The sequence below is a fragment of the Polypterus senegalus genome, chromosome 11 (assembly GCF_016835505.1).
Source record: "Polypterus senegalus isolate Bchr_013 chromosome 11, ASM1683550v1, whole genome shotgun sequence".
NCBI classification, from domain to species: Eukaryota; Metazoa; Chordata; class Cladistia; order Polypteriformes; family Polypteridae; genus Polypterus; species Polypterus senegalus.
Genome location: NC_053164.1, coordinates 143,924,585 through 144,068,763, shown reverse-complemented (window position 1 = coordinate 144,068,763; position 144,179 = coordinate 143,924,585). Strand labels below are relative to the sequence as shown.

The window sequence follows — 144,179 nt, the reverse complement described above, 5'->3', positions numbered from 1 at the left end:
AAAACAAAAAAAAAAAAAACTCCAAAGGCTGGAGAAAAAAATAAATTTTTTTTTTAAAAGGAAGGTGATACAGGCATTCTCAGACTAAAACCCCGGGAAGAATGTCAGAATGTCATGCTCAATCAGAGAGGCCCTTCCAGGGTTTTCACTCACTACCTCCAGGACAGACAGGATAACTGTTTCCAACTCCCATTGCTGTCTGGAACTTAAATCCGCACCAAAGTTAAGGCTACTCACGCGAGCAAAGAGTGGGCGGGGCTGACCGGAGGAGGGATTGGGATCCCTATCCTTCCACGGTTTCAGCAGATTTACATGATAAAACCGCTCAGATGGTCTACGATTGGGTTGTTTCACCAAATAGTCGACCAACCCTTTTCTCTCCTTAATTTCATAAGGGCCTTGTCAATGGGCGAGTAACTTAGAGTGGGAAGTAGGTACTAGGACCATGACCTGATCTCCCAAGCAGAACTCCTGGAGAGATGTACCTTGCTCATAATAACGGACCTGTGCTACATGAGCCTCTTCCATGTGACTTTTAAGGAGGTGCCGAATTTTACCAAATCTATTGCGTAATTGCGCGATATACTCCAAAATGTTTTTAGAGGGAAGAGCCTCTTCTTCCCATCCTTCTTTTAAAATGTCTAATATGCCCCGGGGTTGTCCTCCATACAATAATTTAAAAGGGGAGAACCCCGTATAGGCTTGTGGGACTTCCAGATAGGCAAAAAAGACGAGGGGGATGGAGCTGATCCCAGTTCCTTCCATCCTCACTGACCACGTTACGAAGCATTTGCTTGAGAGTCTGATTAAATCTCTCTACCAGACCGTCAGTTTGAGGATGATACACTGCAGTCTTTAGATGTTTTATTTTAAGAAACTTGGCAGTCTCCTTGAACGTCTCCAAGGTAAATGGCATCCCTTAGTCCATCAGGACTTCCTGAGGGATGCCAAAACACACAAATACCCCTACCAATTGCCATGCGATGGCTTTAGAAGTAGCTGTGCGCAATGTAACAGCTTCGGGGTATTTGGTAGTATAATCCTCGAGGTCCTGCCGCTGGAAGGTCTGCAGGATTAGCAGCAGCAGCAGCATCACTGGATGTGGTGAATTTGGGTGGACTGCCACGGTTAATTTCCGTACCGATCCCCTGCAACTGATGATACAGATGGCAGACCTTTACCAGTGAATGTCTCCTTGGACAAAGGTTATACTAGTCTTAAATGTTAAACACTGTCATGGTAGCACAAATCGGCAGGCAACAATGGTAATGTTGCTGCCGGAGTTGAATAAAGCCCAGGTTTTGAACACGTTTATGATCGCCACGCCTGTGTGTGGGACTGCCAAGGGGTTCGTCAGAGCGCACCGACCCCTTCCCCCCTCCACCTGCATTCCTCCTCGCTTCTAAGTGGATTACTCGCCCGCATCTCCGTGGACGCCGGCGTGAGCTCCGGGTTGTAGGTGAGGGGGCTAGTTTTAGAAACATTCCCCAGCTGAGCTCAACTAAGGAACCGTTCTGCTCCCCTAGGTTGCCAGGCCTTTCCTCTGCGCCTCAGTGAGGTTCATTAGATCTTTCATATTGATAAAGTCTTTACCCCAGATTGTCTGGGCGAAGCTGCAGGGTACTGCCTCTAGGAGCAGGTAACAAGTCACCCGCTTCACTATTTGGTAGGGCGTGTTTTCCCCTGGCCACAACCAGTGTCCTAATGCAGCCCATAAAGACCAGGTCTTGTGGGTTGCCCGCTCTGGGTCAAGTCTCAACTGTCTTACTTTCTTCACCTGTCAGTCTGGGGCACCTCTAGGTGGAACTCAGAATTCTGCCTTCACAGGAAGACAGGCACTTTCCCCCAGGAGAGTATAATAAGCCCCCTTTGTCTTCCCCCTCCGGGGCAGCCTAAGTCTGTGAGCCTCTCCCTCACACCCCCTGGCCTGCCTGAGTTGTCCAATCAAGTGTGCCGGGAACGGAGCCTGCACCGGGTCCTCCCGAATCGCTGGAACCCTCCCCACTTGAAAACTCGGCCCCAGTACGTTCCCACTTGGATTTGTTGGAGGTCCTGTCCCCTTCTCCTCTAGGATCCAACCATCCTGATGACTACACCAGTGTTACAGACTCCACTCTGAGTCATAGTAAGGTTTGAGGCAGCCACCTGTATATTTGGTATCCTGGCTGAAAAGTTGCGAAAATGTAAACAGCACTGATGTGCACAAAACCAAGTCCAAAACAGAATTGAGGGAATAGCGAAAAGGTGGGGGCTTTGAAAGGGGAAGACAGGAAGTGAGGTCAAAGGGGTCTGGCTCATAAGGGTCTTCAACCATAGGCTTGAGCCCTGACGTGACATCACAGGTCCCGGAGCCGGCAAGGTCTTCTTCCATAGGCTCGGACCCAGAAGTGATGTCAAGAGGGCCAGGTGGGATCTCCCGTGAATGGTCTGCAGGAAAGGGAGAAAAAGAGTCAGTGCACTCTGCTACATCCCGGTCTGATTTCGGAATTGCCCTTACTCAAGCCCATTAGCTGCCTCCCATGCGCACGTGTGTGACAATAGATAGATAGATAGATAGATAGATAGATAGATAGATAGATAGATAGATAGATAGATATTTGTTCTCAGGGGGAAGTTTGGCTTTTTACAGATGCTTTTTACATAACTAAATACATAAATAGATAAATAAATATGAAGCTTTTTCTGTTAGGTTTCACTTTTTTAAGATATGACCAAGGGAATACTTTTTCACACAATGAGCCAAAGAACTCTGGGACAAATTACTGAATTATGTGCTCTATCGGAAGCAGGAAATTTTACAACTTTCAAAAATTATATGGATAGGATATTGGGACAACTTAGCCTGTAGCTATTCAAATGAGTCGGAATAGTCTCTTCTCATTTATCAAACTTGTCATGTTCTTATGTTTCCCAGGCATCACTTGAAGTGAGTTATGTAGTGATAAAGGAGTAGGAGAAAGGTTCAAAAATGTACTTTGGGCACCCTAATAATATAATTACTGATAATTTAATTCAGCTACCATTTATCAAATGGACTCATATTACAGAGGGTTTTTCAAGAAACATTGGAAACAAGGAGAGACAGGTAAACAAATAACTGGGTAAAATTAGTAAATTCAAAATCAGAACCATAACACCTGCATAGGAAAGTTCAAATGGAAGTCTCTTGTTAACTACCCACTGCAGACCACCGCCTATCTTACCATCCTACAGTATCCTTCTAAGGAAGTCAATTAAAACTCTTTAGATTCCACCACCTCTGCAATGATGAGGCTGAGTTCTGTAATGAAGCATTCAAAATGATTAGTTTTTTCATAAATTGAAAAATCTCTTTCTCATGTTGTGGAATGAGAGCCCTAAACCAAGTCGGGACCAGACCTCATAAAATCCACTTTAAGAAGAACCCCAGTAATACAATCGGCATCCCTTAAGGCCTCTTTCCAACCTAATGCTCTATGTCTCCCACAGGTCATTAAATAAAATTTCTTCCATTTGTGCCAATCACCAATCTTAACACAAACTTCATAGAGGAGAGTAACGTTCCTCACCAGGCATTTTGTGTTGTAGCTAGATCCGCTGTGTTACTTGCAAATATATCACCAACAATACCTTTGTATGTGGTTCCTCTGGTAAATTCAATATTAATCATTTCAGGAAGTACATTTGTGGCGTTAAGATCAAACACCCTACAAAGCCTAAAGTAGAACACTGCACTGATCTCTTTGTTTGTGTTCTTTCACAGGGCTTTAAAGAAAATTCTCAGAGAATAATAGCCAGATGCTGTGTTCACATGCTATCAGAGTTTTCAGAGTGCCAACTTGTGACATGTCACCTCCCCACTTCATTGTGTTCATGTGTGTTTCCAGTCAGATTTTTGGAAGATTACTGTTTATATGTTACTTGGGCAGTAAAAAAAGCAATTAAAGATAAATGTATTTTTTAAATGAAAATAAAAAGCAAATTAAACATATTAAAGGTGTTACTAGGTGTCATACCAAATGCATTTCAACTAAAAAAATGCTATTTCTAGCTAGCCTGGTTATATTTTTTCATTTTCTACAATTAATTGGGGTGAAAGGTTAGCTTTATGTCCCAGCTCAGAGAATTCAGGTTGCATTGTTTTCTCCTAATTATTTGACTCAGAGTTCTGACTTCATAGGGCGTTCACATGAAATTTCTGACTCAGATAGCACGTGAATGCAGCATGAGATTACACGTTTCTTCAGGTCTTGATGACCAACTAACATTTTAGTCTCTCCCTTCATCTTCTCTAAAGGCAGCTTTCCACACCTACTCCCACTTTTCACTCCTTTTATCTGCCCAGGCCTTGTTCATTCCTTCCACTGTTATATTTATTTCCTGTGCTTTCCTGTTCATTTACACACTTGATGATGGCTATTGTCTTTTACCTTTTTCATTATCAGATAATCCTTAAAAATATTATATATTGGTATATTACTATAAAGGCTGCTAGTCTTCTCAATTAAATAACAGCTGACGTGTTGAATGGACTTCAACAGCTAATAAGCTGAATAGACTTCATTTTGTCTTGTTATAATAAACTCATCTCTAAAAACAGTGTTCAAATTAAATGATTGTTTATGTTTTATAATGCAAGTAGCTTAGCTTGCATGCATTACAACTATTCTCTTGACAACTGGAATTAAAAGTACAATTTTAGGCTGAATATTTTGTTTTGCTCATCAATGTTATTGGTGAGTTAAAGATAAACAGCTAGGGAGCATAGTTGCTTGAAAGGGGCCAGAAAATAGTTCAGCACCAAAATGTGTCTACCTGACATATTCTTATGAAAACAAATAAGAGACATGATGACGCATGTTTCAGAATTATTTTGGGATCCCTGAGCAGTGAATTTAAGCAGATCTGGGTTTGTGCTGTGCTAGTGTTGTTTTGCTCGGCTCCCATTTTGAATTTTACATTTTAAAACTATTATTGTTATGGATGTACTGTATAGAATCACACACATATTTGACTCTGACAATGGTTTGTGTGTTGAAAAGGAATGAGTTTTAATTTGGGCCTAAAACTGTGCTTATTGTCTACTTCCACTCTATAAGGTATAAAGAGGCATTACTCAGCATTGATGTTTGGATCTTATAGCGGACAATAAAGAACACGTGAGCTCTCTTGAGTTACTTGCGCCTTACACATACTGTCTAGAGGCATGCTATTAGATCTCTTAGTTTTTAATTTTTAATTTCGACTTTATTGTTCATTTAATTTATCATGATTATTTTTCTTTCTCTTCTTAAGTTTTACAGGGTTACAAGTGCTTTACAAGATGAAAAAAGAAAAATATAAAAGTAGGATTAGGCAATACTCTAACGAAGATTAAAGTAAGGTCCGATGGGCAGAAGGACTGAAAAAAAAAAACTCCAGAGTGATGGAGGAAAAATCCCAAAATCTGCAATGGGTTCTGAGGCCACAAGGCCGCTCAGCCCCCACTAGGCATTGGGCCACTGGGAGACACAAACATATAACCTGCTACAACCATAGTTACTGTGGTAAAAGAGAAGAATATTGCATGAATAGTAGGTAGACAACAATGCCTTCTGATTGTTAACACACATAAGAAGGAGAATTTATTTTTAATTGTAATTCAAATGTATGGGGCAACTTCACACAGCAAATGCTTGGGATGTGTGCAACATACACAGCAAAATATAAGTCTAATGATAACTTCATTTACATAACAACAACATTTATTTATATAGCACATTTTCATACAAACAGTAGCTCAAAGTGCTTTACATAATAAAGAACAGAAAAATAAAAGACACAATAAGAAAACAAAATAAATCAACATTAATTAACATCGAATAAGAGTAAGGTCCAATGGTCAGGGGGGACAGAAAAAACAAAAAACTCCAGACGGCTGGAGAAAAAATAAAATCTGCAGGGATTCCAGACCATGAGACTGTCCAGTCCCCTCTGGGCATTCTACCTAACATAAATGAAACAGTCCTCTTTGGATTTAGGGTTCTCACGGAAGGGCTTGATGATGATGGTCATGTAGACTTCTGCCTTTTAATCCATCCATCATTGTTGGAGCATCATGAAGCTTTGAGCAGGTGGAGGTGGCGCAGGCCACCACCACAAAGAAACCGGAAAAAGAAACAGAAAAAGAAAGTAGGGGTCAGTACGGATTTTAGAGCCACCATGAGTAGTTATTATGAGGAAATTGAACATACAGAGTATCAGGATTAAGTTAAATTGAAGCTATAAAAAGGCCATGTTAAAGTAATGTGTTTTCAGCAGTGTTTTAAACTGCTCTACTGTATTAGCCTGGCAAATTCTTATTGGCAGGCTATTCCAGATTTTAGGTGCATAACAGCAGAAGGCCGCCTCACCACTTCTTTTAAGTTTTGTTCTTGGAATTCTAAGGAGATACTCATTTGAGGATCTGAGGTTACGATTTGGAATATAAGGTGTCAGACATTCTGATATATAAGATGGGGCGAGATTATTTAAGGCTTTATAAACCATAAGCAGAATTTTAAAGTAAATCCTGAATGACACAGGTAACCAGTGTAGTGACATCAAAACTGGAGTAATGTGTTCAGATTTTCTTTTCCTAGTTAGGATTCTAGCAGCTGCATTCTGCACTAGTTGCAAACAATTTATGTCTTTCTTGGGTAGTCCTGAGATGAGTGCGTTACAGTAATCTAGTCGACTAAAAACAAATGCGTGAACTAATTTCTCAGCATCTTTCAGTGATATAAGAGGTCTAACTTTAGCTATGTTTCTTAAGTGAAAAAATGCTGTCCTAGTGATCTGATTAATATGCGATTTAAAATTCAGATTACAGTCAACAATTACCCCTAAACTTTTTACCTCCGTCTTGACTTTTAATCCTAATGTATCCAGTTTATTTCTAATAGCCTCATTGTATCCATTATTGCTAATCACTAAGATTTCAGTTTTCTCTTTATTTAACTTGAGAAAGTTACTATTCATCCATTCTGAGATACCAGTCAGACATTGTGTTAGTGAATCAATAGAATCAGGGTCATCAGGTGCTATTGATAAGTACAGCTGTGTGTCATCAGCATAGCTGTGGTAGCTCACGTTGTGCCCCAAGATAATCTGACCTAACGGAAGCATGTAGATTGAGAAGAGCAGATACCCAGCCATGTCATTCAGTATTTAAATAAAATTTCTGTGGTTTTAAAATTTCTATGATGAAAATATTGGGATAATTACAATCCTAAGGATATGTCAGACACAAACACAACACTGGGTATACATTCCTCCACAGTGCTTGTAAGCGTGCATGTCCTCAGCCTCATCTTCAGAAATCAAAAAACAGGAAAGGAAAGTAGATCATTATTGAAGTAATACATGTTGTCACTCACACGCACATGGGGAGCCGCGAAAAGACAAGACGAGCCAGGGGATCAAGGTGAGGTACTAACCTTTCTTTCTTTTGTTCCCGCAGAAAGACAGATACAATGCCGCCATAAATTCCCGTATGCCTGAAAGCACACACTGCCACTTCCGCATTCCATCCCTTCCTCTGGTCCCACTGTGATGACGTCATACCTCCCATACAACACTACGGTTCCCTCCCAGCATTCCATTCTTCAATTTCCAGCCCCTCATTATTTAAGTTCCCCCTATCAACTGAGAGGGGTGTGGTGTAATGACTGCATGTCAAAGCATTGACCATATTTTGGAAATACTTTATTCTTTTTGTGTACAGTATACGGGGCCAAAAACCCCAAACCTTTATCTGTTTCTGTCTCCTTATTACAGTGGCGTAGTTGGCAGGATTTATTTGTCCGAAGAATGTCAGAAGCACAGGACCTAAATACTGTTCTATACAACTTGGCGACCCAGCTTCAGGCCCTACAGGTGGAGCTAACCGCCACGAAGCAGGAGTTTGCGGAAACCAAGAACTGGCTCGCAGCCGCCGAAGCAGCCAGACTGGAGCCTGCACGGCCTCATCCTCCTCCGTTTGTACCTCTCAGTGACGCCGATGACATCGAGGCCTATTTATCTACCTTTGAGAGAACTGCCTCTCAAAATCAATGGCTGCATACGGAGTGGGCGTCTATACTACCACTGTACCTGAAGGGTATCGTGCAGAAGGCCTATCACAACCTCCACGTCAAGGAAGCCGCTCTGTAAGACCTCCTAAAGGCTGAGATCCTAAGCCACTACGGTGTCACGTCGGACCAGAGGGTAAGTGAGTGGAGGCACTGGAGGTATGACCCCGATCTCCCGGCCCGGGCCTACGGTTTTGAATTCTGGGGCAAAATGGAATGCTGGATGAGGCTAGATATCAACCAGGATCGGCAGATAGTCGAGTAAGTAGCCTGCGAAGGCTTTATTAATGCCATGCCAGATTTTCTCGCCCAGCTGGTCCAGTGACATCCGTTCAAGGATATGAAGAGCCTGTCAGATGTACTGGAGCGTGAATTGGCAGTGAACTGAGTCGGGGGGCCGGAGAGGTCTTCTCACAGTGGCCGACAGGGATGTGTCGCTACCCCAGAGCCCTTCCACCACACACAGGAGGCTCCCGGTAAGCTGAAGGAGAGAGTCTGGGCTTTGCCCCGCTGTTTCAAGTGCAGCGAAGTCGGGCACACCCTACCTGCCTGTCCACAAAATGTGGAGATGATGGACTGCACCTGGGTCGAAAGAGAGAGGTACTGTACTTTGTCTAATCCCCTGGCTGTCCCAAACATGGGAGTGGTTTTGGTTAATGGGCACTCAGTGGTGGCATTACCATTGTTGCTCGCGGATTTATTCTACTGCGACAGTGGCTACCCCAGCACATGAATGTGACTTGTGTACATGGGAAGACCCAGTCATACAGGTCCACTAACTGTTACATAACCTGGAAAGGTGAACCGAGACGCCTCTCGGTTGCCGTGCTACCCGACCCACCCTTTCCAGTTATCCTAGGACAGGACTGGTCTGAGAACAAATGCAGTGGAAGAACCACCACTGCTGCCGCCAAGTTGGGTTTAATTATGGGCAGGCAAGGCACCATCACTGCGGCTCCAACACCGTCTAGTTTGGCAACTAGTGATGATGCAGGGGATTGGGGGGATGAGTTTGTGTTGACGGACATTGACCCAGAAGTGCAACCTGGGCCGGTTGTTGTAACCCTCCGACTCCAGCAGATCCTTTCAGCCATGTGGACTATCAATTTAAGTCCACACCGGCGTCATTTAAAAGAGAGCAATGGAACAATGACTCTCTAAAGTTTGCCCGGAATGCTATTGTTTCAGTAGATGGCAATCCGCCAGTCGTTCCCATGCCACCAGGACCCTACTTCGTCCTAGACAATGATCTGTTATATCGAGTCGCGGATCACGAAAAGTGGTGGAAGGTCTCACACCCACCTCCTTGGCACCCACCTTGGGGCCGAAAAAACGTTGGAGAGGATAAAGCTCTGATTTTATTGGCCCGGAATTAACAAGGAGGTCTGACGTTTCTGTCAGTCGTGTCCGGACTGTCAGTTACGTCAGATACCCAGGAGGGACCGTGCTCCTCGCGTTCCGATTCCCCTTATTGATATCCCTTTTGATAGGATCGGAGTCGATCTCGTAGGACCCCTGGTGCCTTCGACACGTGGTCATAAATATATCTAAGTCATGGTGGATTACGCGACTCAATTCCCAGAGGCGGTTTCCTTGTGCTCCGTTACTACAAAGAATGTTGCACGGGAATTGGTAGCCCTTTTCTCCCGAGTGGGTATACCCAAAGGAGTCCTCACGGACCAGGGTACCCCTTTACTTCAAATACGTTCCAGGAGGTTGCCAAGTTACTCCATATTAAGCAGCTGAAAACGTCTGTTTATCATCCCCAGACGGATGGGTTCGTGGAACATTTTAACCAAACCCTTAAACAGATGCTCCGCAAGGTAGTCGATGCAGATGGTAGGAACTGGGACCAACTTTTACCCTTGTTCTTTTTGCCTATCGGGAGGTACCTCAGGCCTCCACAGGGTTTTCCCCTTTCGAACTTTTATACCGCCACCAGTCCCGGGGCATTTTAGATATTGTCAAAGAAGGATGAGAAGGGGAGGCGCTTCCCTCCACCAATATTTATGAATACATCGCACAACTGCACGAAAGGTTAGAGAAAATTCTAAAAGAACACATGTCGAGAGCTCAAGCTGTGCAGGCACATAATTACAATCGTAACACCACACTCCGGGAGTTTCAGCCGGGGGATCATGTGATGGTTCTCGTGCCTACCTCCCACTCCAAATTGCTAGCCCATTGGCAGGGCCCATACGAGATAAAAGAGAGAAAGGGACTCGTCGACTATTTGGTGAAACAACCTAATCGTCGACCGAGCGAGAGAGTGTATTCACGTCAACTTACTGAAACCTTGGGGGGACCGGGAGTACCGCCCTTGCATAGCGAATACCCTCTCCCTTTTCTCACAATAAAATAATCCTTAATCTCGGACCCAGTTTGACGCCCCACCAAAGGCAAGAGCTGGAAACTACGATCCGGTCCATCTTGGAGGTAACCAGGGCACACCTCGTGGATTGAGCACGACATTGTGACTGACCCAGGGGTGGTGGTAAGGGAACAGCCGTATCGCCTCCCGGAGGCAAAACGGGCCAAGATGGAGTTGGAAATACAAAGTATGCTTGATATGGATATTATCGAGGAGAGCCACAGCCCCTGGTCCAGACCCATCGTCCTTGTCTCTAAGCCCGACGGCTCGTGGAGATTCTGTAATGACTTTAGACATCTTAATCAGGTCTCCAAATTTGATACCTACCCTATGCCCCGAGTGGATGAGCTCATTGAACACTTGGGTACGGCTCATTACTTGACTACTCTTGATATGACTAAAGGGTACTGGCAAGTTCCCTTAACGGCATCCGCTAAAGAGAAAACAGCCTTCAGCACCCCTAGCGGGCATTGGCAATATAAGGTCCTCCCATTTGGACTGCACGGAGCCCCGGCGACCTTCCAGCATCTGGTAGATAGAGCGCTAAAGGTCCACCAGTCCTATTGTGCCGCCTACCTGGATGACGTAGTCAACTCTTCCGGCACCTGGGAGGAACATATCTTCCAAGTTTATGCTGTCCTCTTAACACTAGCGAAGGCCGGCACAGGTGCAAGCCATCTTGGGGTTAGCGAGTTACTACCGCCAGTTTGTACCCCGTTTCTCCGAGAGAGCCACACTCTTGACAAATTTGACGAAGAAACAGGCCTCTGTGTATGTGGTATGGGATCAGATAACGGAAAAGGCATTAAGTGACCTAAAGACGGCTCTGACCACGGCACCAATACTGAGAACCCCTGATTTTTCTCACCCATTTATACTCCAGACCGATGCTTCGGACACAGGTCTAGGCACCGTGCTGAGCCAGAGTATCGATGGTGTCAAGCATCCCATGAGTTACCTGAGCCGGAAACTGTTGGACTGGGAGACCAGATATGCTGCGGTGGAACGAGAAACCTTGGCCATCAAGTGGGCGGTAACACACTTGAGGTACTACCTGTTGGGTCAGGAGTTCACTCTGGTGACTGACCATGCTGCTCTCCAATGGATGGCTGTACACAAGGAATCGAATCCCTGAGTTACCAGGTGGTTCTTGGACCTACAGCCGTATGAGTTTACTGTCACTTATCGTCGGGGTAACTTGCAAGCCAAGCAGATGCTCTCTCCCAGGTTCACGACCTCTCGGTTTGGGCCACCCGACCCGATGGGTCTGGGCTGAGGGTGGGGTCCTGTCACGCACGCACGCATAGGGAGCCACGAAAAGACCTGACAAGCAGCGTATCACATCGGGCCTGGGGATCAAGGCGAGGTACTAATCTTTCTTTCTTTTGTTCCCGCAGAAAGACATACAACGCCGCCATAAATTCCTGGTCACCTGAAAGCACACGCTGCCACTTCCGCATTCCATCCCTTCCTCTGGTCCCACCGTGATGACATCATACCTCCTATACAACACTTTGTTTCCCTCCCAGCATTCCATTCTTCAATTTCCGGTCCCTCATTATTTAAGTTCCCCCCATCAACTGAGAGGGGTGTGGTGTAATGACTGCTTGTCAAAGCATTGACCGTAATTTGGAAATACTTTATTCTTTTTGTGTACAGTATACAGGGCCAGAAACCCCAAACCTTTATCTGTTTCTGTCTCCTTATTACAATGTTTAATGCAACAACTACAATATATATAGTTTAACAGTTAGTGTTTATCTCATCACTAGGTGGCAGTGTATTATTGTTGTTTGCTGGAAGAATGTGGAATGTTCCTCTTTAATTCTAGTTAATATTTATCCCACTTTTTGTAATAAAGAACACACATGGTAAGATGCAGCCATATTCAGTTAAAAATCATTGAGACTGTTTCTCTTTATTTTCTGTACTATTTTAAGAATTCCTAACAATAATAACAAAGGACGGGTTCCTGTGTAGTGCATTGTCCATAGTGTGCTCAATGGTGCATTTTGGTGCATCATTATGCAGCAAATAGGCAACATGTCACAATTCAAATGAATGCACTGCATTGATGTGAACAACAGCAATAAAATATAATTGATTTTGCTGGTGTGCTGTAACAAAAAAAGTACAGATAAACGCAAAAAAAAAAAAATGAACAAGACTTTAGAGAGTAATATTCCTTGTTTTCTTTCCAAAACACCTTTAAAACTTCCAAAAACGATTATTACTGAATTTCACAATTGCATAAGCAAATGTGAATGCTATAATATGTTTACTGTATGTATTTTAATAATTACTACTACTACTTGTAGGTAAACTAGTTTCTTTATAATATGTCTACTTTTTTCAGAGTTAGACGTCTTGTTTTTATTTTGAACCCAACTTAAAAAAATCATTATCTTATATTTTTAATAAAGGATTACCAAACTATCTGCAATTATTTATTAATGTATTATTCATTTTATTGTATAGTAAATATTTAATAATTAATTTTTAAAATCACTCTGGGAATCACTGCCTTATAGTGGTGGAGAGGTTTGAGTGCTCCTGTGACCCTGGGAGCTATGCTACCAATAGAAGAAGCTCAAGGTAGGGCCTCTCAAGACAAATTCATCCCAGGTGAGTGGTCAGACAACGAGTGATTCAAAGCCCCTAATAAAGCAGACCTATACATTTCAAAAGATTTCCACATCTGGTATGGGGTTATTGAGCCTTCTCCTGGTCCTGGTCTGTCACAGCCTGAAAACATAATGTGGGATTGCCCTTCTTTGAGCAAGCTACCTGAAGTAGAAATAGGGGCCAAGTGCAATGTGACCTGTGTGGCTGTTGAAAGCAGAGGCCTTGGTGTACTGGAACCCAGACACATAAACTGACTCTTGGGACTCTTGGGTGGAATGTCACCTCTCTTTGGGGGAAGGAGCTGGAGTTGGTGGGTGAGGTGAAGCTCTCAATTTACCAGTCAATCTATGTCCCTACCCTTGCCTATGGACATGGATTTTGGATAGTGACAGGAGGAATGAGGTCATGGGTGCAATGAGCTTTCTCCAAAGAGCAGCTGGGTTCTCCTTTTAGAGATAAAGTGAGAAGCACCGACATCCAGGAGAGGCTTGGAGTAGAGCCATTGACTGTTCTGCATTGAGAGATGCCAAATGAGGTGGTTTGGGGATCTGATAAGGATGCTTCCCTGTGAAGGTCTTATGGGCACGATCAGTTGGACAGAGACCCTAGGGAAAACCCAGGGTTGACCAAAAGGATTATATCTCCCAGATGGCCAGGAAACGCCTTGGGATTCCACAGTTTGAGTTGACAGGTGTGGCTGGGGAAAAGGACATTTGGGTCTCACTGCTAAGACTGTTGCCCCTATGACCCAGCCTCGGATATGTGGAAAATGAATGAATGAATGAATTTCTAAAACAATCATTATACCTACAACATGAAAGCTGCCAGTTTTGGAAACGGAGGTTAATGTCCAATTGCTGAATAATACTCAGTAGAGTTCAGCTATGTTTTAGCCCTGGCCATAGTACAATATATGCAGCTTTGCTTATGACTCTGGCTAACAACATTATGTTAAAAATCATCAAGCTGCTGCTGCCAGTTTCCTTATGCTATCATATCACTGATTCAGAGTTTGGTAAAACAGGCCATATGGTGGAAAATTAAATCCAGACTTAAATGAAACAGTGCATTTCCAAATGCCACCCAGTCAATTGTCTGGTCATTTTACAGATAATAATTGAATTATATTCCTAAAATATGTTTATAGAGCATAAGAGGAAAGGCAAAAAGTTATCATATTCATATATTAGCTGTTCCTAATTTATGAGAATTTCCAGACATACACTAGATAATAAAGTCATCTTTGGAGAGTTTTCTGAAATTTGCTCTTTATGCCATCCAGCCTCATTGTTTTTTAACAATAATAATGATAATAATTCTTTACATTTTAAATAGAGCTTTTCTTGCTACTCAAGCACTTTACACAGTGATTGGGAAGCCACTTCAACCACCACTAATCTGCAGGATCCACCTGGATGATGCAACTGCAGTCATTTTGTACCAAAATGCTCATCACGCATTAGTTGTTAGGTGGTAATATACATTACATTGCTATTATTTATTTAAAAAAACTGAAAAGCAATTTATTTGTCTTGAAATGTATAGACATTTTAAGGTTATACAATAAATAAAATCATTATGGAATATGTTATCCAGTTTAGGGTGGAAGGGGCTAGAGCAAATCATGATATCGCTGAGCAGAATCCAGCCCAGAATGGGCTTAGAAAAAATTTAAAGAAATATTCTTTTTGCAACACAATCATTTATTATTGCATATATTTTTTTTAACTTATTAATTTTATTTAACAGTTTTACCAAAAAAGAACCATTTCTGATTCCTCCCTCTTTTAGACCTTCATATTTCTAGTATGTCTTTATTCTATTATACAGCTTAGTTTATTTTTTGTCCTTCACCGTATAATATACAACATACATCCAGCTAGCTATATCCTAACTACAGGGTCTGCTGGAGCCAATCCCAGCCAACACAGGGTGCAAGGCAGGAAACAAACCCTGGGCAGGGCACACACTAGGGAGAATTTAGAATCGCCAATGCACCTAACCTGCATGTATTTGGACTGTGGGTGGAAACCTACACAGACACGGGGAGAACATGCAAACTACACACAAGGAGGACTCGGGAAGCGAACCCGGGTCTCCTAACTGCAAGGCAGCAGCGCTACCACTGCACCACCTTGCCGCTCACAACAACATGCATACATTTATTTATGCAAATATGGCTGTATTATCTGTCTTTTGAGTCTGTATCATTGTTTCTTATGTATCTGCTGCTGTATGCATCTGAATTTCCCCATAAGATTAATAAAGTTTATCTTATCTAATCTAATCTAATATCAGCTGTTTATACTGCTGTGTTTCCTAAGTTTTAACATTGTATTATCAGTCTGCACAGATTGTAAGTCAATCAGAGAGCACACTCTCTCATATACACTTATTTACACCATGACAAATGTCACTCAGTAAGTAATCTAACTTTTGTTTTAAAATATTTGACAAAAATGGTCCTCCTGGAAAACCCACATCTAATCAGAGAAAATGTAACTGAGAAACTGAGCTCAGAATCATACGGGCATCTATGGAACAAATCACTTTGTTACCAAGACACCTCATATATAAATGCCTCTTTTTAACAGAAATAATTTTATGATTTGTTTACCACTTTTTATTTGATTTGGAAAATTGTGTTAAGGTAATTGAATCCTAGTAGTGCTTCTATCTGTTCACTCTCTCCAATCAACCATTTACTGAACCTGCTTAATCCCATTATTCATGTTCTCATGAAGCTCTTGCCTTTTCTAGTATTATAGTGGCAAACAAGAACCAAACCAGGAATTACTGCAAGTCCTAGTAGTCCTCAATAGGGCTAATTAAAGAATAGGTACAGGATAAAGTGCCACTGTCCTCTGTTTTTGAATCTAAGTGCTGTGTTACTGCATATTTAACAACAACTCCTACGTTTTAACAGTTTTACACAACATATAACATTCAGATCATTCAAGATGGAAGACATTTTATAGGAGCTGAGAGAAGTTTGCTAGCTAGAATGAATGCACTAAGTTACATTGAATTTAAATGTTTTGTGCCAAAAGTAGACAAACAGAAATAAGACCAGATTCGTTTTCATGCAAGTGCACTTAAAATTTCAAATTATAGAAGAAAATATATTGGAAGTTTAGTTTTTAAGAAAATTATGACAGAAAATGTGTGCAAACTACAATTTTTAATCCTATTTAAGAAAAATGTAACTTCTGCAAACTTCTTTGCCATAATGATAAACATTAGTCTTTATGGAAACTATGCTAGTTTCATCCAAAGATGCAGACAGGCAAAAAGTTACAAAACTACAACATCTTCTTTTTACTATTTTTGATAACCATGTAATTAAAAATACTAATGTATATATTAAAAGTTTATTGAAATCTGGATATTGAGTAGATAATCACACAAAGATAACATTAAAACAGTCATGGCAGATTTTTGCACAATTTCATTAAAATTAGATCTTTGGGAAAAGAGCTGTTCTATGCAGATGAATGGACAGCCTCAAGGACAGTGTACAAATGACTAATGAAATGATGATTAGTGAACACTTAAATTTTAATTTTAGTAACTTTCATAGTTTATTTTATACAACGTAAATGTACATATGTGTTTTACCTAGCATTATAATTCATCAGAATTTTCACTAATTTTAATGATAAAAATTTTCAATGCAATTATTGAACCCATTTAAATTTTAATTTCTTCTTAGATAGCAGTATCTTTACAATTTCTTTTAAACTTAGCTCATCAATCATATACTCATATTTATGCATATTAATATTTGTATTGTAAATTAGAAAATCAAGCAAAATGACACCTTTTATTGGCTAACTAAAAAGATTACAATATGCAAGCTTTCGAGGCAACTCAGGCCCCTTCTTCAGGCAAGATGTAACAATGTAATGTAACGATTACATCTTCCATGAAGAAGGGGCCTGAGCTGCCTCATTAACTTGCATATTGTAATCTTTTTAGTTAGCCAATAAAAGGTGTCATTTTGCTTGACTTTTCACTACATTCATAACGGCTAACACAGTTCATTTACAATTTAGTAAAAGAGAAAATGGATTCATGTAGTTTATTTATTAGAACATAAAGTGTCACTCCAAGATACCCAGCTCCACATTAGGTGATTGTGCCACAGGTTGGCCACCCCTGAACACTACATGTATAGAATATTAGATTTATAGAGACGCTCTAAGCACTTTACATAAACATTGGAGAACCACTAAACCACTCATTTATTGTGGATTCCTTGATAACTCCTATGGTGCACCAAGTTTGCAAATTTGCAAATTTTTTTCTTTCCATGGACCCAATTGAGAACCACTGATATATATATATATATATATATATATACACATATATATATATATATATATATATATATATATATATATATATATATATATATATATATATATATTGTCACAAGAACGAGACATGGACAGATAAAGAGTTGGGGCAGCCACCCGTATAATATAGTATCCTGGCTGTAAAAGGTCGTTTTCTCAAAATAATCAGCACTGAAGTGCATTCAACGGAGTCCAGTACAAGACTGAGGAAACAAAGGAAAAGGGGCAGGTTTTAAAGGGGGAGACAGGAAGTGAGGTCATATGGATCTGGCACGTGGTCTTCCACCATTGGTTCGTAGCCGGAGGTGACATCAGAGGGACTGGAGCTGGTGTGGCCGACTTCCATTGGCTCAGTCCCGGAAGTGATGTCAGGAGAGCCAGGTGAAATCCCCCGGGGATGGTCTACAGGCAAGGGAGAAAAAGAGTCAGTGCACTCTGCCACACCCCGGCATGCCTCCGAACTGCCTTCACTCAAGCCCTTTAGCTGCCTCCCATGCGCACGTGTGTGACAATATATATATATATTACACTATATATAGTGTAAGCACTAGTTTTCTTGTTCTGTTTGCTTACAGCATTTTCAGCCAAGAATTCCTAATACATCAAAAGAGGTGTGAGGCCCAACTGCTCCTGGGGGAATTTTAAAGTCCAGACATCTTAAACAGAAAACAGCCAGTAACAGAGTGCTGCACAATGCAAGAACAACTGACAAGTAAATAGCACATTCAAGTGCTGAAGCAAAGGACTAACTGATCATTAAACATCACCAGATATTGTTATGAAATGAAATTTTGAAATACTTTTTTATTATTTGTTACATATTATAATATGAATTTGTTACTTAACCACTACAGTATTAGGTGACAGATGTTTTCATTACTGCAGCCATGTTGTTTTACCACATCATTTCCTGTTGCCAGACACATGATCAGACATCAGCACAGTACGTGATTAGTGCCCAAAGATTATTTAAGATGGTGACATACAATATCTTATTTTCAAGATTTTTGGATTAAAATACAGTAGAAACAAACTTAAAAGTTCTTATTAGGTAAAGAATGACCTATTTCATTAGGATTTTAGACCTCTGTTTTGGTTGTGTCACTCGTCACTGCATTTGATTATTAATTTTCATGCTTCAACCAATCCTTTGAATATTCTTTGTGTTTACCTTAAACATCTATTTCTTAATTACTACTACCCACCCTTTTGCTTTATGTAAGGTCTTTTGACCAGCCAATTATTCATCTGAAAAGAATAGGTGTAGTTTATTCTGGAAAGAAAGAAGTATCATGTGAAACCTCTGAAGACTGTAATTCTAATAGAATATTCCATTTTTGTCACTGATGCCTCTCTCTGTGACATGAACACTTTAGGACAAAATATCACCTCGACCATTGAGACAATGTAAAGAAGACAAAGAACCAGTACTGCATCGTACTTCTTTTTCTGAGACTAAGCCTATTGTGGAGTGAGGACAAAAGCCAAAAAATGCATCAGTGTTTGTGTTTCTGGTTTTTAGCGTTACTTTAGCTAAAATATAGTAACTTTTATTTAGTGTGTTGAATAAAATATTTATCTTTTGTTACTTCTTTTTTTATCCAGATGTACAAGAAAACTACATTTGTGAGGTCTAAAGCATTTTCTTTTTTTTTTTTTTACTTTTAGCTGCTGTCTAAAGTGACTCAGTGAGACTTCAAACTGCCTATGATGTCACACATATACATTTACAGGCACAGGCTCGGGAGGGAAAGAATGCTGGCTGCTGCATGTCAAAGGAATGCAATAATAAAGAACCTGTAAATCAAGGCAATCTACCAGGTAAGAGGTGAGTAATTCTGCAAAAGGTTTACAGGAGAGTATGAACAAATAATATTATTTGCCTATAATATTCTCTTTATGTTTTTGTTTTTTGTCATTTACAGTATTATCTTTACATTTTTTTTAATCTTTTTTATATACATGCATATATCTAATATCTCTAATTCTTATATTCTGAATGTATTGTATTATTTGATTTACTAAAGAGAGAATGTTTGGATTATTCTCTGAGATACCATCTGCCACCTACCCAGCCTTACAAAACAATGAAAGAATGGTAAGTGGTCATGTAGCACTTTGTCACAGGAACACAAATGTTCATGACTCAGTAGTCATCCCACTCCCAACAAAGAAGAAGACCGGTAATAAATAATAATTCTTTGCATTTATATAGCGCTTTTCTCACTACTCAAAGTGCTCAGCAATTGCAGGCTAAGGGCATTGCTCAAGGGACCAACAGAGCAGAGTCCCTTTTGGCATTTACGAGATTCAAACTGGCAACCTTCACAATTGCCAGTGCAGATCCCTAGCCTCAGAGCTACCACTCCGCCCGTAACTTCTAGGTGTAACTTCTAGAAGGACCTTTCATTCGCTGAGGTAAAAAAAATAATCATGCACCAATTCTACCAACTGCTAGTAGTTTGAACCATTAAAATTTACCATTGGGATCACCTCACCTCTCAAATCACATTTTCTAATTGAATCATAATATCTTTCATCTGTATTCCCTCTGCTGTCTCAGCATCTTTAATAAGCCCCCAGTGGTAATTTTCCACAATTGATATCATCAACTTCAACCCAACATATTCCTATATTTCTTTGTCTGTTTTTAAATGTTTAGGTTCCAAAGAGTGTTTTAGATATAGTCTGACTCCTTCACCTCTCCCATGTGGTCTCTATTTCCTTTTCAAACCAGTCTCCAAGCTGAAGAAGTTGACAGCATCTGCTGCTAACAACATTTCCTTTCTATAATTTCTATTGCACTATAATCTCAAAAGCTAGTCTATGTGTTCCTAATACTTCTATAAAAAAAGATATTCTAAATGAGCACAACTACAGTATGTGCTCCCATCTTTGTCTGCCTTATCATACCTATAATGTTTTTATCCATTTCCATTTATACTTGTTAGATATATAGACATTTTGATTTTGAGTTTGATTTATCCTGTGCCCTAATATCCCTATTTTATGCTTAAATAACTATGTCACATATTCTCATTTCCAGTTCATTTGTTCTCCTCCAGTTTAAATGTAGACCCTCAAACATTTATAGATGCACCATGGCCATAAAGTATTCTCAGCAATTTATAAACCTAGTGCATCATGTATAAAACCTATGCTAAAATTGAAAGGCAAAAACAGCCTAGCCTCAAAAACAAAAGCTGTACGTATGCCAAGTGCCATGACAATTTCCTTTATAAGTCTTGAATCAATCTAAAACTGTGTAATCATGCGTGCACATTTACCTACTTCCCTGTCATAGTCTCACAGTATGGCACAAAATGTCTTTTTTTAATATTCATGATTAAATCGGCATATAAGTTTGCCTATGTTCCTGAGTGACATTTATGCTACAAACCATTAAAGAACAGCAGAAAAAAAATCAGAAAATGAAACTTAAGTGAAATACTGAATGAAGTGTTGAACCACAAAAAAAAATCTTTTTGCTGGTTTCTCTGCGGGAGCCACAAAAAAACAACTACAAAAAAAAAAAAAACAACAGTGAGAACATTCTTATTGAACTTGTTAAAAAACACAAATGTTGCAATACAACTCTTTTTACATTCAATGTACAACATCCAAATGCCTTTGAATTGCCAGTGTGTTGATGTCCTGAGAACAAGGTCTGTGTCATTGGGTGACAGTGACAGTCCATGTTTATGCTCTGCATTGTGCAGCACTGCTCAAGCTATCAAAATCCAGCAAATCATTTAACAGTCCAAACACTGCCATCTGTATTTTAATGAACCAATGGTCTGTTCTGTTGTTATTTATTATTATTATAAAAATGTATTTAGCAGACATCTTTATCCATGATGACTTATAAAGCAAATTGCAATATTATATATTGTGGAGTACTGCCGGCTTCCCATGCTGGTCTGCACCCCCAGGCCGCCAGGAGGAGCTCTCCCGACAACAGGATCGTGCCCCGAGTTCCAGCAGGGCCATCTTGGATTATGTAGTGTTTTTACACAGCCCTGCTGGATACCTTGGGGACCACCAGGAGTCGCTGTAGGGGGGCTCATGGGCTCTTGTGTGCCCTATAACCCGGGAGTACGTCACAGTCATGTGACAGGAAGGAACGACGAGCTCCCGGGTTGAAGAAAAGGACTGTTTGCCCTGACCTGGAAGGAATAAGGAACTGTGGACTGTTGGAACAGGAACACCTCCGGGTCAGGGGCTATAAAAGTACGGAGCCTCAGTCCAGACACTGAGCTGTGCTGGGAGGTAGAGGAGCAAAGTGTCTGGGCGAGGAGGAGTGATTATAGTGTTGTGCTGAGTTGATTTATTATATGAGTAGTGTGGAAGGTGCTTGGTGCACTGTGAATCAAAATAAAGAGTCTTGGACTTTTACCTGGTGTCTGGAGTTGTACCTGAGGGTTCAAGGGAGCACTAGCGCCCCTACTGCCACAATATATAATATATAATAATATTGATAACATAATATACTGTACAACCTATAATACAGTACAGTATATAATAACATTAATTAAGACACTGATCATGTATGGGATTGCCTTTCATTTTATCTCCTCTCTTGTGTAGCATCCACTGTCACCTGAAAGATTATACAAATTGTCTGTAATATACTCAACTTAATTACGATCCTATCAGTTAGGCTAACTTACCAAGAAGCCAACCATCACACACAGGATTCTGTTTTCTGTTTACAAAAGAACATTCATTCTGTGCACAATCAATTGAGCCGATTACATGGGGAAAATTCGTAGTCACTGCAGATTGCCTTTTGATCTCAGCTTGCTTAACCTGACTGTAAGGAAATTGGATGTATCTGGGGAGGATCTTAGTTATTCAGTCCCATACAGATGGCATAACATGGCTCAGGGATGACCATGAGGTACCTGAACAAACAGCTAGTTCATTGCCAAGTACTCTAAAGTTGTTAAAACCCTGTAAATGAATAGAGCTTGTATGATATCGGTGTGATGGTCGGTCTCTGTAATGTAGGCTCCAATTTAGCACACAGCTCCAAGACGATGACTCTAGTATGTCTAAATCAGTTTACAAGCCAGCCGTCATCATAAGCCAAAAAATCATCACGATCACTGATAACCTGTCATTGGTGATATCCTCCAAATGAGTTAACGCTGCCTTTGCCAGTTATGTCCTCCAACACACATCACTCCTTTTATTTAAACAAAATAGATAAGATACACACTAAGGCAATTACTATTAAGCGTATATATATTAGGAGTTATTAACAGCATTAATAACAGCTGTATTGAGAGATCATGGCAGTTAACTGATATAATTAGTACAAGAATATCAGAATGCGACATTGGAATGAGCAACAAAACAGAATTTACTGGTCACTTGATTGTCCTGCCACCTGGTGTTGCTAAAATGCTAACTCCAAAAAAGTTTGCGTAGGACTGACAGATGGTCAAAACTTGCCAAAACGTTATTTCAATTCTTATATCAAGTTTGTGTTTCATAAATCCCAACTTTTGTGTAAGAAACGGCCTATGAGCGTAAGCAAGTTTTGTACATGAGGCCCCTGATCCCTTTAAATTTCACTGTTTTGAAAAAGCATTGTAGACATACCTGAGTTTATTTGCTCCATTTTGTAAATTTGTATATGTTTATTTTTATATATTTGTGTATCATTATTCTGATGACACCACTTTGTGTTTAGGTACAGTTGTCATTTTGCATCTATCTTTGCAAGGTTACAGCCAGGTCATTTATAATTACAAAGCCCTTTTCCAGTCATGTAATGTGGAGATCATAAGACATGGTATGTCATTAGTTTTGTCTATATAAGATGGCAGTGCCTGGCAGCATGAATTCAAGCACTGGATCGTTTACTAAAAGCATCCAGTGGAATATAAGGCACTTCTGTGAAGATTTGTGCTACAGGTTAAAAGTTTTAAAACACATCAGTTGTTCAAGTTTTTGTTTTTTTCAAATGCAATCAGTTGAAATGAAATGAATGACCTAAAATGGCAAAAGGGTTAGCAGTGAACTGCCAGAGGATTACATTTTAAGTTTAGGTTAGCAAAAATTGAAAAAAAGGAAATATCAGAATATTACAAATGGGCCTTCTTCATGGAACAACTAATAGGTTACTAACTACAGATGTTCTGCAGTAATTAAAGTAAATTAAGCCTTGCAAGTTGAAGCAAACAATTTGCAAAAGTGTCCCAACTTCTGTTGATTACTTAAAAGCCCTCTATCTGTCTTAAAGCAGAGTTGGAACAGACTGTGTTACTACACTCTCTGAAGTACTATTTGGACAATATTCCAGTGATAATGGCTAGAAAGCAGCATTTAACAAATGAAATGAGACAGAGCATGATTACCCATAGAAGTGCAGGCTTTTCATTTAAAGAAAATCAAAATATCAGTGAGTACGTTATCCTACACAATTCAAAGGGAACTGTACACTGGAAGAAACTCTGATAGAGATCTGGCAGAACCAAAGTGACAACCCAATCAGAAAACAAGTTTCTGAGGGTCACCAGATTTTTATCATCTCTAGTGCCTCCTGTGAATTTTTGAGTATTTCTAACATGTTAGGAATTCGTCTTCCCTTTAGTCTGAAAAAGATGCCACAGGAAGCAAGATCTGGCTAATTTGATGGTGCAAAACAACAGCCACATTGTTTTGGTGAAAAACTATTTGAATGACAATGAAATGTATGCAGTTGAGCTGTCACATTGCAAAATGCAACTTTGCATGCACCATTGCTCGAGATGCTTTTTTCCCAGTGCTTCCCTACAGATGGTTCAGCGGTTTGGTGTAATGGCACTGATTAATAGTCTGTTCATAAGGAAACTCTTTATGAACAAGTCCATAAATGCAGAATGATGTTCATATGAGACCTGATGTGCTTTTTTTGGCTTGGAGAAGAAAAAAAAAACCCACTAAAGTCACATGCATAATTTTAGAACAAAATGTCAGAAATATGCATCTCAATCAACTCAGCACAATGCCATTTGGCAGATTTATTAACAAGACTGAAGGCATACAATACCTAGTGTCATAGTTGATAACTTGTATAACCCTTGTATATCTTTAAATATATTACAAAGAACATTGAACATGTGTTTTAGTTGATGGATTGATGTTCTTTGGCAAAATCATATGCTATTTATGGGTAATGAGTACAAATGACACTGTCCTATCAGGTTGCCTTGGATGTACATTAAACTATGGATAGGTTTTGCCAAATAAATCTCCCTCTACCATTGTGTCCCACAAGCTCAGAAACTCCATGTGTCTCACTTTCCTCTCCATAACTACAGTATTTTAAGAGTAGCAAAGTGTTTCATTCCTCACCCAGCATTTTCCTAATTTGCAGATCTTTGGGGATTACATTGTCTATATTTTTTATCATCATCTTTCTAATTCACCAATAAGCATGTACAAACAGATATGTGTTTTTCTTCTGTTTATAAATAAAAAAACATCTTAAAACTGGCAGGCAAATTCAGTGACTTAATTGAGACAACAACAGCACTATTCTCACAAGTACAGACTTCGGGAAAGGCATGTCTAAACAGTTGAACATCAAAGCATATCGTACTTTGGTAATGTTTCAATTATAGCTGAATTACCCCCAAAATAAAATGTGAAGTGTAAAGCTGCTTGTGATATTTAATTTTAATATATAAGCTTTCATAATCACATTTGTCAAACTTTGTGTTTTAGTTTAGAATACACAGTTATTAGTGTCTCTGAATATGTTTGCCTTTTCTGTCCTTTGTGACAGAAGGATCCCGGCTGGGACATCCATAATGTGGAGGAACAGTGGGGGATAGCTTATGAAGGGCACTATCTCCCCCAAGCTGTTACTTGGCAGCCACCCAGCCACGATGCCTCAGATGCCTGCACGGCCATATAGAAATTGGTATTTGTCGGCTCAGCCTTATTGGGTTCTGGAGATGCTGTGAGGGGGAGCTGTTGGGCCTCTGCCACACCTGAGAGAACTCCTGGATCTTGCTAACAAGCTACCTGGAGTGCTTCCGGGTGCAGAATAAAAGGAACCAGCTGCCACTGCTCAAGGAGCCGGAGTCGGGAGGACGGAGGACAAAGCTTGTAGAGAGAAGTGGAGAAGAAGGCAGAGATGAAGACAAGAATATTTGTGTGTGCTTCATTTTACTTTGGGGACTGCGTGATTTGTTGGTATTTTGTACCATGCTGAGCAGGAAGGGAACAAAAGGAAAAGTGTTTCCCATGGAAAAATAGACTTGTGTGTTGCAGAGACTTGTGGCTTGTGTCTGTTGCGTTGGGTGTTTGGGCAGCTCTGTGCCTCCTGCTGGTCACACCTTCTTCTATGTCTCTCTTCTTCATAGATTAAATAGAGAATGTGGCATCCGGCCGGGGCTGGAGCCCGGCTGGGACGCCCAGGAGGACCGGAGGAGGGCTTGTACCTCCTCCAGACCGCGAGGGGGCGACCGCCCTAGTTACGTTGGGGGCCACGGGTAGAGGGCTTGGAAGCCCAGCCCTGTAGGGACCCGTGGCCACTGTCAGGCGGCGCCCTGGTGCCTGAACAACCCTGGAGCCCAGCACTTCCACCACACCAGGAAGTGCTGGGGGGAAGAAGACAGGGGACACCCGGAGGGCTTCCGGGTGCGCAGCCGGCACTTCCGCCACACTGGAGCGTGTCTGCGGAGGAGTGCCGGGAAGCAGCTGGAGCCCATCCGGGTTCCTATTTAAGGGGCCGCCTCCCTTCAGTCAAGAGCGGAAGTTGGGTGGAAGAGAGACGGAGCTGGAGAGAGGACTGAAGGCGGCCAGGAGAAAGGCAGTTGAACTTGGGGGATTGATGCTGGAGGCACTGGGGGTGCACGTAAATAACTTGTAAATATTGTATATAATAAATGAGCGTGTTGGGTGCAAAAAAGATGTCCGTCTGTCTGTGTCCGGGCCAGCTTCCACAAGAGAAAAACCTAATTATCATGTTATGCTATAACATTACACTAAAAACACACAACCAGAAACAAGTTAACAATGGTATGCCTAAAAAATTGTCATGACCAATGGGATTTACCATATAAGTTCTGACAAACCATTTTATTTAACTGAAAGTAAGTAAAGTTCAGGTGCAGTTTAATAGTTATCTTTCATAACATGGTACGCTATCTATGCAAAACGGTGGTTTGCGAGTGTGGTTTTTGTTTGATATACTTATATTTAGCATACATACAGTACATACATTTCAGCAATATACTTTTTAAGACAGTGGTGACAATGTGAGGAGTGTAAAAAGGGACATTACTAAGGGTTAGTGATTAGAGCAGGTGCTCTGTTCCAGTTTGACAAAAGTTTATGTGTTAAATTGGTATTAACAAACAACCATATACCAGTCAGCCACAACATTTAAAACCACCTGCCTAATATTGTACAGATCACCCTCATGCTACCAAAACAGCTCTGACCTGTCAAGGCATGGACTCCACAGTGGCACCAAGATGTTAGTAGCAGAGCCTTTAAGTCCTTTAAGTTGTGAAGTGGGGCTTCAATGGATAACACTTGGTTTTCCAGTACAACCCACAAACACCTCTCTGTCATGTTTCTCAAAACCATTCCTGAACAAATTTTGCAGTTTGGCAGGGTAAATTGTCCTGCTGAAAGAGGGCACTGCTATCAGGAAATACTGAGGCCATGAAGGGATGTACATGGTCTGAAACAATCTTTTGGTTGATGGTATGTGTCAAAGTAACTTCCAAATGAGCACCAAGACTCAAAGTTTCCACTGGCTTGCTTATTCCCATAGTGCATCCTGCTACCATTTTTTCCCTCGGTGAATAACACACATGCACCCAGCCATCCACATGATCTAAAAGAAAACGTGATTTATCAGACCAGGCCATCTTCTTCCATCACTCCACATTCCAGTTCTTACATACCCATTGTAGGCACTTTTGGTGGAGGACAGGGGTCAGCATGGGCACTCTGACTGGTCTGTGGCTACACAGACATTAACACAGTAAGCTGTGATGTACAGTGTATTCTGACACGTTTCTCTCATGGCCAAAATCAGGTTTTTTAGCAATTTGTGGTACGACAGTTCTTCTGTAGGATTGGACCAGATGGGCTAGACATCAATGCGCCCATGATCTTGTTGTCAGTTCACTAGTTGTCCTCCTTTGACCAATTTTGGTAGGTACTAATTACTGCATACTGGGAACATGCCACAAGAGCTACCATTTTGGAGATGCTCTGATCCAGTTGTGAAGATATCACAATTTGGCTGTTGTCAAAATCATTCTGATCCTTATTCTTTCCCATTTTTCCTGCTTTCAACACATTACCTTCAATAACTGACTGTTCACTTGCTGCCTAATATATATTGCACTCCTTGACAGGTGTGATTGTAACAAGATAATATTATTCACTTCACCTGTAAGTGTTTTTAATGTTGTGGCTGATTGATGTATATTGTATTGCTCAAGAGAAAGCGTATATGTATACTTTTAGGACCAGGGAATGTCATGTGCAGATATAAGGACTGTCAGAGCCTCACTGAGCCAGGAGCCAGTCTGCACTGGTGTAAATCATCCCATCAAGTCAGTGCCTCTGATTCATCTGCAGATAGACATTCAACCATCAACAATTCCACTGAAAAATTGTAAGACAACAGTAATACTCCATGGATTCTCTTTGGCTCTATGTATGTATTCTGTGAGATTTCTGAGACCCCGACAACATCCCAGCTTCACTGTGCTCCCCCTGAGAACTCCCTAACTACGCTGTGTGCCGAAACTCTGTTAATAAAGGCAGGGTTTGGTTGTCCACTGCTGGTACAACTGCAAGTTCTCAGGCTCACAGTGTAATGTGTCTATCATCTGATGATTGATATGGGGAACATTTAAAACCGGCTGCTGACCTGGCCTTCTGTTCTTTTTCTGTCCTCTCTCCTCTAGAATGAGCTGGCTCCAGCAGCTGATCCGCAGCTGCTAAACCTACCTGATGAAGGAGGCTATCTGTTCCTAAATTGAAGAAGGAAGTTAATGCAGAATGACTGATAACATCATTGCTTGATTGCTGTGTTTATGTGTTCTGAAGAAGGCAGCTACTGTTTGAATAAATGCTGAGACTGTTCCTGTTTTCATTACAGTAAAGCTGATTTTCGTGGAAACCTGGACATATCTCCTTCTCCCTTGTGCAAGTCAGTGACCCACACATCACAATATATTGTATTATTTGCTGTAATATAAATGAGGAGTGAAACCTGTACTTTAAAGTAAGTCAAATATATCCTTTTTTTGTACCATATTTCTCTTGCCTTATTACCTCTGTCGTGATTACTGCCATGATTACTGTAAAAGGGATATGTATAGGTTCAAAGTATGAGCTGAAATTCTAAAACAACACATTCACAGGGAGCAGACACACACAATAACAAGGCTGATGAATACTAGAAGCATAACATTGCAGTACCCATACAAATAAATACACAAAATGTCATATTGATGAAAAAATAACTGGCAGTGAAATGAAACACCAAAGTAATAGTAAAAATAATACATTTATTCTGAAACTAAGTCATAATGTTATTTGTCCAGTCCTGACACATTCTGCAAATATGTGAAGATGCATATAACAAACACTATACAGATTTGTCAAGCAACTGTGATTTCATCTATTTATCTAAGTTGTCGAAAGCTTAGGAATAAAAGACTTTTAAGATACATGACTCATTTTCTCCCTTTGTGGATCTCTAGCTACAGGTATGTATGTATATATATATATTATATATATATATATATATATATATATAATATATATTGTGGACGCGGCCCGGACACAGACAGGCGGACATGTTGCTACTCATCACCACACGTATTTTATTTACAACTATATATTTACACAAATAATGGTCACTCAGATCCAGTCCAATGTGCACAAACCCCAATATTCAGTCCTGGCCACTCAAATGCCTTTCTTCGGGCCGCTTCCACTCTCCTCTCTTGCCTCGTCCTCTTCCACCCGACTCTAGCCTCGAATGAAGGGAGACGGCCCCTTTTATCCAGTTCCCAGATGAGCCCCAGGTGTTCCTGGCATTCCTCCCTTGGCCACGCCCCAGCGTGGCGGAAGTGCCGGCTGTCCTCCCTGGCAGCTCTCCGGGTGCCGTCCTAAATCTTTCCCGCAGCATTTCCTGGCGTGGCGGAAGTGCTGGGGTAACAGGTCCCCAAGGCATTGGGGCACTTCCTGGCGGTGGCCCCCAGAGCAACCAGGAAGGCGGCCCCCACGTGATCCAGGGTGGGCTTTGACCCTCCTCCGGTCCCTCACGGCGTCCCGGCCGGGTCGTTGACCCTGGCATCCCTGACAATATATATATATATATATTGTGGCGACTGGCCCAGACACAGACAGGCAGACATGTTCATGTCACCCACAACACATTTATTTACAATCATATATATACAAAAGTGCACCACAAACCCCCAAAGTCCTGGCCACAATGCCTTACTTCCTTCTTCAGGCCGCCTCCTTGCCTCCTCCAGTAGGCTCAGTTCACTCCGCTCCCGACTCTAGCCCTGAATGAAGGGAGGTGACCCCTTGTATTATTACACAGATGTGCTCCAGGTGGGTTCCGGCAATCACCCGCCGACATGCCCCTGTGTGGCAGAAGTGCCGGCTGCATCCCCGGAAGCACTCTGGGTGTCCCTGCTCTTCTTCCCCCCAGCACTTCCTGGTGTGGCGGAAGTGCTGAGGTCCAGGGCTCCCAAGGCACAGGAACGCCCCCTGGCTGTGACCACAGCCCCTACAGAGTGAAGCTTCAAAGCTCTGTGCCCGTGGCCCCCAAAGCAACCAGGATGGCAGCCCCCACGTGATCCAGGGTGCACGTAGACCCTCCTTTCGTCCCTCAAGGCGTCCCGGCCGGGTCGTTACCCCTTATATATATATATATTACATCTGATTTTATAATCAGATTTCCTCACAATTCAATTAAACTGACAAAACAGCCAAGCTATTTATTCTTTATTGTGCAGACCCTCATACAAAGTGGTTTGTTCTGCTAAGTATCAATTATCGTCCCTGCACTCAACCTTCATACCCAAAGCATCTCTTTGCATTTTACAAACCTGTCTTAAACATTATAGAATCACGGATGCACAATCCATTATAGAAACACGGATGCACAATCAGTAATAAGGTAGGACAACAACAGGTTGACATCTGATTAAATTTATACTTTCGGTAAAGGCTGTCAACGCTTTTTTACTTTATGTTGATTTGTTCCAGGCATTAACATTACATAACAGCTTTGTGCTCAGAGAGCAACAAAACTGAAATTTTGTCATGGGCAGACTGTTCACAAGCTACAACTGTACATGAAATTGTCAGGAATGTATTTATTGTAAGTGACATGTTTGTAACAAGAAAGAAAAAAGACTACAGTATTTTGTTAAACTAGCAACTTACCTTACTTTGCCTCAGTTTTTCAACATGGTTTTAATAAAATAACAGTTTAAAAAGAAAAACCTGAATACCTGTAAAGAATGAACATCTTTTGAATATGCATCTGTATTTAGCTCTATTATTCTGTTTTTGTATGTCATCATAGCTGCAATTTTAATCATTATTTATTCAAACAAACCTTTTTTAATTAAAAATTCCCATTTGCTTTATCTATTGTTATTTATTATTTGTCTACATTTGAACTTATTTTATTTGCTGTTGAGTATTAATGCTATCAAAAATTAATTGTTACATTTTTTTTATTTCCCAGATAAGCAATATACTAAATAGTAATAATCAGCAAAACCAATTACTGTAACCCATAAAAAAGGTACTCATAAAGACCCAAATACAATGGAAAATGTTGTGTGACTAATCAAAACAGTGAAATATTCGAAGGTTTGTGTAATTATGAAAGCCAGAAGTCAAAAACCAGGGAATCCAATAACAAAATGCAAAGTACAAAATCTGGGAAAGTCAGAGGATGCCTGAGTTGTGCAGAAGAAGTGAACTGGTGGCGATTTTTAATAATAAGGGGGGTGTGCAGAGCTGTAGTAACTACAGGGTGATAAAATTAATGAGCCACAACATGAGGTTATGTGAAGAGTAGCTGAAGCTAGGTTAAGAAGGGAGGTGGTGATTAGTGAGCAGCAGTATGGTTTCATGCCAAGAAAGAGTAACACAGATGCAATGTTTACTCTGAGGGTGTTGCTGGAGAAGCTTAGAGAAGGTCAGAAGGAGTTACATTGTGTCTTTGTGGACCTGGAGAAAGCATATGACAGGGTGCCTTGAGAGGAGTTGTGGTATTATATGAGGAAGTTGGGAGTGGCAGAAATGTACAAAGTCAGAGAGGAGAGATTGCGTTAGTTTGGACATATGCAGAGGACAGATGCTGGATATATCGGGCAAAGGATGTTAAAGATAGAGTTGACAGGCAAGAGGAAAAGAGGAAGGCCTAAGAGACGGTTTGTGGATGTGGTGAGAGAGGACATACAGGTGATTGGTGTGACAGAGCAAGATGCAGAGAACAGGAACATATGGAACAAGATGATCTGCTGTGACAACCCCTAAAGGGAGCATCTGAAAGAAGAAGAAGAAGAAGATATCTGGCAACGGAGCTTATTGTAATAGCACTAGACACAAGGCAGGAATCAGCGCTGGACAGAGTGCCATTCCATTGTAGGGCACAGTCACACAAACAGCCAATGTGATGCTGACAATTAGCCTAACTTGTATACTGTATTTGTGGGAAGTCTTGTACATTTAAGAAATAGTGTAGTGTGTCAGATCTCTTGACATTAATACGCATTGCCATTGATATCACTTAAATCACTGCTAACTGGCTTATGTGACCTACCAGAACGCTCCTATAAATTATTGGATAAAGAAGTTCCATTCTTATATGCCATGGACAACCTATAGGTACATCCCATAATCATTTCCAAGGTAAGGAATGGTGTCTGTAGTGTATGGGGTTGTCACCCTTACCCCATTTGTTACCCCAGGTATCCTTGCTACTAGAATGTATGATAGGAAACAATGAGAATAAGGAACTACTATTAAACTTTCTATTGTTACTCACAGACCTTCACCTAATTCTGCACCCCTGGAGTATTTGGTTTTGCGGCATTCTCTAGCACTAATATTGATATTGAAATATTTGCATCAATACGACAATCCAAGTTGCCATTCCAAGTATGCACTCTGTCAAGGACTTGTATGGTTGTTCACTGTGAAGTCACAGTCCTCACTGGATCTACCTCTCCACACATTACTTATGACAAGCAGCTCTCGAAAATTAAAAGTTTAAAATATTAATAAAGACATTTTCAAGAGGCAACAACTAGATTGATAAGGAGCAATTTAGGCAATTTGCATCCCATACTGCACAAAAACAGTTGCAAAAAATTAAGTTTAAAACTGGACTTTTATACCATCACAAAATCATGGCATAATGATTTAACCGTGCATCATACACACTTATGGTAGTTAATGCCAAAATTCACTAATCAGTTACTGGTCTCTTTTCATGAAGTCAGAGTATTGCCATTGTGGACTATGGCCGGCAGTTTATCCCTGCCAAGACCCCCAAGCCTCCAGATGGAGCCCTCCCTGCAACGTGGAGATGCCCCAAATTCCAGCAGGGCATCGTGAACTTTGGAGTTTTAATGCACAGCCCTGCTGGATAATGTCGCGACCGCCAGGGGACGCTGCAGGGAGGCACACAGACGTTTATTTCCCATACAGCCCAGAAGTATGTCCCAGTCACGGGGACAGAAGAAATGACGTACATCTGGGTTGAAGAAAAAAGGAGTTTTCATCCGACCCAGAAGTGTTGCCAGTCACATGGACAGAGAGAGAGAAACACTTTCAGGTCGAGGACTATAAAAGGACTGTGGGAGATCCCAGCAGTGGGCCAAGTTGGGAGGAAGGGTGACTGAGCTGCTGGGAGGTGTGGAGGATGGTAATTATTGTATTGTGAATTATTATTGTGATTATTTGAGAATAGTGGAGGTGGAGGTGCTTTGTGCACATTATTGTGTCAATAAAGTCAATATTTGGACTTTTACCCAGTGTCTGGCGTCTGGTCAGAGGGTTCAAGGGGACGACAGCTCCCCCTATCTGTCACACCGTATAATCTTAATTATGGGGTCAAATTTAAGAACCTTATTACAAAATAGTTAAAAGAATACAGTTAATGTATCTGATATTGGAGTTAATACAAAACTGAGATAGATTACCCATTTCTGAACAACTGTTTAGATATAAAAGGAAACTGTCAAATGGTAAAGTCAGAAACCCATCTTTTGCATCAATACATTCCAATTAATATTTTTTTTACCTTGGTCTCATGAAGGAGAGTGTATTTTATGCAAAAGATTCCCTCTAGAAATCAAAGAAGCCTTTCAAATATGTACATATTTCAAAAACTGTCAACATATGACTTTCTTCCTTCCTCATCCTTATACTATTATCTGAAAATTCACTTAGTTTCATGAGGATAAGCTCCCTCTCAATGTTAGTTAGCCTCTAGTTTTATGTACCTTCAGCTACTATACTATAACAGTTCACACAGATATTGTATTAATAGTCTAATTGTCCTTTGAAAGGCACGGTATAAACCTTGCTCTTTTAAAGTTAATTCCAAAATGTTTTGTAAAATATTATTGTGTAGTCGTAGTGATGTGTGCAATAGGCTAATAGGCAATAAAATAATAATTCTACATTTATACAGTGCTTTCCTCACTACTCAAAGCACTTTTCCAACTTCATACAGGAAGGACCCAGGACACAAAACCATGATTGTTTACTGAGTGGCAGCAGTCATTGTGCAACCTGCATGGGCAACTCTAAATATGTCAGTCTGTAATGAACTGGCAATCTGTACAGACTCTGCAAAGATTTTTTCCATGCCATCTGGCTCGGAATTGGATTAATAATGTTTTTTTAACTGTTCTTTTAAAACCCTACTTACCAATACCCACAATGTACAGAGATTTCTATTAATGTCCCACCACATATTGGTATTTCTTTCTTACAGGTATTGAATTCCTTTCTTTCATTCTCTTTTCCTTTCTCTCCTTAGTTATTTTTGTCTTTGAATGAATCCTTTCTAAAAATTATGTGTATATTAGAAGAATCTATTCTGTCAAAGAACCTTAGAAGCCAAATTTTCTGTGACATTTACAGTACTTCACTGATGCTTACTGCTCTTGCAGCTAACTCTTCTTGAGCCCTCAAGTGGAAGAATGAATGACTCAACTGCCAAATCCATTGGCCCATAAGACAAAGAATCAACTGCTATTCTCAACATGTTAACTTTTTATCTTAAAATATTTAAACAGGAAATGTAAGCCTCAAGCTGAGGCTGAGAGCTCTGTAGGTCAATATGCTCCTTACTTGCAGCTTTAGGGTACATCTGAAGTTTCTTTAGCTATTTGTATCTCATTGGATACGAGTGCTGTGGCTCAATTTTACTATTTAATCAAGAAAAGTCAACTTAAGTGCCTTTATTGTCATACCATTCATACACAGTACTGCAGCATAAAATGGAATAAAGTAACATTCCCCAGAGCTACGGTGCAACATAAACATAAAGAGCTATACTACACTATAAATAAATAAATAAATAAATAAGTGAATGGACAGTAATAATTTGAAATAGTTAGTGATATACAGTACTATATAATAAATACAGTAATCCCTCCTCGATCGCGGGGGTTGCGTTCCAGACAACCCTGCGATAGGTGAAAATCCGCGAAGTAGAAACCATATGTTTGTGTGGTTATTTTTATATATTTTAAGCCCTTATAAACTCTCCCACCCTGTTAACATTATTAGAGCCCTCTAGACATGAAATAACACCCTTTAGTCAAACGTTTAAACTGTGCTCCATGACAAGACAGAGATGACAGTTCTTTCTCACAATTAAAAGAAAGCAAACATATCTTATCTTCAAAGGAGCGCCGTCATAAAGGAGCGCGTCAGGAGCAGAGAATGTCAGAGAGAGCACTCGCTAAGAAAAGCAAACAATCAAAAAATCAATACATGCTTTTAAGTATACAGAAGCACCGCGATAAAGCGGCATTTTGTAGAGGAGCGTCCGTGTCCTCTGTGCAAACAGCCCCTCTGCTCACACCCCCTCCGTCAGGCAGAGAGAGTGAGAAAGATAGAGAGAAGCAAACAAGCACCGCGCGGGAAGCATATCTTATAGCATTGAGGAGTTTTATTTAATATGTAATACATGCTCTGATTGGGTAGCTTCTAAGCCATCCGCCAATAGCGTCCCTTGTATGAAATCAACTGGGCAATCAAACTGAGGAAGCATTTAACCTAAATTAAAAGACACATTGTCCGCAGAAAGCGGCGAACCAGCGAAAAATCTGTGATATATATTTAGATGTGCTTACATTTAAAATCCGCGGTAGAGTGAAGCCGCGAAAGTCGAAGCGCGATACAGCGAGGGATTACTGTACTATGGTCTGTGTGTCCAGTTCCTCAGAGCAATTTGATTGGTCAGTTTAGATTTGGTGACATAATCAAAAGAGGAAGTGCAAAACACATAAAACATAAAGGCATCAGAGAGACACTGAGAGTGTCACCTTCAAAGATGGAATCTGTAACACCAGTGAAGTGATACATACTAGACAAGAGATAAAAAATATTTTTTAATTATCAATGGATTGCTTTTCTATCAGACATTCTTCTACATGCAACATATAAGATAACCAAAGATAAAATAATTAAGTTTGCCAGAAGCCTGTCTGTTAATTGTGTCCTTCTTACATTCTAAGCTTAATACCACCAAGTGGTTAGTCACACTGTTGCACAGGCTACAATCCCAAAGTGGGTTGCATTGTATATAGGCTTACCATGTTTAACATTTTTCCTGCAATTAATGAACATCGATACATACATTAGTAAACTGAATTATAGAGAACAAATTACACTTTTGCAATTTATAAAGTCAATGCTTATCCAAATTGCATATTATCTCATCAATGAAAACTAACCCACATCACAAAATAAAAGTATTGAACAAGATCAGCAATCAAAATTAGAGAACTGTCTTGAAATACTAGGCAACACCAACTGATTAGACTACATTAATAGGCATTCTGCAAGATGGCGAGCCACTCTAAGGAGACTGAAACGCTGTGACATCAGGTTCCGATGAAGGCTGATGGGATGACCATCTCTGTCACTGGAAGAGAAGCTAGTCATTCCAAGAGCATCATTTCTCATATACTGAATTTGTACAAAGAAACAAAGTCATTCAAGTCCAGAAAAAAGAGCTGTCACCCATGTAAGATGAGTGCACGAGAAAGCAAGATGATATGGAGACTCTCAGTGAGGGATCGGTTCAAACCCACAGCTGGAATTGCTTGCCAATTCAATGATGAATAAGGCAAGAATTTATCTTCACATAGTATCTCATCATCTGAAAGAAATGGGACTGAAAGCCCACTGCACAGTGACCAAGCCTCTCTTCAGCAAGAAGAATAAAAAAGCTAAACTCAACTTTGCTGAGGAACATGGTGTGAGAAGAGTAGAATTGGTCATTTCTGTGATGAAAGCAAATTTAATTTAGTCGGTTTAGATGGGAAACATTATGTTTGCCATTGAATTGGAGAAAGAGTGAACCCAGAGTGTATGAAGAAGTCAATAAAGTTTGAAGGAGGAAGTGTCATGGTATGGAGGATATTCTGTACAGCGTGAGTTGTGCCTCTCATACAGCTATATGGCAGGGTGAATGCTAATGTGTATCAGAACCTCCTTCAGCAACATGTGGTTCCAACCCTGAGAGCATCAGCCAATCACTCTGGCATTTGTATGCATGACAATGCCCCTTCCCACACTGCAAAACGGGTGAAGCAATTCTTAGCTATTATGGACTAATACCCCATCCAGGAATGCGTCCTTTTCTGTACTGAAAGTTGCTAGAGGAGACTCTGAACTGGAAAAAATAGGTTCAGAAAATGAAAAGCTGGATGAGCATTTAGAATATTGTGATTTTGTGCATTTGTTTATTGTTTTAATCTCTCTCTTGTTTCTGCTGCTTAGTATGAAACAAGATTAGATTAAAAGAAGATTATTTTATATGTTCCAGCACTGACATTCTATCCAGTGTTGAATCCAGACTTGTGCCTGCTGCAGACAAGATAGAGTGTGGCTCCCCTGTGATCCTAAAAGCCAGTACAGTAAATGGATAAAGATTATTATCACAGGCATGGCTGATCCCTGATTAAGAGGACTTAATTACAGTAAAGGGGCTGATAAACTGATTCTCCACAACCTGGAAAGAAATAATGCTAACAGGGCAAGGGAGCCAAGATATAAACAGTTTGAAGCTGCCTTTTCAAAAAAGTGAGACAAAATGATGTTAATGAGATGGGGTTGATAAGCAGCAGTTTTAAGACTGACAGACAAAACCACTAAAATGAGGGTCCATTCATTTCCAAAATTCTGTTAATCTAATTTAGTGGGGTGGAAAATCAGAGCTTATCCCAGCGGCAACAGGAGCAAAGCACAAAGCAAACCTTGGCATTGCTGGCAGAGCACTGCAGGGTGCATTCACACACATTTCTATGGGGCATATTTAGGTTATCAACTAGCATGAGAACTGCAAAAGGAAAATATAAAGTAGCTGTAGAAAAATCCACATTCATTGTGTTTACATGTACTTCAATAACCCAGTATGAAGGCTAGGGAGCACCAGCAAGCCCCAAACCCTAAGCACAAACATACAAACACATTCCCAGTTTTAAAAAAGGGGTTTCATTACACAAAAACCTTGTATAACAATTAAACAGTGTTTTTTCTTCCTTCTCGCTTCCCCTCTCTCCACAACACTGTCACTCCTCCAGTCGAATGTTGCCCATCTCCACACACAGCCCCGACTTGCCTGGACAAGGCAGCACAGTCTCTTTTATAGAGGATCCAGGAGTACTTCTGGTGATGGAAAGTGGCAAGTTGGAAGCACATCCGGTTTATGAGAAAGCCAGGGAGGTTCCCCCACCAGGCAGCACCCTGCTAGGGACCCTTACAGGACTGTACCACTGGACTCCAATTCCCATGCAGCCATGTGGGTGTCCAAACTGCTACTCCATATGAGGAACACTGCAGAGAGAACCACCATTCTCTCTTGGCAATTCCTGTAACCTTTGGGCATCCCAATCAGGACAGGAATCATAAAGCATCCCAGCCAGGTATTGTCCCCATTTAGTCCATCCCTCCATTATGGAATCCCGGCCGGGAAAGGATTCCACTTCCATCCTGGGCAGGATGCTCAACTGTCCTCTGGGGCATCTACACCAGTTAGTCATAAAATCCTAAAATCCCATATAAACCTTTATTCAAGAAAATTGCCACAGATAAAATGCTTATTTTAAGATACACAGTGGCTGATGATGACGTTTAGCTCATTTTGTGCAGTTTAATGATGTTGAAGTGTTTTGTCAAACAAGAACTCCAGAAGATTACTTTCTCATGTAAACACTCATCTTTAGGAAACCAGGTTTCTGCCTTAACTGGGTTATCCACTTTAGTCCAGTTATGTGTGTATACGTAAACACACAAATAGATACAGGGAGAATGTGCAAAGTCCACATAGGCAGTATTCAATCAAGGATTCAAACCCAGTCTCCTGGAGCTTTGAGGCAGCTACCAGTGCACCACTGAGTCTCCATGGTAGGATTTGAACCTAACTTGGATTAGATACTCCAAACCTATATTTAATTAATTTATTTAGCAAATCCAGCTTACAATATTTTCAATACACATACAACATATGTGAGTCATTAGCAAGAAAGTACAAAGTTAACCAGCAAAAGAGAGCAATTTCTTAAATACAGCCCCAAAAGCTTACTACAGTACTGTAAGATAGTCTTAGTACTTCAGAGTGAACAAGCAATGTAATAATAGTGGTTAATTAAACTTAGAGCCAATATAAGCCATGGATATCCACAGGAGAACTGAGATAAAGTTAACCTAATCAGCCTCTAGATACTTTCTGAAGAGGTGACCAAATATCAATAAAATGGGACTGATCTGATGGCCATTGGAAGCTTGTTCTTCATCTGAAATTTTGTGGCAACGCGTTCTGTTGGTCATGAATTCCAAGAAGCTTTATTTTTCAAATAGCAGAGGGCTTTTTTCTCCTCCCTGTGTCCTAGTGATAAACATTCCACAAACAATTACAATGGGACTTAACTATGAAAATATTGGCCAAGTCTGTGTGAGACTAACATCCTTCTCTTAACTCATTTTTTCAGTTTCACTAGTGCTGGGCTCTGCAGCTTCATGATGTGCACCATTAGACAGGAATAGTTAATAATTACTTGAAGTTTAGCACTGAACTTAACAAACAGCAGGAATGCATTAAACCTATTAACAAAGTACTGGAGTGCTTTACCAAACATTGAATGCCACTGCTGTGCAAATAAAAAAGTGACAGTGTGCAGCTGCTTGTTTTTGTGATGGTCAGACAGAGACACCTGCTGGTGATAGTGTATCATTACCTGCCTTTTGTTCCCTGTTAGAAATATTTCATAATAGTATGTGCTGTAGATGTTTATCTTCATTACTGGTCTAATGTCTAATGATGCACTTGCTTCAAAGTCAAACTGCTTGTTTCATTATTTTTAGAATAATGACAGCTCTGGATACTTGGACTTTTCTTTAGCTGTTCAATGATTGGATCTTTTTACATTACATCTGTATTACTGCATGATGAATTCTATGTGCTCTCCTCCCCCCGCACTGCTGTAGAAATGAAAAATGGCTGACTCTGGGAATCTTGCTGCTTTTCAATATTGAATGATTTTGCCAAATTCATGCAGTTGTTATTACCTATATCTAGAATAGTGTCAAAATTCTGCAAATATGTTTTTATCCCTTTTTTTCCTGCTTAGGCTGCAGAAAATGCAGTAGAATTATTTATGTAATATAAACATGTCATACAAAAACTCTTAGTGTAACATGTGGGTCACCTGAGTGTTACAAAAACATTTATATATTTAATTAAAGTGTACAATTTAAAACACATTCAAATCACAGCCCAGGAATTAAGTGCAGACTAAAATGACTGGTTATACCAACCTGGAACTGTATGCAAGAGCACAGGAGTAAGCATGTTTGGTGTCTTATCTAGGGTTAGTGTGTGCTTTACATGAGATGATTCAAGGACATCACCAACCATAAAACCAGTAAGCACATGGCTGTTCATGTGGACATATTGATGGCAAAAGAACTGAATTATTTCTTTGCTCATTTTGAGGTGGAAACAGCAGAGACAGTCACATCTAAGCCCCAGCAGATAGGCCTCAGCAGTCTCACCTCTCACACACCAACCATCTACAGCCAGACCTTCACAGTGCAAGAGCATAATGTGAGACGGGTGCTCAGAGTGGTCAATTCAAGAAAGGCTGCCAGTCTGGATGGAGTGACAGGGTGGGTACTGAAAAACTGTGCATAGCAAATCTCTGGGTTTTTCACAAAGATCTTCAATCTTTTCCTGACTAAGTCCATCATTTCTTCTTGCCTGAAGTCTACCAAATCATTTTGTGGCCAAAAAAAACTGTCATCAGCAGTCTCAATGACTACCATCAGGTGCACTCACTCCAGTTATTAAAAACTGTTTCGAACAACTGGTCCTATGACACATCAAAGCCAGTCTCCCAGTCACTGTGTATCCACACCAGCATGCTTATAAAGCAAAAAGGTCCACAGAAGATGCCATCTCCACAGCTTTGCATACTGCACTTTCCCATCTTGAGCAGCAGAGGAGCTATGTGAGGATGACTTCTTAAACTTCAGCTGGGCTTTTAACAGTTATTCTGGATAGAGAAGTCATAAACTCGCCGGCTTAGGACTTTCACAATCTGTCTGCCATTGGGTCAAAACTTTTCTGACTAATCACCCCCAGGGAGGTTAGACTAGGCCCCTACTTCTTGTCCACCCTCACACTAAAAACCAACATCCCGCAAAGCTGTGTGTTGAGCTCTCATCTATATGCTTTCTATACTTATGTGTACCCTCTCATTTCACCAACACCATCATTAAGTTCGCGGATGACATGACTGTGATTGGATTCATTTCAGGAGTAGACAAGACAGCCTGAAGGGATGAAGTCTTAAAACTGACTTCATGGTGCACTGAGAACAACTTCGCCCTGAACTCTACCAAAACAAAATAACATATAATAGACTTCTGGAGGCACAATACAAACCAAAACCCAAGATACATCAATGGAGAGTGTGCGGAAAGAGCTCCTGCCTTCAAGTTTCTGGGTATATATGTTGCAGAAGATCTTTTCTGGTCCATAAACAGCACAGTGGCAGTCAAGAAGGCACTGCAGAGACTCTACTTCCTGAGGATCCTCAGAAAAAAACAACCTGAAGGAGATGTTGGTGTCCTTTTACCACTACTCCATTGAGAGTGTGCTGTCATACAGTATTTTTACGTGGTGTGCGGGCAGCTCTTTGGCAGATTGCAGAGACCTTCAGAGGATCATAAACTCTGTCCAGAAAATTATTGGCTGTATACTGCACTCTTGGAACGAACACTTCAGCACTAGCTGCCTCAACCGAGCAACCAGCATTAAAGATCCTTCCCATCCTGGACATGACCTGCTTGAATTGCTACCCTCTGGTAGTTGGTTTAGGTCCATCCAATCACAAACAAACAGATTTAAGAACAGTTTCTACCCCAGAGCCATATGAGAACTGAACACTACTAAACACATTGACAATGACTTATATAACAACAGTCACTCTTGCACTACAAGCACATGTTTAAATTCTTTGCATGTTATATAATACAGTATTTATCTATTTCTATTATTGCACTCAATTCATAAATGCTTTATACCTAAGTCCAATATTTAGTTATTCTATTGTATTATATTATCCATCCATTCATCCATTTTCCAACCCATTGAATCTGAACACAGGGTCACGGGGGTCTGCTGGAGCCAATCCCAGCCAACACAGGGCACAAGACAGGAGCCAATCCCGGGCAGGGTGCCAACCCACCGCAGGACACACACAAACACACCCACACACCAAGCACACACTAGGGCCAATTTAGATTCACCAATCCACCTAGCCTGCATGTCTTTGGACTGTGGGAGGAAACCGGAGCGCCCATAGGAAACCCATGCAGACACGGGGAGAACATGCAAACTCCACACAGGGAGGACCCGGGAAGTGGACTGTATCATATTATAATTTAATTATATCCATTATATGTGAATGCTGCAATTTCATTGTACTGAGTGCAATGACAATAAAAGGAATCTGAATCTGACAAGTCACACCTCTCACATGTTAGTGAAAGTGGGCTTGGCACTATGTTTTTTATTTCATATGATACTCTAATTGAATAAATGTATTCATTTTGTATGAGTTATTTAAATTAAGATTGAATAAACTGGTATGTAAAAGTGCAGCACTGCAATTTACAGTTTATTTCGTGTTGTGCATTAACAGTAATTTTATCCATTTGTTTTTTAACACTACCTAATCCATCACGAAGACAAGAGCCTGCTTGTGCAGCTGCATATATAAGCCAGGAATGAACACTTTATCAGGGTGTTGATTTAGAGTTGTTAATTACCCTTTGACATGTGAAAGAAAAAACAGAGAACTGAGAGAAAAAACTTCTACAAAATTGAAGGAAATTTTAAAAATCCACACAAGCTTCTTGCAGATCTATGAGGCTTCTGGATCTGTCAGGGTGAAGCTCTAGCTAACCCCGGAGCCACTAATTTCATATATTTAAAGAGCAAAAGTGATATCCACAACCATAAATGTAACTGATTTGGAAGCAAACTTAACTGCTGGCATACACATTGCTGTCAGCAACAGACACTGCTTGTAATGCCATGGTTTTTCTACAGTATGTGTTTAGCTGATTGTGACCTCCTGCCTGGCAGTGGAGTTTGGTTTATCCTGAGCTCTACTTACCACATTAAATTTCACAGATATCTTTGTATTCGGATTTTTGCTTTTTTTTTTTTTAATTATCATTCTTCTGCTGTTTGATTTTAAAAATATATTAGTTGCTACTGTTGTCACACCTGCCTGAGTAAAAAACAGGATCCAAAAAACTGCACTGCTGTTGACATAAGTACAGTGATCTTACCAGGTGAAAATAAATGCTAGGGCTAAAATTAGGATTGAACATGACCAATAAAACACTTATTCTTCAAACTAGGTATGACACAAATCTCCAGAAGTTGAAACAACTACCATGAGCATCAGAACTGCTCCCAATTTACAAACTGCTCAGCTTGATATGTGCATCATTCATAGAGGCAGAAGATTCAAGCACCCAGAGGTACCTATATGAATATAATCTATCCATCCATCCATTTTCCAACCTGTTGAATCCAAACACAGGGGTCTGCTGGAGCCAATCCCAGCCAACACAGGGCACAAGGCAGGAACCAATCCCAGGCAGGGTGCCAACCCACCACAGGGCACACACAAACACACCCACACACCAAGCACACACTAGGGCCAATTTAGAATCGCCGATCCACCTAACCTGTATGTCTTTGGACTGTGGGAGGAAACCAGAATACCCGGAGGAAACCCACGCAGACATGGGAAGAACATGCAAACTCCACGCAGGGAGGATCCAGGAACCGAACCAGGGTCTCCCAACTGCGAGGCAGCAGCGCTACCACTGCACCACCCCAATATAATCCATTCATTCTACAAATCATCTCACGTTAAGCAAATTGCAGCCGCATTGGGTGAAAGAACCAATGCTGGATAAGTCTCCAGTCCATTTCAGGGCAAAGTCACTCAGATTAGGCAATTTAGAATTACAAATTAGCCCAGACTGTAAATCTTGGAAAATCCATCCATGCATTATCCAACCTGCTATAACTATATATCCTAACTACAGGGTCATGGGGGTCTGCTGGAGCCAATCCCAGCCAACACAGGGCGCAAGGCAGGAAACAAACCCCGGGCAGGGCACGCACATACACACACACACCCAGCACACACTAAGGAAAATTTAGAATCGCCAATGCACCTAACCTGCATGTCTTTGGACTGTGGGAGGAAACCGGAGTACCCAGAGGAAACCCACGCAGACACGGGGAGAACATGCAAACTCCACGCAGGGAGAACCTGGGAAGTGAACCCAGGTCTCCTAACTCCTAACTGCTACCCACTGAGCCACCGTGCCGTCCGCAACTAAAGAAACACTATATTATAAATAAAGATACTTTTTATTTAGTCGTCTTCCCAAAACCTATTAGCTCAATAATTCAACACAATATAGCTATTCACTTTAAAATCATTCCTAAAATAAGAATGTAACTAACAAAAATAAACCAAACTAAAACTGATACACAGCAAGAAATCAAAATCATAGTAGCTGCAAAGAGGCTTTCAGTTGTCACCAAGAAGGCATCACGAAGGGGACAATTTTGAAACAGTCCTCCCTACAAAGAAATCCATAGTGGCAGTCAAAGCACACTTAAGCATGTTGATGTGGACCTGCAGGAGCTGCTTTGGCACTGTGTGTGGTATGAATTAAAAATTCAAAAGGTTCCAGAATAAAACGGTGAGCTTTGAACCCTGGGATGAAGTTTGCAATATTACCTTAAAGTGTGATTCACCTGCTTGTTTAAGTCTTGTGTTTAATTTTGTAAGAATTACCAAAATTGTTTTCAGGTAAACCCATTGATTGTGTAATTTACTTCTTGCAACTTTGTGTAAATTCTTCTGCTCAATATGTTGTGGCCACCGGAGATGCCAACAAAATTATAAACCTGGAGTATCTCTGTGGCATTTTTCTTGCAGTAATTTTACTGGCTGTCCCTCTTTTTATGCAGCTTATGTGCTGGCCTTAATTTCTTTCCCCACTCCTTCAAACCCCTCACACATGAGCATACACCACATGTCATACTGTTTAATTTATCCACTGATGTCATTAGGGTACCGGGTTGAAGCACCTAAACTGTGGTACGGCTCTTCTGTAGCTGTCTACCTGGCATGTTATATTAGAATAAAATTTGTCTACATCTTATTAAAACTTGTAATCATTGATTCGTGGTAAACAAAATCTCAAAGCCTGTTGCAATGATTTGGCACCCTGTCCAGGGTTTGTTCCTGAAATTCCCTAAATCTTATAACCATTAAGAAAAAAACAAACACATGCTTTGAATACAAAGGGAAGGGGTGTTTGGGGCTACACAACATTTTTTCCCTAACTACGATGCTCTTAACTCTCTCAATACCACTATTAACTTCAATTAAATTTAACATTAATGACACAAACTGCACAGCTATGCACATGTCATCTCAGCTCAAACATGTTAAAAATCTCAACAAAACAAACCGTATGAGAATTTAGGCTTGCTGTCTTGTCTCTGCTAACTCCAGAAGTAGACTTGTTATGCTACATTACTTTTCAGATCTAGTTTTGAGTATGTTGTCAAGATCATTTGCAGTCATGGCCAAAAGTTTTGAGAATGACACAAGTATTGGTTTTCATAAAGTTTGCTGCTTCGGTGTTTCTAGATCATTTTATCAGATGTTTCTATGGTATACAGTACTGTAATATAATTACAAACATTTCATAGGTTTCAGAGGCTTTTATTGACAATCACATTAAGTTTATGCAAACAGTCAATATCTGCAGTGACAGCTTCTCCTAACCATCCAAGAACAGTTTGGTGACGAACAATGCCTTTTCCAGCATGATGGAGCAGCGTGCCATAAGGCAAAAGTTATAACTAAGTGGCTTGGGCAACAAAACATTGAAATTTTGGGTCCATGGCCAGGAAACTCCACAGACCTTAATCCCATTCAGATCTTGTGGCCAATCCTCACGAGGCGGATGGACAAACAAAAACCCACAAATTCTGACAAACTCTGGTTATGCAAGAATGGGCTGCCATCAGTCAGGATTTGGTCCAAAAGCTGATTGACAGCATGCCAGGGTGAATTGCATTGGTCTTGAAAAAGAAGGGCCAACACTGCAAATATAGACTCTTTAAATAAACTTAACATAATTGGCAATAAAAGCCTTGGAAACTTATGAAATTCTTGCATTTATACTTCAGTATATCATAGAAGCATCTGACAAAAAGATCCAAAAACGCTGTGAAAACAAAACTTGTTATTCTCAAAACATTTGGCCATGACTGTAATTTCAGTAGAGATAATATCAGAACTTATTTGGCCTTATAGTCTTTGGGAGGGTGATCAAAAATAGTTTTCAATAAATGCAAGCATTTGCATTTTTCCCTTATAAAAATTTTATTGAGAAATGCATAAACTGTGTGGAGAATTTGCATTTTTTTTTATCTTGCCCCAGTTATAGGTGCGTACTGTGCATATATTGCTTACTGCTTTTTAGTGTTAAATAAATACATTGTTAAAAAACATGTTTAAATTAATACAGATGTGGGGTCTGGCCTTATTTCACCTTCAGCACTTGAGTCTTAATGTCTTGTCCGTTAGGTAAAGAAAGGGTCAAAGGGGACAAAATTGCTGGGTTTTTCTTAGGGCATCTGTTGGTCTCAATCCCAATCTCAGAGTGCTGCCCAGTTAGGCTCCTGCATAAACTACCAAGATTTTGATTAGGCAGGTTTGATAGTTTAATGTGATATTATGATTTGTCCCTACGTCACTGACTTAATTTTGTATCCGTTCTAAAGACATACAATGCTTTATTCGATTCTTTTGGGTTAAAATTGATGTCTCATATCTCCAGTAGACTACCTTCATATCTCTGCACCGCTTTTAAAGATGTTCGCGTTATTGCAGCTGGAGTCCACATTATGTGCAGCGATTGACTGAGATCTAGTCTACAACTGGTTCATGATTCTGTCAAATGATGCAGGGGACCACCCTGAACTTGGATTAAATAGCGTTAAAATAACAAGCAAGAGAAGATGAAAAAAAACGGACCAGTGTGCGCGTTACTCAAGTTTATGTGAAATCTGAGCACACACCCCGCTAATTAATTTGCTACGAAAAGAATAGTATTTCGAGGTTTCCTGGGTGTTCCGTATATATTAATGATGTCAAATCATTTTTTATCCTTTCGTTGTCTTAAATAAACGGTTGTGAACATTTGTTTTGTAAAGTGAACTGTTAAGCGTAATACAGCTGAAGTATCTTAAGGATACTCCGATGCTCCGTTTCGCAGGACTAGCCAATCGGTTTGCACGACTCTGTAGCGGGCGGGATCTGCCAAGAACAGTGACGCTATTCTGTTGCGTCACTAAGATGCGCCCACTAAATTTTCAAACGTCATCGTATATGCGCCGTGATTTTGAAGTTAACACGTGTTCATTGGGAGAGCGTCTGCAACACCAGGTTTGTCTTAAACATTTGTTCTGTTTGCCTTTAAATTTCACTATACCACAAAGGAAAAAGGATAGTGTTTTTGTTTTAGTGGGAGGTTTTGTGTACGGATGTAGCTTGAACTGAGTATAGAATATGTTATTAGCTTCGACAGGGATGTGCAAATTATTCTTGAAGAAGACATATACGAGTCTCAATATTATTTATAGCAGCTCTTAATTAGACAAATGCTTAGGTTAGGGTTAGTGCCTGTTTAGTGCTCAACACTGCAGATATAGGTCGCCATTTCGTGTATATATTATAATGGTAAATTGCGCAAGTGGACTTCGGACTTTATTGGTAGATCGGTGAAAGCAAGGAGCTTCTGTTAGCTGGCGACTCTCAATTCGCTCACTGTATACTTAAGAGTTTGGTGTTTCCCCGCTGTGATCATATATCATCAGTTCTTTACTTTTTTTTTGTCACCGTGCATTTACTTAGGGATCATGACGAGATTATAATTACTAACAGCTAAAAAGTTTTTCGCTGTTTTGTATACGGATGTAGTATTGTTTATCGACAGCTTGAATTCTTATATTTTCGAAAACTATCACATAAAAAGTGGAGGTTCATTCTGTTTAACTTCTATTAAGCTTACTGCTAATTTGTGATTCGAACAAGCGAACAAAAATGTCTAGGGTTACTTGAGATTTGAAACACGCACAGGTTTGTATGGACTTTTAGCTAACGTACTCGTTTAAGGGATCGTATAGTTTTGTAAAATTTGAGGAATGATATGTGTGTGTGTGTGTATATATATATATATATTTATATATATGTATGTATGTGTGTTTCGTCTATATGGGATGATTTAGTTAAAACTGAGTTTTATGTATGTACACACACAGCACGCAATTAATGTATCCTAGGGTGAACACTACCAGAGTTTCTCACCACAACACTCCCACAGAAAACCCGTCAAAATTAAAATACAACCCAAAAAGAATTCGGTTACTGGTTGAGCCGGCACTCATTCAATAGAGGGAATTAAATTACAAATAAATTCGGGAGCAAATATTGGGAAGCGAATTAAAATCGCTTTTATTTGACGTGGTCTTATGTTTTCTTTCATTTTTGTGGTAATCGTATACATTGCATTTCGTATATGTCTCCAATTAAACAGAACCTAAGAGAGAAAACACGATGTTGATTATAAGTAGAGAAATGCACACTTCCATATGGTCAACATTTTAAACTTAGATACTCCACCTAAAATATTTTTATATGTTACTCCATGTCGTTTGTAATGATGGGGGAGGAAAAAAATAAACTTCATGTTTATGTACAGAACAAGAGAAAACGGTTTATAATGTAATTGCAAACAGTTTGAGAAACGTCCACAATGTAAAGGAAATACTTAATTTTTCATAACATAATCTGCAGTACATGTCCTTTATAATTCATATGTAAAAATGTACAGCATACAGGTCTTATGGTGTGGCATTGTGCATGATGATGTTCTGTTTGCTGTGATTTGTTGTTTACACATTGTCAGGCATATTTATTGTGAGTCAAATAATGTGGTCTTTCTCTCTTTGGCTTCCCATGAAAATCTAATGCCCCCTGCTAAGTTTGTCCAGGTACTGAACTTGTATCATCATCAAGTTATTTAGGTAATACTGTATAATTTTCCCAACCATCGGTAGATTGTGTGGAATGTGAAAAGATTGATGTGTCTGCTTTATTTTGATTTTATTAATTAACTTAATGTTAATACAGATCAGATAATAATGTTTTCAAATAGAATGAAATGTGAAATTCTGGTAAGGGTAAGTAATCATTTTTCATTTGTGCTGCTTTCTTTGATTCGGAACAAAATTATGGCTGAAAAGCTAAAGGATATCAGAATATACAGTGTTTTCAGTAATGAAAAGGATGAACTAAATGTACAGGAAAGGCACAGTCATCAGATTGCTCATTGCTAACTAATTTCTTAAAGTAATTAGTATAACCTAATAGTGAATGATGTTGCTGTGTCTCAAAGTGATTTAATTCAATTGAAATTGTGGTTGAGGTCCCAATGGTAGTCCAACACAGCCAGTTCCATTTATATTTACTGTAGGAATGGTTGCTACTGGCAGGAGAGAATTCTGTAGAATCTAAAACTTTTTTTTTTAATTATAGGCGTAAAGGCTTATAGTTACCCACATAGTCAACTAGCATTTATAGTTAAGTCCTCTTATATATTTTTTTTTTCTCCCTGTCATCTCCTTGCAGAGTCCTGAAAAATATGGCCAAGAGCTTACGCAGTAAGTGGAGAAGAAAGATGCGGGCAGAGAAGCGAAAGAAAAATGCTCCAAAAGAACTTACTCGCCTAAAGGGTGTCCTAAATATAGATGGGGATGGGGGTATTTTGATGAAAGAAATAAAGGAAATAGCCACAGTGGTTCCTTCTAAAAAGCTGCAAGAAAAAGCACAAGATGTGGAGATGGAGGGAGAAGAAGGTGAGTACTTCACATGAACTTTTTGAACATTGTTTCTGAAGAAGTCTTTAAAGAATACATTACCAGCTATACTCCTTTATGATATAACAAAATATTAAATGAATCATGCAATTATTTTATGCTTGATGAATGGAAATTTTACTAGCATTTTGGTCCAGTAAGCTCAGACTTACAGTAGTATGCATGCACACCTCACAAAGCAAACAATCTTTCTTTACTCGGCAATAGAAATATGGTTTGTTTTTGTTTAAAAAAAAAAAAAAAAGTGGAGAAACTCACTATCGTATTCAGTGGTTTTTGTCACTCAGTTTGACAAATAGAGGGAGACAATGTGTCTGATGGCCAACTGCCCACTTATTTTTATCAAGACCAAGTGTTTACAATCAACATCGACCACTTTCAGTAAGGATGTATTCCAGACCTCCTCTATGAGGAATGCAAAATAATGAAAAAGCAGTACTTGTTTGGAAAACCTTTAACATGGGTCTAGGTTGTTGTTCAGTGTAAGTGTGCCATTTTTATGATCAGCTGAGCTTAATTTGAGAAGTTTTTGGTTTGTATCTAATAAACAAAACTGTTTATGCTTTTTCTATAAACTCTGCTAGGCCAAGCAATTATGGAAGTGTTGGCCTTTGATTGCCATTGTCTTTTTATAAAAGAAACCCTTAATCTCATTTATTGAGTCAGGTCTGGAAGGTAACATTTTATAGTAAAAACTAATTGTGCTATCTGTCAAAGACTGGTTGAAATCTAAGTAATGCAGGCCTCTGTTAACATTTGCAGTGCACTATGCAATGCATATGCCTCTGTTATATACGCCTTTGGGTATGGGATTTATTAAAGCAGTGTTAATGTTTGTGAAGCATCATCTATTGGCATGACAGAAACATAGTAAGCGAACAGACACAAACACAGGCACAGACACTTATCCTGTTATTAAGGTAGGTGTAAGTTTCTTTGCAAAATATTAATGCTTTATGTCACAGCATATAGATTATAATCATTTTAAATAATTGTTAAGCCTTCTATGTAAGTTTTGATTATTTTAAGTAATTAGATATACCATCCTGGGTTCTAATGCCATGTTTGGATTTTGTTGTTTTCATGTCTACATGTACATTTCTTCAGGTACACCACGTTTCATCCCACATACCAAAAGAAATGCTGGTTGGTTTGATTACAGTAGATATTCTGAGTTAGTTATGTATGAGTTTGTAAATGTGGACCCCTGTGAAGGACACCCCATACAGCAGGGATCTCAATCTGCAGTCCTGGAGGGCCACAGTGGCTGCAGGGTTTCTTTCTAAACCTTTTCTTAATTAGTGAAAATTTTTTGCTGTTAATTAATTTCTTTTGAATTAATTGATTTGCTCTTGAAGACTTAGAACCAATAATTGTTTTTCTCCTTAGTTAGCAGCCAAATGATAATGAGATGGAAAATGAACTAAACATGACCAGCAAACTGTGACCATCATATAGTATCTGAAAATTAAAAAGGGTTTAAGTCTCGGGAATGTTAAGGTCCCCAAAACAATTCTAACAGTGCTGTTAGAAAAGAGAAAATCAGCAATTTTAAAATGTATGCTATTGCACAATGAGAGCAGCAGCGAGCCATGGAATTAAAAAACAAGTTTAATTAACAAGAAGACTCAATGCTTAATTAAGCAACGGGTTGAAGTGAAATTGGTTGGAGTTTGAAGACCTGACTTAGTTGGTCTTCTTTTGGCTCACTCACTTCACATTTAATTTCTGTTTAAGGAAAGAAATGAAGCAATTCAGAGAAAGGATGAAGAAATTCTGGGGAACATATCTTAAAAAAACAAGTAAATTGAAGTTAATTCAAAAGAAGTTAATTAGCAGCAAAAACAGGTCACTAATTAAGAAAAGGGTTAGAATGAAAACCTGTAACCACTGCGGCCCTCCAGGGGCCTCATGCATAACACCGTGCGTAGAATTCGCACTATAACACGACGTAAGCACAAAAGTCGAAACGTGCTTACGCACAGAAAAATCTAAATGCAGGAATCTATGCATACTCCAACTTCCACGTTCTTCCGCACCATAAATCCCGGTCCGCGTGAAAAGTAACGCTCGTGCATGCACCTTCTGCCCCGCCCCCAACTCCTCCCAGAATTACGCCTCTATGAATATGCAAATCAATATAAATTGCCCTTAAGCTCAGCTTTCTTTGAAAAGAAAATGGGAAAAGCACAGGGGAAAATATAAGAATTTCAGCAAATACCAAGTGGAGGCAAAGGAAAAGCATACTATTTGTTGATTTAAACAGCGGTATAATCAACAAAAGGAATCTGATTGAGTGACATAGCGTGTCGAAGAAACTTGAAAGCTCAAGTTCACAAAGTTGCACAGTGCCAAATTAAAAAATAAGTCGCATATCAAAGTCACAGTGAAAAGGCAAGTTGTAGCCCACCGTCTGAGCTTATTAGGGTACAGACAAAAAAAAAATAGGCATGAAATGTCAACTTTAATCTCGAAATTTCCACTTTAATCAGGTAGTTTATTTTGTCATTAAAGTGGAACATCATAAACTTCATCTTGAATTCATTTACTTTACTGGTTTCTCAAATCCCATCGTAACTAAAGTAGCATGTTAAATGCTTTGTTTTGTATTTTGACCTTCAATGTGCTCTATGTGTATGAATCACTATGCGCTTCCGTTCTTTCTCTTTCTCCGACAGGATACAGAATCCATTACATTCATGATATTACAGGTCTCTGAATAATTAAAATACTGAAATGTATACGTGATATCATTTTCATGATGATTGGAATGAAAGCATGTTATTAAACATTGGAACACGATGTCGCAGTGATTGTTCATGTCTCACACAAGATGCTGCTGCACAATGCACGACCTTCGATGAAATAATTTATTGCAGTAGTACTGTCTCTTTCAAACGTACTAACCTTCAATTCCCGTCCTTGCTTTTCTTTCCCCAAATACCCAATCGGCTCTGTAATAGACGTTAAACCATCTGTAAGCTTACAACAACGATTCTTGTATGTCTGTAGTACTAGGGTGTTGTACCGTGTTAGCCATTATGAATGTAGAGAAAAGCCAAGCAAAATGACACCTTTTATTGGCTAACTAAAAAGAGTACAATATGCAAGCTTTCGAGGCAACTCGGGCCCCTTGCCTGAAGAAGGGGCCTGAGTTGCCTCGAAAGCTTGCATATTGTAATCTTCTTAGTTAGCTAATAAAAGGGGTCATTTTGCTTGGCTTTTCTCTGCAACAATGATTCTTCAGAACTTTTAAGGAACATTGAAATATCTTCATAGTACGTGTTTAATTATTCTATTCATCTATCCTTCTAGTGTCGCGCCAGCCTCAGCAAATATACAGTGCAAGGCACGAACAATACATGAACTTGCTAGCACTGCGGCACCGTGTCCTCACATGTTTAATTATTAACAACACAGATTATTTAAATGAAATTAGTTTTATCTGTATAATATAATCAACATATTTTTCTGCATTTCATCTTACAAATGATACCGTCATCATATGTAAATACACGCTTTATAAACTGGTGTCGGTTGTGCAATATTATAACTGTAGTGCAAGTTTACAGTGGGGTAATTGTACTTATAAGTAGAAACAGTTCTAAAAGGAGCAATTGACTGAGTGTGTTTATAGTTCTTGGGATGAAACTGTTTCTGAACCTCGAGGTCTGTACAGGAAAGGCTTTGAAACGTTTTGCCGTGGCTGAGGCAGTGTGGGCTTGATGCTGTATCCTGATAATTCTCTTTCCGATCAGCTGCTGCTGTGATTCCACACTCAGATACAGTGATATAAATACTCTGAGTGGTGCAGTGAGAGTAATATGGAAAAAGATAATCCACTGTGGCAACCCTTAAAGGGAGCAGCTCAAAGAAGAAAAAAAAGGTGCAATGAGAGTAACAACGCTAAAGCAGTTATGGTATTTGGAATACTATGGGTATTCCCTGGACCATTATATTTTTACAAGTTAATTACAATCGGATGCATTACACTAATCAACAATATGCGGTTAGTTTCAGTGTATTTCTAAAGCCGCGTCAGGAAAATAAAGGGTAACCACACAGGAGCAGTAGCACCGCTTTGACACTGGGTGCCGCCAGTCTGCAAAACCGAGTGGAGAACTTGCGTACGACAGGGTATGAGGTACCGTGGAAAAGTGCGTGGCTTTACGCAAAGTGTAGGTTTTATACATCGCAATTTGAACATGGAAACGTTCTTACGCAACATTTCTCTGTGTACACACCGTTTATGCATGAGGCCCCTGGACTGCAGTTTGAGATCCCTGCTATACTGGAATGTCTCATTTGTTGGCTCCAGTGCTGGTTGTGCCTTCAACCCTAAACCAGATAGAGTGAGATTTGAGTAAAATACTAAGAAAAAAATTTAAATGGAATGTTAAAATAGTATTAGTTTAACAAGATTTGATTGATTGAGACCTTGGGGCAGACCCATAACATGCTGGAAAGGTTGTCTCTTGGTTGGCCTGGGAATGCCTCGGTATCCCCTCAGAGGTGGCTGTTAAAAAGGGATGTTCTTATTACTTGGATTGCTGCCTTGATGACCTGAACATGGATAAGCAACCAAAAATGGATGGCATGGATAAAACAAAAATATACATCCTAAAATAACTACTATAGACAAAGTTATGGTCATTATCAATACAGTATTGCCCCCGGAATCCGAACGCCCCAGAACTCGAACAGCTTGGAATTCGAATGAAAAATTTGAGCAAATTTTTCCACTGAATCCGAATGTTGCTTTGGAATCCAAATGCCCAGCATATGGTTCGTATTTGTGCGTGTGTTTCCCCAGCACTCAGGCCACCCATAAGCTTTGTCGTTCAGTTCGTTGTTGGAAGCCGTAGTGAAAGCATCTCTTGTTATTTTCACTGCTAATTTTATGCTTTAGTTCCTGTTTTGTATTTTTTTATATAATAACAGCTTAGTGTATTCACTAATGGTCCTAAAAAGTCTTTTTATTATTATTATTATTTGTTAATACTTTACCTTAAAATCCAGCGCATTTACTGTTAAAATCATTTTGAAAATTCGAGTTTGTGGGACCCAAGAACGGATTAATCCAGTTTCTATTATTTTAAAGGGGAAAAATTTTCTTGGAACTCAAACGGGGTTCTGGAATGGATTAAGTTTGGATTCAAACGTATCATTGTATTTCCCTAATTATCAAAGAAACATCCAGGTCATGTTGACATTAATTTCTGATACTACAAATTGAAAGTATGGGCAAGCCATTTAATTAGACACAAAGCTGATTTATGATCGGTATTGATGTCAGATTAAGAAGTTGTTTGGAATGAAAGAAAGCAACCACTGTAGCCCACAAGGACCACTATTGGACAGTCCTGATTTTGTGTCAGACTTTTGTTTAGCTTCTCCCAAACCTGTACCTTCATGTACTGAGGAATATGAAATGTTTGGAGTGTGACTGGAATTAATTAGGAGAAGCAGAAAGTGAAAAAAATGCAAACTAGGCCTCCCAGCCCAGCTGTCAGTTCTGTGATGTACTAGAATAGTTTGTCGAATAATGCCTGGCTGAGAGACATTTTTAAAGATGACATAAGAAAAAGTAAAATGACCAAGAAATAAGTAGAAAAATAGAATGATGCTTTACATAGAATTGCACACACCCTTAATATTTCCAAAGCAGCTAAGGACTAAAACAATGAGTGATGACAATAAATAGAACAAGTTCACATCCTTGTTTTACCTATAGTTTAGTGGCACTAAAAAAAGCTCAGTTACTATTAGTACTATTTTGCAGCATTTTTGCAAAAATAACACATTAACGCAAGTTAGATATAGCACGACATTGATATATTTACAACCTGAAAAGCAACCTGTAATGTTCTGACCAGTGTTACCGTGCTGTGGGTCTGGTAGGGTTGAGAATTGTCCACTGTAAAAGTGTATGCTACATCACTCCAGGTGTAATTCCCACTAATTGAAAAACTTTGTTTCCCTTTGTTCTATTCAGATGTCTTCAGTACAGATTAAAACACCAAGTGAAACTCATGCGGAGTATAATCAGTTTTCAATGAATCTAAAGTAATAGTTGGACATTGGTTCAAATGCTAATTTGTATTCGACCTAATTAGTTGAAAATTGTTTTTTTCCAAAGCTAATAACAGTAAATGTTAAATATTTGGATGAAGAAAATGGGAAGCACTTACAGGAGCTTGGTATTGTTTAATTTGTTCCTCTCTGTTACTATTTCTCTTTTATTTTGGATTGTAGAAATTGGATCTACAATGGAGACTGATGGCAAGCGAAGCAAAAAGACACAGTTAAATGAACATGGGCAATACCCTGTATGGATGCATCCCCGACAGAGGAGGAAGTTGAAGCAAAAACGAGTTAAGCAAGGCAAAACTAAGAAGACGAAAAAGAGGGCATAGCAGATATAGTACTCAATAAATACAGTATACGCTGCTTCGAAGTAACTTCTATTTTGTGCCAGAACTTTGGAATTCTTCATTTGTAGAAGACCATTCTGCTACGCTGTTGTTGTTGTTAGCAGCTTTAATGTAGTATATTTATGACAATTTTCTTTTAACTTTTTTCTTTGTATGTACAAGACATAGACCAGTCTGATTATACCTGTCAAGCTCATTATAGAGACTCTGTTAAAAGTCTAAATTGGAAATTATATTTTAATTCCAGTCATCTGACCTTGCCAAGAAAGCATTTTAAATACAATTATTATTACGATAAATTAATAAATGTTGATTACTTGTTTTTTCATATGCTTTAATGCAGAGCTATTTGGATTCTTTAAAGTTTTCACATAGGATGTTGCAATTAGTTGCTGTATTTCAACAGAAGTTTTATAGCTGGGTAAAATGGACATATTAATACAGAATGCAAACATGTTGTATCTTTTTATGCGTTATATCCAATATACTAAAAGGTGGGATTGAAGTTAAACTGAAATGTGTGATTTATGTTTACTTAATTTCTAGACTTGTAATGTCTGGCATTTTTTCTCAGTTGCAAATGCGATTTTTAATTATGCTGTTTAGCTGTTTGTTGCTCCATAATACAAATAATTTGGATCATCAATTAATTTTGTTATTTTACTCATGATAATCTGTGGACATAATGGGTTTTGGAGTCTACAGTAGCAGGCGCAAAACTTGAACCTAACCTGAATGGGAGACTACACCAGTCACATACACTAAACCAGTTTACAGTTGCTGTTCATTCCCACCTGCACATCTAAAATGTATCAGTAAACCATAATACAAAATATGAATTCACACAAACACTCGCCAAATGTGCTTACTTGACATAGACACTGCAAAGGGTAAGATTTGAATCCAACACTTCAGGACTATGAGGCAGCATTAAAGACTGCATCAAAATGTCATCTAATTAGAACTTGATAATGTGAAAGATCAATGTTTTGCAAACAAAAGATTCATTGTACGATGTTTTTACATTTCAGGAATGAAAACAAAATGAGTAATAACTCTAGAAACAATTTTTACCACTGCAGTCCTTATAGTTCTGGACTTGTGTGCCTTCAGTGGGGAGTTGGCATGTTTTCTCTGTAATATTTGCATTTCCTCCCAGTGTCCAAATGCTGTTAGATTAGCAACTGTAAATTGTCACAATGTTGTGGAGGTGTGCATAACCATGCCCTACTAGAAACTATTTTTTTGACTTTATACTGGGTACAGTTAATTCTGAAATGGATAGATGCTAAATCCTAAAGAACCTTAAATGGTAAACTTAAAACTTAATGATAGTATGTTAGACTGAAAGAATATGCTAATGCTGTATTTTGTATAAAATTATACTGCAGTCCAAATAGCAATACATTCTACTACCTTTATAATGAGATGAATTTGCTTTGATTGGGACAGTAGCCTGAATCTTTAGGGTTGAACGTGTTCCCTTTTCACGTGCAAAGAACCTGGTAAGTGAATGCATCAGATCAACAAGTGTGTCTTGAGTCATTGTGGAAATGGTCAGAAGCTTTAATGAGTGCCTAAGTTGGCAAGGAATATCCACCGTGGTCAGGTAGTGGGACCACTTCAACGCTCCAGCTACATTTTTGAGAAGTAGGGGGAAACTATTTTACAGCATTTGTCAAGTTCAATAAAATGTCTTCAGATTTTCCTGTTTCTTGCTTCCAATTTCCCTTTTTTTTTCCTCAATCTCAATTCTGTTTTCATTTACCGTTTGTGTTGTCTTGATTTTTGCTTGCATTTTTCCCATTGGGGCCATCATCCATTGTCCATGTTTCATATGTAAATATTGACTGCTGTGAAAGAGTATTTACACCCCACTTGATATTCTGCAAATTTGCAGTGAAGTTTATCACATCTTTAACCAAACCCTATTAGCCGACAAAAAATTTTCCTGATTGAACAAACACCAAAATTAAATGTTTTATTCTTCATACTGTTTATTATTTAATAAGATATACATTTCTTGAAACACTTTATAAAAACATTTTACAGAAGGTTTTAAAACAGCACAATTGTTTATGTAACTTACACTTATTTGTATATAACCTGAAATGTTGCTTTTGGCTACTAAAGTAAGGAAAAGAGTAACAAAGATAAGTTTTCAATGTCACTAAATGTGTACAAAGGATTTTTTTTTTTAAGTGCATCTTTATCCAGGTCTGAATGGGTTAATGAGCTTATTGCTTCCTGCCTTGTACTTAACTCTGCGTGAACTGCAAAAAAATGTACCTGCACAGGTGGAACAAGGTCAGTGGCTGAGAGGTGTTACCAAATGTGAGACACGCACAACACCGGCTAAAAAGTAGGTCTTTTTTGTTTTATTAAAAATATAAGTAACACTAAATGATGGGAGACTACTTAATGTTTAATTTGTTTTCCTTACCTTTGATAGGAAAAAATACTGAAAATTATGTGATTAAAATACTGTCTATAATTTTTATATTGCTTTTTCTTATATTAACTGGCACATATTATAAACTTACATGATTATAATCTTTTAATACCTGCCTGATGTATATGAAAGCGGGTGAGCCCTGAGTGAAAAAATAATTGAATTGTTTCAGTAATAAAACCTTGGAAGATGGACTGTAGTTTGATAAAAATAGAAAGTTTTCTAATGTAAGAGAATTCAGGTTAAAGTTACATCTCATTGCAGTCTTCGTCCACATGGGCAATGTCTGAGCCAAACCTCCAATGTTTGCCAGAGGAGTGGAACTTGTCATAGTATACTTTGATTTGTTATTTTATACCATCCTAAAAAGGCTGAACAAAATGCAGTATTCTGATATGCGGTGTAGCAGAGTGTGAGGATATTATAAAACTTCTAGCTTGCCTCACCCAGTTTATTGTTGATACGGTGAACCTCTGTAAAATTGCCTGTTCATTTTCTGGAAAAACAAGTGGAGCTGCCTTCAGCAGTTATTTCCCCACCTCTCCGCTGACACAATAGAAAGCAATTAAAAGTGATTTTGTTGGCTGGCTTAGATATATTTATGTACATGTTTCAGTTCAGACTGTTCATAATATAAAGGCTGTTCTAAATAAGTTTAAATGCAGCACTGCCACCTTACCAAGAAGATGTGGGTTTGAAAATCTGCCCTATCTTTCTCTCTGTGCGGTTGGCATACGGTCCCCTTCTCTTTGTCCGTTTTTCTTGCAGGGATCCAGTTTTCTTTCACATTTGAAAAATGTTCATTTTAGTTTGACTGGTGATTCTAAACTGGCTCAGTTGGGATGTGCACATGAGTGTGCCCGTAATGGAGTGGTGTCCTTTGGTGGTATGCTTCAGCCAACCCAGGTTTATAAAATTAACGGATGGATCAATGAATAGGTTTATCATTTATATAAAACTGAAGGTTAGTCAAAGCGAATGTGCAATGATAATTAGTAAAGTGCCTAGATTCCCCCAATTCTTTACATAAGGAAGAAAGATTTATCCACACAACAGTAAAGAATTTAGGTTTCTTTCTGTTTTTTAAATCCAAAAAAGTAAATTAGTAAATAAGTAGCAGTATTGCTAAAGATGTGTAGTCATAAGCTGTAAATGCCTGGATAATGAGCTATGTTTTATTACTGATTTTTACACCATTGTATATGGAATATACTCTACAAGTAGAAATACTGGTTAGATAGTTGCCCTGATGTTGTGCAACTCTATTTAAAGTTATCTCTTCTAGCAATTCTTTTAGTTACAGCTCTGTCACCGGGCTGAAGTATCACATCTACAGTACGTCTGAAGAGAAATGTTTCAGAAAATTCCCCTCAAAAGTCAATTCATTATTTTAGTTAGTAATAATATAGTGGTCAAGGAGAAGGTGACATGTATCAGGAAGAGTGAACTAATATATAGACAGTGAAATAATGAATGTTCTAAATTTGAATTGTCCTAATGTTTCTTGATGTGAAGAGGTTGAGAACCTCCCAATGGTTACAGGGACTAGTAAGGAGGTTCTTGCAGATGTGGATGTTAATAACGGATTAAAAAGGCTGAAATCAATCAAACCATTGGTGACCAAGTAACATTTATCCTTGATTTCTTATTTAGTTTAGCATCCACATCTATCGACCATTGACATGTATATTTCAGACTTCATAGCTTGCTTGGGAAATGGAAGTTAGTAAATGTCCCACTATATAAAAATGGTGATCACACTGGTCTGAGTGACTTTTGTCCAGTAAGTTTAGTATGCATCATGGGTAAATTAATATAACCAATTATTAAAGAAACGATTGAACAAAACATGTACACACAAGTACTGGTGTATTAGAGAATTGTTAGCATTAGGCTAGATGATGTGACTGTGTTTAACTTATTTTATTGAATTATATGAGGAAGAAACAAAAGGGTGTAATCATTGAGGTACATATGATATCTATCTTGATTTTAGAAGGTTGGTGATCAAATTTAACTAAGTGGTGTTCAGGGCACAATGTTTTCATAGGTGCCAAAATACAGCAGCTTAAACACTGACAGCAAAGAGAGATGGTACAGGGGCCTTTTAACTGACTTATGTGATTTTAAAAGTTGGATCTCTTAAGGCTCATTGCTTGGGCTACTGCTGTGTTTATGTACACATTAATGATCTTGAATAAGAATATAAATACCAAGCTGGTTGGTTTTTCAGATAATCCCAAAGTAGGTAAGATAGCAGATAATGTAGAATGAGGCAAATAATTGCAGACGGATCTGGAAAGAATTCAGACAAGTTTCTGGCAAAAGAAATTTAATGTAAGTAGTTGTAAGTATTACACACATGAATTAGAAATGTTAGATTTGAATCAACAATGGGGAGTTTGAATTATCAAAGTACACCTTATGAGAAAAATCCAGGAGTTAGAGTGGTTGCAATTCTTTTTACATCTTTATAATGTGCAGAGGTGCCAACAGGATATTGTGCTGTATAGTTAGGTTGTGTAGAGTACAAACAAGTTATACATTCTTAAAGGTTATTCTAGTATATTCAATACAGCTTTGGTCTCCGTGTTGCCAAAAAGTTATAACAGCACTAGAGGAAGTCCAGAGAAGAGCAACTAGGCTAACTCCAGCAATGTGAGCTATGAGGAAAGATTGAAGCAGTTGAACCTTTTGAGTATAAACAGTTGGAGATTAAGAGGTGACGTGATTGAAATGTTTAAAAAAAAATACCAAGGAAATTAATTAAGTAACATTAGCATTTTTTTCTTCACTTGGACAACTTTAGTAGACAGAGTAAGTTACCAAATAGTGTGATAACATAACTTTTGTTTAAGGACCTTCAAAATTCATGGTGATTTTTTTTTTTTGAAACAGAACAGGAGAGCTTGTTGGGCTGTTTGGCCTGTTCTTGTCAAAACTGTCCATGTTCTGAAAAGCTATTAAACACACAAACAACACTTATATTTTAACCTTTTGATCGATACACAAGTGCACATTCATCCTTACCCACAACATTGACCTTTTACTGTTACATCTCTGTCTTGAAGCCATCATTCCTAGTGAACTAATTCATGATCCATATAACATGAGTTGGCCTGAAGTGTAAGTTCATTGGTATACTTACAGCTTAAGAAAGCAGGTGACTTTATTGTGAAACAATGTGAATTTACTACTAAAAAAAAAAACTTCTGTTTTTTTTTGTGGTATAAACCATGTAGGTAACATCAAGAAAATGTCCTTGTGCTGTCTCTGTTTTCATTTACTGTGCTGCTTTTCCACCCACATAACAGACATACCTCAAGACAGCTTAATAAAAAAACCACACATTTCTAAGTTGAAAATTTACTAGAATTAAAATGACTTAAAATGTAGCCTTTTTCTGAATATCCCTGCACATTTGGTCAAAGTGAAAGGCTGATTGCTGCTGAACTTTTTTTTTTTGCCTTCCCACCTCAGGGTGATTGTCTGAGTGATGCCAGTATTCATTATTAACATCTTAAACATTAGAAATGCCGAGTGACAGCTGGAGAGGAATGAATGCTCCTCATAATACAAGGGACAACCCTAAGGTTCTACCATTAATTTAACAGTTAGGAGGTGAAGGGTATTAAGAATGTCATGAGGAAAATAAAAATGCTGAGAAGCAAATAGTAACACTCTATGTAAGTTTTTATCAACGATTAGTAAAGTGGAAATAAATCTGTGAGTATCTGAATCACTGTAAATAATTTACAGATTTTAGAGAGTTATGTACCACCCAGATTACAAAGGCTGAAAAACAAATTAATTCTCTGCTAGACAATATTGCACAAGGAATTTATTGAATGTTTGTACAAAATATAAAAGTTAATGCAAACTTGGAAGATTTCTACGGACATGAACCTAGTCAGCATTGTTCAATTATACTGTAGGTACACACATTTTGTCAACTGTGACAAAAATAAGCCAGGTGATGTGATCTGTAACTGGTATTACTGGAAATAATCACAAAAGACAAGTTAAGAAAGCAGCTGCAATGTTTTATGCGGCTAGAATTGAGGTACATTAGTCGTCTTATTCTGTATAACTGGTATGAAGAAGGAAGAAATACTTTCAAGAGCAATAGAGCACTTAATATTTTCAATTCTCACTTCCAAAAAGTTTTTGATACAATGCCCATGAAAAGACCAACTTGGAAACTGAAAGTGGTTTATAGTTTGAAGACTCTAGGTAAATGGGATCTGACCAGAAGGGTGAAAGCAAAAGATATTCTTTGGGCTTCTGTTATTGTGCCTCTTCAAAGCTGATTTGGAAAGATATGCCAAAAGAGGTTGTCTTTGTTTCCCTGAAAAGAGTGTCTTGTTCTTGACAGGCTCCATTTGTAGCTACGCCAAGTCAAGGGTTTCAAATCCCCTGGGGCCCATTTTACAATTAGTGGTAATGAGAATCATTAAATTAGCCAACAGATAGGTATAGTGACCATACAGTAAATACACAACACAGTTGTAGTGTAGTGGAAGCTCATTTGACTAGTCAGTCCATGTCCTTGTTCTCAACTATAGTTATGTCCTTCAACCAAAACAATGACGTATTAGGTATATCTGGCTGAAATGAAGTTAGGACATCATCAATCCAGGAAGTCATTGTTTTTTTTTTTTTTAACTATTCTTGTCTAACTGTCATGTTGTCTTTCTTCCTTCTTTTTTTCTAGTTTGACTATGAAGTAATTTGTTGTATTAGTTTGACTTTGTATGCATCACCTGAAGTTAAATGTGTTGTAAACCTATCTCATATCGTTTTGGCACAGAAATCATTCATTTACAGGGCATGACACCTTCAATCTCTCTCACTCTCTCTCTCTCTCTCTCTCTCTCTCTGTGTATGTGTGTGTGTGTATATATGTATATATATATATATATATCTATACTAATAAAAGGCAAAGCCCTCACTCACTCACTCACTCACTCACTCACTCACTCATCACTAATTCTCCAACTTCCCGTGTAGGTAGAAGGCTGAAATTTGGCAGGCTCATTCCTTACAGCTTACTTACAAAAGTTGGGCAGGTTTCATTTCGAAATTCTACGCCTAATGGTCATAACTGGAAGGTATTTTTCTCCATTAACTGTAATGGAGTTGAGCTGGAATGACGTGGGGGGGGCGGAGTTTCGTGTGACAACATCACGCCGCCCACGTAATCACGTGAACTGACTGTCAACGCAGTGCGTAGAAAACCAGGAAGACCTCCAAAAAGCGCTTAAGAAAACATGCATTATATAATTGAGAAGGCAGCGAAAAACAATAAGAAGCGAGCGAGTGACATATACTACCATATTCATGAGTGTTGCTGCCTCGGAAAGAAAGCAAGGTGTAAACCTAAACTTTAAATTAAGTTCATAGACAGGCTACCGCTGGCGTTTCACATGCCCACAGGTAATGCGGGATACAAGTTTAATGAGAGGACGCAGGATATAAACGAGAGTTTTGATCACTTTGTAACTAAGTTAAAATTGTAGGTGAAGGGTGTGCTTATGCAAATTCGAGAGACTGTGTTTGTGGGGATTGACAGTTAAGGCGGGTGGGGGAGTCACGTCATCATCTCCCCTCCCATTCATCTAATTTCGGTCTGAGCTGAGCTCGCGTCTAATGCGTCTTCAAGCAACCGTCAGACTGCCACCAAATACTCACAGAAAAATCCACAAGTTAATACACACGCTCTCTCTAGAGTTTCTCCACACTGAATCCTCCAGGCACTACTTACAAAAGGTCACATTGACAATCGTGTTACGTTATTTTTAAAATCTTTCCTTTTCTTAGCACAAGCACAGCTGAGAAGCTTGATGCATGTGCTCCATAACGCGTTAAAAATAATGCATTTAATCACACTTTGCATTACAAGCAAAGGGGAGCTTTTGTCAATGCATGATTTCCTGGTACACGGATTACATTGATCAGCGCATCCCGATTCATTTTACCCTCACACCACCTTAGTTTGAGAAGAAGTATGAAAAATATGAGGTTAACACAGAAAACAGATCACCAATTCAAGCTTTATGAATAATCGATTCGCCATCAATAATTGTTTTGGTAAAGCCATCCTCCTTCCATTTTATAATTTTTCCGCCAATAGCCATGAATAAATGAACGGTAAATAAAGTAAGAGCAAAGCGAGGGTGACTTATTTAGGCAGGCATATATATGACAGCAACACTCATGACAATGTCAATCATGTTACGTTATTATTAAAATGTTTCCTTTTCTTTTTCATTACTTCTTTAACACACTACTTCTCCGCTGCAGCGGGATTTTGCTATATATATAATATTTGAATGACCTCCAAAGAGCTGAGACTTTTGATATCATGAACGTGTCTGCAAAACTGTGGTCTCCTGCCCAGCAAAGTCGAGCAGCCAGCGCGCATAGCTGTGCCGGCCTTTGAGACGCTGACTGCGCTTCTGCCTTAAGTCAAAGTGAGCACTTTTAATTTTTTCATCCTCCCCTGCGCTTATAGCCCAGACAAGTGCAAACACGGGACCCCTTTTCTACACCACGGAAAAATAATATTAAGGCGATTCATCTCTCTATACTATATAAAAGAAAAAGGCAACTTTCCTTTCTTTACACCTTTTATCCCAAACCAAAGCCTTTCTCTCTTAACAGTGCAGAGGACACAAAACTAATTTTCTTTAAATGCCGGTAAGGCACATTACCAGAGGCACAAATTTGAACGTTCACATAGAAAATGTAATTTCTATACCACAGCTGTCGTGTAGCGCCTTTCAAAAGGGATCTACTACCGAGAGATGATCCATATATATTTTAGCTGCTGTTAGTTACTTACCTGTTGTGTTACACAGTCTTTAAAATGTAGTTTACCCGCAACCACTCCAGTAGGGCTCAATGTACCTGTACTTCTTAAAACGTTAATGTTTTACTGTTTAATAACTTATAGACTATATTTTATTATTTTTCCCTTGCACTCAGTGACCAAAGCTATACACACACATATATACACATACATATCTTCATATCTACATATCTATATACATATCTACATATACACATTATATATATATATATATATATATATATATATATATACATACATACATACCTATCTACATCATATATACACACACATACAAACATACACACAAGTATATATATGTGTATATATATGTATGTATGTGTATATATATATACACACATACATACATACATACACACATATATATAATTTGTGTGTGTATGTATGTATGTGTGTGTGTATATATGATGTAGATAGGTATGTGTATATATATATATATATATATATATAATGTGTATATGTATATAGATATGTAGATATGAAGATATGTATGTGTATATATGTATATATATATATATGTATGTGTGTGTGTGTGTGTGTGTGTGTGTATATTTATGACAGCAGCAATCCAAGCTGTGAGAAAACAGTAAAAAGGAGGCATGTCAGACGTCGTGGTACATTTTCTGATGCAGGTAGACGAAAAAAACTTTGTGACGCTGCCACCAAATACACAACACAATTACTTTGACAATCATGTTACATTATTTTTAAAATGTTTCCTTTTCTTTCTCTTTCCTTCTTTAACACACTACTTCTCCGCTGCCAAGCGGGTATATATATATATATATATATATATATATATATATATATATATATATATATAGATATAGATGAGAACAACACTCATATCAATGACAAAACAATTACATTAACAATCATGTTACGTTATTTTTAAAATTTTTCCTTTTCTTTTCGTACCTTCTTTAACACACTACTTCTCCGCTGAAGCTGGTATTCTGCTAGTATATATATATATATATATTGTGACGGACAGCCGGGTCCCATGCCCGGCCGGGACGCCTCTGCTGCATACGCCCCGGGGAGCCATCATGGACATTGCAGTACCTTCCCCGGGGCGCTTGGGGGCAGTCTCCCTGGCCGTGGATCCCTCCTCAATCTTCCCCGTGGCTCCATGGGACATGGAGTCCACCACAGCAGCCCGGTTGGGAGATGGGGTGGCCGCTAGGGGGTGCTGTGGAGATCCAGCCACCACACTGGACGGTTTATCAGCCCCACCCGGAGGTGCAATTAAGACCAGCTGGTCAGGCACCTGGAACACTTCCGGGTGGGGTATAAAAGGGCCTGCCTCCCAGCAATCAGGGCCAGAATCAGGAGGAAGAGGACGAGGTTGCCTGGGAGGAGTGGTGGAGCAGGAAAGTTTGGTTTGTGTGGGTTTTTGTGCTGGGACTGTGTTGGGCCGGTGGGACACAGGGACGACGTGTGCCCACGGCTGAAGATATAAAATAAAAAAACCCTTGAGTGTGAACACGTGCCTCTGCGTAGTCTGTGCCGGGTCGGGTTGGAAAATGGATGGATGGATATATATATATATATATATATATATATATATATATATATATATATAATCAAGAAAATCACTATTGGGACAGCTTAGCTATTAGCTAAACAAATGGGCTTCATTGACTGGATGGTGTCCTCTCATTTGTCAGATTTCTTATGCTCGAGTGCAGGGATGGCCAACTCCGATTCAGGAAAGCTGCAGTGGCTGCAGGTTTTTGTTCAGCCCAGTTGCTTAAATAGAAACCAGTCCTCACCAATAGCAGATCTTATTTAATTTCATGGCTTGTTAGTGTTTTAACTCTGCCATGTCAGTTCATTCTTCTATTGTAATTGTTCTTTTTCTATCACTATTGATGGCATCCAAATCATTTGAAGCCTAAAGTGGATGAGTAATTTTTAGTTTGTTAGTTTTGCTTCAGTTTCCTTCTGAGTGTTTTATTAAATCTAATAGTGCACGATGAATGCACACAGGTGAAATGAAGACAAGCTAGATGTAGTACTGCTGGTTCCTTTGTCATTTGCATCTTATTGCTAATAAGGAGCAGTTAAAACAATGAATGCAACTGTTTAAGACTAAAATTATCAATTAAGGGTTCAAACTCTTAATAAGAGAAACAACTAAAATGAAGAAGAAATGAATGATTTCTCATGATGCAACTGGGTTGGAACACAAACTAATTTCACTGAAGGCACTGTTGAATCCAGGACTGACATAGGAGATTGAATGGGTCTGAGTCTTAAATAGAAAATAATTCATTAGTAGCAAACACTAGTGACTAATTAAGAAAATGGTCAGAAAGAAAACCTGTAGCCAATGTGGCTCTCCAGGATCAGAGCTGATCACCCCATTCTAGTGTTTTAAGTTTCATTTGAATGAACTGTACAACTCATTTCTCCACGTGATCACGGCTGAAGCCAAAAAAAATAGCATGGTGCCAAAGAGTACCCCACTTACTTCAGCTTTATTACTAACAAATTATATATATATATATATATAAAAAAAATGGGTTGACTAATTTGTTTTTCTATACTGTCACCAAGTTTCAATTAAATCAGTCGAAGCATTTTTGAGATTTTGGGGGGCAGCCCTAAATATTGATGCATCAAAATGTCCTTTCTTAGCAGATACCATCCTGCCAAGTTTCTGTTATTTTTAACTAAACAGGAATTAGTGTTTTTGTTGATGAGTGGGTGAGTCATTTAGTCATCTTTGCATTACACCATAAATATATACCTAGCTTTCAGAGTTATTTCTTTACATGAAAATTTTACTAGTTTAATATTATAATTGATAATGCATTCAACATACCTACACTAGAGTACCATCCCGTGTTTATCCCTTTATTGCACTGTTATACCATGAAAAACTCCTGCTCCCATGTATTAGAAAAGAGAAGTCCAAAAAAATAAATGGTCAGGCAAAACAGCTTTTGGTTTAAAACAAAGTTACTGTTTTTTTGTTTTTTTTTTGGTAAAAAAAAGAATCGTCAACAGTAAATGTTTTAGGATGTTTAAATGTTAAATAAGGCCAGTTAATGCAATATTCCACTCAGTCAAGTATTGCATAGTTTTTGATACCCTGCAATTTCATCTTGATGCCCAGTAGATGGCAGTGCAAGCCAGGTGTTTGCAGACTAGTTACTTTTATGTAGGCTAGATGTTGAGTTCATCTTCTCAAGTGAATGGATTAAAGGTGGCCCACTTGTTTAGGTGCTTATTAAAATCTCAAAACTAAATAATTTAACATAGAACACTTTAATAAACATTGTGTAGTTTCTAAAACATGTAATTTTACCAAACTTCCTAATGGTGGTGTATGGAGGATGTATTGATCAATATTTATATATAAGCAATTAAGATAAAATAAAGAAAGTATCAGAATGAAGAATCTTTAGAAACAGATCAAATAAGTATATATATATGGCCAACAGGGGAAGATAATCTGTGTGTTCATTACAATACTTACCCTCAGCTTGTGGGAAGACCACTGTGTGTTTTTATATACGTATTGCCTAGATTTTTACTCTTTTGAATATTTCCTAATTGGAGACGTGACCAATATTAATTGTTTATCATGCTCCTAACAAAGTTTTGAATTGAAACTTTATATAGTAAGTGTTGTCGGGGATCATCTGGCATCCAAACCATGTTAAGTACTGATCCCTTGCCAGTAAGAAAGGCCAGAAGTATGCAGGGATCGGAGGAGTTGGCTTTTCCAGAGCCTATACTTCCCCAGTACACTAGAGGGCAGCATCCTTGTCTCATTGCCCATACTTTTCAACCCACAGGCATGATGGGAAATGTAGTCCTGCGCTACATTTTGTGGTACAATATGCCTACCACGAGGGGGAACTGCAGGGAGGAACCATAGCTGCCTTCTAGAGATTTCCATTGGGATATGCCCTGGCACTGGAAGTACTCCTAGGTCTGAGATAAAAATAACCACCTGCCACCTCTGGACAAGTCAGAGGTGGGAGAAAGAATGCCCACCTCCCTCCAGCAAGTGTTGCCTGAGAGAGATAGACCAAAGAGCAAGTATTTATTGTGTGCATTGGTTGTCTTAATTGTCCTCATAAGAGCTTTGTGCAGTGGGAAATGCATACTGGAAGGGTTTCCCATAATAAAAATCCTTTTATTGAACCAGAGTGGTGTTGGGGCTTGTATGTCTGGGGTTTGGGGGCTCAGTAGCGCCCCCTACTGATCACTATATAAAAAAAGTTCAGATGAGCTTTTTTTTCTGACCAAGTCAACCATCCGTCTTTTGTTTAGTCTTCCCTGGCCATAATTGCAGAAATGGCAAAGCCACCGTGTCTTGTTTTTGTTAATTTAAGATCCTTGGCTATCTTCTATGTTTCAAAATTTAAACGACCAAAAAATATAAGCAAATTTCTTCCTTTAAGTAATAGCTTAAAAATCTCTACTGATGTTTAATTGACAAGGAATATTGTACTCACAGGAAAGAACATGTATTTCTAAGGCATGGACTTTGATATTTAATGAGCTTCTGTGGGAAGCTAAAGTTAATTTAAATCTATTAAAGTGTTTTCATTAATATAACATTAAAAATTGATGAGGGTTTCACCACTGGTTCTGGTAAGTGTTTTAGACCCATTAATCAATAAGCATGAACATCCCCATAACATGATTGTAGTCTCATTTAGATTTCTGATATTTCTTGTTTTCTTATCAAGGCGTTTCTTTAAGACTCTGTCATAATTTAAACCAGTTCTGAAAAGGAATCGTGCTCCTTTTAATCCCAATAAATGATGTGCAAGGTCTGCATTTTTATGAACAATGTTCGGAGATACTGATTTACACCCACATAGATAGCAGTTGTGTTTGTTTATCAGTAAAGAACTGCTACAGCAGAAACATTCAAGGATTCATCTAGTGGAGACCTAGGACAGGTCCAAGGTACCGGAATAGTAAGAATACAGCGAGGTATGTCTGCTTGCTTTCAATTTCTAATCCAATGCATCATGAAATGAAACAGCCAAGGAATCATAAAAATAAGTTACATTTAAGTGTATTATTAAAAAAAAAAAAAAAGTATATATAATGGAAACGACCAGTAATGGAGTACATGTTGACATGACCTTGTGATAATTACCACGGGGACTTCCATCCATATAATCTGAAATGCCGGTGGCAAACTCTCGAGTATAGACAATAGGGATTCTTGGTTTGTATGCATTGCTTGCAGAAACAATTGCTTAACTGTACATTTCACAGGAGCACTCTAAACATAATATTGTGTCATGAATCACTTGAACGAGACTTTATGAACATAGAACTCCACAACTGAACTATTCCTATGACTACAACATGTCTTCTCTAAAACAATCAGATAGATAGATAGATAGATAGATACTTTATTAACACCCAAGGGGAAATTCACCTACTCCAGCAGCAGCATACTGATAAAAACAATATTAATTAAAGGCTACTTTATGTGTACCACTCTGTATAAAAGTTAACTTAATAAGTGGTGAGGCAAAGAAAGTAAAACATTTAGGGCTTTTTATTTATTTTTTTTTTATTGATTTTATGGAAATCACACAACATTCCATACAAATACATCAATTTTTACAAAAATAGGATTGAAAATAAAATCAACTTTTTATTTTGCATCTTCTGTGTAATACACTCTCACATTCAAGTCAAGTCAAGTTGGGGAGCGTGCACTGGTACAGTGCGTTGCCACACCCACCACATGACGAAACACCTTGGGATCCCAGTTGGCAACCCCCCAGGCAGACACGCAGCCCAGTCCTACCCTCCGGAAATGACCCTCTAACTGCTGCAGCCAGGTGTTAAGTGGGTGACCCCCTTGGCCTAGTCCAGCCATTCGCGTCCCCAACAATTAGGATCTTACGAGGTGCATCACCCTCAGGGAAACGCACCACATGGCTGTAAGTGCCGTAACTGACGCTCCCTTACAATGCAGGTAATGTGCCTCATTCAGGACTCCATGATCAACTGTTCACTCGACACAAACTCAAACCAATGGTACCCAAGGATTTTCCGGAGAGACACAGTACCAAAGGAGTCCAGTCTTCATCTCAGGTCACTGGATAGCATCCATGTCTCGCAACTATATAGCAAGACAAGAAGCACCAGGACTTGGACCTTCGTCCTTTTGCATAGATAACGGGAATGCTATACACTCCTTTCCAGGGACCTCATGACCCCCCATGCTCTCCCAATCTGTCAACTAGCTTCATAGGAAGAGTCACCAGAGACATGAATATCACTGTCAAGGTAAGTAAACCTCTCGACAAGGTCGACACTCTCTCCGCAGACAGACACACTACTGATGGCTGTGCCCAAGAGGTCATTAAAGGCCTGGATCTTGCTTTTTATCAAGGACACTTGCAAGCCCAGACTCAAACTCAAACTCCTCGCTCAGTCTCTTGAGTGCCCCGATTGACTCTGCGAAGATCAAAGCATCGTCAGCAAAGTCAAAATCCGTGAATCTTTCTTCACCAACAGGTGCCCCACAGCCTCTGAATCCCACGACCTTGCCCAACACCCAGTCCATAGAAGCATTGAACAGAGTAGGAGCAAGAACACACCCCTGACAAACCCCAGAATGAACTGGGAGAAACACAGAGGTTCTGCCTCCACTCTGCACAGCACTCACAGCACCAGTGTATAGGCCGGCCATGGTATCCAGCAACCTTGAGGGGATCCCGCAAACTCTCAGGTTCGACAAAGGCTGCAAAGAAACTCTGCCAATATTCACGTTTGTGCTCCAAGAGAACCCTCAGTGCCAGGATGCGGTCGATGGTAGACTTCTTAGGCATAAAACCAGACTGTTCCGGTCGCTGGTAGGTGAGCAAGTGATCACAGATCCTATTGAGGATGACCCTAGCAAGGACCTTACCCGGCACCGAGAGCAGTGTTATCCCCCTGTAGCTGCTGCAATACAGGCGATCACCCTTCCCTTTCCAGTTAGGGACAACAAGTCCCATATTCCAGTCAGTTGGGATGATGCCATTCTCCCAAATCGAAGCAACGATTGCTTGCAATACCAGAGGGCAGCCTTACCACCAGCCTGAAGAAGTTCACCCCGGATACCACAGATCCCATCAGTCTTTCCTTTCCTCAGCTGGTTCACCACCTGTGCAATCTCAGTGAGACTGGGTGGTTCACAGCACAGGTTCACAGACTCTCACATTGGTCATGATTATTGCAGGATTAATGGATTTTGACTTCATATCTATTTGCTCATCCATTTCCTTGACTCACTTATAGTAAGTAGTACAGCATAAATGCTCAAGTTCAGGTGTGAAGGATGACATTGGTTGCAGGACTTTGTTCCAACTCAATTGGTTAATTATAATTCAGTGCTTCTGATAAAAGAACATATTTAATTTTATGCCTTGTTAATATTTTTACTCTGTTCATTTAGTCCGATTTTCATATTAAAGTATATCGTCAAAATAATTTGTGGCCTGGTGCAGATTTGTAATTGTCAGTCCTTCCGTTTTTATCCAAACATTTTGTTAAAACAGATGATAAGCACACCCGGGTGTCAGTGGGACAAGTTCTATGGCGAGCTGCTGGTTCCTTTGTTCTTTGCACCCAATGTTATTTGCCAGCTGGTTAAGAAAACAAGAAGTAATTCAAAATGGTGAATGCAGCTGTTTAAGGCTAAAAAATGCAATACAAAGTTGGAATGTCTTTAACAAGTGGGTTAATGAAAAAGAAACACAGTAATCTTGGTTGAGTAGTGGTTGCTTAAGCAGCAATAATTGGCTTCATGGAAAGAAGCTGAGTTGGGTTTAAACCTGTAGCCCTTAAGGATTGGGCCTGAGCTCCAGCATTTGAGGGTTATGGTAACACGGGTTCAAAGCAACAATAAATCTTAGACAGGACACTAGCTCACATCATATGTGGTTAATTTAAAATCTCCTCATTATTCTAACTTGCTCTTGCATTTGGCACACAGGAGAAAGTGGAGCACTTGAAGATAAACTCGCATTGACACAGAGAGTGACAGACCCTGATATTGTGAGGTGGCAACATTAACTTTTGTACCATCCTTTTCACGAGCACATTTATTGACTGAATAATAACTCTAATATTTAATCAAAATACTTTTTGTAGGTCATGGCCAAATCTATATATATAATTCACTAAGGCATGACACCCATGGAAAGCACGCCGGAAGGGGCGTGGATTCACTAAGCCGCCAACAAGACAGACACCTATGGCGCACGCAGGGAGGAGCCACGGCCACCAACTCGGATGTGACGACACAGAAGGAACGGCGTCATTTATATTCGTCTGTCGTAGGGGCCTCATGTACCTCCGAGCCACCTTGACTGTTCATAGAGGCATGTTTCTTGCGGAGGTGAGTCGCCATATGCAGCGTGTAAAACGGTTTGCGAGGGGTATCCCATGGGATCCTTAAAACAAGCCTTTACAACTGAGGTTAAAACACAATGAAGTAAGCAGTCTTTAAAAACTGAGTTTTCGGTTACGACGCACGACCGTGTGCACCATAGCAAACTGTTTTACACGCTACATACAGCAATTCCCATCCGCGACAAACGTGCGTCTTCATCACTCACAAACAATTATATTTTGCTCTCTCCAGAGTTCCATCTTTTCATTCACTTTCTGTTGTATCCTCAAACCGTCCCTTTTTAGACAACCGTGTCTTTCCAGAAGTGTTTAGCATTCAATAAATAATTATGCATGAGATTTAGCGTGTGTCTACCCAGCGCAGAGAGGCATGTGTAAGCCGTTGAACCCCATTCGGGCTGCTAACCGTGGAATTCCCACTAAGTGCGACTCATACGCTGCCACTGGTTACGTCCAAAACCCTTTGTACACACCCTCCTCCCACCTCGCTATTACCGTGGTCGGGTGTCTTGGTGGATTATATATAGAAAAGCAGCAATGAAACGTCTACGTAAGTCACAGGTGCATCTGGACTGTGTAAAGACGACAACGACAACGACTCGAGTGACGAGTTGGAGGTGGGCACATGAGCGGGCAGTGCATACTGAACGAGATATCAGCAGACTAGCATGACGGAGGGAGCTGAATGGATGTCCTTCTCCTCTCCTCCCGTTCCACACTCCTCTCCGTGCACACCCATCCCTCCGTCTGGCAGGAGAAGGCGCGATTGCGGTCCGCCAGCTTTCAGTCACGGACGATTGTGTGTTGGTTCGTTCCGTGCATTGTTACAATGTTGCTTTTCTTGCTGATTTATTACATTACCGATTTTTCAAATGTTCATTTTCTCCCTGTGCTTAAAAATCATTAAAAAAACGGCCTGATTATGCGGCGTATGGTACGTCGCGGGTTGGCTAGTAAAAAATAAAAAGCAAATTGTTTTTTTTTTATAATATTTTACCATTAGTTTAGTCATTTATTGACTAAATAATAACTCTAACATTTAATCAAAATACATTTTGTAGGTCATGGCCAAATAAAAAGCAAACTGTTTTTTTTTATATTTTTCCATTAGTCGACACATAGTTATAAACTTCTATTGGGCTTTTGTCCATGTTCCTTTGAAATAAAACCTAAAGGAACACGACTGCCATTTTAGATGACTGTAAAGTGGAATTATGCTATTAAAAACATTTAGCCCATTTTGAATTTTTTTTTTTTTTTTTGAGGTTATAGCTACTGCATGCTGCTTTCTATAAGTGCATACCATCTGTGCAATGTTCTGCAAATTTCAGGTTGATTATGCCCATGTAATAAATTGGGAATGCCAAAAATTTGCCATCTAATAGTCATTTCAGGTTTACTTAAATGCAAACTGAATAGGCACAAAAAATCATTTGTTCCTTTCTCAGTCAAAACATTGTATGTCATTATTTGAAAGTGACAAAATCCAAGTGACTATGTTTATGTTTATGTCTGTATGTCTGCATGAATATGTTTCTCTGGAAAAGTGAAATGATAGCGCATGGAAACATGCCCCTTGGTGCCAGTCATTTTGCCATTTGGATTCCATCTATTGCTGTGAATTTTCTGTTATGAGCTTGCAGTGCCGCTTGAAAGTTTGGGAGCCCTTGTTTGAAGTTCTTTAAATGTTACTTCATTTCCTCTAAATAATGCATAAAATATGTGGCTATAAATCCTTTCATTAAAAAAAAAAAAGTAAAAATCTGCTTATTTAAACCGGAATTTCCTAGTTATGGTGAGATTGCAATAAGAGCTCACATACTTTCCAGCAGTACTATATTTATGATGTGAGCAGCATGCCTCATGGATTCAGGATCCTGGGTTTCATCTCCACACATGGTTGCCGTCTCTGTGGGACTGGCACATTCTCTCCTTGGTTTTTCCATTGGATACTCTGGTTTTCCTCCCACATCCCATGTTGGGTAAAGTGAGGATTCCAAATTGGCCACAGTGAATGTGGGTGTGTGCGTGATGCACTGGCACCCCATCAGTTCCTGTCTTGCCCCTCATGCTCCTGAGGTAAGTCCCCATGACACTGAACTGGATTAAGCATGTTTTAGAATGTTATATTGTTATGTTTAATTGAGTATGTTAACCGACATGTTATTTATGTGCATGAATGCAAGATTTGTTCATGGAAATGTAGCTCCTGCATGCAAAACACATTTCTGTTTATAGCACATTTCTTTCTTCTCAAATGCGATTGAAATTCACATACTACATAATTGACTTTAAATCAGTAATATTCTCAAAGTATAACAGTACAATATCCATCCATTATCCAACCTGCTATATCCTAACTGCAGGGTCACTGGGGTCTGATGGAGCCAATCACAGCCAACACAGGGTGCAAGGCAGGAAACAAACCCTGGGCAGGGCGCACACACACAATTTAGGATTACCAATGCACCTAACCTGCATGTCTTTGGACTGTGGGAGGAAACCAGAGTACCCGGAGAAAACCCACGCAGACACGGGGAGAACATGCAAACTCCACACAGGGAGGACCTGGGAGGCGAACCCGGGTCTCCTAACTGCAAGGCAGCAGCGCTACCCACTGCGCCACTGTGCTGCCCTAACAGTACAATATGCTATAGTTAATAGCAGTTCCGTAAACAGAAACAATTTTAGAAGATATTATTTTAGCATAAACAGGATCCTACAAAAACAAATTTTCCTAAAGGTATGAACAACATTTTTTTCTATCCTTTGTAAACTCTTTATGGGGTCTTGCTGCTACTGTGGTTCCATTTTTTTCTTGACTGTATTGTGCCACTTATAACACCAGTTTGGTTCAGTTGCTTAAATTTAAGGAACATAGCATGTGAGGATGTTTATGGTGCTAATAGGTTTTGTAATACTAAGCCCCATGGTCCTGTCTGCTGTATATGAGCATCAATACAAAAATAGGGAAATTAATTACCGTATATACTCACGTATAAGGCAGGTCTTGAAACCCGAAAAATCGATCATAAAATCAGACCCCGACTTATACGCCTGTTCAAAAATGCGACACTTAATTTTTTATTTTTTTTTTACATCTTCTTGCCTCCTCCAATCAGTTTCACAGACATATCAAATTTTGTTGCAGCAGCGCACTTACCAATTTCTTTCACTACTTTTTAAATGACGTTTAATTCTAAACTAGCTTTATATTTTCTTCTGATCGAACGATCCATCGTAGATAAGGGATGCTCTTTGCAAATCAGTGCAAACATTGCTTCGGATGTTATGGTGTGGTCACGTCGGCACAATATAGAGAGAGAGGTTAGGAGCACACACTGATACAGCGCATTGCCGCATCCACATAGAAAAAAAAGGCAGTGTGCTCCGTGGTTGCTCTCTCAGGTGGGCGTTAGCATATCATATAATCTCTTGTACCGATAGTGTGAGTTTTCTACATTTGACTTATACAACCGACATTATAAAATACCAGAAATTATACTGTAAAATTAAGTCCTGACTTATCCATGGGAGAACTTATCTGTGAGTATATATGGTAATGTTCAAGTCTACAGGAGTGCTTACTGCAATAATGTGCATCTACAGGAGAATTTCACAAACTGTGACATAGAAATTTTGATTTATACTTTGGTTTCATTAATGAAACAAAGCCTACATCCATACTACTTTGTTTCTTTCATCCACATTAGTGTTTTCACATTGTTTACAAAGTAACTCAGGTCAAAATGACCGAAAACACATATAGCGTAGACTTTCGCATACAATGGACCTTTTTTGCATTGGTGGAAAAATCCTTGATGGGATAGTAACGCCGCCAGCCACAAGATTTTATCATAAAACCAGGAAATTATTTGCCTTTTGTATGTGATTCCACCATTCAGACTGACCAAAACTCCTCTTTGTCCACCATGTTTGAATATCATTTACTTCTCTGAAGGGTGAATCAGGGAATGAAACTAAATGAGCAGAATCCAATCAGAGAAGGGTCATCTAATAGCACAAACCAATTAATTTGGGACTAGAATCTGTGTTTTCAAAAATTTGTGTTTTCATCCTTTCACACTGCAGTGGCAAGCCTGCTTTTACAGAAGTGTACTGCTCTGGAGAGAGCTTTCAAAAGTCTCAGTTTTCAGTGGTTAAAAACACTAAGGCAAAAATGGAGTCTGATGTCTGCATTTTTAGATGAATACATAGTAGTGTGGACGTAGCCTTAAAATGAAGTTCTCAGACATCACCATAATACAAGTTTTAGTAGTCATTTTTATTCTTCTTCTAGTGTGGATCAGGGAAAACATTCTTTCTGGAGAAGTGGGTTATAGTTTGAAAAGAAATGACTAACAAAAGAGAAGCACCACTGCATTACACATGGTACTGTTCTAGCAGGATCCAAATATCTCTCATCTTGCTGTCAAACACAGTCTTATTTTGTGGATAGAGATAACTTAATGATTCAGTCTCACAGCTCTAGAACCATTGTTTCAGGTCCCAGGAAAAAAGAATTTGTACAGTTCACATGAATAGGCCTATTTCCTTCCAGATTCCCCCATCTACTCTTGCTAGGCTAACTAGTGACTCCATTTTGGTCATGTGTTAGTGAGCCTTGTGATGCAATGGCACCCCAACCAGGTATGGTTTAACAATTTATGCAATGCTACTGGCAAAGAATCTGGACACTATGATGGAAAAAGTGGGGAGAAGGTGTGGATGGCAATTTAGTGAAATTCCTGGTGATAGATTACAAGGCTCTTTTTAAATTGTCTGTCTTGTATAATGTAGTATTATGCAAATTGTATTATGTGCTGAAGATCTGGTTGTATTTTAAAATGTTTAAAATAGTTTTCATGTGTGGCTCTTGTCAATCAACTTGTCTGAACAAGACCCTAAAATGTTATATGGCACTCTGGCGATTTAGGAACTGAGTGTTAAAATAATTTAAGAACACTGTTATCAGTGCCATCAGCCTGAAAGGTAACTTGCTATACTCAAATGGAGACATAGGCATTATCTACCTGCTGGGCATTGCTGGCTGTTGTGCCATTTATCCCACTTTGTATCTTTCCTTCTGTGCTACAGCCTTAAACTCTTTTGATCTGCTTCCTCAGCCAGATCCTTGAGTGTCTTCTTCTGTCTGAACCCAGTAATTCAGGAATTACTAGGTGTATTTTCCAACAAAGCCTCTGCAACCAGCCTCTACTGCGTAGGTAGATGCCTTCTATCCTACTTCTGTGCATGCCACGAATAGCTCACCATACTTCTTCTTCATCTTAAAGGCTACCTTCATACCTTCCACCCATGGCACGGTGACCTAGAGCATGACCACTGCCATGGAAGAGATGGACCACAGGACAATATCTAGTCATAAGGAAGTTGTGGCGATCTCTCATGGTAATTCAGAGCTATTTCAGCTGTTAGTCCAGGTCCACTTTCATGTTCCACTTGCACCAAGGTGTCAGTACAAACTACTTCTTCTGGTTGATGTTTTGAAAGCCAGTTCCTTGCCTGATGAAGAGTATATCCATCATTGGGAAGTTGACAGGTTAGTCTTATTGACTTCACATTTGCAGTCTTCCAAAACCTCTGGCGTTTTTCAAAGTCATGACACCATTGATAGGGGCCCTGGGTCAAAGCTGCCTTGCAGCCCAAAAGATTGTGCTGGAAAATGGTGTTTTGGGCATCTCAGAGGTGGCAGCTCTCTTTTTCCTATTATTTTTTTTTTATCATAGGTTGAGACTCCCTTGCCTTATAGAATGTAATATATTTAGCAAAGTAGGATTCTTTAACACATTGACTGCCAAATCCCAGAAAGAAGCGCACAGGAAAAAAGCTCACTGGAAATATCCACAGAGAAAAAAGCGCACAGTCATATAAGCACATGGGAAATAACCGCACACAGAAAAATGCGCACACGGAAAAAAAACGCACACAGGAAAAACCTTATGTGGGTACTTAGGAAGTATTTTCTCTGTGGGCACTGAAGTAAGAGAGAGGTGAAGGGGTTGGACAGAAGGCTGAGAAAGCCTCCATCTCAATGTTAGGTAGCATCAAAGGGTTTCTAAATTGAATAGGCAGGGCAGTGCTGTGTATTTTGAATTACATGCCACATAGGCACCAAAATGTCTGATAAATGTGAACTGAAACCGAAATGTGCAGGAACATCTGAGGCCTGCAGAATCAAATCAGGATTTCACCCGAAATGGAAGTAAATCATTTTCAAGGCTCCTTTGCAAGGTAGTTTTGTACCAGATAATGTAAGCTCTGCTTTCAGGATGGCCTTGATGTGTAGATGACAACTGCATAGGGGCATAGGTACTCTTGCAGATCAAGCTAAACTGAGAAGAAAAGTGAAGAATTATTTTCATTTTCTAGAGAACCCTATAGTTTTACTAAATTGGCATGCACAAACAGACACACACATTAGACCTTGTTAGCTATCCATAAGCTACCTTTGGAAGATATCTCAAAGTAATTTAGAATCAGACACATTCTCTGCAGTATGAGACACATAAATCATGTGTCATCAATCATCAATAATTATGTGACACTTTAAGTGACACATGAGGTTCTGCTCCTGTTTTCAGATTTCCATTTTCTTTTCTAAATCACCAGCAGCAGAGGACCCACAACATTCCTAAATCTAATTTCAATATCTAATCAATAATGAAACACTTGTTTTCATTCTGTTGTCAATAATGTGCTGTGGTGCTAATATGGATAAAATCTATTATTTTATATTGTGTCTTTCCATGGTGGGCATATAAAGTTAGGTCCATAAATATTTGGACAGAGACAACGTTTTTCTAATTTTGGTTCTGTACATTACCACAATGAATTTTAAATGAAACAACTCAGATGCAGTTGAAGTGCAGACTTTCAACTTTAATTCAGTGGGTTGAATAAAAAGATTGCATAAAAATGTGAGGGAACTAAAGTATTTTTAACACAATCCCTTTATTTCAGGGCTCAAAAGTAATTGGACAAATTAAATAACTGGAAATAAAATGTTCATTTCTAATACTTGGTTGAAAACCCTTTGCTGGCAATGACAGCCTGAAGTCTTGAACTCATGGACATCACCAGATGTTGGGTTTCCTCCTTTTTAATGCTCTGCCAGGCCTTTACTGCAGCTGATTTCAGTTGCTGTTTGTTTGTGGGCCTTTCTGTCTGAAGTTTAGTCTTCAACAAGTGAAATGCATGCTTAATTGGGTTAAGATCAGGTGACTGACTTGGCCATTCAAGAATTTTCCACTTCTTTGCTTTAATAAACTCCTGGGTTGCTTTGGCTGTATGTTTTGGGTCATTGTCCATCTGTATCATGAAACGCCACCCAATCAATTTGACTGCATTTAGCTGGATTTGAGCAGACAGTATGTCTCTGAACACCTCAGAATTCATTCGGCTGCTTCTGTCCTGTGTCACATCATCAATAAACACTAGTGTCCCAGTGCCACTGGCAGCCATGCACGCCCAAGCCATCACACTGCCTCCACCGTGTTTTACAGATGATGTGGTATGCTTTGGATAATGAGCTGTTCCACGCCTTCTCCATACTTTTTTCTTGCCATCATTCTGGTAGAGGTTGATCTTGGTTTCATCTGTCCAAAGAATGTTTTTCCAGAACTGTGCTGGCTTTTTTAGATGTTCTTTAGCAAAGTCCAATCTAGCCTTTCTATTCTTGAGGCTTATGAGTGGCTTGCACCTTGCAGTGCACCCTCTGTATTTACTTTCATGCAGTCTTCTCTTTATGGTAGACTTGGATATCGATACGCCTACCCCCTGGAGAGTGTTGTTCACTTGGTTGGCTGTTGTGAAGGGGTTTCTCTTCACCATGGAAATGATTCTGTGATCATCCACCACTGTTGTCTTCCGTGGATGTCCAGGTCTTTTGCGTTGCTGAGTTCACCAGTGCTTGCTTTCTTTCTCAGGATGTACCAAACTGTAGATTTTGCCACTCGTAATATTGTAGCAATTTCTCGGATGGGTTTTTTCTGTTTTCGCAGCTTAAGGATGGCTTCTTTCACCTGCATGGAGAGCTCCTTTGACCGCATGTTGTCTGTTCACAGCAAAATCTTCCACATGCAAGCACCACACCTCAAATCAACTCCAGGCCTTTTATCTGCTTAATTGATAATGACATAACGACGGACTTGAACACACCTGCCCATGAAATAGCCTTTGAGTCAATTGTCCAATTACTTTTGAGCCCCTGAAATGAAGGGATTGTGTTAAAAAATGCTTTAGTTGCCTCACATTTTTATGCAATCTTTTTATTCAACCCACTGAATTAAAGCTGAAAGTCTGCACTTCAACTGCATCTGAGTTGTTTCATTTAAAATTCATTGTGGTAATGTACAGAACCAAAATTAGAAAAAAGTGGTCTCTGTCCAAATATTTATGGACCTAACTGTATTTAGGATAGCACCCTTTGTTGTGGGAATAACCACAATGCACCAGCTCATTTTCTATTTTATATATTGTGATTTATGCTGAACCATATCACAATGCACTTGTCGTTATGCTCTTCTGTTTTATTTAGTGTCCCTCCGTGATGGGCATGATAACAAAGCATTTGTTATTTTGTAAAGTGCCTATTATTGATTAGTTACTCTTGTAGCACTCAATTCAATTGTTAATAGTGCCCTTCATGGTCAAAAAACATTTATTTTCTCTTTGTTTTCTACAGTGTTCACGATGACGAGTGCAGCTAAGTACCTAATAATAGTCTGTATCTTAGAGAACACCCATTATAATAGGCAATATCATAGTACTGATTACATAGATCAGTTAACTTTGAACTTATACAGCATATTCTCCCAATTTTATAAACTGTTTTTCATGATGGACATGAACACAAAGCACTAAGTGATTGGTTGTGTGTTTTACTATATACCATGCCCTTCATGGTAAACTCTTATAAAGCACATATTGGTACAATCTCATTTTATTCAGCGTACATCATTGCACATATGATAAGAAAAGTTTTACTAATTTATTATCTACATGAAGTAGTTAATTTTGTGATGCCCTTCAGTTTTATATATTGTCTTGAAGGGTGAGCAATAACGCAAAACACTTATTGAGTGTCCCTCTAAGCACTTAACAAAGCACTTAATACTGTATAGTCAGTACAATGCAACGGCTCAAAAAGGCTGAATTTGTGCATCATTTTGCGATTAAAAATGGGAGTATGTTAAAATTAGCAGAGGATATTCTTTAAAGATTAAAATTGCATTAGGAAGTAAGATCAGATGTAGCCAAGCTGCATAATTTGAGCCACTGGCAGGGAAAAAAAAAGTAATTAAAAGGGATTTTTTTAAGCAGGATGTTGCACACCAAGAAAGCTATTTTAAACATCTCAGCACATAAAGCATGAGCCGCTTTAGCCAACTTGGCACTCAGTGGCTCTGAGGGCCTTAAAATACTCTGACGTGATTCGTGATTCATTCCAGCAGTTCATTCACAAAAACAGAGTGTGAGTGTTCAGGGGGGAGACAAGCAGCTGATCAAACACAATAAATGAAAATGCAATCCAAACAAACAAGCACAAACACTGTGAGCCACATGCAGGGCCAGGCCTTCCTTGACTCATTTTCATAGCATAGTAATGCAGTGGCCATGTAAACTACAGCCGACCTCTCTGTTTACGGGCTTTGAGAAGCTTTATAGAATTAAACTACTGTATTTGTGCACTTTCTTAGCAGGCATATACTTTTTCTTACCATTGATACTCTGTCCACCTCTATGGGAACTTACCTTTTGATTGTACATCTTTTATTGAAAGAGACTGTTTAAGCTTTGTTGGAAGACGATTTGCTAATTACAACATACTAAAACGTTTTGGCTAGATTTTTGTGACATCATATTGCTTGAATTATTGTTGCTGTCTAGTAAGTTTTTTACTCTTTGCTTTAAGGAAGTGAATTTCGAATTTATGTAATTTATTATACTTAAGTTCAGCTTATGGAGTAATGTTGTGATGTTGGTCTTCCCTGTCTGTTCACAGTAAGAGTGTGCCTTGTGTATGTTAAAGGGAATCTTTCTTTTGCCGGCCATTAGAAGTATTTTTTTTTAATCTTTTCTACAACTTACATTAATCATCCATTATTTTCATCCTCTTTGGCTAATTCAGGACTGCCAGGTAGGGAGTCTATCACAGTGGCATCAGGCATGTCAAAATGTCAAGTAGCATCTGATTGGAACTCCTGTGCTGGCACCACTGCAGTGAATGCCAGTCATTTTCAGAATATTTGTCGCTCACACTGGATTAATACTCCTTAAGGCAGGTGGAAACCCAATATATCAAATCATGTCCATCGTGGTTTGAAGAGTGTTCACCTTCTCTAACTTGGATTCACTTCTGACTGTAGGCTAACCATATTAGCTAATGCCAATACCCTTGCATTTGAATTATTTTTATATTTTAGTTTGCATATTTAGTAGAAATGTACAGGATATATGAACTGTATCATCACATATTTTATGTACAGAAGCAAAAGGTTTATGGTACATTGCATATAAGCTCAATATTTCAAGCATTCTTTAATATGAGTGCTGGGATAGCCACGTTCACACTCTCAACCATGGGTCTCGTGAACAACTAATATCATCTTTTATTTATATACCATATCAGCTGGAGAGGAATAAACTGAATTTCCTGTTAAATGACTGGAGAAGCTTAAGCAATAAGGTAAAGCAATGTTTTGTTTCGTGTTTTAGTTCATTTGGAGTTGTGTGATGCTGTATAAGTGCTTTACTAGCAAAGATGGATCATTTTCTTTTCTTTGTAAACCTCACACGTTGCACTGAAGTCAAAAACCAGCAAAAAGTTCCAAAACAACAATGTGACTTCTAGGACAAAAGACAGGCTTATTGTCTAAAGCAGTGGTTCCCAAGCTCAATCCTCGGGACCCCCTGTGGCTGCAGGTTTTGGTTCAAACTAGATTTACAATCTGTGATAATAATCGATAAAAAAAATTAACATTTTTACTCTTCTCTTATTCAGTATTCAGATAAACACAACAGTATAGTTTTTACATTTGTAAGACATTTATAAATATTTCTATTTATTTCTAAAGCTGTAAATATTTAACACTCTTTTGTTGTTTTCCTATTATTTTCCCCTTTTCCTGTGTAGTTTGCTTTCTTCATTTAATCCTAATAGTGACAATTAACAACCAGCATAGCAGACACCCAGGATGTTAAAAGCTGCAACGACTTCAGTGTCAGACCCTTGTCTCAGATGGCTGGGGAGGCAACCTGGCCGGGTCGCTTTGGAGGACTGGAGGAGGGCTTATGCCTCCTTCAGACCAGGTGGGGGCAGCCACCTTGGTGCCTTTGGTGGCCATGGGTATAGGGCTTTGAAGCTCATCCCTGTAGGGGCCCGTGGTCACCACCAGGGGGCGCCCGATGCCTTGGGAGCCCTGGACCTTGGCGCTTCCGCCACACCCGGAAGTGCTGAGGGGGGAAGAAGAGCAGGGACGCCCGGAATGCTTCCAGGGATGCAGCTGGCACTTCCGCCATACTGGGGTGTGCCAGTGGGAGATTGCCAGAACACACCTGGAGCACATCCAGGTGCTTATAAAAGGGGCTGCCTCCCTTCATATGATGACTTGAGCCGGGTGGAAGACGGACAAGGTCTGGGAGGAGGCAAAGAGGTGGCCTGAACAGAGAAGCAAGGCAAGAGTGTGAGGCCTGGATTTTGGGGTGAAGTGGGTTGTGTGGCACTTTATTCTCATGTAAATAGTGTAAATAAACATGTGGTGATGCTTTGCAACATGTCTACCTGTCTGTGTCCGGGGCTCGTTCCACACCCTGCTAAATTATTAAATCAATTAAATAATCAAAACATCTGGAATAGCAGAATGAAAATTAGGTTTAAAATAATGTTAACAACTTAAAATATCATATCCTCCACATAACTGCTTATTACATTTTAATAAAAATCTACCAAACTTAGTTTGTAATTTCTACATTGACTCCAAAACACAGAAACAGGGAAATAATGACTCACTTAATGAGACTAAGAGTCCAATGAAAAATGGAAGTTGGTTGGAACAAAAACCTGCAGCCACAGTATGTCCCCATTACCGAGTTTGGGAACTACTGGTCTAGAGCATTACAAAAGACTCAGTTGTTTAAGTTATGTAATTCATGTAAAGAAGCATTATTTTCATAATGATGAGGTGTTCTTCATTTCTCAAAAACCATTAGAACCATAAAATGGTATTCATCTACCAGTAAATCTGTTTCAATTAAGGAGGTTCAAAAATTAGTGGATGGATGTTCTTGAATATGATGATACGATGATAACAGCTAATACCTAAAAACTCTAAAGATGTAGGTTCAAGTCCTTACCCAGTAAGTGCATATTGTCAACCTGGTATACACTCCCCATATTTGTCTGGGATTTTTCCAATTATTGTTCTACATCTACGTTTGCCAGCGAGTATGCCTTGCAGTGCACTGGCATCTCATCCCAGGTTTTGTGTCACTCTTTGGCAGAGAAGGCTCTTGTTCCTTGTGACTTGTACTGAAAACGTTGGCTTATATAATAGATAGATAAATAGATAGAAATGAAAATTAATACACTTAATACATTTCTGGAAAGTGACTGATGTGAGCCTTAATCCTGTATTCTAGTTATCTCCATTGCAGCATGTTAAGTATGAATTTTGACATTTCACACTCAGTGTTAACTGAATACAAAGATCAAGGAAGATTTCAAATTGGCAAACTGGTTCACAATCATACTGAGGTAAAGCTGAGTATAACATCATCATTATTTCTGTTGCATTGTACCAGGGTAAAAAGTTTGTGAGTCAGAATTAAATAAGTGTAAGATAAAATAACACAAATGACACAGTTGTAAGCAAGTGGATAAATCTTTCCTTATTAGATATACAATTTATCTATGGTCAATGGAGAAACATAGCTTTTCCTGGCAGCATTAGGAGAAACATGGGGCTCAGATTAATATGGGACATTTCAGACATACCTACTCTCATTCATGCAGGGCCAGCTTAAAGTCTCCCAGCAGCCTTACATTCATATGAGAGGGAAACCCATACAGAAACAATGAGTATGTACTAGCAACAAGTGGACAGTGCCTAGGGCCTGGGTTTCAAAGCAGGACTTTGGAGTTCTGGGGCAGCTGTAACTGCTATGATTTACTTGGAATGAGTCATTTCTTTTAAAGGAAAACAACCAGGAGATGAAAGCCCCAATAAGGAATAGACCAGTTGTAACTGAGGACCAGTGAAGAAAATCACAATCAAAAAACATCCATCCATCCATCCATTGTCCAACCCTCTATATCCTAACACAGGGTCACGGGGGTCAATCCTAGCCAACACAGTACGCAAGGCAGGAACAAATCCCTGGGCAGGGTGCCAGCCCTCCGCAGAAATCAAAAAACAAGAATGAAAAAATGTTCTAACATTCTAACATGAAATCATCTTGAAAGCACCTTTCATGGTACCAGTATTCAATTAAAAAAAAAACGAAAGTGATCCAATGATAGGAAACGAGGAGATATGAGCCACCCTCTTAAATAAAGGCAGTCTGAAGAGGTCACATGCGTGCTGAAATCAGATCACATGATAGCAACCTGAGGCAAGAAGATAGCCACAGTCATCGGAAAACCATACTAGAATGGCATTGTGATAAGTGGATAAAAACAAACGTTGATCTTAAATTAAAAATGAAATAGCCATACCTAATTTGGATTACTTTCAAAACCCAGAAAGCGATCATGACACTAACCACTACTGTGTATATTTTTAAAGTAGAGCTGAGAAAATTAGAAGATGAAGAATATGTTAATATATGTGCACACTTGTAATAATTTTGGTAATAGTATGTAATATAAAAGTTTGAATAACTGATAACCTAGGAAGGCCGACAAAATCTATCCACTAAATCACCCAAGCAAATGAAGATAAGTAAGTACGTTAGTATACTCTGAAGGCCATGAAAATCAGCAGTCAGCCACCTCCCCACAATGAGAGCTATCCTACTAGTCAGCTCCATCTCAAATAGTTCTTTATAGAGTATAAAACAGCAAGTCAAATGAAAAAGTTCCGCCTAGGCCTGGCATGTTTACTTTAGAGTTGCATGAATGAGTTCTTGTCATGTTCTGAACAGATCCTTTTTTTCCGCTGAGTTATAGAACATTGAGATTCTTCTAGTTGTGCAAAATTCATAATTTGTCCATTTTCTAAATCCTCTTTTTTAGATACATGGGCAGGGGCAGAGCCTATTCTTAAAGGATTAGATGATACTGTGTCATAGACCATGAGCTGCTTCATTGCAAGGCCATGGTCATGCAAACCTTCAGTCTTAAATCATTAACGAACCTAATCTCCCATGTAGGACTCCAGGCAAACTTACACAGACATGGTGGAACTATACATGCTTTATAAAGGCAGACAGGGAGTTGAGAGTCAAAAGAGCTAACAACTGGGCCACAATGATACAAAGTTAAGGAACACGGTAAGAGTTCAACAACAACAACATTTATTTATATACCACATTTTCATACAAAAAGTAGCTCAAAGTGCTTTACATAATGAAGAATAGAAAAATCTTTGGATTTAGGGTTCTCATGGAAGGACTTGATGATGATGGTCACGTAGACTTCTGGCTTTTAATCCATCCATCATTGCTGGAGCATCATGATGCTTTGAGTAGGTGGTGGTGGCGTTAGACAAGTAAAGGCTCAACTTCATCTCTACATGTGCGAAACTACCTCTGGGATGAAGCTCAGTAGCGATGGTGCTTTAAAGTGCAATTATGGTCTATTCAATTAAGAAAATATTAATACTGCACCGCACTCAAAATATGAGCCCTTCTGTACTGAAACCAAAGAAACCTCAAAAATGACAGTATATGGCTAGATGTATTTTTTAAATTTTATATTGTGCTTTCTTTGACAGGCAAATGCTTTACGTGAACAAGAGGATATAGTTTTTCAAAAGTGCTTGCAGGATTCCAATACCTCAGACATATAGTCATATAAAGTAGAATTTATGGTGAAATTTCTGCTTTACTGAAGTGAGACAAAATCCACAACCCTGAAGCCTAAGAATTTGAACCCAATGAGAGTTCTAGGTGACTCGAAATGAGTAGCTTTGCTTTGTTCCTCTTGTTCACTTCAACCTTAAAGGTGTCGTTTAAAGCTGATTAAAGATACTAAAATTAAAGAAGAATGCAAAATACAGTAATTGGGATATTTCAAAAATTGTAGGAGCATAACAGAGGACTAGTTTTATGCTCACAGTTTGAAATCTGCACCTAATTATATTAATGTCATTTTTTGGGTGTCTTCCAAACGGGTGGGAAAAGCAAAATAATCCAAAGCCAACATGAATCAGAGTGCAATTTCACTCTCTCTGTCTCTCTAGTTCATTCATTCGAAAAAAATGAACACTGTATCCAATTTAGCACCACAGACTGTTCTAAATGCAGCTCTGTTTAACATTAATTCATTCATCTTTCAGGTCTGTGACTACAGAGTTAGTCACTGCTAACCTCCGGATACCAATTGCTGAGAGAGCTGAGTCATGTGTGATTCAGTGGGACCGCTGCCCACTGGGCACATACTCTGGCGTGGGCTGCTCCTGGCCTTCATTATACCCACAAGCCCTCCTGCCTCCGCTATTTTTGAGGCATTGTGTGGGCCAGCACCTTCTGGATGAGTTTGAAAAATAAAGTGCTGTCTCTTGTTACTATTACCAAAACAAGACACCAGTGAAACCCACAAGGGCGGAAGAACAGGAACAGGCCAAGGCCTGAGGGTGGCTAAGGAGAATGGCAGCTGAAGAAAGCCCAAAATGTGCAAGTCCTCACAGTGAATTCCCTAATGACAGACCTCTGTGTTAGGAGGCTACCCGCACTGAAGCCAGGTATTAAGAAGCCGCTTTCCCTGGCCTGTAGAAACACGGCAGCTCCAATAGTGCTCTTTGATTCATGTCAGTTACTGGAGTTTACTGTGCCTGGTTGAAGACTTTTCTTTCTTTATTTTATGCCAACATTTCAAATGCTTTTCCTTTCTAGATTCACTCTACATCCGGTGACAACATACTATAAAATTTAACATTCATGTGTGTCCCACAAAGAGAGAACAAGGGTATTTACAAACAATTCTCCAGTCATGACCACAGATGATTCATCAGGCAAGCAGAAGATTGTGTAGAAGAAAAGGATTTTATTAGTAGCTCATTAGTCTGCAGAATTTTCAGTTTAACACATCCTTAAACTTCACCCTCTCTTATTTTTCTTTCATGACCCCAGAACTGACTAAATGTTTTTGTAACTAAAATACAATTACAATAAAAATGGAAGCCATTTTTAAGGCGAAAATATTTTTCCCTCATTCCAGTTCTGCCTTTTTGAGGACTGTGATTCAGAAACTGGTGTCACATCAGACCAACCATGGATTGATTCTCTGGTGGGGCACTTGTAATATACAGTAGATTATCCTCTTTATGTATGAGAATTTTGTCCAGTCCAAAGGCATATCATGGCATTAGCCTGGCATTTGTTATTGTGCCCTGTAAAGGTGTGACATTCAAGTGTAGACTCTTTCTTACCTTGCACTCGAAATGTCATTGTGAACACTTACTCAAATGTGTAAGTCTGAGGTTATTTCATTAAAAGTGATTCAAATTATAACCCATTCTATAAATGTATATGTTTACCTTTAACAATGCAGCTTTTCTTTTCTTTTTTCCCTGTCCACCAGCCTTGGTTGGTTGAAGAAGAGATTATAAACGAAAAATGCCAAGCACTACGCTTGCAATGTTCATAATTTTAATCACTTTTATTATGTCTTTTTATATTTTTCCATAATAGCTCTTACCCCAAAGTCAGAATTAAATGTAGTTGGTGTTTTCTGTATTTTACAGCATTCCACGTACGGCTTTAGGCATAACCTCTCACATGGGCACCAACTTGTCATAGATATTAGGGGGTGCAAAAAAAGCATAGGCTACAACATAAATAATAATAATTCAATTTGGCTCTATTCAAAAGCCTACCATTGATAACTTTTATTGCTTAAGTTCTCGGATAGGCCATTGATATCAAAGGATTCGGCAGCAGAGGACTGCGGTAATGTTATTATTTAAACAAAGCATTAAAAACTTTGATATGGGGAACCTGGGCCTCCAGACAAAATGAAATGGAGGTCTTGAATATTTGTTGAAAGGCATCGTAGGACCGCTTTCTAAACATCTGTTTATTGGAAATATCAATTCTATTGGGTTATATGTGGAATAACAAGATGTTTATAAATTTACATGAAACAAAAACCACAGTAGTAATAATAATAATGTGATAATAATAATCCTTACACAGGAGTCACATAAGAGACAAACACAATCAAAATGAAAGGATGCAGTCAACACGACCTGACTGTAACACTGTGAGTCAAAATCCAAGTGCAGACTGGGCCTACCTACTGTATATTATTTGTGCTCACATCTGGCCTCACTTCAGTTCAGGCCAGGAGCTTATCCATGGACATGATGTGGTTTTGGGCACTGAAAATGCTATATGCCTTAAAAAACACCTGTTCCTGGTGCCTGGTTCCTGGTCCTCTTTCTCTGGATGAGTTTCCAGGTAAGCTCCTGAGGCACCACAGTCTTGCCTACCAATCCAAGTGGATGAGCTGATATACTTCTTGGCCAAGTGCAATCAAAGACTCTGGGGCTGATTCATCTAGACAGTGTGCACTGATAGTCCATCCTATCTTATCGATCGGCAAAGCAGATCTTCTCCACCAATGAAAGTAAGGTCATGTGAAAGACTGTCTAAAAAACCAGGCAGTAATCAGAAAAAAAAAAAATCTGAGTTCATAATATTTACATATATATGCATGTAACAAGCAAGCACATGCTGCTGCTGTGCTAGCAGGCAACCCATTGTGCGGATCATCCGTAATAAGACATGTGTGGGTGTCAATGTATCTGTGTTTATTGTTGGGCCCGTGGGCAAAGTAGTGTGTGGAGAAAGCATGCACACTCTATAATTTACTGGAAATTAAATAAAAACAAAAATATGTGCTTAAAGAACACCCTTTCCTCTATCCAAGGCAAAATTAATAAATCATTTCTTAGAATTTAGGTGTATAGTGTACACTGATAGGCAGACGAATGGATGAAATCAATGATTACATGAGCCCACTGTTTAGGAAAATCTTCTGAAAAGCCAATGGACTCTGAAACTATACAAAATGCAGGAACATCGCTGCTGCCCATCTCTGGTCTCAAAACCCCACCTTTTCAAACTGTGACATATTGTACATACTAAATTGAAATCCAAGGATACATTTCATCACTTCTCCTAGTTAACAACATTCATATACTGTATTCATAACTTGAGAGCTACCTTCAGTACCAAAGGAAAGGCCCAGCACCTTCTAAAGGCAGATTTGTTTTTGTCTTTTATGTATCTTTCTATTGGATCCTCTAAGCCACATATGTTGAAATGAAAAATGATTGTTTTCTTGCACCCAAACGTCCTTTCCTGGCCTGCATCCTTATAACACTGGGATCAATCCACACACAAAGTAAACCACTTTCAGACAAGACCAGTGGTAGCAGACATACTTTCAAGAGCCAGTCCATTGAAGGAGGGAGTAGTGGTACCCTCTGTTCCCCTTAAGAATGAAATCCTGTAAAATCTTGAAACAATCCAAGTTTACTCAGAGTAATGTTGTCCATTTGATTCTTCATTTTGGAAAAACATGAACTGTGGAATGCAGTTTTGAGAATAGATTTTATATAATAAAATACCTGCTGTAAACTTGGAAATCTGAATTGTAGGATGTTTTGATATATCCAAAAGCACACAGGTGCCAGATGACAGAGAATAAAATGTCTTGACCAGGAGATGAACTAAACAGATGGAGTTTGTCAAAGCAGAAAACCAGAAAGGAATCAAAAAGAACCAATTATTAAACACACAAGGATAAGACTCATAGTCCAATAATAAAGCCTAACACAAACTTATAATGATTTCCTTATCATTGTAAAAAGATGTTTTAAGGGGGAATCCCAAAACTAGCATGGAGAGGAGCTTACACGAGCTCTTTAAAAATCCTTGACTTGATGAGGTCTTGTGTAACAACAGCAATCACATTACCAGCCATAGTCGCCATTGCTAATAAACTAGATGGCACTGACCATGCAACCACAACAAAACAAATAACCAAAAATGGCAGTGCTATGACATCATTATAATTCAGTTCAAATTTATTGTAACAAATGATACAACAAAATATAAATCACTAGAAGCCCAAATCTCAAGCTCACGATACAGGAACACCAGGAAGTATTCAATAATATGGCTTTTGGAACTTGTGGTAAGTGTATCATATCTTATATCTCAGAGGAACCAGTATCCCCAACTTTAGTATTTTTTTGTGGTATTTGGTACTGGACTCAAAGGCAACAGTTTATTTAATGAAATATATTATTGTACTGTAAACACACATTGGGAAGAAACAAGAGATAAAACTAAAACAAAAAAGCATTCATTTACATTCTTTCACGTTTAGTTTCATATGTGTTTAATCAGTCTCAGGGCTTGAGGGGTCCTGTTTTGATTTACCAACTCATTCATTTGCAACCTCTGAACACAACCTTCTTTACTATAAATGTCTTTTCATATTACATCTCTCTCTCTCTCTCTCTCTCTATATATATATATATATATATATATACCGTATATATATATATATATATATATATATATACCGTATATATATACCGTATATATATATATATATATATATATATATATATATATATATATATATATATATATATATATATATATATAAACCAACGTCTGTCTGTCTGTATGTCTGTCTGCTTTTCACGAGAGAACTACTTAACGAATTTAGATCGGGTTTTTTTCTATAATTTGCTTGAACATTGATTTTGTGACTTCTCTCATTGCGTTATGTATTATAGTTCTCTTGTAGTACCGATTTATTTGCGCGAATCCGAGAGACACACAGTTGGCCAAGGGGAGGTGGGTAGGGTCCTCTTCACTCACGCATCAGCCTCGGGGCATTCCTTACCTCTGCTTAGCTAGCAAACAAGAGAACTACTTAATGGGTTTAGATTGTTTTTTTCTATAAATTGCTTGAACATTCCGGTTGATTTTGTGACTTCTCTTACTGTGCTAGGAATCATAGTTTTCTTGCAGGAGTGATATATTCACGCTAATCTGAGACTGAGGCTGCAGGCCGAGGGGAGGAGGAAGCATGACGTAAGGAGTAGGTAGACTGCTTAAACCAACAAATAGTATGCTTTTCCTTGCCTCTGCTTAGTATTTGCTGAAATTCTTCTTTTTCCCCCTGTGCTTTTGCCATTGTCTTTTCACAGAACGCAAAATATAAGGGGCTATTTATATTGATTTGCATATTCAAAGAGGCGTAATTCTGGGAGGAGTCTGGATGGGGCGTCAGTTGTGTGCACACGCATTACTTTACACAGATTTATGCATCTCAATTTTTTGTGCTTACGCAAATTTCTGCTTTTGTCTGTATGCCATGTGTTAGAGTGAATTCTATGCATGGCGTTATACATGAGGGCCCTGGTCACCAACCTACAAAATTAAAACAGCAAAACTTGAAGTTGCAATAGTAGAACAAATCAACATTGGCAGATGGCAGATTAAGAGCAGATTATGGCAGATTCAGAGACCTAATCCAGATCCTTAAAACTGTCAAAGATACAGATGCAATGGATCCAACAGAACTCACCTTTCACCTAACAGCCAGTGGAAATTAAGGGGAAGTGCATTAAGACTAAAGCCAAAAAGAGCTTCTTTAAAGAAAGCATTTTGGGAATTGGATCAAAATACCAAATCATGAATGTGAAGCAGAAACCTTAACAACTTTTTTAAAACATCTGGATGAGATATTGAGAAAAGTTGGCTATTAGCAAAACAAATTAGTTTGATTTTTCAAATTTCTTATGCTCTTTCTTACCTGCCATTTTGCCTTGTCTCCATCGCTCTACTCTACTCTGAGAAACGAATGGTACATTCAACCATGCTTAACCAACTTGCTTATTCAGTTAATTGGGATTAAGAATGAAGTGGATGTTATGTTCACTCCTAGGGTTACTTCCTGGGTCAATTCCACAATTATGTCCAGCATTTAGAATTTTTAAAACCTCTGGTTCAATATCCCAATCTGTATTATATATTCTAGCTCCCAACATGATCATGCATCTAAACTTACCCTTTGTCTTTTTGTTTTGGATTTTGAGAAAAGAACTGCAGTATTCTCCTGCTGAGTTCACAATATGCCATCAATTATGAATTAAAACTAACTCTGAAACCCAACACATAGTCATTTTGCAAATGCTGCTTAAAGGAGATTAGCTATATACAGCGTGGCAGTAACCATGTAGCCAGCATGTTTGTAGGTTGTGGAATATGGCTGGCCAGTCATCTCGGCCAATACCCCCAGACTGCCAGGTGGAGCTCTCCTTGCAGCATGGAGGTGCCCCAAATGCCAGCAGGGAATTATGGATAATGGTGTTTTCACCCACAAACCTGCTGGATACCACAAGGACCCCTAGAGGATGCTGTAGGGAGGTCCAAGGACTGTTACGTGCCCTATAACCCGGAAGTACGTCTTATTCATAGTGAGGGGAGGAATGACATACTTCCGAGATAAAAAGAAGACTTTTTGATCTGACCCAGAAATGCTAGGAAGTCACATGGACTGCGGGTTCAGAAGCACTTCCGGGTCACGGACTATAAAAGACTGGGAGAGATACCAGACGACGAGCTGAGATGGGTGGCAGGGTGGCAACGCGTCTGGGAGAGTGGAGGATTATTGTTTATTAGTGATTGTATTTGTTTATGAGTATTATGGAGAGGAGGGTGCTTGTGCACTGTAATATTGTCCAAATAAATCATAATTGGACTTTTACCTGGTGTCTGGCATCTGATCTGTGGGTTCAAGGGGATGACAGCTCCCCCTGTCTGTCACAAGGTCTTTCTTGAAAATGATCGTGTGGCCATTTTTATACCTGGTTTTCACTTGGCATTCTTCTCTGATTACACAGTAAATAACATTGTATGTAATTATCTATTCACAGGGCATGCTCACTTACAATAATACTCTCTCATATAATGCCGAACTAGAGGGGGCAATTAACTGCACATCTTTTTGGCAGGAAACTAGTAAAACCTAGGCAAACGTGGTGAAAATGTGAAAAGTCCACACAGGACGGTGATGTAGTAGTGCTGACCCCTCCACCATCATGCCATAGATTAACATGTGCACTTCTGTAAAGTTCAATACACATTTTGGGTAATACTTTGTCTACTCTTAAACCAGACACCTTTAATTTTTTGTCAGTCTTCAGTCTGAATATTCAGCTTTTTTCCAACAATCCAATTCAAGAAAGGTTATGAAGGGGGAAGGAGGGCACTACAAGCATTGGATACAGATGAATGTAGCCAATTGATGAATATGACAGAGGAATGTCTTGTTGTATCTGTCCTGGGAATTCTCTTCATGTCTGTGAGAGGATTTCCATTTTCTCATGAACTTTAATAACTTGCATGTGTTTTGCAGTGGGTCGGAATTCATTTAGTAACTACCTTTAATTGAGATCCTCTGCATCAGCCTACTACACCAAAAACCTGGGATGTTTTAAGTGCAAACTGGATTCTATGTGTGTTACGCTATAATAAATCAAAACAAATTCATCCTGTGCTGACAGGATGGACTCCTAAGGAGTCTTGCTGTAAAATCCTGTTGGTTTTCTCTCTCTCTATCTCTCTCAAAAGACTATTGCAGCCCTTAAGCACTTACCAGATGTGGCCAAATGATGTTGAAAAATGTAATCACAGACATTCGTAGAAGTTTCTATTTGTAATACATACAAAATACAAGGCAAAGAAAGGCTTGCACACTCCAAAAAGAGTTACTTAGCATTCCCCAGAGTGAAAGGCTATTTCTAAGCGCTAAGTGATACAGATTGTTCAACTGTTGCATCTTTCTTTCGCCACCCTTCTCTTTTATCAAATAAATTCAAAGAACAGCCATTTCATTAAGTACACCAATCTAATACAGTAGTAGGTTTCTCTCCCATTTATCCCTGGAGCAGACTAAATTTGATAGGCCATTGATTCAAAAATAGTGTGAAAAGTGCAGCAGTAGGTAAGGCAATGCAAGTTTCAACAAGTACATAGTTGTTTCAAATTAGTTGATGGTGGATCTCTATAGTTTGTTTCATCTTAGCTCATATATCATCTACTGTACTGAGATCTGGTTTGGTATTCTGTTTACTGAGATGCCACTGTATTAAACTGAATTCCCTGTCATTTTAGTAAATCCATTCCAGAACTTCCCTGTCCTGTGACATGGAGAATTATCCATAAGTCTTTTCTCTATGAAGGCATGCACCTGGTCAGCAATGGTGGCCAAACAACAATTAAATCAAAGGACCCAGTGTAAGCCAAGAAAGCACATGATACAACATTAAAACGCCAAGGCATTTTTGACACCGATCAAGAGGGATTGATGAACTGCATAAGTTTTCATCATGTCTGATTCCTTCCAATAGAACAAATCAGCTGAAATTGATGATGATAATGTATTTCCTATTTTCAAGTCGATTATTTGTTTTCTGTTGACGACTACATTTGTGTTGCATTTTTCCTGGGCTTTCATTTATTTTATGTTGTAGTGTTAGCACTGCTGCCTCACAGTAAGGAAACCAAGGGTCACATCCCGGGTCCTCCCTGCGTGGAAGTCTGTATGTTCTTCCCCTATCTGTGTGGGTTTCCTTCATGAGCTCTGGTTTCCTCCAACTGTCTCCAACTCCAAAGACATGCAGGTGTTTTGGCAATGCTAATCTGGCCCTAGGGTGTGCTGGGTATGTGTGTGCTGGGTGTGAGTGTGTGTGTTCTCCCTGCTATAGACTAGCACCCTGTCCAGAGTTTGTTTCTGTCTTACATCATATGCCAGCTGAGACAGCACCATGGTCTGGAGTACGCGAGTCTGAAAATGACATAACATTTCATGTTTTTATGTTATTTTGTGTCAATTTTGATTATCATTTATTATTTGTTTTTTATCCCTTAAAATATGCTGCAATTTGCTGTGTTTTGTGGCTGGTCTGTCTTCTGGCTTTACCTTCTCAGTGTGACTCAGCAATGTTTTATCGTGTTCCTAGCTTTGGATTGCCTTTTAGCCAACTACTTTCTGCTCTTTTGGGCAACTTCTTTTTGTTATATTTGCCTATTTTTTGCCTTTTTTCAATAAAGATCTTTTTTTTGTCAAGATTCTTTTTGATTATAAGTCATATATTGTATGGTTTGTCTCTCATGTAAAGCAAATCTGGCACTTTATTGCATTTTTTTTTTTTTTAATTTTTAAAGCCAGTGCCACATTTATAGGCTTCTTTAGGCCAAAGCCTGCAGGTAGTAGTTGGAAGACTGGCTGACTGGTGAGTCTCTTCTTTGCTGGCTAGTGAAGATCTTGGCCAGCTTTATGGGTCTTTTGGAGACTACATACCCCTTTTCGACATGTCTGAAACACCTTCTCACAACACACTATTACTGTCACTTCCTGTGTTATAAAGACAGGATTGGAAATCAACTGGGCCATTGTTACAGCTTGGCATGCTGCTCTAATATAACTATTTCATTCCCCATTCTATACTTGTTTGTTAGTTCATTGACTGTTTCAATTCCTTTGTTCACCTCTTTCTTCATGGTCTGCTTCTGGAATCTGGCTGTATGTTGCTGGGTGGTTACCCATTCCTAATTTAATTGAGACATGGCTGCAAGTGAAAAATCCTGCATAGCTGATCTTCCTGAAACAGAGATGCTAACATATCTTGCATCCACTACCATGCATCACAATCAAAGCCACTTATATCTGCAGTTATAGCAACTATACTCCCGGATACAATTTTAAATTGCACTGTCTATACATATAATGACAATTGCTCGAGTGGGTGACAAGAAGACACACCTAATCATGCAGCCACTTGTATATTTATGTCCTAAAATATCAAGTCAGAGAACATTGTTATTAGATTGTCTGAAAATTTCTTTACAGATAACGTATAATATAAGAGGAGCGTTCAAAAAGTTTCCACACTTTTTTTAACTCTGTTTCTTAAGAATTTCAAAAACAAATTACATCACTTTTCTAGTCACCTTCGTTTGTGATGCAATTTTCCCAGTGTCGTACCAACATTTTTTAATACCCAATTACTACTCCTTCCGCCTTCACCATTTCCAGCGAAAATATAAAAGTGTGGAAACTGTTTGAAAGTCCCTCGTATGTTATCTTTTATCTATTGATTTTTCATCATATGATAGTCTGGACTTTATCAAAAATTTCTAGGTACACTTCAGCATTTTGCTGGGTTTGTCAAATCTGCCTTCAGTATGGTTTATTACAGGGGTCCCCAACTCCGGTCCTGGAGGGCACAGTGGCTGCAGGTTTTCATTCTAACCCCTTTCTTAGTGACCTGTTTATGCTGCTAATTAACTTCTTTTGAATTCATTTTAATTGACTTGTTTTTTAAGAATTGTTTCCCTGAATTTCTTCATCGTTCCTCTGAATCGCTTCATTTCTTTCCTTAAATGGCACCCAAACAGAAATGAAATGTGAAGTGAGTGAGCCAGCAGAAGACCAACTAAGTCAGGGCCTCAAACTCCAACCAATTTCACTCCAACCAGTTGCTTAATTAGGTGCCATATCTAGTTGCTATTTAAACTCGTTCTTTAATTCCACAGCTTGTTGCTGCTTTCATTGTACAATAGCAGACTTTTCTGAAATGATTGATTTTCTTTTTAAGAACACTGTGAAAACCTGAGCAGATCCCCATTCCTGAGACCTTTGCCTTTGTTTATTTATTTGTTTATTTTTATTTTATTTTTTTATGATGGGCACAGTTGGCTGGTCCTGTTTTGGCTCATTTTATATCTCATTATTGTTTGACTGCTAATTAAGGGGAAAAAAAACAATGAAGGGGTCTGAGTATTCAAGAGCAACTCAATTAAAATTAATTCAAAAGAAGTTAATGAGCAGCAAAAACAGGTCACTAATTAAGACAATGGCTAGAATGAAAACCTGCAGCCATGGTGGTCCTCCAGGATTGGTGTTGGGGACCCCTAGTTTATTATAAATAAGACACCAGTGAAATGTTGTGTGGCTAGGCTGAGATTAATATCTTATTTGGGAACTTTTTTACTTATTTTGAAAAATTACATCTTTCAAAAACTAAAAGAGGGCAATTCTGCTCGCACCTGGTGCAAGTGCAAAAATATGTAGTTTCAATTTACCATAGTAATAGAGTGAAAAATGTCAGGGTTGTCAATAAAATTTTTTAATTTTAACTTACTGCTTAGACTCTGAGTATTGCTTAAAAATGAAAATATATACTAATGTATTATTGAAAAAATCCATAAATTAAAAAATATCCATCCTTCAATTTTCAGGTTTGCAGAGGAGATGGAGCCTAACTGAACAGTAACAGCTGTAGACAAGAACCAACACTATATGGGATGACCAATGTTCAATAAAAAGCACATTTTATATATTTATTACAATTATTCTAAGATAAATTCCTTGGAGAAGCCATTTCGAAGGTCTTCAACAGATGAGTAAAACATGTGCTCTTTCTAAAATGTGCTGAAAACCGAGAGAACGTTCAGAATAAAGACAACGTTGGCATAATATGAACAACAAAACCACAACTGACACCATTTTGGCAAAGCCAAGCTACAGAGCAACCATCCATTACATCCTGATTGTTGCAATTGCAGTATTAACCCTGGGAATTTTACTGATAGTGGTAATTACCTAAAAGTATATATTTTTGAATTATTTATAATATCAGTTGGAAAAGTATAACAATAAACAATTTTTCTTTTTTTTTAGGTTATATATTTCAGAAAAAGGAAAAGGTAAGTAGAATTTTAGTCTTTATCTGTATTGCTTTTCTTTCACAGCTTAATGCATTGACTTTATTTGTTTAACCCTGCTTAGCTTAGAATCATTACAGTATTAATTTGGAAAGTCAATGGTTTTCAAAATGTTTTTTAAACTTCATATATTTTATAATGAGATACTGTATACTGTTCAATATAATATATGTTGTTAAATATTGCGCAGCTGTCATTTATGGCAACAAAAGTGTAAACCAAAAACAATGGTTCCAAAGTAAGTAAAATCATTCTATCACCACATACCATTGTTATCTAGATGGTACAAACTCATTAAAGTCACTTTCTTAACAAGAAACAACCTGTTTTGTCCTCACCCTTACAAATAAAGGTTGTCATTCATCACTCATTTACTGTGAGATTCAAATTACTTCAATTCAGTAAACATATTCATATGTTTCAATAAGTATCTCAAGGCATCAGCTTTTTTCTTTATAAAAGAAGGCAAGTGGCATGGTTAAAATTGTTAGTACCTCCAATCTTTTTCAACATCTTTCTTTTTTGTTGTTACACTTTGCTGACTGATGTTGCTCCTTTTTTCAGCAGAGGTTTGGATGCATGTTTGCACATTTATGTGTTGAATTTTGAGCATGTGCTGATTTTGAGCTAATGAATGTGCTGCTTTAGACTTCATTTTTTCCATTCCTTTTTTACAATGAGGTTTTGTGTGCTCTTAAGGAGCTAGTTTAGGTTAGCCTGAAACTTTCATCTGTCCACATTCGAATAGGTATGTGAAGAATGTCATTGTGTACTGAACCACAAGACATATATTAGAACATTGGAATAATCTACAATAGATCAGAACAGGCCATTCAGCCCAACAAAGTTTGCCAGTCCTATCCTCTTAATTCTTCTAAAAAAACATCCAGTCTAGTTTTGAAAGTCCCCAAAGCCTTACTATCTACCACATTACTTGGTAGCATATTCCAAGTGACTATGGTTCTCTGTTTAAACAAAAACTAAGAAGTTTCCAACTGTGCCCCCATGTTCTTAATCATTTTAAAGTAACAGTCTCGATCCACTGTACTAATTCCATTCATAATTTTAAACACTTCAGTCATGTCTCTTCTTAACATTTTTTTGCTTAAACTGAAAAAGTTCAGCTCTTCATCTTTCTTCATAATTCATCCTCTGTAAAGCTCTGAAATCAGCCTAGTTGCTCTTCTCGGGACCATTTCTAGCACTGCTGTATCCTTTTCTGTAGCACACAGTACTCCAGATGAGGCCTCACCAGTGTGTTATAAAGCTTGAGTATAACCTCCTTGGACTTGTACTCCACACATCGTGTTATATAACCTAACATTCTGTTTGCCTTCTTAATAGCTTCCGAACACTGTCTGACAGTTGATTGTGTCAAGTCCACTGAGACTCCTAAATCCTTCTCATAAGATGTACTTTCAATTTTCAGACCTCCCATTGTGTATTCAAAGCTAACATTTTTACTTCTTATGTTTAACACTTTACATTTACTGAGATTATATTTCATCTGCCACAAATTTGCCTGTATGCTGTCCAAGTCCCTCTAGCATGTTCTGTATCAGTGAATTCAACCAATCATGAATTGATAACATCTAAAAAGCAAAAATTGAATTTGATGCATGCCGAACATGTGAATAAAGTGATGTCCAGGCATATGTTGGATGACACCGACTTGGAGGTAGGACCAACGAGAGGGATCAGGGTCTGGAAGATGCCCAGGTACTCCACTCTCACCTGTTGGGGCTCATTTATGAACCTTCCACTATTTCATCAACATTAATGTTGCTACAACCTTCACTTCCTTTATAGTCATGTTTGATTCTCTTCTTGGCGCTCTGTCAGAGGCCCTGTACAGCAGGGCCAGTCTGAGGACCACTAAGCCATCCAATCAATGTATATAACCAAATACTATTCACATCTGACCTTTATCAAGTCCCTACATAATGGACTAGAGCATCCACAAATTTTGGTATCTGTGGGGGTCCAGAAACCAGTTCTCCACAGATACCAAGGGATGACTGTAATTTATATTTTAAAACTTGGAGTGTATGTCTCTTTCCATGGTGTTATGCTTAACATAACTCACATATGACTAGCTAACTACCATTCCAAAGTGATCTGCAAAGGCCTTCATCTGATGAGTGTTTCTATCAGGGAAAGGACTGTTATACCAATCAGGAGACTTAAGTATATGTTTTACACAATATTATTTTCATTTTGAAGCAAACAGTCTGGCTCAGGGTCACAAACAATGAGATAGTTAAGGCCAGTGAGCTGGTAGAGCTAGTGGCTCCCTTTCAAATGTCTTAGTTACCAGGTCACCTTCCCTGCCACAGGAATGGAACCTGCTCCAGATTAAAACACAGAAAATGAGTGAGTATCAAAATGTGGTTTTAACAATTTTAAAAGGTTTGGTTATGTAAATGAATGATCATCACCGTGTAAAAGAAAACCAAGTCAATCCTTATGATGTACAATGACTCCTTGCCATTAGTTTTGTAACTAATCAGTCAGTACAATTAAAAGTCACTCATGAAACACTCTACTAAGTATTTACATTAATGCTGATTAAACTATGAAATATTTATTTTTATTATTAGAATGACAGCAGTCCAGATTCCGAGGCTGACAAAGGAATTCCCACCCAAACTGCTGTCAGAAAATGAGATTTCCAGAATATACACTGTGCACATTTCTTTTTATTTGGGCTAAGAAAGTGTGCCTGTGAGATTCATTGGGTCAGGTCATGCCTTAACTGTGACAGCATATTAAAATGCACTTTAAAGTAGCCTGTAAAATTGATGCTCTTCTTGAACAGTTTTCTTTTTATAGCCACTACATTGATACATTCTACTCTGGTTCCTTACGTATTGTGTCTTTATTGGCCATTTCACATACAACATCTCAATTATTTTCCCAGAAGCTTGGTATTATTTTTCAGACCTGAGGGTAATGGACTGTGTCATCATTCAGACTCAGAATTCCAATAATGCTTTTAATTTTCTGCACAAAATATGGATGGCATCGTGGCACAGTGGTAGCGCTGCTGCCTTGCAATAAAAAGACTTGGGTTCATATCCCACTCATCCCTGCGTGGAGTTTGCATTGTCTTCCTGTGCCTGTGTGGGTTTCGTCCTGGTCCTCCGGGTTTCTCCCACAATCCAAAGACAGGGTCAGGTGTAATGGTGATTCTAAATTATCCCTAGTGTGTGGTTGGGATGGTTGCACGCATGTGTCACCCTGTGATGGACTGGTGCTCTGTCTAATGTTTGTTTCTGCCTTGCACCCTGTGCTAGCTAGGATAGGTTCCGCACCCCCTGTAACCCTGTTCAGGACTAAGCGGGATAGACAAAGATTGACTGTATGAATATATAATTTTTACTTTTTACTAATTTTAATCTACAAGTGTACGCCTAGATTTATCATTTTTATGGTCAAATTGTAATCACTGAGTATATAAACGTAAAATTGTTAAACCTGCTAAACCCATTTCAGGTTTGCCGGAAGCATTCATTGTGAAAACAGGTCAGTAAAAGAAGTTGTAAAATACTACCTAATTATCAAATGGCCATCACTTTTATTCATTCATTTATATCCTAAAATTCTAAACCTGCCTGGTCCAATAAATAGCTGTGGAGGCACAGAGTGTGTATAGTTTATATTAGATTAGATTAGATTAGATTTAACTTTATTAACCCCATGCAGAAATTCAGATGCAGTAGAAACATAAAGATAGAGACTCATAGGGCAGATAATACAGCCAATCGATTAGATAAGATAAGAAAATAAATAAATAAAAATAAACTTAATGTATTTAAGTAACATCGGGTGTATTTAAGTAACATCAGGCGTGAGGCATGACCCAACATACCTCTTTTGGGTCCGCGCAGGACATGCTTATATACACAGGGCCTAGGCAAAAAGGAGAGAAACCACATTCTGGATTTTACTGGGCCACGAAAAATAATAATTTTCCCAGGTGTCTAATTACTCTTTGTGTCTACTTTTTATGAAGTCCTTATTTCAATGCTTGTTAATAATGATGTGAGTTCTGCTCACAGTGAATATTATTTTGAATATTATGTAAAACCTATTATAGGGGATACAATGGTCATGTCACTATGTGTGTTTATTGAGAAAGCCAACCTCTGTGTTTAAGTGAATTCTAGGGTTTCTCTGAAAGATTACACATGTACGGTATACCTAAAAGTATACAAATGGGGGTGCCACTACTGGGCACCGCCACACCAGGAAGTGCTGGGGGGAAGAAGACTGGGGACACCCGGAGGGCTTCCGGGTGCGCAGCCGGCACTTCCGCCACACAGGGGAGTGTCCGCGGAGAAGTGTCAAGGAGCAGGGGCCGCCTCCCTTCAGTCAGAGTCAGGAGTTGGGTGGAAGTGGACGAGAGACGAGAGAGAGAGGAGTGGATGCGGCCAGAAGGAAGGCACTGTAAAGAGAGGCCTGGACTTTAGGGGATCGGTGCTGGAGGCACTAGGTTGAGCACAGACTTAAAGTTGCAAATATTATAAATAAAATGTGTGTGTTGGGTGCTAAACCGTTTTCCGTCTGTCTGTGTCTGGGCCACATTCCACAGTGGCGTAGTCGGCAGGATGCTCTGCCTGGTTCAAACCTGAGGTTCAAAATCATTCTGTGGATGGCCCGACGCAGCAGCGGAACCCACACACTTGCCACGGGAGCAGCGCGTGCACAACCCCGCAGGAGTGGTTCTCCCCACAGAAGAAAGGCCATGTTCCCCGGATGCAGAAGAACAAGAACGGGTGTTCCCAGAGTCGCGCTGTCGTAAAGGATGACCAGGCAGGTGTCCCGGCGTGACGGGATCCAGAAGGTTAGTGCCCTGCCCCACGGCAGTCAGCCCTTCGGGGTCGGACTAACCTTTTGTTCTTCAGGCAGGGACTGCCTGGTTCCGAGTCCGTGGCAGGGGCAGGCCGGTCCACGCGCCATCAGCAGTGTGGAGGTGGCAGCAGGAGACGCTGCAAAAACACAGCAGCTGCAGCTCGAGAGACCGCAGCAGCTGCGAGGTTGCCAGGAGGCACGCCACCGCACCCGGAGAGGGGGAGACAAGATGGCCGCGGACTGGAGGTCTCTCCTTGTGACAGGCACGCGATTGGATGGTGTGTCTTGCGGGCCCGCCGATGATTGGATAGAGACAGGACGAAGGAATGTCCATCGCGTGCCAGAGAGAGACCCGATTGGGCCAGAGGGAAAGGCCCAAAGGAGGCAGTCGATGTATGGGGCTGACGGACAGGTAAGCCCACCGTCGGCAGTCTTCCTATCCTTGCTCTGCATGAGCTGGAGGAGTGCCTTCTCTTGCAGAGAGAAGTCACCTCTCTTGCAGGTGCTACGTGCTCTCTCTGCGGAGTTACAGAAGCTAAAGGGGAAGGCAGTTGCGTCATCACAGATGCCGTGGGCTGCGAAGGAACAGCGTGACTTTGGGGGATCGGTGCTGGAGACACTGGGTTGAGCACGGACTTAAAATTGTAAATATTATAAATAAAATGTGTGTGTTGGGTGCTAAACCGTTATCCGTCTGTCTGTGTCCGGGTCACGTTCCACAATATGTATAGTATGATAGACATCCGGGGACCTTGCCCCACCGGGACACCAGGAGAAGGGAAGGGCCAGGAGAGGGGCAGTGTTTTCCCCAGAACGCAGCCTCCCTGGATTGTATGGGCACCACAGAACTTGGAATGCTCAACCCTGTGTTGAGACGTGACCACCGTTAGGGAGTGCTGGGACAGCTCCGGAGTCTAGGCATGCAGCACTTTCACCACACCCGGAACTGCTGCCAGAAGAGGAGCTGAGTAAGTGCTGTTGGATGTTAATTGGGGAGCACCTGGAGCATCTCCAAGTTATTGTATAAAGCCGGGTGAAGCCGGAGTGGAGGCAGCAGAAGGAAAGAAGGACTGAAGGACTGAGAATTGTGCTGATTTATACAATGTGTTTGTGCTGTGTGGAAAAGGGAGAAATAAACGTGTGTGATTTTGGACATCGTGAGCCTCAGAGTCTGTCTGTGTCTGGGCGGACCTTTCACTATATATATATATATATATTGTCACTCACGCGCGAGTAGGAGATCGCGGACGGATTCAAACGCACCTGGGGACACATTCGACGGCAGGGAATGGCGGGGTACTAACTTTCTCCCTCTGCTTCCTCATAGGAGAAAAGACCTTCCTCCACCATAAGCCGGGTTTTGACCGCAGTACAGTACTTCCACCCTTCCTCCGCCATCTTGTCCTGACGTCATCAATCCCATCCTCCCTCACGGTCCTTCCCAGCATTCCTCCACTTCCGGCTCCTCCCTAATAAAATGGCCGCGGACGCCATGATACGGCGTCGCGCATATGAACTCTTTAGTTTATATTTTGACCTGCTTTTCATTTAATTTATTGTGGATTGTCTACAATATACGGGGCCGGAAAACCCCAAACCTTTATGCTGTCTACTTCTGCATCTTTTACAATATATATATATATATATATATATATATATATATATATATATAGTGGCAAGTGGCTGGGGTTGCTACCCTGCTGGGATGCCCAGGAGGACCGGAGGAGGGCTTGCGCTGGCAAGAGGATCGGGGACACCCAGAGTACACAGCCGGTGCTTCCGCCACACAGGGGAAGGTCGGCGGAAGGTTACTGGAGGACACCTGGAGCACATCCGGGTGGCTATAAAAGGAGCCGCCTCACTCCATACGATGGTTGGAGTTGGGAGAGAAGGAAGGACGAGGTCTGGGAGGAGAGAAGAGAAAGTGAGGGCAGTGTGAGGCCTGGACTTTGGGGTGAAGTGGGTTGTGTGGCACTTTATTATTGTATATAGCCTGTAAATAAACGTGTGGTGGTGCTTTGCAACATGTCTACCTGTCTGTGTCCAGGGCTCGTTCCACAATATATATATATATATACAGTATATATATATACAGTATATATATACATATATACAGTATATATATATATATATATATATATACACTGTGTGCACAATTATTAAGCAAGTGAGTATTTTGACCATATCATCATTTTTATGCGTATATTCCAACTCCAAGCTGTATTAACTTGAATGCTTATTGGATTTAAGCACGTCAGGTGATGTGTATTTGTGTAATGAGGGAGGGTGTGGCCTAAGGAGATCAACACCCTATATCAGAATATATATATATATATGTGCAGAATTATTAGGCAGCTAGTTTTCCTCGGGCAAAACGGGCCAAAAAAGAGATTTAACTGACTCTGAAAAGTCAAAAATTGTAAAAAGTCTTTCAGAGGGATGCAGCACTTTTGGAATTGCTAAGATATTGGTGTGTGATCACAGAACCATCAAACATTTTGTTGCAAATAGTCAACAGGGTCGCAAGAAACGTGTTGAGAACAAAAGACGCAAATTAGCTGCCAAAGATTTGAGAAGAATCAAACGTGAAGCTACCAGGAACCCATTATCCTCCAGTACTTTCATATTCCAGAGCTGCAACCTACCTGGAGTGCCCAGAAGTACAAGGTGTTCAGTGCTCAAAGACATGGCCAAGGTAAGGAGGGCTGAAACCCAACCACCACTGAACAAGAAACATAAGTTGAAACGTCAAAACTGGGCCAAGAAATATCTGAAGACAGATTTTTTTCAACGGTTTTATGGACTGATGAGATGAGAGTGTCTCTTGATGGACCAGATGGATGGACCTGTGGATCAGTAATGGGCACAGAGCTCCACTCCAGCGTAGAGGTGGGGTACTGGTATGAGCTGGTATTTTTAAAGATGAGCTAGTTGGACCTTTTTGCATTGAAGATGAACTCAAAATCAACTCCCAAACCTACTGCCAGTTTTTCGAAGACACTTTCTTCAAACAGTGATACAGGAAAAAGACCATGATTTTTATGCAGGCCAATGCTCCATCACTTGCATCGAAGTTCTCCACTGCGTGGCCAGCCAGTAAAGGCCTTAAAGTTGAAGGAATAATGACATGGCCCCCCTTCCTCATCTGACCTAAACCCTATCGAGAACTTGTGGGCACTTCTTAAACGCTAGATTTACGGGGGAGAAAAACAATACACCTCTCTGAAGAGTGTCTGGGAGGCTGTAGTCACTGCTCCACAAAAAGCTGATCGTCAACAGATCAAGAAACTGACAGACTCCATGAATGGAAAGGCTTATGACTGTTATTGGAATGAAGGGTGGCTATATTGGTCATTAATTGATTGATTGATTTTTTTTGAAATGTCAGAGATGTTTATTTGTAAATTTTGAGCTGTTTGTTTATTATTCTCACTATAACAGATGAAAATAAACAAGTGAGATGGGAAAATTTTCATTTTTCCTTTAGTTGCATAATAAATCTGCACACTAATAGTTGCCTAATAATTGTGCGCACATATGTATTCCCCTGATGTTGTTCACACTCACATTTCCGTTGTGAAACATTCAGGTTTATTAACATTTTGGATTGACTGATAGCACTGTGTTTGTTCCATATTAAAATTAATCCTCAAAAATACAACTTGCCTAATAATTGTGCACACAATGTATATATATTTAAATATATATATATATATTTAAATATATATATATATATATATTTAGATTTCCCTAATTTTAAACATTTTTAGTTGCACTTGTTAATAGTGTGTCTGATCCAGTGTTGATACAACCAAAACCATTCCATCAATAATAACAAAACAAACAACTATAAAGGGTCTGGAGCACCTCAAAGGCGAACCCCATATATTGAAAAACCACAAAATGTGCCAAAAAATGTGTGTTAAGTGCAAGCTGGTTGAGACTTCTTTGCAAGTTCATGGAGTCTGTTCAATATGGCTGCGCTTCCGGTTTTGATGGTTTCTGAGAGAAAGAGATGGGTCCAGGTAGAATGGCCCTGACAGTGACGTCATGGTTGGAGGCACGTCAGCCTTCCTTTCTGCATAGGGGAAAGAAGAAGAGAAATCGTTACAGCCTAGTGCCCCCGTGTGTTCCAGGGGAGTTTTACAATTAAACAAGCCACAAAGTTGTTCCCCAAGCACACGCATGTAACACATCCTTGTTACTGCAAGTGTAAAGGTATATGCTCCAGATCGAATGGTCCTACTAGTGCGGTAATAAATATTAGGAACAATCTAATACAACTGCCATTAGTTCGTCTACATGATTTTCTAAGGCATGTTCAAGCAAACCCTGCATAGCTCTACGTTGTTCTGCTTTGGGTTATGTCTGAGAAGCAGTGATGTGCACAGGCATTATAATTCACAAAATAAGGAGAGTGAAATAGGATTACAATGGGTTTTGACTTGTATACATAAAGAAAAAAATCTGACAGCAGCATGTTCTTGTTAATTTAATAATGTTTTTAAATGTAGCAATTTTGTCATTAAAAAAACATACATTTTGATGTAGCTTTCATTAGAGTTCTTATCTGAATCATTCAACCCATTTAGTAAGCTGCATTTCCTGTGGATTGTTGGGAGCTAGTGCCTATCCTGGCAGCACTGGGCAACAAAACAGGAACTTACTCTATTAGAGCTAATCAACCTAACATGGGGTTATGAAATTATGGAATTGGGTGTGGGAGGAAAATGGAGTACCTAGTGAGAAAATGCACTAACATGGTTTCTTGAATTTTGAGACTGAGCTAGCAGGAACTTTCCCAAGACAAAGGCACTCTCTGACGGAGATGCTGTACTAATGTGGGGTACACACAAACACAGCCAGTATACTGTATATGTGTTTGCTGATCACCAGTCATTGAAATGTGAGATAGAAACAGAGGCCCCATAGAAAACCTTTATAGACAGAACGCTGAACTGAACCTGAGTTTCATGTTCTCTGACATTGTTATTTTAACATACTGAGCCACTATGCCACCTTGTAGTTGTTGTTTCGCAAATATTATTATGTAAAGACACAGGGAGACATTTTAAACTATGGGATTTTTGAGTCTAGTACTTAGGTCTGTAGTTTAAAATATGTGACAGTAGGGGCAGTAGTGCACCCTTGAACCCTCAGGTACAACTCCAGACACCAGGTAAAAGTCCAGAACCTTTTTATTTTGTTCTTCCGTGCACCAAGCACCCTCCACACTACTCATACAATAAACCAACAAACACTCTATCAATAAACTCTCCTCCTCGCCCAGACACTTAGCCACCCTTCCTCCCAGCTCAGCTCGGTGTCTGGACTGAGGCACCGTCCTTTTATAGCCCCTGACCCGGAGGTATTCCTGTCCCGACAGTCCATAGTTCCTTACTCCTTCCGGGTCAGGGCAATCAGTCCTTTTCTTTAACCCGGGAGCACGTTGTTCGTTCCTGTCACGTGACCATGACGTACTCCCGGGTCATAGGGCATAAAAGAGCCCATAAGCCCCCCCACAGCGACTCCTGGTGGCCCCCAAGGTATCCAGCAGGGTTGTGTAAAAATACTACAAGGTCCATAATGCCCTGCTGGACCTCGGGGCATGATCCTGCTGTCGGGAGAGCTCCTCCTGGCGGCCTGAGGGTGTGGACCGGCATGGAAAGCCGGCAATCCTCCACAAATAATAAACTGGATCTTTAAGTCATAGCTGAAGCATGTCAATAAGTAGATAATGGAAAGACCAACAAACAACTTCCTTATCACAATAGTCTTAAATAAAGTTGGATTACTTGACATTAAAATGGTATGTGTAAAACTCTTAAAATGGTACATGGAAAACGCATAGAAAAAAAGTTTAAAGTAGAAAAGTACAAAGTGATACATGTTGGCAAAAGGAATGTCTATTATAAATACAAGATGGCAGACACTGTCCTATAGTTAGTAATTTTTGAAAAGGATTAGAGGTTTATGTGGATGCATTTTTATCATCTAAGCAATACACAGCAGCAATTAAAAAGGCAAACAAAATGTTAGGCTATTTCATCAAAACTGTTCAATATTAATCAAGGAATGTTATGCTGTGCAAAGGAGAGAAACCATGTACTGTACATCCCAGGACTTAATGACATGTCGTACTCCGATAGACTCAAACAATTAAACCCATCAGATGAGACAATGTGGGGATCTAATCTAGGTCTGGAAATATCTCAAAGGCATTTTTATAAAATACTGTAGATCCAGCAGAATTCTTTCAGCTTAAGTGGGAATCACATACTCAAGGACACCAAGTGAAATTAAGGGGAAGTGCATTTATGACTGAAGCCAGGAAGTACTTCTTTATGGAAAAACGTTGTGGGAGTCTAAAACTACCAAGCCATATTGTTGATCCAGAAACCTTGACAAACGTTAAAGAACTACCTGGGTGAGATATTGGGACAGCTTAGCTATTAGCTAAACAAACAAACTTGATGGAATTAATGGTCTCCATGGTATCCACTTATTTGCCAAAATTCTTACACACTTATGTGGCTCATTGATATAAAAACAGTTCAGTAATAATGTTGCTGTTCCCTCATCAATATTTTTTATTATGCAAGACAGGCTGATGAGAGCTTTTCATCTGCTAGTTGACATCTTTGTTAATGGGAAACTGGTACATCACAGGGCACATCCAGGAACCCCCACAAGGTTTATTTAACTTTTCCTTCTCACATTGGATCTATTACTTTTCGTGGAACATGAATACTGCAGAAAACATAATTTATATACTTATATATATTTATATGCTTAACTATAGAAGTCTTGCTTTATTAGGCTGCTTTTCCATTATGACACCTTCTTTGAGATTATTAAAGTTTAGATAATTTCCTTTATATCTTGAGAATGCAGAGGAAAAGTGTGCATCTTTATTAATTGGAACCTTTGGCCAGTTTCTTATTTATTTTTTCTTTTTTGGTAGCTTCAGTCCATTTGCTGATGACCTTTCAGCCATTCCGAACTGTTTATTAGCCTTGTCAATGAACTCCTGCCGCAAAGCCAGGTAGCTCAGCTGGAATCACCCTGAAGTGAATTGTGCTTTCCATATTTTTTAACAGACCTACCGGTAAGAGGCTTACCCACCACAGGCAAAACTGGACAGAAGCCAGATAGTTCTGTTTCATAAAATGTTCCAGCAATTGTCATGCTGCATATTTTCACAATGCGCCAGTGCAGAGGTAGCTTTTAAGTCATGAGCGCCTCTGGGAATTTCCCATTGGAATCTTTTGTATGGTATTATCATCACAGGTTTTTAGGTTTGGCATTTTAAACTGACAGGCCTGTTGAAGCATTTCTAGCCAGTATAGAAACACAATGTACAAACAATAGATAAGCTCATTTAGGGAACTTTATGGACAACACATTTAACTAGTTGGAACACTGAGGACTGAAATACGGAATACTGATGTTCCCAAATGATTTTATTCTGTTGATTGGCTACATTAATGGGTGAATTTGTAAGAAAAATATAATAACGATAGATAGACAGATAGATAGATAGATAGATAGATAGATAGATAGATAGATAGATAGATAGATAGATAGATAGATTATATGCAATATATGGTCAATAAAAAGACTCTGTAAAGACAATGAAAATATGAAAATGAATTTTGGGAGTTTCCAGTCTATTTTACTTTACTTAAACTTTTGGTTTTTGGAATATACCTTTTCGTTTTTACACGATTTCTGTGATTTTTGTTTCTCTTTTACTCCCCTGCACTCATATCTTCTCTATGGTAATGTACGACCATTACCTTGTGGATCATCAAGCTATATCCCATGTTTTGCACTTATTGTCACAGTTTTCTTTGTCGCAGAAGTCCTTTGAGACAGCAAAGCAAATGTAATGACTGTTGTGTGTTTGGGTTTTTCTGTTCACATAGGAAAAAAGCACAGTTTTTTAACTGCCATTAATGTCGTCATCCCATCTCGAAAGCTTTCTTAGGGTCAGGAACTGAGGTCGTAGATATGTGTTTTCCTTCTGTTTTGGTTATTTTTAATCTTCTGAAATGTTTATTTTTAACTTCTTCTAGTGTATATTTTACATTTTAGCACTCACAGAGTAACACGTTGATGATGTCATCAGGAAAACAAGGATAATTTTGGTGCATTCGTGGGCTTAGACAGATAAGAAGCTTCAGAGAGGGAAATTTATTAGAAATGTCCTTCTAAATAATAACTCCCAGTAGAACAATTCAAATATACAATGACTTTGTTACACAGATTAGCCAAGTTATGATGTAATGGTGAGCTTTAACCTCATTAAATTACATAAAATAAAAAATAGTAACCACTTCATATTGAAGTAGCATTTTCATTTTCACATTGTTTAAAGCATTTAGTTAGTTTTTCACTTTTTATACCCAATCTTTTTATTTATTTATTTATTTGTAATGTGGACCAACTAGCAACTAAATGGAGACCTTGCATTTCTCTCAAAACACTAAATGGAAATTTATTTGACCAGAAAGTAATGAAAAAGAGAGACTTCACTCTCCATAAATGCCCATAACATGCACTGTTTATGTGCCCCAGTGCCACTTTGTGTATAAAGCCTGTGCCATACACAGTTTCTTTGTCAGATGTTTATGTGACAGTTTGGGGCTAATTTAGGCCAAAAAAAGAAAAGAAAGAGGACAAAGAAAGATCTAGAGTTTACAAAAACAACAATATGAACATTTGGTGCTAGAGAAAAAGGAAAAACTTACCATTTAGAAAGAAAAAAGTCTGTAAATGTGGTAAATATAAAAAGAACAGTAGAGAATAGTAGGGATTAGTATGGATTTCGGAGCCTTGATGAAAATGATAATTCAATGTACATATAGCTTAACAGGGATACACTAAAATGTAGCTATGACAAAGTAAAGTTAAAATAATGGGTTTTTTTAAATGCTCCATCATATTACCCTGGTAAATGTCGGTAGACTAGCAATGACAAGTCAAGTAAAATGACACCTTTTATTGGCTAACTAAAAAAAGATTACAATATGCAAGCTTTCGAGGCAACTCAGTCTGCTTCTTCAGGCAAGATGTAGATTTATCTTTTTTAGTTAGCCAATAAAAGGTGTCATTTTACTTGACTTGTCACTACATTCATAATGGCTAACACGGTACAACACCCTAGTACTATCAGTAGACTAGTCCAGATTTTTGGTGCATAACAGCAGAGTGCTGCCTCTCCACTTTTTTCAAGTTTAGCTCTTGGAATTAAAGGCAGACACTCATTGGGAGATCTAAGGCTACGATTTGGAGTGTAAGGTAAAAGGCATTCTGAAATATAGGACAAAGCAAGATTATTTAAGGCTTTGTAAACCATAAGCAGTATTTTAAAATCAATTCTAAATGGCTCAAGTAACCAATGTAGTGACATCAAAACTGGAGAGATGTGTTCGGATTTTCTTTTTCTAGTTAAGATTCTGGCACCTGCATTCTGCACTAGTTGCAATCGATTGACATCTTTTTTGGGTAGACCTGAGAATAGTGCATTACAGTAATCTAGCCAAATTGAAACAAAAGTGTGAACTAATTTTTCAGCATCTTGCATAGTTATAAGGGATAACTTTTATATGTTCCTTAAGTGAAAAAATGCTGTCCTGGTAATCTGATTAATATGGGATTTAAAATTTAGGTCAGAGTCAATAATTACCCCTAAATTCTTTATCTCCATCTTGACTATTAAAGCGAATGGATCAAGTTTATTTCTAATAACCTCACTATATTCATTTTTTCCAGTAACTAAGATTTCTGTTTTCTTCTTATTTAGTTTGATAACTATGCATCATTAGGAAAGACAAGTGAGACATTGTGTCAGTGAATCAAGAGAGTCGGGGTTATCAGGTGTGCTATTGATGAATACAGTTTTGTGTCATCAGCATAGCTGTGGTAACTCACGTTATGCCCCAAGATAATCTGGCCTAATGGAAGCATGTAGATCGAAAAGAGCAGCAGACCCAGGATAGATCCTTGTGGAACACCATATAGAATATCATGTGTCTTCAAAATATAATTACCGCAACAAACAAAGAATTTTCTATTTGTTAAGTACGACTCAAACCAATTTAAGACATTACTAGAAAGGCCCACCCACAGTCTAAGACGATTTATAAGAATATTGTCATCAATGGTATCAAATGCGGCACTCAGATCTAAGAGGATGAGAACAGATTGGTCTCTGTCTGAATTTACCCACAAGTTATTTATTAATTTAAAGAGTGCAGTTTTTATACTGTGATTTGTTCTGAAACCTGAATGAAACTTGTTAGAATAGCATGTTTATTCCATTGATTATTTAGCAATGTAATGACGGCCTTTTCTTACATTTTACTTCAAAAAGGCAGGTTAGAAATAGGTCTAAAATCATCAAAAACAGAAGAGTTGAGATTATTTTTCTTGAGCAGGGGTTCAACAACAGCAGTCTTATATCAGTCTGGGAAGACCCCCGTATCTAATGATAAATTTACTATGTCAAGCATACTATTAGCATGCCGGATACTTCTTTGAAAAAGCTTGTTGGTATTGGGTCAAGGAGGCAGGTGGAGGGTCTTAGATGAGAAATCATTCTAAATAGATTAGGTAAATCTATCCTGGTGAAAGAATTTAATTCACTTAAAATGGAATACCAGGATTTAATAGGATCAGCTTTAGGAGATTCACCTAGGCTTTAGGATTACCAGCATTATTATTTATAATTTTAGAGAAGTAGAACTGCTTCTCCAGATGGACTATGTTGCTATATTCCATTATTTTAGTCTTCAGTATTTCATAGTGAACTATCAATTTAGGTTTTCTCTATTTACATTCAGCTCTCCTGCATGTTTTCTTTAAATCAGACACTTTTTGGGTCTTTCATGCTCTAATAGTGCTGGTGGGTTTTTTAACTACCTTTTCAGGAGCGACTATGTCAGTAGTAATTCTTACTTTAGCATTAAAATTTTCCACCTTATCATTTACATTATTATCTCTATTTTAGTAAGCACTGCAAACAGTCTGGTTGTTTAGAGTGTTAGCAAACACATGAGGTAATTTGCAGATTTATAAATTTCCTCACACCTCTATGTGAGGTAATGTTAACGCAGACTGCATTCATGGAAATTGGCATGTACATAAACATCGTTGTTCAAGGTTTGGATGAGCATGCATGTGTAAATAGAAAGTGATATCACAGTATTAACAAACATGGCTGCAAACTGTACTGTAGTGGTCAGCATATAACCTTACAGATGTATTCCAAAAACCCCTGGAATATCCAAATTACACTTTACAAGTCCAGGAAAGTTAAAAAAACTCCTGGAGCTTCAGATAAATAGAGCATCACAGAAGATAAGGAGGATCACAGAGAGAGGCGCAACATGTGAGTCTGGAAGACAACTGTGAACACTGAAAGAGTAAACGTAACTTCAGAAACAACGCAAGCCAAGGCTTGTTTCAGTAACTGCTATTTTACAAGTTGCTTCCTGTGGCAATAACATTTGAAAGGTCATTCTTCTGAAAGTGTGGTTATGGATTACTCATTAATGAATAATTATCAGGCTTTACTCTCATTCAGTGTGTTTATTTGACTTCCCATCTCAGTGCTGGTTATTATTATTCTTGATGTTTTAGCAAAGTGGTAACAACTGCATGCAGCTTAGTGGAGTATCTTACTTTATTAGGTTTCCTTCTTCTTCTTCTTCTTCTTCTTCTTCTAGTACTTTGAATATCATCATTATTATTATCATTATCTTTGTGGTGAAGCCTTAGCATTAGTTTCAGTACTGTACATCTGCAAAATGTCATCATGTTTTACAAGGAAATTATAAAATACCTTCATGAGTGCTAGTAAAAATTGTGCCATAATATTGAGATGTCGTTCATTTTCAAATGTGAATTCCTAGTCCTAGCTGGGAGTAAGTGTAAAACAGTTCCTAAATACTTCTGATGACAATGCTCTGAGGTAAACAAATTCTTACCCTAGTCAAACTTTTACTGCAATTCTCGGAGTAATTGTAAGATGCTTGATATGGGACCAGATTCTCCTTTTAGTAAAGAAACTTTACTTTAGATTAGAATGCCTTATCTTGGCCTACCTTTGAGTTCCTAGTCTGACAAGTGGGTATTGATTACAAAGGCTCTGTCATAAGGTACCAAGACCATCAGGATATGATAAGCCTGGACACCCAGCATCCATTTTGTATTTAGGGTCATTTCTGTTTGTCCTCTTGCTATGTTTAAAGAAGCAGGATTCCACTATTTCCTTTCTGGGTTCACCTGTTCCAAATAATAAGGTTTGACTCCAGCCAACAGTTCCCCTTGTACTTAAGGGTACTGACTGAACATGGTTTTACCCATCTTAGCATATGAGGGTTTCTATCTCAAAGAAAGTCAGGGATGAACAATAGATGGGATCCTAGTCCACTATAGTGGACATTCACCCACTTGTACAGTGCCTGTTCAGACAACAGTAATTAATCAAATGCCAGGGATTGAGTACTCGAGTTGAAAGCAGTGTTGGGGTAACAGACAAGATTCCAGTTAGAGTAGGTATGCACCAGGGATCTTCTTTAGGTATTTACCTCTTTGAGCTAGTTATGAATGTGTTGAGTCATGGGATAAAAGATCAATCCCCCTGGTGCATGCTCTTTGCTGAGGACATTGTGTTGTGTCGCACCAGAAAAGGGGAAGTGGATGCTGGAAGAATGGAGAAGGGCTTTGAGGTTTAATGATGATCGGGATTCAGAAGTTAGCCTGCAGAGAGAGCTGTTGAAAAGAGTGAAATAATTTAACTATCTAGGATCAGTGGAAGCTTCAGACGGAAAGCTAGATGCAGAGATAACCCAGTGTGGATGTACCAATTGGCAAAAGATATGAAGAGTATCATGTGATCAAACAATTAAGGAGGTCGAAGGTAAAGTTTTTAAGACAGCGGTAAGACCAGCAATGATGTATGAAGCTGAGACAATGGCAGTAACACAAGCACAGGAGAAGAACCTAGATGTGACAGAAATGAGAATGTTGAGATGAGTGTGTGGAGTTACAAAAAAGGGAAGAATGAGAAATGAGACAATCAGAAGTATAACAAAAGTTGGAGACATATCTAAGAAAGTACAGAAAGTAGGATGAAGTAGACATGTGATGAGGAGAGACAATGAATATGTGGGCAAAAGAGTAATGGGAATGGAAGTCCAATGAAGAGAAAGTGAAGGAGGCCAAACCAGAAGTGAATGGAAAAAGTAAAAGATGATCTTAAGGAAAAGGGTTAGACTAGTGATGAGGAGGAGCCCCAAACTATGTGGAGAACGATGAACCATCACATCAACCCCACATACACCTGGGAAAAGATGAACAAGAAGAACATTTTATTCTGGATCAAGGAGTTAACTGCAGTAGGTGGAACTGACAGACATTGGTTCTGTGTCAAAAATCATTGGTCTGGGATTTGAACAATGAAGAATTTTGTAGCCTTATTTGCAAGTTAGGTCACATAATCGCAACCAAATTTAAATGGGAATAAGAACTGAATCCCCATCATGAGCTTAGATGACTAGTAGGTACTGGTCTTTAATTGTAAACATCAGTGAGACTTTACTTAACTAAAACCTAATGAAGTTAGAGGTGTTTGTTGAGTTCATTGCTGCCTTTGGTCTCACTTCCTTAACTTTTTACTACTCAGCAACACATTGCTTCTAGGCTCTTTCTCTGTAAGGCAGAAACGCTGTCAGTATCTGCAGGCCGCTATAAAAGTATTGGTGCCAACGAGATGTGGAACATTTTGTACAAACCACAGAACTTCATTTTTGGAAAATATCTCATTTAATGATGCTTTATGATTTTTTATTATATATTTCATTTGATATTAGAATCTGTTGCACAGATCGTGCCTTCATCAAAACCAAAGGTTTTCTTCCAAAACATTTACTCCCCATTGTCCTATGCCTTAGACAAAGATGTCTTCTGTAGATTATTGTTGATACGATGAAACATTTTTTACCACTGTGTTTCATCTGAAATGAAATTGCTGTCCAGGAAGAATTACATTTTTCCTGTGAACATATACTTAGTAAGTATTCTGGGCCATTATGAAGATTGAGTTAGGAATTTTATAATAATGTACAATATGCACATACTAAAGAAAAAACATTCAAGGGAAAGACAAAAATATTCACCATAAAACAATATCAGTTTGGACAGTTTTGAAGCACTTTGATGTGAGCTTAAGTCACTGGATTCTGTAAAGGTGAAAGGTCAACCTCTCTAAAAAGAGCTATTCTCTGCATTGTGGGCTTGCAGAATTGAGGAATGTAAGCCAGAGCTAAGCTTTGTTGGTCAGCACACTTTGCTTCATAGTCAATTAAAAAATCACAATCCATTTTTCTGCCTTGCTTGATTTCATTTACAACATACACCATCACATCTAAAAATGTTACACGGGTTCCCTTATGGTGCAAGACCCCTCTTGAATTCCCATCACCATGAAAAATTACTTATGACTGCACACTTTCTTTGTTTTCCCTGGCCTGGGCCCCTTTGCTCTTCATTTGGTTTACTCATGTGCAAAATATATTTCTACAGCTCTCCTTTCAAATCAATGTATGGTAGTTATTAAAAGTTAAACCATGTTTATATATTTGACCAGAAACACAGATTGCATATATGCATGGAGTGCCCACCTTCCTTTCAATTCACATAAAGGGAGCAGCAATGGAAAAAAAAAAATCACATATTAAATTTAGTAGATTGTGCTGTCATTCTAGAGGCACAAAGTATCAAATATTTGCATATATGACTTCATTTTTGCATTTTTAAAATCCTTTCAGCCGGTTCATGGCTTTAAAATAAAGAAAGTGATGGTTAGACAAGCTAACACACGTTTATATAACTGCACACCCCAATTGTTACTTTAACATATGCTGAGTGTTTCAGAAGCTTCTAGATGTAGTGATGATTCTGTTAACAACTGCAATTTGAATTTTCAGTTCAGTTCTTACTGTGCATGCTACCAGATTAGCACACTATATCATAATTAAAAATACAGCATTGTTAAAAGAAATAGACCATAAACAATAGCTTATTTTTGAAACAAAAGCATACAAACATAATGCTATATACACAAAAGAACACACATATACAATTCATGCATACATGGTGCTTTAATGTCCAAATCCTATACATCTTTGGCCAGTGTGCTTTCTGAAATGATCATTCAGCAGGCAAACAATTGCAGTGTCATTTTCTTAACTTTAATGAGAGTAAAACTGGGATCTTTCTTTTTTCAACCTAGTTGGACCAATGATTCCCATTGTTTTAAACTAGGTCCCTTGGAACCTTTTGTTAAGTCTTCTTCAAGGAAGTTGGATGTGATTATGGATGACGATTTTAAAATGTACAATCAAATTAGCTCTGTGATAATGTCAAGCTTTTTCCAACTAAGACATTTATGCAAAGTCTTTTTTATCTTTTGATGATTTGGAGAAAGTTATACATGTTTTTATCTTATCGTGGCACAATTACTGTAATGCCCTGTATTCTGAGGTCAGTCAGTCTTCCCTCCCCTGTGTTCAACAGCTACAGAATGCTGCAGCACATCTCTTACCAGGCACTAAGAAGTGTGACCATATCACTCCAATACTTGCATCCCTCCACTGGCTTCCAACAGAGTTTAGGATAAATGTTAAGGTTCTCATTTTTACCTTTAAAGCTATAAATGAATAGCCCCCACTTACCTTAATGACCTGGTTATTCTGTACATCCCAGCAAGGTGTCTCAGGTCTGCTGCTCTGTTTTTGTTGACTGCTTGGAAGGCTAGGCTAAAACAGAGAGGAGATCGGGCTTCCTCTGTCCTGGCTCCAAAATAATGGAATGGTTTACCCCTGAATATAAGGATGGCCTCTAATTGTCTCTTTTTAAATCGTGTCTTAAAACTTACTTTTATTCCTTTGCTTGTAACTCAGTTTGAGACTTATTTGTTTACCCTTTGTCATTTATTTTATTTATTGCTGTTAAAATTCTTACTTTTGTGTTTTACTTGATATATGGTTTGTATAGCACTTTGGGTTCAACTCCTGTTGTTTTAAAGTGCTTTATAAATAAACTTGAAATAAATAAGACCAAATACCACCACTCATGCCAAAAACAGTAAATCAAAACAACTAACAGCAACAACAGTTTATTTCTTGTATACCGCAAAATCACACAAAGATTACCTCAATAAGCTTTAACAGGCCCTGTTTTATGACAGCACCCCAGACTTGACTCTCTTAGAAGAAAAGAATAAACTCCCAAAAAAACCTTTACATAAATTAACATAGATAATTACAGTAAATAAACCACCTCAGTAGCAGACACGGGTATATGCTATGCCAATGACTGTGCAGCCCTGTTATAAACGATGAGATCAGATCACTTCAGGTGTTCTTTGGCTAAATAATCTGTCTTCTATATTAGATCCACATATCCTTGAGCTTTTAAGCAAATATATCTTGATGATGAATCATATGCCCTTGAGTATAATCCTTCTATATAAATGTGGTTGGGATTGTCCTTCCATCCCGTGAGTGCTACGCAGGCGCGGAGTTTCACACACGCCCCGTCCATTTTGCTATGCACGATGGGATTTGTAGTTTCGTTTTACAAGGTAAAAGATGATTTTCTACTCCAGACTGTGCTGTATCTTCTTCTTTCTTACTATATAAAAGTGGTCGGGATTGTCCTTCCGTCCCGTGAGTGGAAAGCGTAGCGGTATTCCGCTTATCACAGACTTACTACTTACAGCTTGCGGTACGACGTGACATGATGTGAGCAGAGTTCTGGTGCTCCCTTCGTTCCCTTGCTTTTGTGCACGATGCACTGGAAAAATAGACAAAATTATGCCTCTGGAAATAATTAATGTTGATGGAGTACAAATGCCTCACTGCGTAGTAAATATCAGGGGGGTTCAAAAGGGCAACCTCAGTATAGAAAAAATGTTTAAATTTCATCACAAAAATAACAGAAACTATGAGTATTAAAGTAATACCGCTCAAATGCAATATAACCAAATTAATGAGTTTGTATAAAATATCAAATTGATCTACATATTGATTTGCCTTAAGAAGTGGTCAACTTAAAAGTCGGTTGCCTTAAAAGGCAGGTCAGCCTAGTCTCTAATAAGTTCTTTCAGAAATCATTTGATAAGGTACCACATAAGAGGTCGGGCATCAAACTATAAGAGGTAATTCTGGATGTTGAGTGTTATTGGGTGAGAAATTGGCTTAGGCACAGGAATCAGAAGGTTATGTTGCGAGGAACCCTAACAGAATTGGGTGATGTTAAGAGTGGGGTCCCTCAGGGGTCCGTACTGGGGCCACTGCTATTTTTAATATAAATATATGAATTATTTGAATAGGAATATAAGCAACAAGCTGGTTGGTTTGCAGATGATACGAAGATAGGGGGATTGGCAGATAATCTGAAATCCATTAAATCATTACAGAAGCACTTGGACAGCATACAGACCTGGTCAGATTTGTGGCAGATGAAATTTAATGTCAGTAAATGTAAAGTATTACATGTATGAAGTAAAAACGCGAGGTTTGAATACACAATGAGAGGTCTTAATAAGACTAACAGAATATTAGGTTATATATCACGATGTGCGGAGTACAAGTCCAAGGAGGTTCTGCTCAAGATTTATAACACACTGGTGAGGCCTCATATGGAGTACTGTGTGCAGTTTTGTCTCCAGGCTACAAAAAGGAAATAGCGGTGCTAGCAACAGGGCTGTTTCAGGTGATGTGCTATGAAGAAAGACTAAAAGAGCTGTGTCTTTTCAATTTAAGCAGAATGAGAATAGGAGGTGACAGGATTGAGGTGTCTAAAATTATAAAATGAATTAGTACAGTGGATCGAGACTGTCACTTTAAAATGAGTTCATCAAGAACACGGGGACACAGTTTGAAACTTGTTAAGGGTAAATTTTGCACAAACACTAGGAAGTTTTTGTTTACACAGAGAACCATAGACACATGGAATAAGCTATCAAGTAGTGTGGTAGATAGTAGGACTTTAGGGACTTTCAAAACTTCATTTGATGTTGTTTTAGTATTAAGTGGACTGGACCGGCGAGCTTTGTTGGACTGAATGGCCTGTTCTTATCTACAGTAGATTGATCTAATGAGATTAAACCTTTTACAACTTTATACAGTGTGCAACGAGAAAATGGAGACCCACACATGACTACCCTTGGTTTTAGCATCAGTAAACAGATAATGCTGGTGGGCAGTCCCCACGCAGTTTTATTCAATTTTATAATTTCAGTTATTTGTGTGCTTGCTGGAGAGAATAATTGCCATTTCCAATTGAATATCATATTTTAATTGTGTAGCTATGTGTTTTTGTCTATGCTCTTTCAAGTTGACATGTGAGGAGAATCTTGGAAAAAAATCATATTATGAGGACCTGAGCAATTGATGAAAAAGTGGCATAGTCCTGGTTCTGTTATTAATGCACCAAAATAAAAGAATTGTATTGAAAGAAGTCTTAATAAGTAAAAGGCAGGATGGTTCACACAGGTAGGTGTATCAAGGATACAGTATGTCAGTGTAGACTCCATCACTGGTGGACAATATTTTGTATGCCACAAAGTATGTGAGGAATATTTCAGAATTGACTGTAAATTTCATTTGAATCTGTGAATTGGAGCTACTGTATATGGTCATACGGTACTTCTTATTCTGGTCGTGATTCTTCCTGCCATGTTTTTAATTAACTGTATAGTGGTTAGTGAAAGATTCAAATAGCCTGACCATAAAGGATTGCAGTATAGTAGCTAGTTAATGTTGTATTAAAAGATTATGCAGTATAATCATAATATTAATGAAAGTTAATATTGTGTTTGCAAGTTACATCTCCTAAAGCAAAGATAGAAAGGAAAAAAAGAATTGCTCTCAGTTGCCTGAAGGACAACCTGTGGATAGGAACGAGAGAGGACCTCTGAGGTTTTTGCCTGCTACGCCAAACCCATAGGAAAATTGTACTGCTCGAAGGTTGATCTTTGATGGCTCATAAGACTGAACAGAAATTCTCATGTATGTTTCATTTTAAGAATTGATTTTGTCACATAAACATATGTTTCTCCTAGAATTCTTTAGGATAAGCAGCTATAGACAAACAGGAGACATGAGACACAACTGACGTAAAAGGAGTCAAAATTGAGAATTTGCTTTTAAAAGCATGGTCTATTTTGTAAGATCTCCTTATAGCCTTCTTTTAATCTCTTTCAGCATTTCATGTTTTTTTATTTGTTATTGGACTGATGTCTTTAGTAATGGTGTCTTACAACATTTGAGATACAATCACTTACCTTTCTTTTGTTTTTCCAATTGGAGCATGGGGTGATGAAGTAACTTGCTCATGGAAACACAGTGGTGTCAGTGGCGGGATTTAAATCCACATCCCCAGGATTTGAAGTCCAAAGTCTTAGCCACTATGCCATAATGCATGCTTTTTCTTCCAGAATGAATATAGTCTAATTGGAGCAAAGCAATATAAATTAGAACAACTGATAGTATTATTCAGAAGCAAGGACTACATCTTTGTAATTATAGTATTTTATTACTACTACCTATACATTTCACCATATATTACTGAGCACAAAATGCAAATAACTTTCTAATTGCAAAAAAATGTCAGGACACTATCTGGACGATTTGAGGCCTTTGTGTGACTTTGCTAAGATCTCTACTGAAATTTAGGAGACACTGGTGAGACTACCAATACTCAGGAGAAAAATCTGAGAAGTGGAAGACAAAAGAAAATGTCTCCATTTTATTTCTTTCGATTCTCATTGTTGTCTAGGAGAAACCAAAAAGAAATTAAGAAGGAGATCTCCTTTTGATTTTTCTTTCCTATGGGAATACATTGTGAAATCTGTGTGATGGAATGATAAATGATATGATATGATCATCTCAACAAAGAATAAGGAATGAGAATCAGGAGGTCTGTAAAGTAGTAGTATGAATATGGGTAATTTAATTTTACTGTCTATGACATTAAGGAGACATTTTTCTTTAGACTTATCTCCTACATAACATTATTTATCATTTTCTCTACTTATTTTATTCTCAAAAAATGCTGCTTCAATATTTCTTGAGATTTTTCATGATCCTCAAGGTGCTGTGCTTGAACAGTTTTTCTAGGTTACCTGCATGTTTCTATAGCATTACCTTATATTCTCATGTGGCTTCATTTTACCACCCAATAACTGATGACACCAAAATTGAAAATTACTCCTAGTTGTAAAGCTTCTGTCTGTCTCAATAACACCAGCACTTGGATGAATGGAAACACTTCTGGCTAAATGTTAACGTGAATGAGCTGTTTCTTATGGCATTTCAACTCAAAGAGCTTGTCTCATACTTGTTTAATATTTGCTTTTGTTGACTTAAGTGTGATTTCAAGTGCTTGGCTACAGGTAACATCTAAGTAGGATACTCTCCAAGCTTCAGCTGTGACTTAATATACTGTGCATGATAATCATGTATAGGAAAGGAGACAAGATGCACCCTTGGCTGAGTGCAGTTCCTAATTGGGCTTGAATTAATACCAGTTGACTCTAGATCGAATATCTTCTGTTCTTACATGAACACGAGGAGCCCATGGCATGTTCAAACACATGTTGCACAGATAACGCTTCATCAAGACATCAAACTAGGAACTACACACTGTTAGACTGCAATGTAATCCACTTACCACCTTGCTCCATTGGGCTAATAATGAAATTATTTCTTTGACAGATTGGACCAGTTGCGGCACAAGCTAATTCCAGTGTATACTTACGACCCCAGTGAAGATTATGGAGATGATCTGGATAGCACAGATGAAGAGCTAATGGTAAGAGGCCTAGTTGTTGCTGGTTTAAAGATATTGTGGACGCTGGCCCGGACACACACAGACGGACATCGTTGTTTCACCCAAAACACTGTTTATTTACACTATTTACAAATAAAGTCACGTGCACCACAAACCCCAGTGCCTCTTGCACCACTTCCCCAATGTCCAGGCCTCACAGTCTTTGTGCCTTCCTGGCCGCCTCCCGTCCTCTCTGTCAGCTCCGTCCTCTTCCACCCGACTCTCTCCGATGACTGGTGTCCCCTGTCGTCTTCCCCGGTATATTCAGGCACTGGGGCGCCGCCTAGCGGTGGCCACGGGTCCCTACAGGGCTGGGCTTCCAAGCCCTTCACCCGAGGCCCCCAACATAACCAGGGCGGACGCCTTCAGGTCTGGAGGAGGCACAAGCCCTCCTCCGGTCCTCCTGGGCGTCCCGGCCGGGCTCCAGCCCCGGCCGTGTACCACAATATCTATTTCCCGGTAAAATGAAACAAAAGTTTTATTTCTATAGATTTTTAGTGTAGGTACGACTGTATTGTGCTGAGATTGCTGTACTATCACTGGCCTTAGTTAACTGTGGCAGCAAGAAACATTCGCAATTTTGAAATAATTTTAGTCTGATAAAACTGACTGTGCAGTAGTGGGAGTTAGTCTGGGTCTCCATCAGAAGAGAACTAATTAATGGTCCTTCCAAAGACCATTAATCATTACTTGTTTTTGTGGGTGACAGTCCACCACACCTCAGGATGTTCTAAAAATTGAAAGATGAATGTTGCACTAAGTGTAAGATATGATTATATTATGGTTTGTTAGAGCAGAGGTTATTAATTGCATAGTGAAATTATCATTAACTTAAAAAATATTCTGACTTGTTTTATACCAACAGATTTTAGTGTGATTATTCAGCGTTCCTGTGATGTTATTTAGGACTGAGAGTGAAAGTAAAGTTTCTCCTGGGTAGTTGAATGACTCTGTTCCATCTGAATTTCAAAGACACAGATAGAGAGAAAGCACTTTATTGTCATTTTACTTCTGTACAATGACATTTAATTAACATCTCTGCCTTTACCGGAAGTATATGTAAAAGGTAGATATACAAATAGACATAAGCATTACAAATAGTTACACAGAAATTACAATAAAATGGCTATTGAAAAGAGCACAATATATTAATAATGTGTAAGTTACATTATGTATAAGCAGTATGTTTGACAGTTTGCAATGTAATGCCCAGAAGTAATATAACCAATAAACTGTTTTACTTAAATAGCAGCTTCTTTGCCAGTAACAATGTATAAGTCCTTGGATGTTCAACTTTGTGAATGCACATCTGTATTTTGTGTATGTTTGCATGTGTGTGTGTGTGTGTGTGTTAGCTGTCCATAGTTGAACCAAAGGGTGTGTCTGGCAGACTTTGAGGCGGAGAAAGGGAGATGGACAAAAAAAATCCTTAGTCTGTTAGTCCAGGATCTGATTGCCTTGTGTTGCTCTCCTGATAGTAATGGGTTCAGTAGATGAAGGCATCGATGTGTTGCATTCCCAGCGATGGCTGTAGTCTTATTCCTCCATTGGCTAGTGTAGACACTGTTCATGTATGGATGGATGACCCCAGTGATCTGTTGGGCAGCCTTCACCACACGAAGCAGGCTATTACGTCTTTTAACTATGCTGCCAACATACCACACAGATGAACTATAGGCCAGAATACTTTCAACAGTGCTATGATAAAAGTTCTTCAAGCTGTTGGGGTAAACAGGCTTGTCTCAACTTCTTGAAAAAATGCAGATGTTGTTGGGTTTTCCCAATTATGTAATATTAAGAGATCATGTGAGATCCTTTGATAAGCAGACTCCCAGGAGATGCCCTTTTACAGATTTTCCCCTAGCCTTGTCCCTACCCCATGCCTACACATTTTTTAAGCATCTTATTGATTTTATTAAAATCAAATAACGTTCCATACAAGCAAGTCAAGTTTAACAAAACTAAGTTCGAAACAAATCAACCCCCACCCATGAGAAAGAGAGCTAGGCCAACAGAGTAAAACTTTTAACTAGCAAAAATAAGTGAACAGATAAATTAATAAATGAATAAAAATAAATAGAATAAAAAAGAGGAGAGAGAATCCACTTCCTCAATTTAAATGCTTATTCCAAAATGTTATTGATTAGATTCTGCCAGGTTTTGAAAACGTTTTGTACAGATCCTTTAAGTGAGAATGGTTTTTTTTCCAATTTCAGATAATATATAACATCAGTTTACTCACTGCCTTAACAGAGTTGGGTTAGGATTCTTCCAGTTGAGCAAGATAAGTCTACGTGCCAATAGTGAAGTAAAGGCAATGACATTTTGTTTGTCCTTCTCCACTTTAAGCCCATCTGGAAGAACACCAAACGCAGCTGTTAGTGGATTAGGAGGGATTGTGACACCAAGGCTGTCTACATTTTTTATATTGCATTAAAATCGGGAATGGGCAGGCAGGTGCTGAATTCATGTTAAGAAAGGCGCAAAAGATGAAATTAATTAATCAAGCACATGAATTTAAATAATACACTCAACGTTTGCTGCTTTGATTTCAGAGTCTGTAACTTACAGTTCTCAAAGTGATAAATAATAACTCCACATATGCTGCTTCAATTATAAAACAAGAGGCACAAATGGCTCAAAAGTACTAGTTAGAGAATAAGCAGCAGGTTTCTGTTTTTTGTCTCTGAATTTTGTCCTATCAAAATATCAGACATAAACTCAAGTTTGCACCACGTCTGTTAATTCATCGATAGCTATGGATTCATGATCATCTTAAATGACACCATCGGTCATACAAGTATGAATACTCTCTGACCAGACATGAACATGATGTGCAGCAGTTGAAACTAACATATATAATAACATTATTCATTGACTAGCTGTTCTACCAGTCTCAGAACACTATCAGCACAGACATCAGCGTTAACATTTGCAGTGCCGTGTCTGTTATATGCCATTTGGAATGGGATTACTAAAAGCAGTGTTAATGTTTTGTGATGCACCGCCTATTGGAATGACAAATTAAATAAATTTTATCACTAATAATGTGATGTGTCAATTTTTGCAATGACAGAGACACAGCAACAAGACAGACTCACAGACAGGCACATCAACATTTATCATTTTAGTAAGACTGATTTATTACTAGTAAGAGCCAATAAAATGTCAATAACCCATTTTTCTAATACTTCCACGCCACTGATGACTTTATTGTGCTTAACCAATAACCTGGGGCCTCATGTATAAACGGTGCGTACGCACAGAAATGTTGCGTAAGAACTTTTCCACGTTCAAATCGCGATGTATAAAACCTACACTTGGCGTAAAGCCACGCACTTTTCCACGGTACCTCATACCTTGTCGTACGCAAGTTCTCCGCTCGGTTTTGCAGACTGGCGGCACCCAGCGTCAAAGCAATGCTACTGTTCCTGTGTGATTACTCATTATTTTCCTGACGCAGTTTTATAAATACACTGAAACTGACCGCATATTGTTTATTAGTGTAACGCATCTGATTGTAATTAACTTGTAACAATAAAATGGTCCCGGGAATAGCCATAGTATTCCAAATACCATAACTGCTTTAGTGTTGTTACTCTCACTTCTTCTTCTTCTTCTTTCAGCTCCTCCCGTAAGGGGTTGCCACAGTGGATCATCTTTTTCCATATAACTCTCACTGCACCACTCGGAGTATTTATATCACTGTATTTGAGTGTGAATCACAGCAGCAGCTGATCGGAAAGAGAATTATCGGTATACAGCTTCAAGGACACGCTGTCTCAGCCACTGCAAAATGTTTTAAAGCCTTTCCTGTACGGACCTCGCGGTTCAGAAACAGTTTAATCCCAAGAACTATAAACGCACTCAATCTATTGCTCCTTGTAGAACGGTTTGTACTTATAAGTACAATCACCCCACTGTAAACTTGCACTACAGTTATAATATCGCACAACCTGAGCCACTTTATAAAGCGCGTATTTACATATGATGACGATATCATTTTTAAGGTGAAATGCAGCAAAATATGTTTATTAAGATAAAACTTTAACTTCATTTAAATAATCTATATTCTTCACTGGGAGTGTCGTGAAGGATGGAATAATTAAACATGTACTACAAAGATATTTCGATGTTCTTTAAACGTTTTAAAGAATTGGCGCTAAGCTTACAGATGGCTTAACTTCTATTACAGAGCTGATTGTATGGCGATCGGTTACTTGGGGAAAGAAAAGCAAGGACTGCAGTGACGGCTACGCCAATATATATTGAATATAAAACAGAAAGAGAAAATAACAATACAGCTAAAAACGTAGCGACAAATTTCGGCAAAAGTTAAATGCTTGTGTCATGAGCACGAGGCGGCTATGCAGTGTCTGTAACGAACGTGGCCATCCACTGTGCATAAGCTACCTTACTGACATTGGCGGGCGAAAGAGCCACCTATTCTTCCTCTGCCCAGTGCCACCACAAGCCTAGAGCCGCCCCTGAGTACTGCTGCAATAAATTATTTCATCGAAGTGAAACCCATGGTTAATAACGTGTTTTAACTCCTATCATCATAAAAATGATATCACGTATACATCTCAGTATTTTAGTTATTCAGAGAGCTGTAATATCACGAATGTAATGGATTCTGTGTCCAGTTGGAGGAAGAGAAAGCGGAAGCAAATAGTGATTCACACACATAGAGGAAAAGATCAAATACAAAACAAAGCATTTAACGTGCTACTTTAATTACGATGTGATTTGAGAAACTGGTTAAATAAACGATTTTAAGATGAAGTTTATGCTGTTCTACTTTAATGACAAAATAAACTACGTGATTAAAGTGGAAATGTCGAGATTGAAGTTGACATTTCGTGCTTTTTCCCCACTGTGTGCCTTTTTTCCTCTGTACCCTAATAAGCTATAATATGACACTCAGACAGTGGGCTACAACTTGCTTTTTCACGCCTTTAATATGTGACTTCTTTTTTATTTCCGGCACTGTGCGATTTTGTGAACATGAGCTTTCAAGTTTCTCCAACACGCTATGTCACTCGATCAACTTCCTTTTGTTGATTATACCACGGTTTATTTGAACAAATAGTATGTTTTTCCTTTGCCTCCACTTGGTATTCGCTGAAATTCTTATATTTTCCCATTGTCTTTTCACAGAAGGCTGAGCTTAAGGGCGATTTATATTCATTTGCATGTTCAAAGAGGCGGAATTCTGGGAGGAGTTGGGGCGTTACATAAAGCGCGTGCACGAGCGTTACTTTTCACGCTGATCGGGATTTATGTAGCGGAAGAACGTGGAAGCTGGAGTACGCACAGATTCCTGCATCTGGATTTTTCTGTGCGTAAGCACATTTCGGCTTTTGTGCTTACGCCATGTTATAGTGCGAGTTCTACGCACGGCGTTATACATGAGGCCCCTGGAGAGAAGCACTTGCTGTTCATTCATGTCTAGTTTATGAATGGGTGAGAATTTTCCTGCTGTGAATGAAGTTAGCTTTGAAGTCCTTGATTTTTCTAGTGCCAGCCCTCATACTATGGTGAATAAGATTAATTGAAAGTGCCATGTTTCTTAAGATCTTGGTACCTCACATAGTTGTTTATGACTATTTCCTTGTAGATCACTTTAACATTTTGGCAGTAGGTGCGAATCTACAATCAAACTAATGAAGCTTAAGCTTTGGAGCCCCAAAAGTGACTTTAATCTACATTGCTTAAAAATTTGGCATACCATACTTTAGATGTTAAAGCGTTTGCTTAAGCAGGGGGACTGATATTTAAACTTTGAGCTTGATGTGGAAGTACGAGTTTTCTGGTGTTATGAAGGTCGTGCAGTATATAGGAGACTGAGTAAGAAACAATGGAGGATTGAAAGTGAAATAAAGTGAATAAGCTGAAGCACTCACGCTACGGCCTCAGACTAAAAGGCAGTAATTAAGGTCACTCGTTTGGTGTCTGTCTGTTTTTGTGCATTTTTAAAAATTTCCCTATTTATGAAGCCTTCCTTGATTTTTTTTTTAATTATAACCCCATTATGTAGCTGCTTTATTCCTTTTATTCTTAGTTCCTGACACTGTCAGAGCAGCCACTTTATAATTACATGCAAAGGGTAAAGTGCCCCACTTAGTGTTGAAATATTGCGGTTAATTTTGACATTTGCCATGATCTGTTAATGCTGCCTTGCCTTTTTTATTTAAATTTTCTTGGTGAAGGAGGAATGCTTAAGGTTTTTATCTTTATTGACACACAGTTAAATGTCATCCTACAGAAATGATAACCTAAAAGAAAACAGATGACTGATTGACTCACTCACCTTTCTGGCAGCGGTAGCTCTGCTCATTTTAGGATATAATGTTATTCCATGATGTCTGCTCCTTTATGTTTCTATACAGTTTGGAATGTTAATACATTTAGTGCACATGAGCCGGCTCTTGTTGATACTGAACCATCCTGGAGGGTAAAAACATTTTGGCAACACATGCTCATTCCATTTAGTCCTGCACATTTTTTTGCTTCTTCTTTTTTTTAATTGCAGGGATTACACACAATTGTGGTATTACCATGGAAATTTTCAAGAAATTAAACAAAAGAGAATAGAATACTATTTGTTCTTGTATCAAATTATTAGTATCTTCTTGAAATATATAACCTTTGCAGTTTTTCAACTTTTTTCTTTCCTTCCTTCCTTCCTTCCTTCAGGATAACCACACTTACAGTGGATGACACGTTATCAAATGACGCAGGGGTGGTAATGCATTTATAATCTTGAAATATACGGAAGATGAGTGCTTATTTCTTTCCAACAATGCTTTTTTCAGTAGCATCCATCAGTTTGTTTTCTGATTTTCCTATTGCAGGTTTATAGCGTCCTTATTTTCTTGAATACACTGTCCAATTACATTTTTACTTACGTGTGCTAATCAACGTGCAACATGTCTTCACTCTCTGGCGCCATGATTAGTGAGTACGACTAGCATACCTTGAAACATCTATCTTTCTTACCTAAAAACTCAAAACACTACAGGATAATAGGTTGCAGATGCCCAACCTGGTAGTCTTGGATGCAAGGCAGTGATGAGCTGAGAATGAAATTCTAGTTTATTAAAAGATACATTTGTGCACACCCTGTCATTTCATACCATTCTTATTTAGAAGCACCAATGAACCCAGCTATCAATTCTTTTGAACCTGGTATTAAAATGAAGTACCAGAAGAAAGCTCGTAAGGATATGAAAACAATTTTGGCAGTCCACACAGACAGTGATGATGCTGGAATTTAAAACTTAGTAGCTGTGTTAACTACTATGCCATCATAACACCCATTTTCAGTTTTAAAATAAATAATTAGGTGAGATTTTTCTGCAGGAATAATCCACTGTTTATTTTAATTAAATATACAGTGTTTTGTAATATTAAACATAAAAAGAAAATTACTTTAGATAGAAGTATTTTCCTATATATATACTAGAGGGTTTGCCCCCCTGCTTGCTTCGCTCATGCACTACATGCCAGCCACTTCACGTCTCTGCTGCTGTGAAGAGGGGTGCTGAAGGCTCCTCTAGGAGACTCGGTCACTCCTCCAAAACCCCCTTTTAAATGGTGATACATTGGGAAACAAATACAGTTTTATTTTTTACCTCCACTTTGCTCGATCAGCTGCTGGATTGCTGCAACCGTGCTGCGTGATCTGCATCTTGTGTGGTGCCTGTATAGCAGCTGTCCTACTCTTTGTCTTTAATTTCCGGTGCCAGGCATGGTTAAATCTTTTGGCACAAAGTCTCATCTCACAGGACGTGAGTTTTTAATATTTTTTAGTTTATAATTTAAAAACGGAATAAGAATCTGAAAATCTAACAACATCACATTAAAGTTCGATAAATTCTGAAAAGAATGATACCAAACTTATATACGTTGGTTTTATAATAAGCTGATTTAAAGAGTGACATAAAAACATCACATAAAATGGTTACACTTTTTGGCTTAGGATTTTGTATATAGAGAGAAGATTACAGAATAAAAATACTGTCAGCAGCACAAAGACTTATAAAACACGTTTGTTCGTGAAAAGGATAGATAAATAAACAAGAACAACAATAAAGTATAGCTGTGCTGTTGGGGGTCTAACTGAAACTGTCTTTCCATCTGCACCCATTTCCCTCTCTCTTCCTGTCTTACTGACTCTGTGTCTTCTCTCCCATTATGTGTGTGTGGTCATTAAGTGCCTTTATTGGTGTGGAGACTTTCATAATAGTCAAAAACACATTTTGAGGAACTGGATATCATTACAAATACCTTTACAAAGTGAGTTTGGTGAACAACATGGGTCTAGGGAACAACTAGGAAGTTCCATTTTAGAAATTAAAGTGATGACTTTCTGTTTTGTTACCAAATTAAAATTATTTAAGTGGTGTGTGCCAGGTGAGACTGCGTTTGTTAAAAGTATTAAGTTTGTGAGGTGATACTGAGGTCTACTCTCAATTTTCTCATCAAAGAAGTTCATAAAGTCTGCACTGTTAATGTCTGCTGGTAATATGGATTGTAGTTTCAAACTCCTGTTTGTTAGATTGGCCACTGTTCTAAACTGAATACAAGGACGAATCTGTTAATCTAGAACGGTTGTCCAAGGGGACATAAAGAGAGCTTTTTTATAATTTTTAACACTGTCTGTCCATTCATTTTGGAAGAACCGTGCTTTTGTTGCTTTCCATCTACTCTCCATTTTTTGACATTCAAGATTAAGAGCTCCAGTACTCTTATTAGACCAGAGAGAGTTTCTATGCACTTTAATTACTTTTATTTTAATGGGAGCTACAGCATTCAAGGCCTCTTTCAAAGTCACGTTATAATTTAATGTTACCTGATCTAAATTGTTTTCCACAATTATGCTCGAGTTTCTCAAAGTATCTTCAAATTCTGATGCCGAGTTTAATTTAAATGTTGCATTATCCTTGGTTTAGTCTGAGAGTATATTGGTAAGGGCAAAACCAAATCAAATGAAATTAAGTATTGATCAGAAATAGTTTAATTGACTAATATTTAAATGTTGAATCTCAACTCTATAAGTAATAAGTAGATGAAATGTGTGGTTATGACTATGAGTTGGGCCATTGACAATCTGGCAAAAGCCTACTTAGTTCAAGAAATAAATAAAACATTTGCTAAAAGTGTCAGTTTCCACATCAGAGTATATATTAAAATAATCAACATGCTTGATCATAATTTGGATAAAAGGCTGTCATTTATTAATGAACAATGAACATGGCCCTGGTGACCTGTAGACGAATACCACAATTGCGCTGAAATCTGTTTTAATAACTAATACAAGTGGCACAAAGGATATAAACTCACCGTAAATTGTTGGAATTAATTTCTAGTTCTTCACACAGAATTATTCCAAGGCCACCACCTCAACCAGTATTTCTTGATTTATGAAAAAAGGTATCATCATTTGGTGATGCCACAGCTAAGGGTATAGTGCCAAATTTACTAAGACACAAAACATATTTTGCACTTAATATAATATCATTTACCAAGCAGCTTTATTTCCAAAAGGATGACTCTTTACTGGTTATTGTTTTATTTTGAATTAAATTACTAACACAGGTACCCCTAGTGGAGAATGTAATTTTACCTCTGAGTCAATTGTGGTCTTTTATTTAATTATCAAGTGATTTTGGATTTTCCACCAAGACTAAATTTACAAGATGCCCCACAACAGGGATTCTGGGTAGCAGATACAGGATAGCATCATGTGGAATAAACAACATCCTGTGATTTACAATCACAAGGCTGCAGCCTGGATGGTCCTCTGATCAGTCAGCCCGGCAGTTTTGCTGCCATATTTTAGAGTAAAACAAAAGATCCCCTACTGTTAGGATGAAGACTATCTCTCTTGAAAAATCCACGCCTTTCCCAAAAATCATGCCAGTTATTCATAAAGCCTGTGCTTGTATTTGTACACCTGGGGCCTCATGTATAACGCCGTGCGTAGAACTCGCACTATAACATGGCGTAAATACAAAAGCCGAAATGTGCTTACGCACAGAAAAATCCAGATGCAGGAATCTGTGCGTACTCCAACTTCCACGTTCTTCCGCTACATAAATCCCGGTCAGCGTGAAAAGTAACGCTCTGCACGCGCTTTATGTAACGCCCCAAATCCTCCCAGAATTACGCCTCTTTGAATATGCAAATGAATATAAATCGCCCTTAAGCTCAGCCTTCTGTGAAAAGACAATGGGAAAAGCACGGGGGAAAATATAAGAATTTCAGCGAATACCAAGTGGAGGCAAAGGAAAAACATACTATTTGTTCAAATAAATCGTGGTATAATCAACAAAAGGAAGTTGATCGAGTGACAAAGCGTGTTGGAGAAACTTGAAAGCTTACGTTCACAAAATCGCACAGTGCCGGAAATAAAAAAAGAAGTCACATATCAAAGTTGCCGTGAAAAGTTGTAGCCCAATGTCTGAGTGTCATATGAAAGCTTATTAGGGTACAGAGAAAAAAAGGCACACAGTGGGGAAAAAGCACGAAATGTCAACTTCAATCTCGACATTTCCACTTTAATCACGTAGTTTATTTTGTCATTAAAGTAGAACACCATAAACTTCATCTTAAAATCATTTAATTAACCAGTTTCTCAAATCACATCGTAATTAAAGTAGCACGTTAAATGCTTTGTTTTGTATTTGATCTTCTATGTGCCTATGTGTGTGAATCACTACTTGCTTCTTAAACCGGCTCTCTTCCTCAAACTGGACACAGAATCCATTACATTCGTGATATTACAGCTCTCTGAATAACTAAAATACTGAAATGTATACGTGATATAATTTTTATGATGATAGGAGTTAAAGCACGTTATTAAACATGGGTTTCATGGCGCAGTGATTGTGTGCGACCTTCGATGAAATAATTTATTGCAGCAGTACTCAGGGGCGGTTCTAGGCTTGTGGTGGCACTGGGCAGAGGAAGAATCGGTGGCTCCTTAAGCCGCCAATGTCAGTAATGTAGCTTATGCACGGTGGATGGCCACGTCCATTGCAGACACTGCATAGCCGCCTCGTGCTCATGACACAAGCATTTAACTTTTGCCGAAATTTGTCGCTGCGTTTTTAGCTGTGTTGTTATTTTCTCTTTCTGTTTTATATTCAACTAGCAAAATACCCGCGCTTCGCAGCGGCGAAGTACTGCATTAAAATTTTTATTAAGAAGAAAATTAAACCTTTTTGAAATGAGGGAAAATATGCCAATAATTATTTGTTTAGGATCTCTTTGTATACCATGTTGTCAGTTCGGCGCTCCGGTTGTAACATGACCAAGCTGTGTGCTGAGCTTACTCTTGAGCATGTAACTTACAGTTGGCCATGTGAACAGTAATCTTGTCTCAAATCTCACAGCTTGGATTGCTGCTGTCAGAATCGGTTTGAGTTTCATGGTTTGTTTCAATTACGACAGTATTTGTAGGACTTGTGTTGAAGAGACATTCGGCATCTATCAAGCGTTGTAAGCACACAACCGGTTTCATCGATAAAATCACATCCAGCTTTTGAGAGTTTAAACATTCATAAACATCAAAGTGTCCACTACTGAAATCATCACCTGTCAAACTAAGATGTTTAAGAGGCATTGGCGGTTTCGAAAGGTGTAAAATATTTGGCCATTTCGGTACACTTGAAAGCGACAACCGAACAATTCAGCGGCAGCCATCAACTCACATGCAGAACTATAGGTGAAGGGCTTAAGCATTTCACTCTTCTAGTGCTCCTGTGCAGTATAATTATCTCCTGTACCGTCATCAGTCCACACCTTGAACCTGTCCCAGTCATTCAATACATAAGACAGAATGTTCCTCCGGATATCAAGAGTGAGCCTGATATGGCCATGCAATATGTAACAAAGAGAATGGAAAAGGTAGGTGGTATCTCCGGGCATGGAAACCACTTCGTAAGTGACAGTTCTTTGATTGATAGTGATCATCTCGATAGACATGGTAATGGGGGATGGAACGATAAAGGAAATGGGTACCTGAGCAATGTAAAGTAAGTCTAAAATACCTACACAATAACTATAATTGTAATAAACACACGATAAAACAGCGGAGAAGCCGTGGATTAAACAAAAAGGCTGTAGTTATCAGTAGGGAGACGTGAATACCGTGGCGAAGCAAGGAAGGGAATGTAGAGACCGGAGCGACGGACGGCCTTATACAGGCAGGCAGCCAACAATGTGGGAGGCGTTGGGATGGGGGACCCAATGCCACCTCACACGGTGACTGAGGTGCAGGCTATGGACGTATATATGTACATAAGTAGGATTAAGTTAGCGTTGGGAACCTGTGTACCGAATTTCTTGAAGATGGGCCCATAAGTAACAAAGACTGGCGGCCGACAGTGGCATCATACCACCGAAACAAGTGCGTACATTGGTTTCGGTTAGTTCAGGGAAGCCGCCTACCAAATTTCGAGAAGATGGGGCCATAAATAAGAAAGTTCAACATGGTGGACGTTGCTGACCGTTATGACCATTATGCGTGGAATTTCGAAATGAAACCTGCTTGACTTTTGTAAGTAAGCTGTAAGGAATGAGCCTGCCAAATTTCAGCCTTCTACCTACACGGGAAGTTGGAGAATTAGTGATGTTGGAAAGTTCAATATGGCGGCCGACAGTGGTGTCATACCAACGAAATAAGTATGGATATCGGTTTCCGTTAAAAGTTCAATATGGCGGCCGACAGTGGCATCATATCACCGAAATAAGTACAAAATTTCAGCCTTCTACCTACATGGGAAGTTGGAGAATTAGTGACGTTGGAAAGTTCAATATGGCGGCTGACAGTGGCGTCATACCACTGAAATAAGTATGTACATTGGTTTCGGTTAGCGCAAGGAAGCCGCCTACCAAATTTCGTGAAGATGGGGCCATGAATAAGAAAGTTCAATATGGCGGACGTTGTTGACCGTTATGACCGTTACGCATAGAATTTTAAAATGAAACCGCTTAACTTTTGTAAGTAAGCTGTAAGGAATGGGCCTGCCAAATTTCAGCCTTCTACCTACACGGGAAGATGGAGAATTATTGACGTTTGGAAAATTCAATATGCCGGCCGACAGTGGCGTCATACCACCGAAATAAGTATGTACATCGGTTTTGGTTAGTGCAGGGAAGCCACCTTCCAAATTTCGTGAAGATGGGGCCATAAATAAGAAAGTTCAACATGGCGGACGTTGTTGACCGTTATGACCGTTACGACCGTTACGTGTAGAATTTCGAAATGAAACCTGCTTAACTTTTGTAAGTAAGCTGTAAGGAATAAGCCTGCCAAATTTCAGCCTTCTACCTACATGGGAAGTTGGAGAATTAGTGATGAGTCAGTGAGTGAGTGAGTGAGTCAGTGAGTCAGTCAGTCAGTGAGGGCTTTGCCTTTTATTATTATAGATATATATTGGCGTAGCCGCCACTTTTCTTTCCCCAAATACCCAATCACCACACAATCAGCTCTGTAATAGAAGTTAAGCCATCTGTAAGCTTAGAGCGCCGATTCTTCAAAACGTTTAAGGAACATTGAAATATCTTCGTAGTACATGTTTAATTATTCTATCATTCACGACACTCCCAGTGAAGAATATAGATTATTTAAATGAAGTTAAAGTTTTATCTGTATAATATAATAAACATATTTTGCTGCATTTCACCTTAAAAATGATATCGTCATCATATGTAAATATGCGCTTTATAAAGTGGCTCAGGTTGTGCGATATTATAACTGTAGTGCAAGTTTACAGTGAGATGATTGTACTTATAAGTACAAACAGTTCTACAAGGAGCAATTGATTGAGTGCGTTTATAGTTCTTGGGATGAAACTGTTTCTGAACCGCAAGGCCCGTACAGGAAAGGCTTTGAAACGTTTTGCCGTGGCTGAGACAGCGTGTTCTTAAAGCTGTATACCGATAATTCTCTTTCCGATCAGCTGCTGCTGTGATTCACACTCAGATACAGTGATATAAATACTCTGAGTGGAGCAGTGAGAGTAATATGGAAAAAGAGGATCCGCTGTGGCAACTCCTAACAGGAGGAGCTGAAAGAAGAAGAAGTGAGAGTGAGAGCAGTGAGAGTAACAACACTAAAGCAGTTATGGTATATGGAATACTATGGCTATTCCCTGGACCATTATATTGTTACAAGTTAATTACAATCAGATGCGTTACACTAATAAACAATATGAGGTTAGTTTCAGTGTATTTATAAAGCCACGTCAGGAAAATAAGGTGTAACCAAACAGGAACAGTAGCATTGCTTTGACGCTGGGTGCCGCCAGTCTGCAAAACAGAGCGGAGAACTTGCGTACGACAGGGTATGAGGTACCGTAGAAAAGTGCGTGGCTTTACGTCAAGTGTAGGTTTTATACATCGCTATTTGAACGTGGAAAAGTTCTTATGCAACATTTCTGTGCATACGCACCGTTTATACATGAGGCCCCTGCTCTCTAACCTTTTTTTGTTTCTTTCAGGAGCCTTTTAATAAGGATGAACAACAGTTTAATGGTCGGCTGTTACTAAGAAACAGTATTAGCGCCTGATGATGAAGATGTGCTGCAGGGAGCCTGACTTCCAAAACCTGACTGTCAAAGAAGTGTAAAACAGCAGCATGGCCATGTCATTGAGCCCTCAGCACACAAGCATGTGGATTTGGATTTCATTTTAATCATAACTGTACAACTTTTGTTGCATTCACCTATTTATTCATTTTCCATACCAATAAGTTAAGAATTTGACCCAAATGTGGCAGCATTTTAGTCCCAGTAGTTAGAAATACTGTACTTTTTTGTTGCTTGCATTTCGCTAATGCATGTCCTTAATTACAGCTTAAAGAATGCACTTGGCTGCCTTTGTCCATCCACCCTTTTCTGTTCTTCAATCCAATAAGTAATTTTTATAGCTACCAATTATGGCTGCTTTCATTTCTTTCCAATGATGTGTTCATAATGCCTTAACAGAAAGTAATTGTCCACACTTATTCTAAATGTGATAAATTATAGATCAGTTTATCTGCTGAGCAGCTACATCAACATTTGTTAGGACTTTGCTGCCTCTGACCCACTCATGACTTACACTTAACTTCTTCTCTAATCCTCTTTGAAAGGTGGGCTGCTTATGGGAAAGGATTACTTGACAGGTTTAAAAAAGGTTAAATTCAATTTATGGCAATGCTTATGGCTAGAACCATCTTGGTGGTTCCAGATGATGAAATGATGAAAAAAGAGGAGCAGAGGTTGTTAATTGACAAAAGAAATTAATTAACTAATTAATACAACAGAGCAAGAGAGGATGTGATATGGAAAATTTATAGAAGTATAGAATAGTCCAAATTAGGGTGAATGACAAAAACAAATAATAGAACATAAATAATAAATTTCTACACCAGAGAGGAAGACCCGAAAGAAGAAACTTGCATGACAATTGTAGTAACCAGACTCAGAGCTCAAGCAGAATGACCCAGCTTTTATAGTTGATTGACAGACTCCCAGAGTACTTCAGGTCCAGGGATTGTCTTGTATTTAACATCATAATCGAATTTAAAGGCCATTTTCCTACCTTGGAGTGAGAGCTTCTGGGGCACGACCTACAGAAACAGTGCCTTCTGGGATCCCTAACCCAAAACCATCAACAGTCAGAGGGACACTTTAAGTCTACATTTTTGGTTGTTGATGGGTCCTTCTCTTGTTCTCTATCTATTTAAACACCCTTCCACCTTTAGTAATCTGTTACAAAAAATGAAATGTTTTCAAAACTGTTCACTTTTTAGATAAATTATGGACACATAGCTATGAAATTTACAAAAATAACACATGTTAGGATGGGTTTAGTTTCTACAAAATGTTCACATTATATAATAGCATGACATTCTCAAATCCACCAATTCAGGGTCAGCTTCTAGGGCCTAAGTCCATTCTAGCAGCACAGGTCTTAGGGCAAGAAACAACTCTTGACCACCTGTTTCATAGTTTGATTTAATGTAGCTGTCATTTTTGTTTTTAAAAAGCAATGTGAACAAGAACTGATAAGCTATTTGAGCAAGTTGGCTGGTCCTCAATAAAAACTTTCACTTAAATTTCAATTCAATGTATGTACTGTATGCTCTTGCTTGGTTGGTTGTAGGAGTGTTAAGGGTGTGACCTGCTGCTTCAGGTGCGTGAAGTTTGGGGTTTGAAGAAGAATCACAAGAAAGCTGCATTCCGAATCATGCCTGTCCATGTGTCTACATCATTTGTCCCATGAAAGTTTATGTTTCACAACTCAATTGCTGAGTCAATATAAGGTGCACATTTGAATACTGTATCCACTGTCTTTAAGAGTGATTAATGGTTGTTGTGCATACACAGACAGATCAAAGTGTCACCTTTCACTTTTCTGGTGATTGACCTCATGGTGGCTCTAGATAGGACCAGTGACTCAACTAGCACCCATTACTAACTTGAGTGTACAATTCCTATACCTGATTTCAAGCATTTGGGCCAAATATCCCAATATGGCTGAGGTTTTTTTTTTTTACTATGTTAACTGTAATGACAGGATTTGTTTAGACATTTTCCAAATACATGGCTATAAGGATCCCTGTGACACTTAAGAGATTCTACCACTCCAAGTCCATGATCTTAGGGGATCTTAAGAACACAATCATTGATTCAAATAGCAGAGATAAGGATGGATGAACTTTAAACCATGTCAGCCAAATACACTGTAAAAGAGAGAGAGGACAAAAACCATATAAAAAGTGAGGGCACATGGGTAACCTCATTGAATGAGTTTTATATTGTACTATGGCTAAAATCTTATGCAGAAGTCTTTGTCACAGTAATGTGACTTCCTCCTTTGCTGGCTATAAAATGACCAAAACTTCCTGTCACATGCATACCTTTATGGTGGGTGTTATGACCACTCTTTTGAGATATTCATACAGCTAAATTCCATCCTTTTTCAAATTAGAATCTTGGAGACCAGCTTGGCATGGGTGTACAATTCTCCA

At 38.9% G+C, this 144,179-nt stretch overlaps 2 protein-coding genes across 3 annotated transcripts; both read left to right on the top strand.

The window, feature by feature from the left end:
* The first annotated feature begins 47,649 nt into the window (after positions 1-47,649).
* llph (LLP homolog, long-term synaptic facilitation factor) lies at positions 47,650-58,385 on the top strand. Of its 2 annotated transcripts, none has more exons than XM_039769744.1 (3): positions 47,650-47,746; positions 49,991-50,217; positions 56,494-58,385. In XM_039769744.1, the coding sequence occupies exons 2-3, from the start codon at positions 50,004-50,006 to the stop codon at positions 56,652-56,654; spliced, it is 375 nt and encodes a 124-aa protein (XP_039625678.1). In that variant the 5' UTR covers positions 47,650-47,746; positions 49,991-50,003; the 3' UTR covers positions 56,655-58,385. The 2 variants fall into 2 exon arrangements, with proteins under 2 accessions (XP_039625678.1, XP_039625679.1); XM_039769745.1 differs by lacking the exon at positions 47,650-47,746 and adding an exon at positions 48,297-48,439.
* A 428-nt stretch (positions 58,386-58,813) lies between these two features.
* Positions 58,814-143,270, top strand: LOC120539561 (small integral membrane protein 29-like). The gene is made up of 5 exons (XM_039769743.1): positions 58,814-59,034; positions 100,904-101,259; positions 101,346-101,371; positions 127,036-127,132; positions 141,664-143,270. The coding sequence occupies exons 2-5, from the start codon at positions 101,143-101,145 to the stop codon at positions 141,730-141,732; spliced, it is 309 nt and encodes a 102-aa protein (XP_039625677.1). The 5' UTR covers positions 58,814-59,034; positions 100,904-101,142; the 3' UTR covers positions 141,733-143,270.
* Positions 143,271-144,179: the final 909 nt, after the last annotated feature.

What these genes read in the sequence shown, in the direction of transcription:
- llph (XM_039769744.1), top strand. Translation starts at nt 50,004, where the DNA reads ATGGCCAAGAGCTTACGCAGTAAGTGGAGAAGAAAGATGCGGGCAGAG. An exon ending in GGAGATGGAGGGAGAAGAAG is followed by an intron (nt 50,218 to 56,493) that starts GTGAGTACTTCA and finishes TTTGGATTGTAG; the next exon opens with AAATTGGATCTACAATGGAG.
- LOC120539561 (XM_039769743.1), top strand. Translation starts at nt 101,143, where the DNA reads ATGAACAACAAAACCACAACTGACACCATTTTGGCAAAGCCAAGCTAC. An exon ending in TGGGAATTTTACTGATAGTG is followed by an intron (nt 101,260 to 101,345) that starts GTAATTACCTAA and finishes CTTTTTTTTTAG; the next exon opens with GTTATATATTTCAGAAAAAG. An exon ending in TATTTCAGAAAAAGGAAAAG is followed by an intron (nt 101,372 to 127,035) that starts GTAAGTAGAATT and finishes TTTCTTTGACAG; the next exon opens with ATTGGACCAGTTGCGGCACA.